Source organism: Salvelinus namaycush, chromosome 3 (assembly GCF_016432855.1).
Source record: "Salvelinus namaycush isolate Seneca chromosome 3, SaNama_1.0, whole genome shotgun sequence".
Lineage (NCBI taxonomy): Eukaryota > Metazoa > Chordata > Actinopteri > Salmoniformes > Salmonidae > Salvelinus > Salvelinus namaycush.
Genome location: NC_052309.1, coordinates 50761652 through 50905830, shown reverse-complemented (window position 1 = coordinate 50905830; position 144179 = coordinate 50761652). Strand labels below are relative to the sequence as shown.

Below are 144179 nucleotides of genomic sequence, written 5' to 3'. Positions count from 1 at the left end.
GGTTCCCAAAATAGCATCCGATAATCTAGTAGTGGGTAACCTGGCTGTTACCTAAAGCAAAGTGTGACTTCTTTGTGAGATGCTTCAGTAAATTTCATGCAATCTGTGCTAAATCTGTTTGTATTGGGGTAATGAGTTTAGCTATAAAGCTGTTTGGGTAATCCACAGTGGCTGGCTGTAGAATAACGATTAATCTTATCAAGCAAAGATGGTCACTTGGAAAGAACATCGTAAGCGTGTGTGTTACGTGAATTATGTATGTTCATAAACTGAACTTCAATTAAACTGCTCAGTCTGCAACCCAGGATTTGTAAGATACTGGTTGAAATGAAACAGACAGAGTCCCAGCTACAATAGCCAAAATGTTTATTCACGAGAACGTTCTCAAGTCCACAATACAAAGACATCCATTTTATAGCGGCGCACATACTTCCACACAAACAGTAGATATCATACGCACATACATACACACGAACAGTAGGTATCCTACGCACATACCGTATCACTACCAAGCCGACAAGGATTAGGGAGACCGTGAGAAGCACTCCCTGTCCTCCCTCAAGATTAGGGAGTACTCACTGCCCTCTCCCAAATCTCTCAGAGGCCCCTAGCAAGGTCGGCACCGAATTTTGCTCAGACAGTCTGTGTTTAAGATACTATAAAGATATATTGTACAGATATATAATTTTACTGACTAAACCTAAACAAAACCATCAGATAATAATTGTATGATTCTAATCAATTTCATACAGTTATAAGGTTTCAGAGTGGAATTATTTCATCATTATCTTTCAACATTTAAATTACTTTAACAGTGTGCATGAGCGCTGATATGTTGTTATGCCAAGAAACAAGTCTAAATCTAGCTAATTAATAGCAGATACGATTAATGCCCAGGGGTGTGTTTCATAGCCAGGCCCCAGCTGGCCCTCTCACACAGCGCTCAAGTATAAAGGCTTTTGTCTTGATTAAAGATTGTGTTGACCCTGTCCCTGGCATATGCCTGTCAGACAATGGTGTGGTCACGTTTTGAAATGTATCTATGCAAATACATTATGATTGGCTGTGTCATGACGTTGGCCTGGGGGTAGGTTTATGACAGTCATAAATAACCCCCCCCCCCCCCCCCCCCCGCTCCTCTCCCTACTCTACTGATGTGACATTAGAAAGCCCCTTTGGTTAACATAGAGATTCTGGGAACATCAGAAGTTGGGGGTAAATGAACTATATTCTGGTAATCCGACCAACTGAACATATGCGGTGGTACTTAAGGTATATTATGTCAGTTCGGTTGCCCTCTGACACATTCTCATCAATGATAGAATGACATAAACTCTACTGTGGAAAGTCTAAACATCAGAGGTATCGGATTCACATGGAATTGTTGTTTAATTCAAATGTTTGAATATGAAATTATTTGTGAAGAGATTAAATGTAATTTTAGCTTCCAAATGAGAGATTTGGGTTTTCATAAGTTTGGGCCTCTGCTCAACCAGTGGCCCGCCCCTGTGAAGAGACATGGGTTATAAACTTTTCAGACACACCCCTCTCCCTCCACTATATAAGCCATTGACGAAGATTTAACCTTCTGTTCCGAGGATATGAGGGTGACGATCCCATGTCAGAATGGTTCAGGTAATACCTACAGAGCGAAACCAACCTCAGCATGAGCTTTGGTTGCGCTGGTATGAACTTTGAAATCTTATTCACTACAGAAGTGATACCTCCGAGCCGTTGAGTTAGCAACAGCTGCTACAAATGCAGGTTAGGAAGGACAGTCAGAGTATCCCGTCTACTACACAACGACGTTACTACAACGTATCCAGTGACCACCAGAGACATTCTTCAAAGGACAGAGGACTCGGTTTGGCAACACGGTCTTCCATCTACCACCAACCTACTGAAGCGCAGCTCAGAGTAAATATTTATTCCATTTTCCTTTTCCAAATGGCCGGTAATTTAGAATGCATAAGATACTGTATTTACGATAGCACAGCTTCGCTTCTGTTCCAGTCTCCCGCTCTTTCACTCAAACCCAGCCCCTTTTCCTTTGTGTAACAAGCTGTCATATCTGTTCCACCCGCTAGGGACGTTTTCCTTTATGACGGCAATTTGTAATCAAGTTATGATTTAATTGTGTATGTGTGATTCTGTGTGATTTAGTTAGGTATTTAGTAAATAAATAGTTAAACCCAATTTTGTATTGCTGATTCAACTTGTTAGCCAGGGTTCGTGAAGATAACCAAGAATTTACAACTTTCAGATGAGACTGAAATAAGGTGACGATTAATATTGACTGCTATTGATGTAAAATATTATTAGGTCTTTAAGAGTTTATTCGGAAGATAACAGCTCTATAAATATTCTTTCGTGGTGCCCCTGCTCTTTGGTTAATTACATTTACATGATTAGTTCAATCAGGTAATATTAATTACGGAGAAAGTATTTTATAGAATAGCATGTCATAACACTTAATCCGGCATAGCCAAAGACATGACAGCTGTATGTTAAACAGATTTAAATTTCTATATTGTCAGCACACAAAAGCGCATTGTAATACTAAATGTTATACCAGGTGGTGTCAGACGAAGGCCTTAAAAATGGTCAGAGTCTCCAGCCACCCAAGTCATAGACTGTTCTCTCTGCTATCACACGGCAAGCGGTACCGGAGCGTCAAGCCTGGGACCAAAAGGCTCCTGAACAGCTTCTAGCCCAAATCATAAGACTGCTGAACAGTTAATCAGATGGCTATTTGCAATGACCCCCTTCTTTTTTTTTGCACGGACTCTCTTGCAATGTCTCTGCACACTCACTGGACTCTATCTACACACTCACACATACTACACTGACACTCCAACACACACACACTGTAACGGTTTTGATTTGAGGTTATTGTTTGTAGGGGTGCCAGGTAGGTTGTGCCTACCAGAGAAAATATAGATTTCTCCTTTTTGTTTGGGAGGGAATGAGTCCCGTCTGGTCCGTAAATTATACACTGATACACTATATTATTCAATTACTGCACCCACACTGCTCGCGCGCGTCAATGAGCGTCTGCGTTGCCAAGGGCTAAAAGTCAGTTCTATTTGTGACGCAGATCGCGCTGCAAGTCCTGCCTCTCCCATCTCCTCATTGGTTTATAGAAGCAGGTACCCATGTGCCATCTCCTCATTGGTTATACCCACGTGGGTGACTGAAAGACGTACGAGGTCAGTGGCGGTAATGCACCTAATTTATGAAAGTTGGCAATCGCAATATAAAGTCAAGAGAAGAAAAAGCCTAGAAGGAGGAGAGATGACTAGAAACGATGACTAGAAATAGGTCCTCTACGGAGTTTGAGGTAAAATAACAACTCAATGTTTATATCCAAGGACAAATTAGCTAGCAAGTGCAAGCTAGCTAGCTAAATTTCCATAAATGTTCAATGCTTTTCGACCTGTCCCCAAATTAATGTAATTGGTTCAGAGTTTGTTTTGATATTTTAACCTGCGTGTCGTGATCGCGTTTGGTGTGGGGGGACAAAATACATTTATGCACGATGCCGCACGATGGCGCACGCGCGCAGCCGGTTTGGGGTCCAAACAAAAACGTCACAAAATATTGTCATAATATATGGACGAACTCTTCCGAACTGTTTCAGATGGGAAGCATGCGGACGCCTTAACAGTTCAAGGGTAAATCCATTTGAATTGAATCACTTCTTGAATGATTTGATCGAAACCTTCCATACATATTTGGCCATTGTAGATGTGCTCAGAAAGTGACTTTTTGGACCAGAATGCCAAAACATTCAAGAGATAAAGGTGCTCAAAGTTGACCTATTTTACATACCCCCATACCATGAGACATTCATGTCTTCATCACTGGAAAAAAACAAAAGGTTGAGATGTATATAATTTAATAGCGTACAAACAGGGTTGTCAAACTGTTTTACAATTTCTTCCCCCCCAAAAATTCCATTAAAATACTAATTTGTTTAAACCTTAAGCGTGCGTGAATTATCAAAAGATTTGGAAATTCACATAAAAAATATATATATATTCACATATGTTATAGCTTAGACCCTATTTTACATGATCTGACACCCACGCTGCTCTTAAATGCAGGGTGGGTGTCATGATTTGGCTGATAAATGGACTAAAATGGAAATAAAATAGACATGTTGACTTTTAAATGGTACCACAGAGATGGTTAGAGATCCACACATCAGTGAATGTTACCTTGAATTGGAATAGCTGTTGTTTTAAATTATACTGTCAGTCTTCCATAGGAAACCTATTGTAATGTATTTATTTATGAACCTTTATTTAACTAGGCAAGTCAGATAAGAACAAATTCTTATTTACAATGACGGCCTACCCCGGCCAAACCCTAACCCGGACGACACTGGGCCAATTGTACACCGCCCTATGGGACTCCCAATCACGGCCGGTTGTGATACAGCCTGGAATCAAACCAGGGTCTGTAGTGACGCCTCTGGCACTGAGATGCAGTGTCTTAAACCGCTGCGCCACTCGGGAGCCCGAGAAACATAGATAATAGAATAGACATGACCATTTTAAGTTGACATTTGACGATGGGTGGACTGGCGGCCAACTTTGTGGCAGTAATTAGAAGTAAAAATGGCAATTCAATTTAAATGTCAATGGTGCACCAGCTAAGTTGCAGTAGTCTAAATCGCCTTGCCTGATGGATGTTCTATAAAGTCAAAAAGAGAAAGTAAGAAGAAAGAGGCTCAAGAGGTGATGTTAGGAACAGACTACGGAGGCGGAGAAGCCGTCACCTGCTCCTGGTGATCACCCTGTCAAATGTGCGGTCACTAAAAAATAAACAGGATGAGTTAACGGCAAGGGCTACATTTCAAGAGGAATTTAGGAGAAGTCATTTAATATGCTTTACAGAAACATGGCTCAAGCAGAACAATATTGATGTGAAAATGGATGGATACACTGTTATTAGAGCAGATCGAGACAAAACAACATCACATAAATGAATAGGCGGGGGGCTATGTGTCTTTGTAGATAATACTTGGGCCACGCAGTGTAATGTGACTGAATAAGTGTGCACCAAAGACAATGAGATTCTCGTTGTGTCATTCAGGCCGGTCTGTCTACCACGTGAGTTTGGACAGATTACCATTATTCTGGTCAATGTGCCTGGATCTAACAATAAGGAAGCTGCTGACAGGATTACAGACTGTTTCAATGCTACGCTTTCATGATCAGCTGACCAGACTGTATTTGTGCCTGGGGATTTTAAAATGCTCTCCGTCTCTGCACACCTCTCCACTCTGCAGCAGTATGTCACCTGTCCAACTCGCTCAACTTGCATCCTGGACCAGTGTTATGGCAACGTAGATGACGCATACAAGGCAGTGTGCAGAGCACCCATCGGGAAATCAGACCATAACGTTATCCATCTCCTACCGAGATACAGGCAGCAGGTGAAACGTGAAAAACCCGTAGAGAAATCCATTCAAGTATGGACAGAGGAGAGCAAGGAGGAGCTTAAGGACTGCTTTAGCGTCACAGACTGGGAGGTGTACTTTGACTCGTGCAGGGATCCCCACGAGTTGACAGACAGCATCACATCATACATCCAGTTCTGTGAGTATACTGTCATTAACAAACAAACTGTAAGAGTATTTCCCAACAACAAGCCCTGGGTGTCTAAGGACTTAAAAATGTGCCTCAATGAAAGGAAGTTTGCCTTCCTAAAAGGAGAAACTGATGCTGTAAAGGGGAAAGAAAATTAATTCAGGTCAAAAATGTGGAACGCTAAAGGACTTCAAGGATAAAGTGGATTGCTTAATGCAATGATGGGAAGAGAAAGGAAAAGAGAAAACAATAAAATTGCAGACTGTTCATCCTTTGTAAATGACCTTAACTGTTTTTATGGAAGATTTGACACTGTCAATTTTAAAGACGAATTTAAACAAATATGAGAGCATCCCCAAATCCTCTCCTGTCCAGATAACAGAGAAAGAGGTGGCCTCATGCTTGTCACATATTAAGCCACACAAAGCACCGGGCCCAGACGGACTACGTGGCAAAGTACTGAAGGTCTGCGCCGACCAGCTCAAGGGAGTCTTCACATGACTGTTTCAGCTCCTGCTGAGCACCCGTACAGTGACAAACTCCCGGAACGTGTCAACCATTGTACCAGTGCCTAAGAAGTCAGGGGCCAAATCACAAAATAACTTTCGACCTGTGGCACTCACGCCCCCTCTGGCCAAATGCATGGAAAGGGTTGTCAGTAAGCACCTTACCCTGTATATAGCAGATCAACTGGACTGAGGATGCTACCCTGACCTTGGTGAACATGGTGGCTAGTCACCTTCAACATGCAAAATCATATGCACACATTTTCTTTATTGATTTTAGTTCAGCTTCAAATACAATGCAAATACACCCACTGCTGAACCGACTACTGGACCTGAATGTCAATGGAGGCATCGCAGGTTGGATAGAGGACTTTTTAACTGACCGCCCACAGAGGGTCCTCATGAATGGGGCCCTCTCTGATGAACTGACCCTGAACACAGGGTTGTCCCAGGGGTGTGTCCTTTCACCGTTGTTGTTCTCTATCTACACTAATGAGATGAAGTCCCAAGGAAACAATGTGAGCCTTTTCAAGTACGCGGATGACATTGCTCTGGTGGGACTCTTTTTTTAAAGATGCTATGTCAGATAGGGACAGCTATTTTAAACAGATCAACAACCTTCCGGAATGGTGCCGCTCAAGTGCCCTCCACATCAATGCGGAAAAGACAAAGGCGCTGATCATCAATGGCAACAACTTGCCAGTGTCCCAACCACTCTATCTGAATGACCATCCAGTGGAGGTGGTTGAGTGTTCCAAATACCTAGGGACACAAATAACAAGCTGAGTTTTATAGAGAATGCAGACGTATATTTCTTAAAAAGCAAGCCAGCGCCTGTTTATAATCAGGAAATTGAAGGGGGTTTGGGGTCAGCCAGGATGTTCTGGAGAGGGTGTACAGCAGGTTGATGGAGAGCATCCTCACGTTCAATATGACAGTCTGGTATGGTAATCTGAGCGTGAGGAGCAAAAGCAAACTGACTAGAATAGTAAACACAGCCAGCAAAGTAATTGGTAGGCACATTTGAGCAGTCTGTTCAACAAGGCAACTGAAAATAAGGCAATGGCTGTCGTTGCTCATGGCCAAGAAGAATGTGTTCAAACATCAATTAGTTCCTTGTGCTGTTGTAATGCTAAATGTAACATAAATTGTATCTGTATATGTACTTACCTATCCAGTGCAGTTGGGACAGTGATCAGTTGTGAGTGAATGTATCAATGTCCTCTATGTTTTTAGTGTATGCAGTATGATGGACTGACTGGTCTAAATGTGTGTGATGTGAGAATGTGTGTGTATGTGATCCTTTTAATGTAAGGTGATGCCAAAGGAAAATGTCCATCCTGGATGGACAATAAAAGTGTTATTCTATTCTATGGGTCCATTCTACTAATTATATTTATATTATTGAAAAGACGCCCACCCTGTATTCAAGAGCATGTTGTGTCTCAACCAATGGCGGGAACAACACAAAAATCTCAGATCATGTAAAGTAGGGTCTAAGCTACAACATGGAGAAAAAAAAGTTATTTTCCAATTTTTTGATGATGTTAATCGTAAAAAAAATTCTGAATTTTATTCAATATATATTTTTCTGTCAATTATAAAATAGTTTGACAACCCTGTAAGCTTTTAAACAATATCAAACTCAACCGTTTATCTTTTGATGACACGGACGTCTCATGGTATGGTGGGGTATGCAAAATAGGTCAACTTTGATCACCTCTTATGTCCTGAATGTTTTGGCATTCAGGTCCAAAAAGTCATTTCTGACCACTTATTCCATGGGCGAACATGTATGGAAAGTTTTGTTTAAATCAAAAGAGAGGCTGTCAAAAAGTGATTGAATTCATATGGTTTTACCCTCAATTAATTAGTCAGGGAGTTATGTAGTAGGGTTCTTTATTGCAGCTGGAGTTGACTCTGCTTTAAATTATACGGCTTTAAACTATCCATAAGAATGCCATATGTGTCACGACTTCCACCGAAGTTGGCTCCCCTGCCTGTTCGGGCGGTGCTCGGCAGTCGTCGTCACCGGCCTACTAGCCGCCACCCATCCCTTTTTCGTTGTCTGTTGGTTGTGTCTTATTAGTTTCACCTGTGTCCCGTTGTATGTGTTTGATGAGCGTCCTTATTTATAGTATGTGTCCCCGCCCTTGTTTTGTGCGGGATTGTTTTGTGTTACGTGTGTTGTTAAGGTAGAGGTGTTTATGTTCTGGACCTGCACCCTGTGTTTTGGGTGGTCCAATTTATTTAACCGCGCCCTGTGTTTGGGCTTGTGGTTTTTTGTGTGCCATATTAAAGTGCACTTTTTCCCTGTGGAACTCTCTGCGCCTGAATCCTTCCTCACCCGCCTAGTCCCGCGTGACAATATGTTCTAAAATAAGCTACCTTACCAGTATTCATTCATGAGCGATAAATACTGTACGTGGCTGTGTCTTTGTTGTAGCCAAAATATACTTTTCCATAGAGGGCCAGATGGTCCACTGTATCATTAGACTTTGTCTGTGCTGATACCTCTATCCAAGGCCGGCGACAAAAATAGATACTTGCACACCACTCCCACAGTTCCTTGTTCCAGAGCTCTACTCTGACTTCAAAACAGAGAACAAACTTGCAAACTGTAGTTTGAGCAACCCAAGGACACGGTATGCGATGCCTTTAAAAACGGTTCTCAAAGACTGTTTGTACTGTATAGGAAGTTTAAAGGTGAAGGGTACTAGTAAGATAATGTGGATGGCTGAAACATTTATATTAAACATATATGATGAGTCATGAAAAAAATCAATTCGCATAAAATCCCATGCTACAGTATCAAAGGACATTTCAAAATATACTGGGAGAAAAAACGAATATCTGATATCTAGCAAAAAAGGAAAACATTTACAATTGTACTGCCTAAGGTGGATGAAAAGAGGATTGCATCATAAAACCACAGTGGGACTTTGCAGAAATAACCTCCAAATATGAACATATCTATGAAAGGAAATTACACTCGTCCTCCCATTTTATTCCGTAGCTGGAGGTATTTTCAAATTAAACATTGTTCGGCGGTGGCAGAAGTGGAGCTATTTTGAGCTCTTATGAACAGTCACAGGGAGTCAGAGAAAAGGCTCACATGTCTGTGTGTTTTATTTTTTTACAGCTCTCCCTATATGGGATAGAGGCACAAATAAATGTCTGGCAAACTGGGTTAATCATCTGTTAAAATGGGATTTATCTCTGTGGTGAAATCATCAGCGAGGACAAAAGCACTCCATTATTGTACCTCCATCTGTCTTGCCAGGTGTGACACAGAATGGGGTTCTACTAATACTCTCACTTGAAACATTTTGCAAAAGGACTTGAAAGTTGATCATTTTATTCTGATTTGATCATTTTAAATCACAGATTGGATAGATGTTGACCACAGATTGCACATGTTTTTGATGAGCATTTTGCTTGGACATTGTCTTTGGGTATTTTCTTCATTGGTGTGGCCCTGGAGGTATCATGATACAAGGCGAGACCCAGATGCAGACACAGGAGGCAGATGGTTGGAGTGTTACAATATTTATTAATCCAATAGGGGAGGGCAAGATAATGGTCGTGGACAGGCAAAAGGGTCAAAACCAGTTTAGAGTCCAAAAGGTTCCGAAGGGCAGGCAGAATCAAGGTCAGGCCAGGCAGGATGATCAGGCGGGCGGGAAAGAAGTCCAGAGTTAGGCAGGGGTCAAAACCGGGAAGAATAGCAAAAAGATAATAGCAAAAGGAGTACGGGAAAAACATACTGGTTGACTTGACTAACATACAAGACGAACTGGCACAGAGAGACAGGAAACACGGGGATAAATACACTGGGAAAAATAAGCGACACCTGGAGGGGGTGGAGAAAATCACAGAAACAGGTGAAACAGATCAGGGCGTGACAGGAGGGTTGTCCATGTCTGTGAACTGGTTTTCAGGGAGTGGTGCTCTCAGAGAGCAATTGGTGTCATGATGAATGCATCGTCTTGGGGCTGGGTTGCTGGCGCGTGCTGTGTTTTGAGGATGTACCGGCTGTGGACTGATGGGTAGGGTGCCAATTGAAGATGGTTTTTGAGTAAAATGCGCCTTTAGCTATTCACCGCTATGAAACATGTTTCTATGCTCTTTGCACTGCTTTAAACTTCCATGAATTGTTATCTTATATGTTGTGATGTGTTGAGGCTCATGTATGTGTAACTATATGTATGCTGCTCTCTTGGCCAGGGCTCACTTGAAAAAGAGATGTAAATCTCAATGTGACTTCACTGGTTAAATAAAGAATAAATACTATTTAAAATATACAAAACCCGAAATGGTAAATGAGTTGCATTAACGTGTATAAACTTTATATAGATATTGGATAAAAACGTGTTGTTGGTAATTTTATCTTTAGGTCATACTTGTAATCATCATTACGATTGTATTACTTTGTGATTGTCCTGCTGAAATGCCATATGGTAGACATGATTGCAAACTGCTGGCCATCATGTATAAACTAGGCATGAGGTCACACTGAAGTTGTGGAATAGATCAAATGGTACATCACTGTACATTCTATACATATGGTAATGGTATTTGGTATGGAATTTATAGAATCAGATTGCTGGAACTTTGGTAGAAAGAAAGAGAACACAGGTAGTTGACTGACTGGGTGTTGGTGAGAAACATGACATAACACATTAATAGAGAAGAACAGCTCAAGGACATGACTACATACAGTTGAAGTCGGAAGATTACATACACCTTTGCCAAATACATTTAAACTCAGTTTTTCACAAGTCCTGACATTTAATCCTAATAAAAATTCCCAGTCTTATGTCAGTTAGGATCACCACTTTATTTTATGAATGTGAAATGTCAGAATAATAGTAGAGAATGATTTATACCAGCTTTAATTTCTTTCATCACATTCCCAGTGGGTCAGAAGTTTACATACACTCAATTATTATTTGGTAACATTGCCTTTAAATTGTTTCACTTGAGTAAAATGTTTAGGGTAGCCTTCCACAAGGTTCCCACAATAAGTTGGGTGAATTTTGACCCATTCTTCCTGACAGAGCTGGTGTAACTGAGTCAGATTTGTAGGCCTCATTGCTGGCACATGCGTTTTCAGTTCTGCCCACACATTTTCTATAGGATTGAGGTCAGGGCTTTGTGATGGCCACTCCCATACCTTGACTTTGTTGTCCTTAAGCCATTTTACCACAACTTTGGAAGTATGCTTGGGGTCATTGTCCATTTGGAAGACCAATTTGCGACCAAGCTTCAACTTCCTGACTTATGTCTTGAGCTGTTGCTTCAATATATCCAGATAATTTTTCCTCCTCATGATGCCATCTATTTTGTGAAGTGCACCAGTCCCTCCTGCAGCAAAGCACCCCCACAACATGATGCTGCCACCCCTGTGCTTCACAGTTGGGATGGTGTTTTTCGGCTTGCAAGCCTCCCCCTTTTTCCTCCAAACATAACGATGGTCATTATGGCCGGACAGTTCTATTTTTGTTTCATCAGACCAGAGGCCATTTCTCCAAAAAATACGATCTTTGTCCCCATGTGCAGTTGCAAACCATAGTCTGGCTTTTTTTATGGCGGTTTTGGAGCAGTGGCTTTTTCCTTGCTGAGCGGCCTTTCAGGTTATGTCAATATAAGACTCATTTTACTGTGGATATAGATACTTTTGTATCTGTTTCCTCCAGCATCTTCACAAGGTCCTTTGCTGTTGTTCTGGGATTGATTGGCACTTTTCACACCAAAGTACATTCATCTCTAGGAGACAGGTCATGTCACCTTCCTGAGCGGTATGACGGCTGCGTGGTCCCATGGTGTTTATACTTGCGTACTATTGTCTGTACAGATGAACGTGGTACCTTCAGGCATTTGGAAATTTCTCCCAAGGATGAACCAGACTTGTGGAGGTCTACAATTTTTTTCTGAAGTTTTGGCTGATTTATATTCATTTTCCCATGATGTCAAGCAAAGAGGCACTGAGTTTGAAGGTAGGCCTTGAATTACATCCACAGGTACACCTCCAATTGACTCAAAATATTTAATTAGCCTATCAGAAGCTTCTAAAGCCATGACATCATTTTCTGGAATTTTCCTGTTTAAAGGCACAGTCAACTTAGTGTATGTAAACCTCTGACCCACTGGAATTGTGATACAGTGAATTATAAATGAAATAATCTGAATGTAAACCTAAGTGTATGTAAACCTCCGACTTCAACTGTACATTTAAAACATAAAAAATGTAATTAAAAGGTTCTGTACTTATTCAATGCTAAGAAAAAAAACACAGGCCTATTCTAGGCCAACTTGTATCATTTACGTTTTCATATATATTACATTTACATTCAGCAGCATCTAGGCTATCAGTTACATATACAGTATCAGTACATATCAATACCTACACACCAAATATGTAGGTCAAATAGCTGAGCGGCATTGTGATGTGAGGTGTTGCTTTATCTTCCACAAGATATAGTCCAGAAACAAATCTATGGTTGCTACCCAAGCCGGCTGGTCGGTCGTTCTATTGGTTCGTTTGCCAGAGATGCGACTGAGTCGTTCAGTCTTTTTGTTCTGTATCTATGGACGCGATCCAGTCATTCGTTCTAAATGTTCCATTGCCGTACTGGCTGGCAACGTCCTTATCCCGTAGCCAACTACGGGTCATTTACAGTCACGTCAAACAGTACAAGAAGAATAACGACAGTAGCTGCCTTTGTTTAAGCTGTTTTCTAGTTACATTTATTTGGATACATCCATACAATGAGCTAATGAGGCACGATTTCGTCTGGCAAAGAAAATGTGGACTCTCGTTAGGACATTGTTGTTCAGAGGAGCTAGCCAACAACACAAAGAAATGTCAATTGGAAAAAGGTCAAACGAAACTTCAAACTGAAGCTGGAAAGACTGCAAACTAGCTGCACTTTGTTTCATTTTACCTTTTTCCAATTTACATTTCTTTGTATATATCCATAAAAATGATGTCAGCTGCCTCTCTCTCTCATTCCGACTCCCGACCCTTACACGTTCATTACTATAGGACAGTTGGAGATCAAATTTGAATTGTGAAACAGTGTTGCAAATGTCAGAGAGACAGACAGCATGGTTTATATCAGATGGAACAGAGTCGGTGGTAATTTGAGGAATAGACAGTGGCTGGAATGCGCTTTTAACCAATCAGCATTCAGGATTAGACCCACCCGTTGTATAATACTGTACATTTCCTTGAATACATTCTGGATGTGGGGACTGTGAAAAGGCCCCTGGTGACATGTCTGGTAGGGTAAGTGCGTGTGTCAGTACTGTGTGTAAGTTGACTATGTAAACAATTTGGAGTTTTCAACACATTAATGTTTCTTATAAAAACATTAAGTGATGCAGTCAGTCTCTACTCTATTTTTAGCCAAGAGAGACTGTCATGCATAGTTTTGATATTCACCCTCTGATTAAAGTGAAGAGCAACAGGTGCCACTGTTCTGGGTCAGCTGCAGGTCCTTCTTACTAGGTCCTTCTTTGCAGCACCTGACCACCTGCAATAATCAAGATAAGATAAAACTAGAGACTGGGCAGTTCCACGGTGACGGATTTACACTTTGACTCCGATTTTTCGCTTTAAAATGTATGCCAAACAAAAACCACTGATTTCAAAGTCTAACAAATAATACAACACAAGGACTACGTTGAACAATTTACACAGAACATTTCAGAAAAACACATTTACTTGAAGGACGTCGCATGATGGTCCCAATGGAACGTTCTTTGGGGAACGTTTTTCTAGTTCCCGGTTTGTCCCCAAAGAGGTTTTTAGGATGTTTTTGGGACGTTGTGTCATGGTCCCTTGGAGGTATTGTGTAGTTCCCAGTTTGCCCAGGGGACATCCACAAGGAAGTTTTTAGGATGTTGTGTCATGGTCCCCTGAAGCTCCCCTGATTGTCCCAGTTGTCCCAAACCATTATAAGTAAAGTAACATAATGATATCAGGGTTTTAAGGTAAGTTGTACTCTGTTCAGCTAAAATACTGTAAAAATCTTTAATCAATGACAATATGATTACATTTGACATGATCAATTAGTACAGACTTTTAAATATGATCCCACCTGGGATTAGAACTCACAACCTCTGGATTTGGGGTATACTGTATGAATAAACATACACAATGTAATGTACATTGCCTTCGGAAAGTATTCAGACCCCTTGACTTTTTCCACATTTTGTTACATTACAGCCTTATTATGAAATAAAAAATGTTCCCAAGCAATCTACACACAATACCAAATAATGACAAAGGTATAACTGGTTTTTAGAATTTGTTTGCAAATGTATTACAACTTTGAACAGAAATTCCTTATTTAAATAAGTATTCAGACCCCTTGCATCTTGTTTCCATTGATCATCCTTGAGATGTTTCTACAACTTGATTGGAGTCCACCTGTGGTAAATTAAATTGATTGGACATGATTTGGAAAGGAGCACACCTGTCTATATAAGGTCCCACAGTTGACAGTGCATGTCAGAGCAAAAACCAAGACATGAGGTTGAAGGAATTGTCCGTAGAGCTCCGAGACAGGATTGTGTCAAGAAACAGATCTGGGGAAGGGTACCAAAATATTTCTGCAGCATTGAAGATCACCAAGAATACAGTGGACTCCATCATTCTTCAATGGAAGAAGTTTGGAACCACCAAGACTCTTCCTAGAGCTGGTTGCCCGGCAAAACTGAGCAATCGGGGAGAAGGGCCTTAGTCAGAGAGGTGACCAAGAACCCGATGTTCACTCTGACAGAGCTCTAGAGTTGCTCTATGGAGATGGGTGAACCTTCCAAAAGAACAACCATCTCTGCAGCACTCAACTAATCAGGCCTTTATGGTTGAGTGGCCAGACGAAAGCCACTCCTCAGTAAAAGCAACATGACAACCGGCTTGGAGTTTGCCAAAAGAGGAAGACGTCAGACCATGAGAAAAAATATTATCTGGTCTGATGAAACCACGATTGAACTCTTTGGCCTGAATACCAAGTTTCAGCGGCAGGGACTGGGAGACTAGTCAGGATCGAGAGAAAGATGAACGGAGCGAAGTACAGAGAGATCCTTGATGAAAACCTGCTCCAGAGTGCTCAGGACCTCAGACTGGAGGAAAAGGTTCACCTTCCAAAAGGACAACAACCCTAAGCACACAACCAAGACAATGCAGGAGTGACTTTGGGACAAGTCTCTGAATGCCCTTGAGTGGCCCAGTCAGAGACCGGACTTGAACCCGATTGAGCATCTCTGGAGAGACCTGAAAATAGCTTTGCAGCGATGCTCCCCATCGAACCTGACAGAGCTTGAGAGGCACCAGAGAGAAGAATGGGAGAAACTCCACAAATACATTATACTATCCAAACCATAATTAAATTGCTGGATAAAGCTTTAAAAGAGATTCTTGAATTCTTGGAGAGGTTCAATTGAGCCATTTATAGAGACTGTAGCAGTGTGGGAGTTTTGATAATGTGAAGCAACGAGATCCATCTTTTGGTCTTTGAAAACAAATCACATATGAGAATGTAAAAAGAGGAGGCCATCTTACCTTTATGGAATCCTTCTTTTATTTATTGTGATAAAAAAAATATGATTCCATAAAGGAAGATGGCCTCCTCTTTTTCTATTCTCATATGTGATTTGTTTTCAAAGACCTAAAGATGGATCTCGTTGCTTCACATTATCAGTTTCGGTTCCAAACTGTCTCTTAAATGTCCTTGTCTAGGTGGAAGCACTTACATCTGAATAAACACAGATAAATCCCACACCTTTTAAAGAGGTTAGAATCAATTCAAGGTATTTTATTATGGGGCAATGATATATGTGCAACATCTTGTCTGCGTTTACACAGGCACCTCAATTCAGATTCTTTTTTTATTTTTTATTAATTAGTGTTTTGACCAATTATATCAGATCTTTTCACATCAGAATTGGGCTGCCTCTGTTAACATAGCCCTTGTGACATGAAAACTAATACAGTGAATAAAAAAAAGCAATTATTTATTGAAAATAAAAAACGCTTGGACCATAAAATGATTTTTTTCTCAGTCTATAACAGATTCCTAGACATGCATCTTAAAACCATTCGGGTAGGTTCGTTTTTGTGCCAATCATGGAACTAGACTCTTGGTGATTTGGTTCGATAACGAGGTAGACCGTTGAAAAGTAAATGATGTATTTTCCTAATAAGAGAGTGCCCTTGGCCAGTGACCCTGGTCTACAGCTTGAAGAATGGATGTTCATTTAATCTTTCCTGCTCTAACCTCTCTCACCTGGCGGACACCTCTGCTCTGAGCTGTGGCGCTCTGTAAGTGCTTCCACGCTCCTCTCTGTAATCAGTGTTAGGCTGCAATGCTGGCTTTTTTGTCCTGCCCACGTGGAGACAAATTGCTGTCTATTCTTCCTCCTTCCCCAGAGTAGTGCATTTTAAGACTGTCTTTTTTTTTTCATCCTTCTATTCTCTACTCCTTTGGGCACGCCAGGTATATATGTCTAGTATGCTGTGGACCGTTAAGGATGTTCTATGAGGTTTGATGGCCCCAAGGGTTGTTTTTGTGCATGGGCTTTACTCTTTTCTCTGTTTCTTACATCCAGAACTCACTACTCAACTTTTAGATTATCTTCTTCATTTTTTATTCTGATACTCCAATGATTTGGAGTGCGTGTGCCAGCTACTATGAAACTGTCCTTTTGTTCTCCTCACATTTTTTTCTTCTTAAAAATCTAAAATGTATTCTAAATGCTCTCATTGCATGGCACATACATTTTGAACACTAAATAATGACAGAAATCCTTTGCATATCCACTTCCTCAGGTGTCATGTTAATGAGAATCCACCATTAACCAGATGGAATGTTATACCAACATTGGTCACACAGTATTTGGATAGTCCATCTGTAGATGCGGAGGTTACGGTTAGGGTAAGTTTTAGAATAAGAGTTAGGGTAAGGGTTGAGGTTGGAGTTAGGGCCAGGGCTAAGGTTAGGTTAAGGGTTAAAGTTAGGGTTAGTAGATAGATAGTTGAAATGTTACTGATAGTCTGTAGAGCATCTACAGATGGACTATATACAGTGGGGAGAACAAGTATTTGATACACTGCCGATTTTGCAGGTTTTCCTACTTACAAAGCATGTAGAGGTCTGTAATTTTTATCATAGGTACACTTCAACTGCGAGAGACGGAATCTATAACAAAAATCCAGAAAATCACATTGTATGATTTTTAAGTAATTAATTTGCATTTTATTGCATGACATAAGTATTTGATCACCTACCAACCAGTAAGAATTCCGGCTCTCACAGACCTGTTAGTTTTTCTTTAAGAAGCCCTCCTGTTCTCCACTCATTACCTGTATTAACTGCACCTGTTTGAACTCGTTACCTGTATAAAAGACACCTGTCCACACACTCAATCAAACAGACTCCAACCTCTCCACAATGGCCAAGACCAGAGAGCTGTGTAAGGACATCAGGGATAAAATTGTAGACCTGCACAAGGCTGGGATGGGCTACAGGACAATAGGCAAGCAGCGTGGTGAGAAGGCAACAACTGTTGGCGGAATTATTAGAAAATGGAAGAAGTTCAAGATGACGGTCAATCACCCTCGGTCTGGGGCTCTATGCAAGATCTCACCTCGTGGGGCATCAATGATCATGAGGAAGGTGAGGGATCAGCCCAGAACTACACGGCAGGACCTGGTCAATGACCTGAAGAGAGCTGGGACCACAGTCTCAAAGAAAACCATTAGTAATGTCGTGTCTTTGACTATGCCAGATTGATTGCTATGACATGCTATTCTATAAAATGATTTCTCCGTAATTAATATTACCTGATTGAACTAATCAGGTAAATATTAATTAACTAGAGAGGGACACCACGAAAGAATATTTATAGAGCTGTTATCTTTCGAATAAACTCTTAAAGATTTTGTAATATTTTACTAAATAGCCGTCACATTAATCGTCATTATATTCAGTCTCATCTGAAAGTTGTAAGTCCTTGATTATCTGCAAGAATCCTGGCTAACAAGTTGAATCAGCAATACAAAATTGGGTTTAATTATTTATTTACTAAATACCTAACCAATCACACAGAATCACACATATACAATTAGATCATAACTTGATCACAAATTACGTCATACAGAAAACGTCCCTAGCGGGCGGAATAGATATGACAGCTTGTTACACAAAGGGAATGGGCTGAGTCTTATTGAAAGAGCGGGAGATTCGGAACAGGGCAAAAGCTGTGCTCTCGTAAATCAGTATCTGATGCATTCTAAATTACCGCCCATTTGAGAAAGAAAATGCAATACATATTTACTCTGAGCTGCCCTTCAGTAGGTTGGTGGTAGATGGAAGAACGTATCGCCAACCCGAGTCCTCTGTCCTTTGGAGAATGTCTCTGGTTGTCACGGGATACTTTGTAGTAACGTTGTGTGTGGAAGACGGGATACTCGGACTGTCCTTCCTAACCTGCGTTTGTAGCAGCTGTTGCCAACTCAACGGCTAGGAGATATCACTTCTGTAGTGAACACGAGTTCAAAGTTCATACCATTCACAATCAAAGTCCATGCTGATGTTGGCTTCATCTATAGTGATTATCTGAACCATTCTGACCCTGGATCGTCATCCTAGAGTACCCGGAACAGGAAGTTACATTTTTGTCACTGGCTTTATATAGTGGAGGTAGAGGGGTGTGTCTGAAAAGTCTATTACCCAGGTCTCTTCACAGGGGCGGGCCCCTGGTTGAGCAGAAGCCAAATTTCTGAAAACACAGATCTCTCATTTGGAAGGTAAAATTACATTTCACCTCTTCACAAACAATGTCATATTCAAACATTTGAATTAAACAACAATTCCATGTGAATCCGATACCTCTGACGTTTAGACTTTTCACAGTAGCGTTTATGTCATTCTATCATTGATGAGAATGTGTCAGAGGGCAACCGAACTGACATAATATACCTTAAGTACCACCGCATATGTACAGTGGGTTGGATTACCAGAATATAGTTCATTTCCCCCAACTTCTGATGTTACCCAGAATCTCTATGTTAACCCATGGGTTTCCTTATGTCACATCAGTTATAGTGGGGAGAGAGAAAAAGGGGGAAAGAGGTATTTATGACTGTCGTAAACCTACCCCCAACCCAACGTCATGACAGTAACACACTACGCTGTCATGGATTAAAATCCTGCAGCGCACGCAAGGTCTCCTGCTCAAGCCAGCTCATGTCCAGGCCCGTCTGAAGTTTGCCAATGACCATCTGGATGATCCAGAGGAGGAATGGGAGAAGGTCATGTGGTCTGATGAGACAAAAATAGAGCTTTTTGGTCTAAACTCCACTCGCCGTGTTTGGAGGAGTACAACCCCAAGAACACCATCCCAACCGGGAAGCATGGAGGTGGAAACATCATTCTTTGGGGATGCTTTTCTGCAAAGGGGACAGGACGACTGCACCGTATTGAGGGGAGGATGGATGGGGCCATGTATCGCGAGATCTTGGCCAACAACCTCCTTCCCTCAGTAAGAGCATTGAAGATGGGTCGTGGCTGGGTCTTCCAGCATGACAACGACCTGAAACACACAGCCAGGGCAACTAAGGAGTGGCTCCGTAAGAAGCATCTCAAGGTCCTGGAGTGGCCTAGCCAGTTTCCAGACCTGAACCCAATAGAAAATCTTTGGAGGGAGCTGAAAGTCTGTATTGCCCAGCGACATCCCCGAAACCTGAAGGATCTGGAGAAGGTCTGTATGGAGGAGTGGGCCAAAATCCCTGCTGCAGTGTGTGCAAACCTGGTCAAGAACTACAGGAAACGTATGATCTCTGTAATTGCAAACAAAGGTTTCTGTACCAAATATTAAGTTCTGCTTTTCTGATGTATGAAATACTTGTCATGCAATAAAATGCAAATTAATTACTTAAAAATCATACAATGTGATTTTCTGGATTTTTGTTTTAGATTCCGTCTCTCACAGTTGAAGTGTACCTATGATAAAAATTATAGACCTCTACATGCTTTGTAAGTAGGAAAACCTGCAAAATCGGCAGTGTATCAAATACTTGTTCTCCCCACTGTACATAAAGTGTTGCCCAAACATATCACACCCTAACAACCCCACTTAGATGGACTGGTCAGAATGTACATTCAGCACAAACACATTAAGCAACAGGCACATTTCTCATGCGTTTACACAGCAGCCGTGCATGGTGTCAGTTCTATGTTCTTATCGCTTTCTTATGGAAAATTTGTTCACACCGTTTAAATTTAAGAGGGGATTTTGCACGAGGCTACTGAGGCATTTGACGTTCCATTCTCAGGGGGGTGGGGGGGGGGGGGGGGGGGGGTATTTAACACTGTAAATATTCAACCATGATTCACTAATATTGTCACTTGTTGTTCTTTATTGGACTTCTCCCAGGAATCCATTCAGCTTTTCTTCCTTGGACTAACAGGATGCTCAAGACATGAATCAATTGCTATTACATTGCCAAATGGCTCTGGAGAGACACACTATGTCTACATTTCCTCTGCTATTTGGGTGGTTTAGACAGAATTGTGGGAACCTGTGGAAGATATTGAGTTTGCTACTTACTGACCCAGGCTAATACATGGAGCTGCTAGGAAGTCATTATAGAGTAGAAGTCCATTATGATATCCTGTCCATGAAAGTGAAATGGCCAATGTCTGGGTTTGGAATAAAGTGAGAGCATGATACAATGTGGAATTATTTTCAATTGCCTTCAGTATATTTATTGAACGTCTCTCACGAGCTAGAAGTCATGTCTACCTGGGGATTGAGCTGTTTTGTTAACGCTACAAAAGGGAACATTGACTTGAGCCTCCAAATGCAGAGCTGCAAAGACAAAGTACAACTGAAAACAAATCAGCTTCCAACTACAACTGTACACACATACTTTATGCAAATGAAGTACACACATCATTTATGCAAATCAGTAGCTTTTTTGCTTTGATTTACTAAGCTTTTCTAAATATTGCTTTTTCATTGGCATTATATTGAGAACAAAGGATGGCTGGATGGAACATGTGAAAAAGCTGAATAACACTATATAACCCTGAGGCTCCAAAACCCATGCATTTCAAGAACGTTGCGAAAATCGCTGCTTTTGCAGATGCCACAACTGGTTTTGTATGTGATGCCTTGGTAAGTAGAAATTGGCTACCAAGACCTTCAGAGAACACACTACAATGTTCTGAATAATTTATTCGCCCAGAATGTAAAGCTTTATCAAGTTCCCCTCTGCTCGGTCTGTGTATAACAATAAAGAAAGGTCTCGCTCGCTTACCCCTTCTCTCCTCAGCCATGTGCAGATGGCATACATATGCTTCCCTACCCTCCTAGACAATAACCAGGAGACACATATTCAGCAGGCACTAACACAGGACTGTAGCCTACTCCTGGTTCCATTCAGACGTGGTGCTCTAAAACATGCCAATCATTCAGAATCTTGACTGTTAATTTAGTTTTTGGGATCCTTACACAATACCAAGCATGCTACAGTTACTGTACGTGTGGCTTTTTAAGAATGGAGTGACAGAAGCACAGTGTGCCTGAGGAAAGTACTTCCTAAATATTTGTCCTGGTCATCTTAGTGGATAGTAAAGGTTGTAGTATGTTGAGAATGGTTGGCAGTGACAGCCATTCAACAGTGTTGAGGGAAGGATTGCTTCTTCTGCGGCTGACAATAGAATGATCAAAACCGATCATCTGATTGCTGCACAAGAATGACTGCTTTCTTCCGTTCTGCTGAAAAATAGATAATGTTGCATCCTTATTTGGGAGATGGTGCTGACAGTCCCACGGTCTCCGGGCCCATCCCTTTGAGACACAAGCGACACACAAAGCACATTCCACTGCAATGAAGAATTGTTATGTTCAACACAACAGTTGAGAGGGACATGAAAAGACGTTTCACAGTCGCTCACCGGCTATTCACTTTTGAAATCAGTTAATTATCCGCAGATCGAGGGGGATCAACATCTCACAAAAATAGCAGATTCCTGTTCATATGCTGCCAGAAAACAAAGACTTGTTTTAATTGTGTTTTGGCGAGGTTGTGGTGTGATGTGGAGTGTTACAGGGAGAGCTCCTCTTCACAAGATGAAAATATTTAAAGCTCACCTACCATCCCACACACCTGAGAACTCTTGTATTTTATCAATCATATTCTCTTTACACACTGAAATGTAATGTTGAGTTTTTGTGATCGACTTGGGTTGAGATCAATACCATTTACTTTAACTGTATGGTAGGTACTGTCACGCCCTGACCTTAGATCCTTTTTATGTCTCTATTTTGGTTTGGTCAGGGCGTGAGTTGGGGTGGGCATTCTATGTTTTGTGTTTCTATGATTTTCTATTTCTATGTTTTGGCCGGGTATGGTTCTCAATCAGGGACAGCTGTCTATCGTTGTCTCTGATTGGGAACCATACTTAGGTAGCCTTTTCCCACCTGTCTTTGTGGGAAGTTGACTTTGTTTAGGGCACATAGCCGTTGAGCTTCACGGTTTGGTTTTGTAGTGTTTATTGTTTTTGTTCGGCGTCTTGTTTAATAAAGGAACATGTACGCTACCATGCTGCACCATGGTCCTCATCTTTCAACAGCCGTGACAGGTACCTGTATTTTGCCGCGGTTTGGTTTTTGTCAGAGCGGATGGTCGGGGGACCGGAAAATAATCATAATAATTTGTACACTGCAAATTGACCACTAGTAAGCCCAAAAAGAGATCGTATTTGAAAATAACATAATCATTTCATACCTTGATTACATGGAGACACAATCACATATGTCTCCCTTTCTATTCGTGGGAATACTTGGGAACATACTGTATTTACTAAATGAAAAGAAATCACAATCGCCTGTTGCCGACCCCTGCTGTATGGGGTGGCCCTAAGGAGCAAAATACTGTACATATTTTGACCAAACTGAAATTTGGAACATGGTGTTCCAATTTGGAACACAGTGTTCCCCCATTCCCTCATACGCCAAACTACTGCAATCCAATTTAAAAAACCCTCCTCCAACATTCAACACCAACACACTTCACTGAATACTAAACCCACTCAATAGTCTGTCACACCCTGATCTGTTACACCTGTCTTTGTGCTTGTCTCCACCCCCTCCATGCGTCACCCATCTGCCCCATTGTTTTCCTGTTACCACACTCCAAGTGCCCTCACTTCTTCCCTGTAAGCTGTCTCGTCATTGTTGGTAATCAAGCCCACTACTGCTGTGTTGTCTGCAAACTTGATGATTGAGTTGGAGGCGTGCATGGCCACGCAGTCATGGGTGAACAGGGATTACAGGAGGGGGCTGAGCACTCACCCTTGTTGGGCCCCAGTTTTGAGGGTCAGCGAAGTGGAGATGTTGTTTCCTGCCTTCACCACCTGGGGCGGCCCGTCAGAAAGTCCAGGACCCAATTGCGCAGGGCAGGGTTAAGACCCAGGGCCTCCAGCTTAATGATGAGCTTGGATGGTACTTTGGTGTTGAATGCTGAGCTGTAGTCAATGAACAGCATTCTTACATAGGTATTCTTCTTGTCCAGATGGGATAGGGCAGTGTGCAGTGTGATGGCGATTGCATCGTCTGTTGGGGCGGTATGCAAACTGAAGTGGGTCTAGGGTGGCAGGTAAGGTGGAGGTAATAAGATCATTGACTGGTCTTTCCAAGCACTTCATGATGACAGAAATGAGTGCTATGGGGCGGTAGTCATTTCGTTCAGTTATCTTTGCCTTCTTGGGTACAGGAACAATGGTGGCCATCTTGAAGCATGTGGGGACAGCAGACTGGGATAGGGAGCAATTGATTATGTCTGTAAACACACCAGCCAGCTGGTCTGCGCATGCTCTGAGGATGCGGCTAGGGATGCCTTCTGGGCCAGCATCATTGCGAAGGTTAACACGTTTAAATGTCTTACTCACGTCGGCCACGGAGGAGGAGGGGGGGGGGGGGGGGCACAGGCCTTGTTAGCGGGCAGCAACGGTGGCACTGTATTATCCTCAAAGTGGGCAAAGAAGGTGTTTAGTTTGTTTGGAAGCGAGATGTGGCTGGGTTTTTTTGTAGTCTGTGATTTCCTGTAGACCCTGCCACATACGTTGTCAGGTCTTACCAGTGTGCTTTCCAATCTTCCTGTTTCTCAAGTTCTGTTTCCTAGTTTTTCACGATTCTGACCATTCTGCCTGCCCTGACCCCGAGCCTGCCTGCCGTCCTGTACCTGCCTGACTCTGATTTGATCACAAACCTCTGCCTGTCCTCGACCTGTCCTTTGCCTGCCCTGTGTTAATAATAAATTATTTGAGAACTGTACTATAGGGGCGGCAGGTAGCCTAGTGGTTAGAGCGCTGGGCCAGTAACCGAAAGGTTGCTAGATCGAGCTGACAAGGTAAACATCTGTCATTGTGCCCCTGAACAAAGCAGTTAACCCACTGTTCCTAGGCCGTCATTGAAAATAAGAATTTGTTCTTAACTGACTTGCTTAGTTAAACAAACACACAAACTATCTGCATCCCATTTCTGCATCTGGATCATGTTGTGAAAAGTCTTAAATTTAGTTACTCTCACTCTGAATATTTGATAAAAATCTCCTCACAACTCAAGAAGAAATCCAACCAACAGGTCATTGTACAGAATGCATTTTTTTATTCGATGTAATTGTACATTTCCAAAATTCCTTTTCTTGTATCCAAAGACGTTTTAAATGACGTTTATTCATAAAATCATACACTTGTGGAGAAATATCAGCAAACACAATCCACGCTTTTGTGCTTATCTTTTTTTGCAAATCTTTTTGGGGTAATTATTTCAGTTTTGACATTTTCACAATAACAGATTAAATTATCTGCAATAATTCATATAGCAACATGCACACGTTCTGGACCTTTTTTAATCAAAACAACAATCTTTGTTTATACAGTTGAAGTCAGAAGTTTACATACACCTTAGCCAAATACATTTAAACTCAGTTTTCACAATTCCTGATATTTAATCCTAATAAAAAAAAATCCCTGTTTTAGGTCAGTTAGGATCACCACTTTATTTTATGAATCTGAAATGTCAGAAAGTAGCAGAGAATTATTTATTTCAGCTTTTATTTCTTTAATCGCATTCCCAGTGGATCAGAAGTTAAAATACACTCTATTAGTATTTGGTAGCATTGCCTTTAAATTGTTTAATTTGGGTCAAACGTTTTGGGTAGGCTTCCACAATAAGTTGCGTGAATTTTGGCCACTTCCTCCTGACAGAGCTTGTGTAACTGAGTCAGGTTTGTAGGCCTCCTTGCTCGCATACGCTTTTTCAGTTCCAGCCCACAAATTTTCTATAGGATTGAGGTCAGGGCTTTGTGATGGCCACTCCAATACCTTGACTTTGTTGTCCTTAAGCCATTTTGCCACAACTTTGGAAGTATGCTTGGGGTCATTGTCCATTTGGAAGACCCATTTGCAACCAAGCTTTAACTTCCTGTCTGATGTTTTGAGATGTTGCTTCAATATATCCAGATAATGTTCCTGCCTCATGATGCCATCTATTTTGTGAAGTGCACCAGTCCCTCCTGCAGCAAAGCACCCCCATAACATGATGCTGCCAGCCCCATGCTTCACTGTTGGGATGGTGTTCTTCGGCTTGCAAGCATCCCCCTTTTTCCTCCAATCATAACGATGGTCATTATGGCCAAGCAGTTCTATTTTTGTTTCATCAGACATTTCTCCAAAAAGTACGATCTTTGTCCCCATGTGCAGTTGCAAAGCATAGATTTTTATTACGGTTTTGGAGAAGTGGCTTCCTTGCTGAGCGGCCATTCAGGTTATGTCGATACAGGACTTGTTTTACTGTGGATATAGATACTTTTGTACCTGTTTCCTCCAGCATCTTCACAAGGTCCTTTGCTGTTGTCCTGGGATTGATTTGCACTTTTCGCACCATAGTACGTTCATCTCTAGGAGACAGTATGTGTCTCCTTCCTGAGCGGTATGACGGCTGCGTGGTCCCATGGTGTTTATACTTGTGTACTATTGTTTGTACAGATGAACGTGGTACCTTCAGGCGTTTCATCCCAAGGATGAACCAGACTTGTGGAGGTTTACAATTGTTTTTTTGAGGTCTTGGCTGATTTATTTTCATTTTCCAATGATGTCAAGCAAAGAGGCACTGAATTTGAAGGTAGGCCTTGAAATACACCCACAGGTACACCTCCAATTGACTCAAATGATGTCAATTAGCCTATCAGAAGCTTCTAAAGCCATGACTGATTTTCTGGAATTTTCCAAGCTGTTTAAAAGCACAGTCAACTTAGTGTAAGTAAACTTCTGACCCACTGGAATTGTGATACAGTGAATTATAAGTGAATGAATCTGTCTGTAAACAATTGTTGGAAAAAATGACTTGTGTCATGCACAAAGTAGATGTCCTAACCAACTTGCCAAAACTATAGTTTGTTAACAAGAAATTTGTGGAGTGGTTGAAAAATGAGTTTTAATGACTCCAACCTAAATGTATGTAAACTTCGGACTTCAACTGTATGTACTGGTCTATCATGGCTGCTTCCTTCTATTGTGGTTTTCTTCATGGATCACACATTCAAAAGGGCTTGTAATAAGAAAAAAATTACAGGACTTGCATTCACTTACAAGGGCTCTGTAACTGGGTATAACTATCTAGCAAACAAAGGAGTCAGACAGAATGCTCTAACTGAAATAGTAAATCACACACTTTAATCTCCTCTTTCTCAGAATACATATTTTTTTTAATGTAAAACAGATCCATACTCATTTGCATTCATATCAACATTGATTCATCAGACTGTAGCATAGAAGTTATACAGTTGTCAAGTTCTGAATATAATTTTTATTTTTGGGGGGGGGGCTGACAAGGGTCTGTATCTGATCATTAATGAATTATTCAACTATATTCAAATAAAATGATCTTTGATGTATGATCTATGATTTATCTATGTGGCTATATAGTGTCTGTGCGTTTAGTGAATATGTACAGCTTTATCTTTTACAAATATTTTCTTGTTATGTACAATATAATTCACACAACATTGTGCAAAAAAGCTCCAATCTACATTTGAAGGCCACCGTGTGTCTTTTATTCTACTATGCTCTTTTTCAGAACTTGTAAACTAGAGTATTTACTAAGACTGACTTTTTTTGTACTGGGTGTTAGTAAGGTGATAGGAAACAATATGAGATCAACTCAAAGGATAATGGTGTTTAAAAAAATGTTGAACAAAAACTGCACTCAGATCCACACTATCAGTTCAGTGACTCCAGTTGTAACCAATATGTACAGTATTCAGTATTATGAACACACAATGGAAATTATCCCATATTTACACATCTGAAAAATGGGCAGTATTTGCTATTGCATCTCCATCATACAACCATCTTTGTTCAGTGTTTAACATGCTGAGTAATCCTCTTTATGGGCTCAGCTGTTGTAGATGTAATACAAAACCACACTGCAGGCTTTCCTTTAACAGGGCTACTGATGTGAGCCAATCGTGTGTGTTCATGTTTCATACATGCTGGCTTTGTTCACTGCTTTACTGTGAGGTTTTTTGTTCACTGCATCATCGGTTATATTTAGCTATGCACAGGCCAATTTGAGACACCTCCCACTATGATTCTATAGGTATAATGAAAATAACAACATTAACATCAGTCTACTGTACTGCTTAGACTATCAATCAGTTCTCACAGGGATGAGAATGTATTTACACCTTGTTGATGGATGTCATTATTTACATATGCAATATGCAGGTTGACGTTTATTTTCATGAATCTGGCCCTGGAGGCAGAACTGAACGATTCCCGCAAGAAGGGCCTGCTGCAAAGTCAAAATTGGCTATATCATAAAAATTCATGAAAACAAACATGAGCTTTTTGGTCTTAATTTAAGGTTAGGATTAGGCAGTACAGTTAGTAGTGTGGTTTAATTTAGGGTTATGGTTAGGTTTAAAATCAGATTTCATGACTTTGTGGCTGTGTCAGCTAGTGACCACTCTGCAGAGCTGCCTCCAGGGCAAGATTCTTGACAATAAATGCACACCTGCATAAAATATAATACATTTTTGGGTTACTTAGAATTTAATATCTTTGTGTGACAAGTTATATGTAGCTATCCTTTTATACAGATGTAATTGACAAGATAAAATACTTTGGAATGAAAAATAAATATTATGAAATACAGTATGTAGGTAAAAAAAATCATATATGAATGACTGAATAAATAAATGGGGACAACCATTTTGTGAGTGTTTTAACTGCCAAGCCTCTGTTTGTATATCGCACTAAACAGTACCACTGAATAACTTAATAGTAGTCCAAATGCATGGCTTGTACATGGGCATTATTTAAGAAAACAATAATCTCTTGTATAGGAAATCAACAACTATATTTTAGATTTGTGCTGAGTTTTTCATTATAATTTATCGATCCCTACATAGTGATTCTGTAACATACAATGGGCAGTGCAGGGACAACTAAAACGATCTTAATAAATAGTCGTATACATGGGTATTATTTTCTTTACAATGGTGCTTTGAAAATGTGATTGTATCCAAGACCTATGTCATTGAATGTTCTATGAGCAGATATTGAACATTTTTCAGGATATCCAAAACATCCTAATATTTATATATTTCTTAATTCCATTCTTTTACTTTTAGATTTGTGTGTACTGTTGGGAATTGTGAGATCCTACTGCACTTTTGGAGCTAGGAAAACAAGCATTTCGCTACACCCACAATAACATCTGCTAAATATGTCTATGTGACCAATAACATTTGATTTGATAGATCCAATTCCTTTCACATCATAGTGCTTTATACAAACAGACAAAGTCAAGTATAAAGTGTGGACATTATAACTAGTGGACATTAATGTATGCTCAACTGTTGACATGCTGTTTAAATATATATATTTTATTCAGGTTTAAGAAACAAGAGCATCATCACCAGAGCTTTGACCTTTGAAGCCAGGGCTAGAGTGGAAGAATATCTAATAGAGTTGTCATTCACTAAGGGTGCTGAAGTGAGTGTACCACATCTGATATACAGAAAGTGCTCATTAGCTCAACATCCTCTTGTATAGCTTGCTGATGCACATCATGGGCCAATTGCAACCATCAAAAACTGCCAGATTATCGCCAGCTGATCTCTCGTTAAAACATCAATATGTGCTAAAATCACCCGCACAGCTGATCTCAATTGCAACCAACATTGGCCAGCGATTTACCGCTCCCTAGCGTTGATTTTTTAAATGTTGTATCTTGATTGCAGCCAAAATGTTCGCCTTTGGTTGGTATTATCATCGGAAAAATGTAGTTCTATTTTATGAGCAGACTAAGGCCGATGTATCTATTTGACAGTCATTTCATACAACTGAAATAAAGTATTTCCTTGTTAACCACGGCAAATCTACTGTGGAAATTTACCAGACATGCTGTATGAATGGAAAAATAATGTTGATGGTGTAGCCTGCTCTTATTATTTTGTTGTTTCCAAAATATATATCAGACAAAAAAATTGAAAATTATACCTGCTTGCTCTAATTGTGTAACTATAGTACCTCATCTATTTTCCTTTCTTTTTCGGCATGTTCTCTGTGAAGTAGGCAATGGGAGTTTTGTAACTTTTTTCACCTTGGCCTAGTGCTAACGTGCGTAACTGACTGACATCTGGAATCAATCTATTTTTTTTATTTTCCTTGCTATACTTATTGGATTTTTCCTGACTCTTATCATCGGATGGGCCCTAGCCATCAATCAGTAAGTCTCTGCTCTTTTGATCTGCGGTTTTAGTTGCGTTGTGTGCGTTGTGTTAGTTGTGTTCTAACTGGTCTCCGGTAGTTGAGCTCTAGCTTACTGACCATACCTGTGCTGGTTAGCTAGGCTGGCTAGGCTAATAGCTAACATTATTGGCTAAATAGCTAATGTTAGCTGGCTGGATATCTTGCTAGCTAAGATAACTGCATATACCTAACATTCTTTGATATGGTTAGATGGCATTATGTATTTCCAAAACTTTGGTTTACTTTAATGAAGCTGTAAGCTGGGTGTTGATAGCAACTGACTGACTCATTCAGTGCTAACGTAATGTTAGCAGGCTGGTAGGGCTAACGTTAGCTGGCTAGTTGGCTAGCAACCTAGTCAGTTGATTTGTATCGATAAATTCATAAACTATTTACTTTTAAGTTTGGTGAAAATGTTATTGAAACCAGTAGCCATGAGTGCAAACGATTTGGTTTCATTTTAAGTTTTACATTTTAAGTTATTTATGTTGGAGTTATAGGGATTAGGCTGTCTTGCCGGGTCCTCCATATTACATCACACCCGGAAAAACATTTTCCAACATGGTATTGGCATGCTTCAGAATTCTGATTGGTTTTCTATAATACCTCGAAAAATTGAAACGTGAGGTATAACTTTGTATTGGGGCTTTTGACGTGGATATTAATGCAAATCCATATGTTACATGTGGTTACATTAATGCTGCCTACCCTTTCAGTTCTGCTGGTTCGTTGCAAGTGAACCAGCAGAACTATTTTGTCAGTTAGCATTGGATATTAGCATTAGCATTGAACGTTTTAGCAGCTAGCTTTATGGAACTGAAGTGTACTGCATTAGCAATTAAATATACATTGCAGTCCATATGTACATCTCATGATCAGAAAATAAGATTTGCAAAGTGTGTTAGTTATGTAACAGGAGGACTTGGACTCACTGTCATCCTGTGTCATCAGTCATAATCTTAAATGTAATATTCCCAAAATAATTACATTATTCTGGAAATTATTAGCGCATGTCTGTGCTTACTGCTTTGTTACATAATGAACTTGATAACAACACTCCCCCGCCCCCCATGTACTTTGATCCTCACCAAGGCATGTAAGGATACAGAAAACAAACAATATTTAGATGTGGTATTCAGTGAAACCAAGAGCAGCGTGTATTCATCAATAACCTACAAGTCTCATCAATATCTGCAGGGATGTCACCAACCATGTCTATTTGTCTTGTCCATGTACCCCAGCACCTAATCATCAATATCTATTGACCACAATGGCAACAAATACGATAGAAAACATCAATCTGTCATGGAATGTTGAGCAATGCTATCCTGTCTGTTCTCCTGTGCACTCATGTCACACATTCATTGTTGAAATAAGCCCCTGATCTATCTCTGTGTGTGTGTTTGTATGTGTGTGTGAACACCTGCTGTAACTATAGTTAACCCTTTGGGAAAAGCACTTGCACAGGACTACGTCCCTCTTTTGTCATTGGTGTTTCTTTGTGTTTGACTTCAATCTCATTAAAACAAACCCATCCTTCATTTCCATCTGAAAGCTGTTTTGTTATACAGTATCTTTCGGTGTTTTTCAAATTCCCCAACTGAAAAAAAAGCCCATACTTCCTCTGGAGTTGCCTGCGTTCCTGAAAGTGTTGAAATCAAAGAAGCTATTCATCCCGTCCGCTCTGGCAGCAGGTATTTTTAGAAAGTGCATTATCGGGACAGCATGAATCATTTATCATTCTGATACACAGGTATCTTCGATTTCTGTGCCATCTGCATGCAAAAATCAGCAGTGTGTGTAGAACAATCTCTCACACACCAATTGTGCTCTTTAGTGCTTTCAAAATATTGTGGATAAAACTGTGCAGTCAGATACACCCTTTGAGCGTACAGGAAGCAGTTGGTGAAGAAAGAGATGTCTTTTGTCTTTTGTCCATTGCCATTATTCCATTGAGAACAGTCATCCAGAACCTAAAGCATAAGACATACAGTAGACACTGAGGCAGTGGCGATGAGCATCAATACATACATACATACATACATACATACATACATACATACATACATACATACATACATACATACATACATACATACATACATACATACATACATACATACATACATACATACATACATACATACATACAAACGTACATACAGTTGCGGCCAAATATATTGGGACCCGTGGACCTTTCTTAAATAATTCTAAAATAAGTTGTTGGATTTTCAACACTACAGAACCAATTTTATTTTTGTAAACTTAAGTTTACAATTTTAAATGAGAAAATAAAGACAAATGGCATGGACAAAATGATTGGCATCCTGGAGCTAGTACTTGGTTGCAAAGCCTTTGATCAAGAAAGCTGCAGACAAACACTTTTTGTAGCCGTCATTGAGCTTGCTGCAACTTTCTCCTGGCAATTTTGCCCACTTTTCAGAAGCAAACTGCTGTAGTTCTTACATTTTTGAGGGGTGGCCTCCACCAATTGCTGTTTTCAGATCTCACCATAGGTTTTCAATGTGACTTAGATTTGGACTCTTCGCTGGCTACTCCAGAACAGTCCAGCATCTCTTCTTGAACCATTCCTGGGTGATTTTTGATGTGTGTTTGGGGTCGTTGTCCTGCTGGAAGATCCACAACCTTCAATGGGGACCCAGTTTGGACTCCAAATCACCTGATCATCTGAAGATTTATTGATGCCTTACGCATAACAAGGACTCCAGTATTAGAGGCAGCAAAGGAACCCCACAGCATTATCAAACTTCCCCCATATTTGATTGTAGGGGAGGGTCTTTCATTGAATTCTTAATTTTGTCATCAGTAAATACAGCGCTCATCTGTTTTGCTAAAGAGCTCAAATTTTGTTTCATTGATCCACAGAACATTTCCCCCAGGATTTAGGCTTGTTTAGGTAGTTATTTTGAGAAGTTCAACAGGCTTTTTTTGTGTCTCCTTCAGCAGTGGGGTCTTCCTATGTTTACCAATGACTAAATGAAGCATTTAAGGAAAATAACACCCACCTTACAATCAAACATGGGGCAGGTTCGATAATGCTGTGGGTTACTTTGCTGCCTCTGGGGACCGTGAATGTGTGCAAGACATTATGAAATCAGCAGGTTATCAAGGTGTTTTGGAGCACAACGTTCAACCCAGTGTCAAAAAACGTTGCAAGTAGAAAGTCGCAGCAAGCCCATTTATGGCTACAAGAAGCATTTGTTGGCAGCTATCTTGGCCAAAGAGTGTGCAACGAAGTAGTAGCTCAAGGGTGCCAATAAATGTACATTTAAATTGTAAGTTAAGTAAGTTAAGTTCTGCAATGTTGAAAACCCAATAACAAGGTGTGGAGAAACCAAAAGTTTATTTGAGAAGAAATAGGGAATTATTAAGTAAATCAAGTAAATTGCAAGGGTGCCAATACATACATACAGTTAGCTAAACAGTCATGGTTTTATGCTTGTGTTTTTTTGCTGTCTCTGTGATGCCTAAGTGTTTTAACTGGATCCCTCTCAGACACGGTACTTCCTCAGTAGATCTGCCTGCCACATGTACTTCCTCTCCGGGAAGCGCTCGGGGATCTTGATCTTGCGGAAGTCCTGGATGCACTTCTCCAGCTCCTCCTCAATGGTCATCTTCTCCTTGGCCGGCCTCTTCTTGCAGGTGCTGGTATCTCGGGAGCTGGCAGTGAGTGTTCGGAGGAGATCACTCTTCCTGCGCTGCTCAGACTGCTGCAGCATCTGCACCGGGCCCTTCTTCTGCGGCCGGTCCAGGGTCTGGACATGGACGTGGGACTGCTGGCTGACCGGCCCACAGATAACGGTGCCGTGGGGTGAGCTGGCCTCTGACTGGCTCTCGGAGCTTGAGGTGGAGAGCTCGTTGAAGGAGGTGCCGCTCTCGCCCTCTCCCTTGTGGGTCTTGCAGCAGCAGTCGCAGGGCGGGGAAGACCACCGAGAGGTGCCACCTGGAACACAGAGGGAATAGACGGTCAGATGGGGTCTAACAACACAATAACACGGTCAGTTTGGCAATGAAAATATTCATTATTCCTCTTAAAACTAAATGGAGTCACCTAAAAGATGGCATTTCTCCATGTTTAAACAAATACACACCACAAAACAAGTAAAGTACTCTCTGACACAATAGAGTGAAGTTGCAGTACAATAGATGGGTTGGAAGGTCTATGAACTGTGTTGCTTGAATCCTCTGGTGTGTTTGAACCAGGCAGCGCATTCACCAGCCCCAGACTGGACAGTGCTTTGTAAACTTCCTTTGACATTTGGCTATTGTTAACATGCAACTTTGTGTGTGCTTAAACTGTAAAATGTTTCTTTCTCTCAAGGAAAATTATGTTATGTAACAAATTGCTATGCATAGGCTGGTTGCAGTAGAACAGCATTCTCAGCTGTAGCGTTTAGGGCCAAGGACAAGAATGCATTGAGAAATCACATCTCATAGAGCTGTAAACCTAGGCTTATTTATTTTTCATGGTTACTTGTTAAATAATTTAATAAAGAGGGATCTATTGCCTATGAATTTATTTCACATTTAGCAAGAAGGCATTGCCTCTTGAAACACGTTTGCTTTGCACACATTTTCTTTTCATGAAGTTCAATGCTACAGTTTCCTTTTATGTAAAGCACAACATTTTACATCAATAAATAGCATGTACTTACAAATATCCAATTTAGATAGTTTGTTTTAATCTATAACTCTACAGTGGGCTAAATGGATTTACTTATTAGCATTGCAAAAATCTATTTATCCTCCCTATGATGTCCCTCTGATGTCGTTTTCCAACACTCAGTGTCATCTATCAGTGTCGTCTATGCTGCACACAGTGCGGCACACAGTCAAGTACTACCGCTGTGAAATCAGCCTGCCATCAAAGATTGTGACATAAATGGAGCAAACTCAGTCACAGCCACTCCACCAGCTACCCAGGCAATCTATGGCTGCCTCCCAATTGTGCACTCTAAAGGGAATACGGTGTCATTTGGGACGCCGCCTCTAATTACCACTACCATCCCAATACAACTTTCCCTACTCAGTCAAGGACTGTGAATACTGGGCCGACAACTGACATGGGGGACGGGGTCCATCTTTTGTGTTTATGTACCAGGGAAGGAAACAGAATTCATTTGTGTCACTCAGCATGAAAAGGGATCTTTGATTGATGAGCTGGTGCCTCAATACATAATTGGTTCTGAAAATTGGGCCCTGACTCTACAGAACGGCTAAATCTGTCACTAGGCAATTTTTTGGGGTCCAAATAAAATTAACAGGATACTCCAAAGCAGTGCTGATGGTGCGTATTAGACTTGGTTGTGGGGACAGTAGTTTGGATCTGTACTGCTATTATTTCCCTCCTATCTGTCAGGTAAATACCCTGATGTTGACAGATACCTTCTACACCTTATATTTAAGACACATCGCATGGTTCTACACACTCCACATCTGTAATTATCACATGTATGTCTATGATGAGTGATTACAATGGTAATGAGTGACAACCTGAGAAATATTACCGTCTTTTGTGTGATAATGATCTATACTTCATCTACACTTAAAAGGTAAAGACAGAATTGTAACATTCCCAGATGTTTCCGCTCGTTACACCATTCACTTCCAGTCCCAGAAGTTTAGTAGAAAGCATATTAGTGACTCGGACTCTGACTGCTCTATTCAATTCAGAAACCACTGGAACTGATCCTTTAATTATTTGTTATAGCTTCCCCTGAGGGCTACAATAGGATGTAGTGTGGAGTTATTATTATATCTGACAACACAACCTGCAATCCATTATCCACAGCTAATTGTGGGGGAAATAATTTGAACTTGACATCCATTTCTGTACATAGCATATTTTCCCACTCTCCCTGTTAATCTGTCACTGTTTAATATCTCTACAGTCAACAGGGATGTCCTCGACACACTGATGTACTGTATAAACTTACCAACTTGATTTAGTAGGCAACACGTGATACTGTGCTGTAGTCAGATCCACAGTGGACACATCACTCATGAACCGGGACTTCAATCTGCACAAATACATAGCAGGAGAGGACCTATAGATTGGCTGTGCCTAGCCTATACTGTACGACCTGGGGGTGGGAGGAAGGCTTGTGGGCCAGAGTCTCTCTCTGTGTCAATACCCCCCCCCCCCTCCATAATTCTATGTTCAGACCCATGCTGGGTTCAGGGCTGTGGGACTGTGGGGATGGAGGCTGTGGTAGGAGCTGGTTTATGTGATCTCCTATGTTGTCACTGGCACTTGCTCTGAGGCTGTGTTTGTCCTTCCCCAGTCCACACGTTCCCTTCCTCTCCTCCCCGCTAGACTCCCTAAGCCCGGAGCCATTCATCTCAGAGGGGACCTCCACAGCCTCAGTTATCAGAACCCACAAAAGGAGCTGCCTCCCCTCTTCAGACAGCCACCCTCCTCTTCCCCCACCGTCACACAGCTCTCCTCCTTGCTTGGCACTAAGCGTCTCGATCAATCCAATCCACCACCACCTCGCCTACCCGTGCTGCTCTGCACGCCACACATCTGTCTCCTCTCTGTCTCCCCATCCACCCATCCATCTTCAGGCCGCTTTCCAACCGTATCAACACATCAGCGATTCGGTGGAGGTGTGTGAACGATTGCCCCCTGATTGATTTCTGTCATAAAGCTCTGTGACGTGTAGAGGGTATTCAGGGAAGCAAATAACCACTCTTTTTGTCATTTGTTAAGGTTTGGCACATCAAAGCAACTGACATGCATATTGTTAATAGGCTATGACAATGAATTTAATGCTGGAAACAGTGGGTGAGTCTGGATTTGCCAAGTACAGGCTGTACAAGCTACTAAGCCTCAAGGTGTGTACTTTAATCATTGAGAACAATGGGTATATATTGTAGAACACAAGACAAATACCTTTAAACGTTTCAACAGTACCAGTACGCAATACTCATCTGCAATTTGAGAGAGATGTTAGAATGAACATTTCTGCTGACAAATTAATATTCAAATGGTATATTTTCAAGAAAATATTGGGGGTGTGAGGGACAATTGCATAATTGGCATAACTGAAATGGAGGATGAGGCATCCTATATTATATTCCTTTCTGTCTGCAACCTAATAAAAATAAATAAAATAAAGTATTAATCACATGCTTCCTAAACAACAGGGGTAGACTACACCGCTCGCGTCGCGTGCGCGAGCGTTGCAAAATAAATTTAGACATACATGTTATTCAATTGTGCCGTGGCGGAGATCTTTGTGGGCTATACTCGGCCTTGTCTCAGGATGGTAAGTTGGTGGATGAAGATATCCCTCTAGTGGTGTGGGGGCTGTGCTTTGGCAAAGTGGGTGGGGTTATATCCTGCCTGTTTGGCCCTGTCTAGGGGTATCATCGGATGGGGCCACAGTGTCTCCTGACCCCTCCTGTCTCAGCCTCCAGTATTTATGCTGCAGTAGTTTATGTGTCGGGGGGCTAGGGTCAGTTTGTTATATCTGGAGTACTTCTCCTGTCTTATCCGGTGTCCTGTGTGAATTTAAGTATGCTCTCTCTAATTCTCTCTTTCTCTCTTTATTTCTTTCTCTCTCTCGGAGGACCTGAGCCCTAGTACCATGCCTCAGAACTACCTGGCATGATGACTCCTTGCTGTCCCCAGTCCACCTGGCCGTGCTGCTGCTCCAGTTTCAACTGTTCTGCCTGCGGCTATGGAACCCTTTTCTGTTCACCGGACGTGCTACCTGTCCCAGACCTGCTGTTTTCAACACTCTAGAGAGCAGGAGCGTTAGAGATACTCTAAATGATCGGCTATGAAAAGCCAACTGACATTTACTCCTGCGGTGCTGACTTGCTTTACCCTCGACAACTACTGTGATTATTATTATTTGACCATGCTGGTCATTTATGAACATTTGAACATCTTGGCCATGTTCTGTTATAATCTCCACCCGGCACAGCCAGAAGAGGACTGGCCACCCCTCATAGCCTGGTTCTTCTCTAGGTTTCTTCCTAGGTTTTGGCCTTTCTAGGGAATTTTTCCTAGCCACCGTGCTTCTACACCTGCATTGCTTGCTGTTTGGGGTTTTAGGCTGGGTTTCTGTACAGCACTTTGAGATATCAGCTGATGTAAGAAGGGCTATATAAATAAATTTGATTTGATTTGAATTATTGCACCCACACTGCATGCGTGCGCTAACGAGCGTCTCCGTTGCCAAGGGCTTAAAATAGTTCGTTTTCTGACGCAGATTGCGCTGCAAGTCCTGCCTCTCCCATCTCCTCATTGGTTTATAGAAGCAGGTACCGACGTGCCATCTCCTCATTGGTTACACCCACGTGGGTGACTGAAAGAAGAACGAGGTCAGTGGCGGTAATGCACCTAATTTATGAAAGTTGCCAATCGCAATTTAATTCCAAGATGGCGTAGCAGTCAGACGTCTTTGTCCTCGTATTGTCGTGTCCCGTGTATATATCTCTTCATATATTTTTCTTCGCATATCTTTTATATATTTTTCTAAACCTCAACTTCAAAATACTCGCCTGCAACCCGCCTCACCCAATGTGCTTGGACCTGATTTTTTCTAAAGTATTTTTCTTTACTTTTGACCCGGAACCCCAACAGAAGCTAGCCAGCTAACTAGCCACTAGGTAGTAGCTGCTAGCGGTCATCAGCTAACCTTTAGCTCAGAAAACTCTCGCCAGTTTGCACAATGCGATTCAAACCAGAGCATACCGGACTTATTTTCTCTCCATATCCCCGGATTCCTACCCCAAGCTCTGAACCTTTTCACCTGGATCATCGCAGCTAGCTAGCTGCAATCCGAGTGGCTACTCCTGGCTAACGTCTCTGTCCTGAAGCAAGCACCAATTAGCCTGGAGCTAGCCCATGCTAGGCCCATCTCCCGGCTAGCTGAAGAGGTCCATCAGCCACTCCTTGGGCTACAATACCTATTTTTCCAATTGGCCTGGACCACTTTTACTGCGGGTACGGAGCCCCGCCGATCCTTCACGACTAGACTACTGACGTAATCTGCCCGAGGGGTTTCTTCAACTGGCTCCTACGTCGCGACGTCCCCTACATGCCCATCCCCTAGCCTGCTAGCCGTGGCCCGCTAGCTGTCTAGAGCATATCGGACAGTTAGCTGAATAGGTCCATCGGCCAATTTCTTGGGCCACTATACCTATTTTGCCAATTGGCCTGGACCCCTTTACTACACGGAACCCTACTCATCCATCACTACTGGTCTGCAAACGTAACCGTACAAGGAGGCTCCGCACGAGGAGGCTACAATAGACTTCTTCCGTCGCGACGTCCCTCTAAGGCCTTTCTGCTAGCCCCGGCCCACTAGCTGTCTGAATCACTGTGTCTCCAGCCAGCCTAACTACTCACTAGACCTCTATGATCACTCGGCTGCACATGCCTTCCACTAATGTCAATATGCCTTTTCCATTGCTGTTCTGGTTAGTGATTATTGTCTTATTTCACTGTAGCGCCTTTAGCCCTGCTCAATATGCCTTAGCTAACACGTTAGTTCCACCTCCCACACATTCGGTGACATCACCTGGTTTAAATTATGTTTCTAGAAACAATATCTCTCTCATCATCCCTCAATGCCTAGGTTTACCTCCACTGTATTCACATCCTACCATACATTTGTCTGTAGATTATGCCTTGAATCTTTTCTATCGCTTCCAGAAACCTGCTCCTTTTACTCTCTGTTCCGAACGTACTAGACGACCAGTTATTACAGCCTTTAGCCGTACCCTTATCTTACTTCTCCTCTGTTCCTCTTGTGTTGTAGAGGTTACTTCAGCCCCTGCAGTGCCTAGATCCACTCCTATTCCCCAGGTTCTCTCATTTGTTGACTTCTGTAACCGTAAAAGCCTTGGTTTCATGCATGTTAACATCAGAAGCCTCCTCCCTAAGTTTGTTTTATTCACTGCTTTAGCACACTCTGCCAACCCGGATGTCCTAGCCGTGTCTGAAACCTGGCTAAGGAAGACCACCAAAAACACTGACATTTCCATCCCTAACTATAACATTTTCCGACAAGATAGAACTGCTAAGGGGGGCGGAGTTGCAATCTACTGCAGAGATAGCCTGCAGAGTTCTGTCTTACTATCCAGGTCTGTACCCAAACAACTCGAGCTTCTACTTTTAAAAATCCACCTTTCCAGAAACAAGTCTCTCACCGTTGCCGCTTGATATAGACCACCCTCTGCCCCCAGCTGTGCCCTGGACACCATATGTGACATGATTGCCCCCCATCTATCTTCAGAGCTCGTGCTGCTAGGTGACCTAAACTGGGACATGCTTAACACCCCGGCCATCCTACAATCTAAGCTTGATACCCTCAATCTCAAACAAATTATCAATGAACCTACCAGGTACAACCCCAAATCCGTAAACACCTAACCAATTTGCCCTCCAAATACACCTCTGCTGTCTTCAACCAAGATCTCAGCAATCACTGCCTCTGCCTGCATCCGTAATGGGTCTGCGGTCAAACGACCACCCCTCATCACTGACAAACGCTCCCTAAAACACTTCAGCGAGCAGGCCTTTCTAATCGACTTGGCCCGGGTATCCTGGAACGATATTGACCTCATCCTGTCAGTAGAGGATGCCTGGTTATTCTATAAAAGAGCCTTCCTCACCACCTTAAATAAGCATGCCCCATTCAAAAAATGTTGAACCAGGAACAGATTTAGCCCTTGGTTCACTCCAGACCTGACTGCCCTTGACCAACACAAAAACATCCTGTGGCGTACTGCATTAGCATAAAATAGCCCCGGTGATACGCAACTTTTCAGGGAAGTTAGGAACCAATATACACAGGCAGTTAGGAAAGCTAAGGCTAGCTTTTTCAAACAGAAATTTGCATCCTGTAGTGCAAACTCTAAAAGGTTCTGGGACACTGTAAAGTCCATGGAGAATAAGAGCACCTCCTCCCAGCTGCCCACTGCACTGAGGCTAGGTAACACTGTCACCACCGATAAATCCACAATAATTGAGAATCTCAATAATTATTTTTCTATGGCTGGCCATGCTTTCCACCTGGCTACCCCTACCCCGGTCAACAGCCCTGCACACCCCACCGCAACTCGCCCAAGCCTCCCCATTTCTCCTTCACCCAAATCCAGATAGCTGATGTTCTGAAAGAGCTGCAAAATCTGGACCCCTACAAATCAGACGGGCTAGACAATCTGGACTCTCTCTTTCTAATATTATCTGCCAAAATTGTTGCAACTCCTATTACTAGCCTGTTCAACCTCTCTTTCGTATCGTCTTGGATTCCCAAAGATTGGAAAGCTGCCGCGGTCATCCCCGAGACACTCTAGACCCAAGAGACAGACCTATATCTATCCTACCCTGCCTTTCTAAGGTCTTCGAAAGCCAAGTTAACAAACAGATTACCGACCATTTCGAATCCCACCGTACCTTTTCCGCTATGCAATCTGTTTTCCGAGCTGGTCATGGGTGCACCTCAGCCATGCTCAAGGTCTTAAACGATATCATACCCGCCATCGATAAGAGACAATACTGTGCAGCTATATTCATCAACCTGGCCAAAGCTTTCGACTCTGTCAATCACCACATTCTTATCGGCAGACTCAACAGCCTTGGTTTCTCAAATGACTGCCTCGCATGGTTCACCAACTACTTCTCTGATAGAGTTCAGTGTGTCAAATCGGAGGCCTGTTGTCCGGACCTCTGGCAGTCTCTATGGGGGTACCACAGGGTTAAATTCTCGGGCCGACTCTCTTCTCTGCATACATCAATGATGTCGCTCTTGCTGCTGGTGAGTCTCTGATCCACCTCTACGCAGACGACACCATCCTGTATACTTCTGGCCCTTCTTGGACACTGTGTTAACTAACCTCCAGACGAGCTTCAATGCCAGACTCCTTCCGTGGCCTCCAAATGCTCTTAAATGGAAGTAAAACTAAATGCATGCGCTTCAACCGATCGCTGCCCGCACCTGCCCGCCGGACTAGCATCACCACTCTGGACAGTTCTGACTTAGAATATGTGGACAACTACAAATACCTAGGTGTCTGGTTAAACTGTAAACTCTCCTTTCAGACTCACATTAAGCATCTAGAATCGGCTTCCTATTTCACAACAAAGCATCCTTCACTCATGCTGCCAAACATACCCTCGTAAAACTGACTATCCTACCAATCCTCGACTTCGGCGATGTCATTTACAATATAGCCTACAACACTCTACTCAACAAATTGGATGCAGTCTATCACAGTGTCATCCGTTTTGTCACCAAAGCCCCATATCCTACCCACCACTGACTGGCCCTCGCTTCATACTCGTCGCCAAACCCACTGGCTACAGGTCATCTACAAGTCTTTGCTAGGTAAATCCCCGCCTTATCTCAGCTCACTGGTCACCATAGCAGCACCCACCCGTAGCACGCGCTCCAGCAGGTATATTTCACTGGTCACCCCCAAAGCCAATTCCTCCTTTGGCCGTCTTTCCTTCCAGTTCTCTGCTGCCAATGACTGGAACGAATTGCAAAAATCACTGAAGCTGGAGATTCCTATCTCCCTCACTAACTTTAAGCACCAGCTGTCAGAGCAGCTCACAGATCACTGCACCTGTATATAGCCCATCTGTAAATAGCCCACCCAACTACCTCATCCCGATACTGTATTTATTTATTTTGCTCCTTTGCACTCCAGTATCTCTACTTTCACATTTATCTTCTGCACATCTATCACTCCAGTGTTTAATTGCTATATTGCTATTACTTCGCCACTATGGCCTATTTATTGCCTTACCTCCCTTATCCTACCTCATTTCCACACACTGTATATAGACTTTTTCTACTGTATTATTGACTGTATGTTTGTTTATTCCATGTGTAACTCTGTGTTGTTGTATGTGTCGAACTGCTTTGCTTTATCTTGTCCAGGTCGCAGTTGTAAATGAGAACTTGTTCTCAACTAGCCTACCTGGTTAAATAAAGGTGAAATAAAAAAATAAAATATAAAGTCAAGAGAAGAAAAAGCCTGGAAGGAGAAAAGATAACTAGTAACGATTTGGTTAACCGTTTTATGTGTGGATTAATTGGTGGAGTAGAGGACCTTGTGTGTATTTCAGGTAAAATATCAACTCAATGTTTATATCCCAGGACAAATTAGCTTGCAACAGCAAGCTAGCTAAATAGGACAAATTAGCTAGCTAGCTACATTGCCATAAATGTTTAATGCTTTTCGACCTGTCCCCAAATTAATATAATTGGTTCAGAGTTGTTTTGATATTTTAATTAACCTGCGTGTCGTGATCGCATTTGGTGTGGGGGGACTAAATGCATTTATGCAAGATGGCGCACGTTGGAGCACTCGCGCAGCCGTTTGGGTTCCGTGTAACAGTGAAACATTTACTTACAGGCCCTCCCAACAATGCAGAGTCAAGATGCTCTCAATGGTGCAGCTGTATAACTTTTTGAGGATCTGAGGGCTCATGACAAATCTTTTCAGCTTCCTGAGGGTGAAGAGGCATTGTCGTGCCCTCATCAATACTGTCTTGGTGTTTGTGGACCATGATAGATCCTTAGTGATTTGGACACTGATAAACTTGAAGGTCTCATCCCGCTCCACTACAGCACCATAGATGTGAATGGGGCATGCTCGGCCAATGATCAGATCCTTTGTCTTGCTGACGTTGAGGGAGAGGTTGCTGTTCTAGCACCACACTGCCTGCTCTCTGACCTCCTCCCTATATGCTGTCTCATCATGTTCTGTGGTCAAGCCTACCACCGCTGTGTCATCAGCAAACTTAATTAGTCGTGCCATGCAGTCGTGTTTGAGCAGGCAGTACAGGAGGGGACTAGGCACACACCCCTGAGGGGCCCTCGTGTTGAGGGTCAGTGTGGCAGATTTGTTGTTGACTACCCTTACCCCTTGGGGGCAGCCCGTCAGGAAGTCCAGGATACAGTTGCAGAGGGAGGTGTTCAGTCCCATGGTCCTTAGCTTAGTGATGAGTTTGGAGGGCACCATGGTGTTAAATGCTAAGCTGTAGTCAATGAATAACATTTTGACATAGGTACTCCACTTGTCCAGGTGGGAAAGGGCAGTGTGGAGTGCAATAGAGGTTGCATCATTTGTGGATCTGTTGGGGCAGTACGCGAATTGGAGTGGGTCCAGGGTGTTTGGGATGATGGTGTTGATCTGAGCCATGACCAGCCTTTCAAAGCATTTCATGGCTACAGATGTGAGTGCTACGGGGCTATTATCATTTATACAGGTTACTTTGGCGTTCTTGGGCACAGGGACTATGGTGGTTTGGTTGAAACATGTAGGTATTACAGACTGGGTCAGGGAGAGGTTGAAAATGTCAGTAAAGACACTTGCACAGCTGAAAACTGTTGTGCTGATTAAAGAAGAGTTCCTCTGTCCAGTGTCTGTGTTATTTTGCCCATCTTAATATTTTATTTTAATTGGCCAGTCTGAAACATGGCTTTTTCTTTGCAACTCTGCCTAGAAGGCCAGCATCCCGGAGTCGCCTCTTCACTGTTGACGTTGAGACTCGTGTTTTGTGGGTACTATATAATGAAGCTGCCAGTTGAGGACTTGTGAGGCATCTGTTTCTCAAACTAGACACTCTAATGTACTTGTCCTCTTGCTCTGTTGTGCACCGGGGCCTCCCACTCCTCTTTATATTCTGGTTAGAGACAGTTTGCGCTGTTCTGTGAAGGGAGTAGTACACAGCGTTGTACGAGATCTTCAGTTTCTTGGCCATTTCTCGCATGGAAGAGCCTTCATTTCTCAGAACAATAGACTGACGAGTTTCAGAAGAAAGGTCTTGGTTTCTGGCCATTTTGAGACTGTAATCGAACCCACAAATGCTGATGCTCCAGATACTCAACTAGTTTAAAGGAGGCCAGTTTTATTGCTTCTTTAATCAGAACATCAGCTTTCAGCTGTGCTAACATAATTGCAAAAGGGTTTTCTAATGATGAATTAGCCTTTTAAAATTATAAACTTGGATTAGCTAACACAATGTGCCATTGGAACACAGGAGTAATGGTTGCTGATAATGGGCCTCTGTACGCCTATATAGATATTCCATAAAATAATCTGCCGTTTCCAGCTACAATAGTCATTTACAACATTAACAATGTCTACCTTGTATTTCTGATCAATTTGAAGTTATTTTAATGGACACATTTTTTTGCTTTTCTTTCAAAAACAAGGAAATGTCTAAGTGACCCCAAACTTTTGAACGGTAGTGTATATTATCCATGTCCTTGTTCAGGATATTACAGCTCTCAGGTCCCATTGATAGGATAGTCTCGAACGGAGCTCGTTCAGTTTATTCTCCAGTGATTTTATGTTTGCCAATAGAACGGAGGGTAGAGGCATGTACTCACCGACGTAGGTGTTCACACGTTGGCCTCTCTTATGCCGCCTTTATCTTTTCCGTGTCTCTGGGATTAGGGCCTGGCCCGGGGTATGTATGTCCTGCACCTCCATAAAGGTTAGTGATCGCTGTTCTTTCAGGCATAGGAAACAATGGCGGAAACATTATGCACCAAAAAAAGTTAAGATCAGCGCAAAAACCTGCGCAAAAACCAAACAAAATCGCATAATTGGTCAGGAACCCGTAAAACAGCTGCTATCCAATGCAGCACCATTACTTCTTCACTGTGGAACAGTTTAAATGTACGTCTTCGACTGCAATCCTTTTACATCTCTCCCTGTTCCTCTGTCTTTTATAGCTGTTTGTGCGAGCGTCTGTGGGTGCACACTAGAGTGTGTGTGTGTGTGTTTGTGTCCCTGTACTTCCTTGTGAAAATGTTTTCTTTCTTTTCATTTAGCAGGGCGTTATACAGTATCTTGGCTCAAAGTGACACTACTTGGTGACAGGTCTCAGCAAGACACTTTTCACATCCCATTTGTGCAGCAGCAGTCCGCAGCAGTGTGTGTAGCAGCCCCATATGCAGGACCTCGGCCTGCTGTGCTCTCCTCGTCACTAAGCTCTTTATTAGGTACATCTAGTATTTCCAGGCCATTGAAAAAGGCATTTTAAAATGTAGTTTTCAGACTCTAACCTCGTTTCCAGTGACCAAGTCTAGATAAATGAACAGGACTAATTAGTGTCTGACATACTACTGAGCTACGAAGTCTTTTAAACACAGCTTTATGTGTTCTTGGGCGATCAGGTCAAACTCCTGGGAGCAGAATCAGATAGTCTCAGTATGTTTATCATTTCCTCCCATATGGAGCATCTTTAGGCACTTTAAGTACTGGCATGCTCAACTCTATAGTTTGTAATCAAGTCTTCGGGTGCAGGCTTCAAAAGGGATATACAGTGCATTCGGAAGGTATTCAGACCCCTTGACTTTTTCAACATTTTTCAACATCAGTTACAGCCTTATTCTAAAATTGATTAAATATGTTTTTACTCACTAATTTATGCACAATATCCCATAATGACAAAGCGAAAACGTGTTTTAAGATTTTTTTTGCAAATGTATTAAATAAGTATTCAGATCCTTTGCTATGAAACTCAAAATTGAGCTCAGGTGCATCCTATTTCCATTGATCATCCTTGAGATGTTTCTACAACTTGCTTGGAGTCCAGCTGTGATCAATTAAATTGATTGGACATGAGTTGGAAAGGCACGCACCTGTCTATATAAGGTCCCACAGTTGACAGCGCACGTCAGAGCAAAAACCAAGCCATGAGGTCGAAAGAGTTGTCCGTAGGGCTCCGAGACAGGATTGTGTCAAGGCACAGATCTGGGGCAGGATACCAAAACATTTCTACAGCATTGAAGGTCCCCAAGAACACAGGGGGCTCCATTATTCTTAAATGGAAGAAGTTTGGAACCAGCAAGACTCTTCCTAGAGCTGGCCGCCCGGCCAAACTGAGCAATCGGGGGGAGAAGGGCCTTGGTCAGGGAGGTGACCAAGAACTGGATGGTCACTCTGACAGAGCTCCAGAGTTCCTCTGTGGAGATGGGAGAACCTTCCAGAGGACAACCATCTCTGCAACACTACACCAATCAGGCCTTTATGGTAGAATGGACAGACGGAATCCACTCCTCAGTAAAAGGCACATGACAGCCCACTTGGAATTTGCCAAAAGGCACCTAAAGACTCTCAGACCATGAGAAACAAGATTCTCTGGTCTGATGAAATCAAGATTGAACTCTTTGGCCTGAATGCCAAGTGTCACATCTGGAGAAAACCTGGCTCCATCCCTACGGGGAAGCAAGGTGGTGGCAGCATCATGCAGTGTGGATGTTTTTCAGCGGCTGGGACTGGGAGACTAGTCAGGGTCTCGAGCTTAATGACGAGTTTGGAGGGTACTATGGTGTTAAATGCTGAGCTGTAGTCGATGAACAGCATTCTTACATAGGTATTCCTCTTGTCCAGATGGGTTAGGGCAGTGTGCAGTGCGATTGCGATTGCGCCGTCTGTGGACCTAATTGGGGCGGGAAGCAAATTGGAGTGGGTCTAGGGTGTCAGGTAGGGTGGAGGTGATATGGTCCTTGACTAGTCTCTCAAAGCATGGGGCGATAGTCATTTAGCTCAGTTACCTTCGCTTTCTTGGGAACAGGAACAATGGTGGCCCTCTTGAAGCATGTGGGAATGGCAGACTGGGATAAGGATTGATTGAATATGTCCGTAAACACACCAGCCAGCTGGTCTGCGCATGCTCTGAGGACGCGGCTGTAGTGGTCCTCATGAGAGCAAGTTTCATCATAGCGCTTGATGGTTTTTGCGACTGCACTTGAAGAAACTTTAAAAGTTCTTGAAATGTTCCTAATTGGCTGACCTTCATATGGCTTAAAGTAATGATGGACTGTCGTTTCTCTTTGCTTAGTTGAGCTGTTCTTGCCATAATATGGACTCTGTCTTTTACCAAATAGGGCTATCTTCTGTATACCACTCCTACCTTGTCACAACACAACTGATTGGCTCAAACACATTAAGAAGGAAAGAAATTCCACAAATTAACTTTTAACAAGGCACGGACACCTGTTAATTGAAATGTATTCCAGGTGACTATCTCATGAAGCTGGTTGAGAGAATGCCAAGAGTATTCAAAGCTGTCAAGGCAAAGGGTGGCTACTTTGAAGAATCTCAAATCAACACTTTTTTGGTTACTACATGATTGTGTAGTTATGTGTTATTTCATAGTTTTGATGTCTTCACTATTATTTGACAATGTAGAAAATAGTAAAAAATAAAGAAAAACCCTCGAATGAGAAGGTGTGTCCAAACTTTTGACTGGTACTGCACATATATATATAAAAAAAAGAAACGACTCTGAATCTCTGCCCAGACTGGCAAAAGTAGCCGAAAAGGGTGTTTAGCATCCCCAGTGGCTCTGGCTCCTGACCTATTTAGAGTGTTTATATGCTGTTTAATATGACATGTAGCCTATTTGAAAGGATGTTCACTTCACCACTTCACCTTTTTATGTCTATTCAAATAATTTTCATCCAAATTCATATGGTTTGGTTTCAATACTTACAAACCAATTGGTAGGTCCAGGTAGGCACAAAACTAGATGGGTGTTGGTCAAATTGTGATTTTAATGAATGGAGCGAACCTGGAGCTGCAGTTGTTATTCCTTAGAGATGAATGTTTAGCAGAGCAGTTGGAAAGGATAAGGAGCACTGGAGTGGTGTGCAAGCGATGAGCGGGATTTCCAACCGCTCAACTCCGCTCACGTACTCTGGTTGTCAACGTTTTACTAACGATACGATACCCGGCCAAGTATCACAAGAAAGGGGGGAGAATCAGTGACCTAGCGTCCTGTTCGCCGCGTTCCCCAGACACTTGTTCTCGTTTTCTAAACGTTCTGTGCATGTGCTACGCAAAAACCTGTCACTGAAATTCACACTTCTACTCAATACAACACATTGAATTTAATTTCACACTGTTCAGTGTATAATAGAACACTGCGTAGCATGGCCTATTTACTCATATTTGCAAAGGCCTGCCAGTGATTTGACTGGAGGAATGGGAGGAAGGAATATACATGCATAATGATCTGCATGTCAATGTGGCAGTAAGAGGAAAACACTGCATAAAACCTTCTGTAATCTTCAGTTAACCCAGACACACACTTCCCCTCCCTTCCTAAAATTTGCCTACACCTACTGTACTGTCAAGTTACCAGTTTGTTAGCTAGCTAGGTAGCATGACTGAACAACGTTGTTTGTTATCAAACCAAATCAAACCAAATCGAACCAGGATTTGTTTTAAAACGGCCCGCAACACGTTTTGTGAAATTTTATAAAATGCGCCTGAATCCTGATAGAAATAAAAAAGAAAATACTTAATGTATTTTCTTTTTTATTTCTATCAGGATTCAGGCGAGAGGATTTGGGAGGTTGGAAATCCCGCTCGTGGCACTTCACGTCCTTTCCAATGGCTTCACAGGAAAATTAACTGCTGCTCCAAATGAGCTCCATTCATTAAAATCACCATTTAACCAACACCCATCTATTTTTGTGACCTACCATTTGGTTTTGAAGGATTGAAACCAAACCATATGATTTGAATGAAAGTATTTTAATAAACAACATGAATAGGTGACTTAAGAAGCGCTCGTCATTTCAAATAGACTACATGTCGTATTAAAACGCATATACACACTAAATAGGTCAGCAGAAGGAACGAAAATTAATTATTTAGGCTATATTATTAGCCTATCATTTCAAGGCCTACAAAGTAATACATTGTGAAGCATTTGCGAATGCGACACACTAGGCTGGCGGGAACATTAAGTTCTCAGCAGTTAAACAAAATTCCATTGTATTAAATCATTATAGTCTATAAATTGGGCATGTAGGCTGTGACTTATTTAGATTTTTTTTAAATGAAACAAAAAATGCATTATTAGGCTATAGTGCCCTTGAATTCACTTTTAGAAACACGAGTTTGGCCAGTCTGTGGCTTCATCTCCGATATGTGTCATATTTCTTTTACCTTTTAGGCTAGAGAGAAGCCTTTTTCTTTGCTGTAAAGCTGCAAGCATGCCTGTCGTGCTCCTGCTACATTTTCCCTCTCTGACACTCAGCGGCTGCATGACAGTGGCCTTGCAAAGTCTACTCAGACTGGCCTCTGCTCTTGGTTATAACAGGCGATGAAATTATACAATGTATCAACATTGTTCGCTCTGCTCCAATGTAACACATGTACAAATCTAACAACAGAAGACTCATCAGGGTCTGCATCCCTGCTCACCATCATGGATAAATTATATAAAAAAACTGATGGAGGAATAGATGCGCAGACTGAGAGAAGCAGGTGAGTGAAGGCTGGTAGGGAATGCTGAGAGAAGCAGGTGAGTGAGGGCTAGTAGGGGATGTGGAGAGAAGCAGGTGAGTGAGCGCTGGTAGGGGAGGCGGAGAGAAGCAGGTGAGTGAGCGCTGGTAGGGGGGGCGGAGAGAAGCAGGTGAGTGAGCCTTGGTAGGGGATGCTGAGAGAAGCAGGTGAGTGAGGGGTGGTAAGGGATGCTGGGAGAAGCAGGTGAGTGAGCCTTGGTAGGGGATGCTGAGAGAAGCATGTGAGTGAGCGCTGGTAGGGGGGGCGGAGAGAAGCAGGTGAGTGAGCCTTGGTAGGGGATGCTGAGAGAAGCAGGTGAGTGAGCCTTGGTAGGGGATGCTGAGAGAAGCAGGTGAGTGAGCGCTGGTAGGGGGGGCGGAGAGAAGCAGGTGAGTGAGCCTTGGTAGGGGATGCTGAGAGAAGCAGGTGAGTGAGGGCTGGTAAGGGATGCTGGGAGAGGCAGGTGAGTGAGGGCTGGTAGGAGATGCATCTGGTTGATTACAGCTGCCACACGTGATATGAGCATGAAAGTGAAGTGGATATTATTGGACCTGTGCGTTCAAGAGACCAGTAGCTGTTCCTTAAATTCAACTGAATTTATAAACATTTTTATAAAAGGCGCCAGCAGATTCTTTAGATCAAGGGCTGAAAAATGTGGTAGTATCACGTGAAACAGTACTACGGTAATCTAAAATGTTGATATCATACCTATCATGACGTATTAATGAAATACCCACCCGGACTATTTACATTGACCCCCCCCATTTGTTTTCTACACTGCTGCTACTCGCTGTTTATTACCTATGCATAGGCACTTCACCCCTACCTAAATGTACAAATTACCTTGACTAACCTGTACCCCCGCACATTGTGTCGGTACCGATGCCCCCTGTATATATCCTCATTATTGTTATTTTATTGTCTTACTTTTTATTTTTTTAAAGTCTTCAGTTTATTAAGTAAATATTTTCTTAACTCTATTTCTTGAACTGCCTTGTTGGTTAAGGGCTTGTAGTAAGTAAGCATTTCACGTTAAGGTCTACACCTGTTGTATTCGGCGCATGTGACAAATTAAATGTTATTTGAATTTGATTTGGTACCGTGATATTACCGTGGTACCAGTATACCGTGCAACACTATTTTGCAATGCTATTTAAGAGTAAGTAGAACAGAAATGTCCCACTATAAGGCTCTGCAGACATCACACTACTTCAGTAGATCCAAGATGGCGTAGCAGTCGGACGTGTGTTTTTGTCTTGTCCCATCCTGTCCCGTGTATATATCGTTTTCGTATATATTTTAATCTCACTTTCCAACTATGGACTGAATATACTCTCCTGTAACCCACCTCACCCAATGTGGTACGGATCTGCTATTATACTTTAGATCCCCCTTCATAAACTAGCCAGCTAACTAGCTACTAGCTAGTAGTCAGTTAGCCACTGCTAGCCGTCCTCACCGTTAACTCGGACATCAGCCAGCCTCAACCCAGTCAATTACTGCCAGTCTGCACAGCACGATATCAACCCAGAGAATATCAAACTGCTTTTTCTCTACCACATCTCCGGATTCCTACCGCAAGCTCTGAACCTTTACACCAGATCATCGCAGCTAGCTAGCTGCTATCTGAGTGGCTACTCCTGGCTAATGTCTCTGTCCCGAAGCAAGCACCAGTTAGCCTGGAGCTAGCCTGGAGCTAGGCCCATCTCCCGGCTAGCCAAAGAAGTCCACCAGCCAATTCTTGGGCTACAATACCTCTTTTTTCAATTGGCCTGGACCCTTTACTGCCGACACGGAGCCCCGCCGATCCATCACGACTGGTCTGCCGACGTAACCGTCCGAGGTGGTTTCAACAGGCTCTTCCGTTGCGACGTCGCCGGATGCCCATCTGCTAGCCCTGGCCCGCTAGCTGCCTGAATCGCCGTGTCTCCAGCCCGCCTAGTGTAGCAGCGACTACGGAATTGGCTCCTTGACTCATCTAGTGCTACTCATTGGACCTTATGATGACTCGGCTACAGATGCCTCTCCCTGATGTTAATATGCCTTGTCTATTGCTTTTTTGGTTAGTGAGTATTGTCTTATTTCACTGTAGAGCCCCTAGCCCTGCCCAACATGCCTTAGATAGCCCTTTTCTTCCACCCCCCACAAATGCAGTGACCGCCTGCCCGCAACTGCCTGCCCGCAACCGCCTGCCCGCAACTGCCTGCCCGCAACCGCCTGCCCGCAACCGCCTGCCCGACAAGCACCACTACTCTGGACGGTTCTGACTTAGAATATGTGGACAACTACAAATACCTAGGTGTCTGGTTAGACTGTAAACTCTCCTTCCAGACTCACATTAAGTGTCACGAATCCCGCTTCCTGAGTCTGGGTTTGCCTGTGTGTCTGTCCTGGAGTGTGTTTCAGGTGTCCTGGAACGCACCCTGTCTGGTTGCCGGGCGAATTAGCTCATTGGGAGATTGATTTCACCCGCACCTGTTTCCCGTCAGTAATCTGCACACCTGTCCTGATCATCATCTCTACCCTTCAAAAGCTCTGACCTGACTTCCATTCCCTGCCGGATCGTTAGCCATGAACAGTATGTTGTGCCTGAGTACCAGACTCCAGTTGGATAGAATTTGTTTTGTTGTTTTCATTTACGTATTGCTTGCCTTGAACTTACCTCCGTTTGTTTTGTCTTCAGTTACTCACCTGGATCATTCACTCCATTCCCGCCTGGTTGACAGAGGATTCTGCTACTACATTGGATTCACCTATTTCCTCTCATCTACTCACCACCGCTGCCCGCTACGCCATCTGGATATATCTACCTTTTCACATTTCACTGTAAATAAATACTCACCTTCTTCCTACGCTCCTTGTCCTGGTCTGCTTCTGGGTTCGATCTTGAAAGATCGTGACATTAAGCATCTCCAATCCAAAATTAAATCTAGAATCGGCTTCCTATTTCGCAACAAAGCCTCCTTCACTCATGCTGCCGAACATACCCTCGTAAAACTGACTATCCTACCGATTCTTGACTTCGGCGATGTCATTTACAAAATAGCTTCCAACACTCTACTCAACAAACTGGATGCAGTCTATCACAGTGCCATCCATTTTGTCACCAAAACCCCATATACTACCCACCACTGCGACCTGTATGCTTTCGTTGGCTGGCCCTCACTACATATTCGTCGCCAAACCCACTGGCTCCAGGTCATCTACAAGTCTTTGCTAGTTAAAGCCCCACCTTATCTCAGCTCACTGGTCACCATAGCAACACCCACCCGTAGCATGCGCTCCAGCAGGTATATTTCACTGGTCATCCCCAAAGCCAACACTTCCTTGGGCCGCCTTTCCTTCCAGTTCTCTGCTGCCAATGACTGGAACGAATTGCAAAAATAACTGAAGCTGGATTCTTATATCTCCCTCTCTAACTATAAGCATCAGCTGTCAGAACAGCTTACCGATCACTGTACATGTACACAGCCAATCTGTAAATAGCACACCCAACTACCTCATCCCCATATTGCTATTTATCCTCTTGATCTTTTGCACCACAGTATCTCTACTTGCACATCATCATCTGCACATCTATCACTCCAGTGTTAATGCTAAATTGCAATTATTTCACCTCATGTCTTATTTATTGCCTTACCTCCCTACTCTTCTAAATTTGCAGAACACTGTACATAGATTTTTCTATTGTGCTATTGAATGTACATTTGTTTATGTGTAACTCTGTGTTGTTTTTGTCGCACTGCTTTGCTTTATCTTGGCCATGTCGCAGTTGTAAATGAGAACTTGTTCTCAACTGGCCTACCTGGTTAAATAAAGGTGAAATAATATATTTATATATTTTTTTAAAGTATGAGAATGTGTCATAATAATTCTGATCTTTTTCTTGTTCAGTTGTGGGTCTGAGCTAAATACAGCTCTCGGCCACTGAAGACAGTCTGCGTTAGTCTTTGAAGTGACACCTAAATCAATGGCAGTCCTGTGGGTCACACTTTATTTGGATAGTCCTAATTTTCCATCTGTAGATGCTCTACAGATGGTCGTACTATCTGTTGATAAGCAACTGCTTGCTAAGGTTACAATTAGGGTTAGGTTTAGAATAATGGTTAGTTAGGGTAAGGGTTGCAATAAGTTTAGGGTTAGGATAAGGGTTAAGGTTAGGGCTAGGGTTAGGGTTAGTAGATAGTCAGTTGAAATGTTACTAATAGTCTGTAGATAGTCTGTAGAACATCTACAGATGGACTATCCAAATAAAGTGTTACCGTCCTGTGAAATCAAAACATTTTATATTAAAAGACCAGGCAGGATTTGTGGGATAATTGTCACATCATGTTTTCACAGCGTACTACAAACTGAATCAATACTTCAATGACCACTACTAGTATGAATCCGGAAATACCTAAACTATAGTATCCAATGGGTGTTTTACATGTCAATTCCAAATCTTCTAGTTGTTTTATTGGCTGTTATATGATGATTGTTAGTCTCACATACTGTTTCTACGGCAGCTGTAGACCAAATACTGTTATGGTTTGCAGACAAACACGCTCCAACACACTGAACTCAGATTATTTATTAACCGATGATCTCTATGCAAACATCCCATATTCTGCTAACAGCATTACCATTATCATGCCCCATCTGAGTCCTTTCTGGACACTCTCTCTCTCTCTCCATTTCCCTTTCCCTCCACCTCACCCTCATTTGTGTCCCTCTCCCGCTGTCCACCAGAGATGCTTACAGAGAGCAAACATATTGGCATGGCCATGCTGACTTCATTATCTGTCTTGCTGCAGGAGCAAAGTGTTGATGCTGCATTCAAGGCAAAGTAGCCCAGGCGGCTGATAGATGTAGAAGCCAGATAAAGGATGTGACAGGTGGGGCTGCTGAGCTCCAGGACATAAATAATGAGCAAAATTAGCACTCCTTCCTCTCTCCCTCAGCAAACAAATGGCCGCCTAACGCATGGCCAACATTTCCCAAACAGAAACCAATGTCTTTTGTGACAGTTGATATAAAAGTAAGAAAGGCTCAGGTCCTTTTTTAAAGGGATAGCAGATTGATGGGAGTCCGATTAATATGCTGTATCAGACGTAAATCCCTTTATCCTGTCACCGCTGGCTCGGCGGCCCTGCCTGCCGCTCAGATCTATGCTTGGAGATGCTTATCTTAAAGGGTATGTGAAGGAGGGAACAGGGGAAATGTGTGTCCAGCAGCATCACTCACACCCCTTCAGGGAGGGGAGGCATCTCTATCTGGCTGCTGATGGATCTGTTCCCAACACTGGCTCTAAGCTCTGAGAGGCCTAGTGGATTCTTAGACCTGGCACTACACTCTTTAAACAAACTGTTTATTCCCATTGACAGGTGTGTGTGTGTGTGTGTGTGTGTGTGTGTGTGTGTGTGTGTGTGTGTGTGTGTGTGTGTGTGTGTGTGTGTGTGTGTGTGTGTGTGTGTGTGTGTGTGTGTGTGTGTGTGTGTGTGTGTGTGTGTGTGTGTGTGTGTGTGTGTGTGTGTGTGTGCATAAATATCTCTAAACAGGGTGAACTAGGGGAGCAAGTAGTCCCTATTTCACTCTACTTATGTGTCTCTCAATCAACCTTCTGTCTTCTGTAGATAGTCTGACCAGGCTCTGGGTTGTAAACAGCCTCATATTTGGCAGTTTTCAGTAGAGCAGTAACCTACATATTGCATTACTACAGTGCTGTAGGCTAGAAGTTTTTGTTGCACACTTCCTGGCACTTATAAAATGGGTTACATTTTTCTGTGACTGCATCTATGGATTCATCACCTTTGTTTATACCAATGCTGCTGTTTCTTCCCAGCAGTTGCTTATAAAATAAATTAAGTATGGATTTTGCATCTGGTCATGCCAGCTCGCTGAGACTAAAATGTCACACCCTGACAATACGCAGCCAAGTATGATTCCAGTGCATAAACAAGGTGACATACAGTGAGGTCCAAAAGTATTTAGACAGTGACACATTTTTTTATGATTTGGCTCTGTACTCCAGTACTTTTGACAATACAATGACTATGGAGTTAAAGTGCAAACTGGCAGCTTTAATTTGAAGGTATTTTCACTCATATCGGGTGAACCGTTTAGAAATGACAGAATTTTTTGTACATAGTCCCTCCATTGTAGGGAACCAAAAGTATTTGGACAAATTCACTTATATGTGTATTAAATTAGCCAAAAGTTTAGTATTTGGTCATATATTCCTAGCACGCAATGATTACATCAAGCTTGTTGATATTTATGCCTCTGTAACTTTCTCATTCATCATTATTCACAATATATTCATGATTATCCGTAATCATGGTAGCATCCACATTAATGTGGGAGTGTTTAGAAACATATTCAATTCTTATTGACAATAAAAGTGACTCCAAAATAACACAATACATTACTTGTCCTTCATTTCTATTGGGCACAAAATAATCTAAAACACAATCAAAATAAACTGCAAATGCCTCCAACAAATCTGTAGAGTCACAAGCTTGATGTAGTCATTGCGTGCTAGGAATATGCTACCAAATACTAAACTTTTGATTACTTTAATACACACAAGTGAATTTGTCCAAATACTTTTGGTTCCCTAAAATGAAGGGAGTACATACAAAAAATAGCATCAAAATAAAGCTGACAGTCTGCACTTTAACCTCATAGTCATTGTATAATTTCAAATCCAAAGTGCTGGAGTACGGAGCAAAAATAAAAATAAATGTGTCACTGTCCCAATACTTTTGCACCTCACTGCATATAAAGCCTGCCTGTGGATAAATATGATAACGTGTCTTAATATAATGCTGTGATGCCAGTCTATTCTCACCACGCAGGCCAAACGCAGGCCTTGAAATTCAAAGGCAGGTAGAAACACTCTGGGAATCAATGGAGACGTTCCCAGGGGTTTCATTATGACTGCTACTGTGAAGGCTGGGGAAAGGAAATGGCTTTGAGGATATGGGACACAAACGCCGGAGCAGGCTTCCAAATATGCCAGAACTATGCTAATTTGAGTTGCAATTAAGCCATGTGTTTGCCAGCTTATCAAATGTGACTTAGAGACGTTTGTGCATATGCTAGCTCACCACAACTTAAGGAGAGCGAGAGCTTCAATGAGCCCGGCGACATCAATGTGATTTCATTCAGAGGTGGTACGCTACAGTAGCTAATTGAATTCTCACTTTTTACACAGCCATGTGTTCTTGGCGAACTAAATGGCATTACGTTTGATTTGTGAGTCAGCTTGGCTTACAGCTCTGAGCCCTGCGTGTGGTGGGTCATTATGTACGACAGCTTTGGCTCGTTGTGACTTTCTGACTCCCCAGACTTTTCACACATCTGCTGCGTGTCAGGGCTCTAGGAGTGGGGCTGTGGCTCTCACACACTGCATTTAGCTCCATTCAGCACACTACATGAGGCCTCCTCCTACACATATTAGTCATATCAAAGCCAAGAAATACTACATATAAGGGAAGGAACATGTTTCTCACAACATCAGGGAAGCTTCTTGATCTGGAAGCTTTATGCCTAATAACAGATAAATATCTTGATAAAATAGACCCTTAATGAAAAACACTGTTACATTTTTGTAGGGATTCTGAGGGGTTCAAAGGTCAGCCCCCATGACAGACACAAACACCAACATAAATATGTAGTCATGGTTACGGCAAAGCATATACACTCCCCTCCATATGTATTTGGACAGAGAAGCTAACATTTCAAATTTGTCTCTGAACTCCAGCATTTTGGATATGAGATCAAATGTTTCATGAGGCGACAAACAATGCCATCTTTTATTTGAGGGTATTTTCATACATATCTGTTTTACCGTTTGGAAATGAAAGCATGCAGTCCCCCCATAAAATAAGGGTTAAATAAAAATACAATTTCAAGAAGTCATATAAATATTTGGACAAATTCGCTTATGGTGTATTAAAATAGTCAAAAGTTTAGTATTTGGTACCATATTCATAGCACACAATCAAGCTTTTGGCTCTACAAACTTGTTGGTCTGCATTTGCAGTTTTGGTTGTGTTTCAGATTATGTTTTGCTCAATAGTAACTAAATGGTGAATTATGTATTGTGTCATTTTGGAGTCTAATTTATTGTAAATGAGAATATAATATGTGTCTGAACACTTCTACATTAATGTGGATGCTACCATGATTACGGATAATTGTGAATGAATCATTAATAATAATAACCCCCAAAATCATGACTATAGATCATACCCCCCAACACACGTTAACCTCCCCTGTTATTGTTAATGGTGAGAGGTTGGCATGTTTTGTTGTAGCCTCTGAACGGCATCTCACTCATCATTATTCATGATTCATTCATGATTTTCTTAATCATGGTATTCAGTTGCTATTGGGCAAAACATCATCGAAAACACAACCAAAACAAACTGCAAATGCATCCAAAGAGTTTGTAGAGTCACAAGCTTGATGTACATATGTAGGATCTTAATTTGAGCCAGTAGGCTACAGCAGGACAAAAATCCTGCAGCAACAGGAAATGTGGATTATAAGGAATCAACATCATAATCCACTATGTAACTACACAATAATAACTGTAGTAACAACATAGTAGTTGCTTAGGCGCTCCTGGTTAATTACACGGTAATAAGGTTGTAGCGCTATCAGTTATTACCCAAGTGGAACAAGGAATGTGTAATTACATATCCACTTCACTCCACATGTAATTACTGATGTTCTTACACATTTTCTTGTTCCACTATGTAACTATTTTGTAATTACACATTTAAAGCTCACCTGTGAATTACCATGTTAATAACTTGAACCAAAATCGGTGCAACTACCATTGAATCCACATGTAATACCAGGGTTGAAATATGTGACCAAATACTAAACTTTGACAACTTTGAAACACTATAAGTGAATTTGTCCAAATTCTTATGCCTACTTCAAATGGGGGTGACTATATACATAAAGTGCTTTCATTTCTAAACAGTAAAACAGATATGTATGAAACCCTCGGATAAAAGATGACATTTTGTACTGTCGCCTCATATAAAAAAAATGTATCTCAAATTCAAAATGCTGGAGTATAGAGGCCAAGAAAACAATTTACCTTCACTGTCCAAATAAATATTTAGGGTAGTGTACCTATCTGCCCCCTACAGCTGGAGCAAACACAGTAGAGAGTTTAGTGGCTCCTGCAATGTGCTTAGATGCATCTGCCAGCTTTCCTCAGGCAGGCCTCAAAACCATAGAAACACTATACCATCCTGGCCCAGTAGGACTGGCAATGCCAAATTCCCTCTACCACGAAAGAAAACATGTAAATTGTGAGTTTATGGCAGCTCACATGTGCCAGGTGCAAAACAAGACAGTCATTAACCTAATTGCTGCTTTGTGTTTCTGCGAAGGCTCGTGTTGAAATTGCACGCACAGCTGGCAGAAAGCTTGATAAAAACCTTCGGTAAAAAATGTTTTGTTGACTACCTCCATAGTGAATATATTGGTGCATGATTGACTAGCCCTCCGGTTCAGTTTATGATTTTCAAGGCAGACGCACCTCTGTCATAAATGCACGGTATGACTGGCAGCCAGAGACGAATGGCTAAGAGCAGATGCCTCTTCCCTTTAGTGGTGTTTAAACACAATGGGTCTTTACAGGGACCGGAGTGGAGCCCCGCTCTTTATTCAGCCAGATGTTGACTTCTATTCAGCATTCTGGGCCTTGGTCAGCCATCACTCTGCTCTCTCTCTCACTCTGCTCTCACCCTCGCTCACTCTCGCTCTCTCTTTCTCTCTCTCTCTCTCTCGCTCGCGCTCTCTCTCTCTCTGTCTCTCAGAAAAGACAGACGGTGCCCATTTAGCAAAATGAAAAAGGCAACAATTAATAATTTAACAACCACAGACATTTTATTTCTATTTCAAGGCCTCCCTAACGTACAGTGCAGAGGCATCCTTTTCCAAATATGACTGGGTTCAGGAATGAATACAGTAAGTCTTCATCATTGTGGTTCACTAATGAGAATTTGAGAAGTTCATGAAAAAATTGCTGACAATCCACTCTGAGAATGCCTATAATTCATCTGAGAAAAATCGAAAATAATTTTTGATAGATGCACAATTGCATATGATCGCCATAATGTGAATGGTATTACTCAGTTGAAATAGTAGTTGACTCAGAACGCACATCTTCTTGGATCATTGTGTCTTGTAAATGCTTAGATGGTGTATACACTGAATGTACAAAACATTAGGAACACCTTCATAATATCGAGATGCACCCCCTTTTGCCCTCAGAACAGCCTCAATTCGTCATGCCATGAACTCTACACGGTGTTGAAAGCATTCCACGGGGCTGCTGGCCCATGTTGACTCCAATGCTTGCAACAGTTGTGTCAAGTTGGCTGGATGTCCTTTGGGTGGTGGACCATTCGTGATACACAGGGGAAACTGTTGAGCATGAAAAACCCATTATTGGTGCAGTTCTTGACACACTCAAACCGGTGCGGCTGGCACCTACTACCATACCCCATTCAAAGGTACTTAAATATTTTGTCTTGTCCATTCAAGTCTCAAGGCTTAAAAATCATTATTTAATCGGGCTCCTACCCGTCATCTACACTGAATGAAGTGGATTTAACAAGTGACAGCAACAAGGGATCATAGCTTTCACCTGGATTCAACTGGTCAGTCAATGTCACGGAAAGTGCTGGTGTTCCTAATGTTTTGTTCATTCAGTGTATTAGAAACAGCCCACACATAATGAATATACTGTCATTAAAACATCACTTGACAGAAGGTCATTATAGATCTGTTTTAATGTCCTGAGTAAATTGTTTGACCATGAGTAAATGTCATCGGCCCAGTACACATTGCCAAGATCATCACTCTACACTAGTCATTTTTGGGACAACAAGCTACGAAGCCAATATAGCTCTGATGAAGATGATGGATGTTGTCTAGTTCTTCACTGTAAACCTCAACATAGATCTGTGAGGCTGACGTTATGTTGTGGTTTTGCCTTCTGACATTTACAACCTTTTTCCATTAAAAGCCCAAAAGTGCAGGATCCACGAAATGTCAAAAATGACATGAAAATAAATTGAGGGACAAGAGGTTTCCCTGTGAAATGAAAATATCGTTTTTTTCCCAACCTTATTTAGAAAACAAGATATTGAGCCAGACACTATCAGGAAATGAAAGTGACACTGCTAAGCCTTTCATAACACTTCTGTCACATACGTTGACAAACAGGCCGCATGGAGAGAAAAAAATACATATTCATGGATTGACATTAGTGCCTATTCACCTGTAAGAATATAATACCTCAAATGTGTAAGTCTGCACAAACCATTTCAATAACAGTAAAATGTTGAATGAATCCAAGCACACGCGTACAAACAGCATTAACTAAACAGTAATAATAGACTAAAAGTACAGAATGAAAAACGAGAGCATCCTATTCACGAAAGAACATCTCCAAGTTAGCGAGCAGACACCCTGAATTTGGTGGTCTTTATCTTCAGCTCAACTAAACTGTGAATAGTCCTAAAAATAGTGTATCCTAATCCACCAATTAGTGTCTAGTCAGTGGGGTGGCCTCCAAGGCCCTCATAGGTAGTATATTGCTCGATTTTCCACCAAACTTCTCACAGCAGAATTCATTAGCATGTGAAGCACAGAGCCAATTATTTGGCATTAGAGTGTCTGACTAAAGGGCTTACCTACAGTACACGACCTTGTTATTCACACTTGGATCAACCCAAACATAATTATAAACTTAACACTTTTAAATGATTCTCTTCATGTTCTTCATGATGCCAATGTTAGAATAACAAAAATGAAATTGAGAGCTGACCTGAAAGAAGAGGGGTTGTGAATCAACAGGGTTTAAGTCAGTCTAGGAGCAGTTGGCGGGCATCGGTTGCTTGCCGGTCCTTCCAGACAGATAGATGGAATAGCTTACGGCAGGACAGTCAAGCAGGCACTATGATGACATTGATGGACAGGTAGATATTGCCTCCTAATCTCTCTCTCTCTCTCTCTCTCTCTCTCTCTCTCTCACAGACACACACACACACACACACACACACACACACACACACACACACACACACACACACACACACACACACACACACACACACACACACACACACACACACACCACACACACACACACCACACACACACACAAACACACAAGCATGTGTCTGTGCAGCGCGCACATACACACCCACACACACACACAGATTCACATCATCTTTCTCCTGTATCAAACACCTCAGCTCAGTCTGAAGGAGACACTGAAAGGCCAGTACACACATAAAGATCAAATTAGTGTACTTTAAAACTAGTCTCTAGTAGTACAATGGAAAAGAAGAATAGTCATTTTAAATGTCCTACCCTTTTTACACATTCACCTATTCATTTTTTGGTAGTCAAAGATGTTTCTCCTTTCACTGCTGTTGTTGTGGATTTTGCTGTGTTGTTGTGGTGACCTGATTCAGAGTGTGACCTGGTTCTGTAAATGAGAATCTTCTTCCCTAACCAGACAGCATGGAATAGAAATTAGCTTGAAAAGAGGAAAGTAACGCTGCTGCAGTCCTCAAGGCTCCATGCAGTCGGCTGTCTGGGAAGAGGGACGTGGGCTGAAACAAAGAAGGAAAATAGACTATCACAGGGACTCTCTGAAGTCCTTTGTGCATCTGAAGGAGAGATGAAATGGATGTGAGCACTCTTGTCTCCTGGAGGGCATGATGAAAGCATATTCTTCCCTGGCTGTTCATTTAGTTCGGGTTTTGTTTGGGGTCAGATTGTGTGGGTAGCTTGGGAAGATGTTAATAAAATGCTTCAGTGCATTCTTTCCATTTGTCTTTGTTTCTCAACGCAGCTATGCTGCAGTGCAACTCCTGCCTTCATCCTCAAGCGTACCAAACAAATAATGTCAGAGTCACAGGTCAGTTATACCATTGGGTACTGAATTTACTTGAATTCACTTATCAAGATGGCTGGTTAGACCAAGGTTGTTTAGCAGTATTAGTAGTACCCTGTTGAACATAGACTGCATGTACAGCATTATTATTATTATTATTATTATTATTATTATTAACTTTATGCATGTTGTACTTGCCTGCCCTAACTGCAGCCCTGCTAAAAGCACTGTACTATTTTTGTGCATGACATGATGTAACATTTCCTCAAAGACATTCCTTACAATTCCTTGCACAATATAAGACACAACTAATTAGTATGGCGCTAATCATTTAAAGTCGTATTTTCAGCTAATTTACCACCTGATTTATTTAAAGGCCCAATGCCGTCAAAAACGTGATTTTCATGTGTTTTATATATATATATTTCCACACTATGAGGTTGGAATATTATTGTGAAAATGCCCTTTCAGCGTAAGAACGGTTTGAAAAGAACGCCATAAATTTCTGCATGTTTTGGTTTTGAGTTTTGAGTTTTGGCCTTCCATGGTGATATCACCATGAGGTAATTTAGTTAATAGACCAATAAGAAAGAGAGTTCCAAACGTAACAGATAATTTTCAGTTTTCCCCTCCCAACTTAGACCACTCCCAGACAGTCTTAAAAAAAAGAAGCTAAAAAGCTATTTTTGTTTCTGTATGACATTTTTTATATTGAAAACTATCACACTAAGGTACCTAATTGTTACACAGAAATTATATTGGACCTTTAACAAAAGGCACATGTCAATAGGTGGTCCAGGTAAGTAGGGGGACTTTCCTCTTCTGTTCTCTATTGTTCCTCAAGCAAGTGGGGAGGCTGATGACATCACAAATCACCATCAGACCAACTCCTTGAATCCCCTACTCCTTGTGTCATTGTGTCTAAAAAAACACACTATTTTACTGCATTAATACTTGGGATATCGCTTTTCAACAGCAAAAGTTTTTAAAAAATCACTGGAGTACATCTTTTAAGATTAATGAACAGGAATTAAATGACTGCTTAAAGTTGACTGATGTACTTGGCTTATCAAAGATGCAATTTGCCAGTTCTCTTCAATGTAAGAATCAGAATGGCATGATCATTTTATTCTCCCTGGACAAATTGATCGTGTCTACAATCATTGTAATCAGGCTCTCACACGCCTTTCTGCTGGGGCTCTTTCAATCTGAATTGATGGCTTGGATTGTCTGGCAGATTCGACTGCCAGCTAGGCAGCTAGGCATCCTGAATAAGCATGCCCCATTCAAGAAATTTAGAACCAGGAACAGATATAGCCCTTGGTTCTCTCCTGACCTGACTGCCCTTAACCAACAGAAAAACATCCTATGGCGTTCTGCATTAGCATCGAACAGCCCCCGTGATATGCAACTTTTCAGGGAAGCCAGAAACCAATATACACAGGCAGTTAGAACAGCCAAGGCTAGCTTTTTCAAGCAGAAATTTGCTTCCTGCAACACAAATTCAAAAAAGTTCTGGGACACCGTAAAGTCCATGGAGAATAAGAACACCTCCTCCCAGCTTCCAACCGCCCTGAAGATAGGAAACACTGTCACCACCGACAAATCCACTATAATTGAGAATTTCAATAAGCATTTTTCTACGGCTGGCCATGCTTTCCACCTGGCTACCCCTACCCGGGACAACAGCACTGCCCTCCCCTCTGCTACTCGCCCAAGCCTTCCCCATTTCTCTTTCTCCCAAATACAGTCAGCTGATGTTCTTAATGAGCTGCAAAATCTGGACCCTTACAAATCAGCCGGGCTAGATAATCTGGACCCTTTCTTTCTAAAACTATCTGCTGAAATTGTTGCCACCCCTATTACTAGCCTCTTCAACCTCTCTTTCGTGTCGTCTGAGATCCCCAAAGATTGGAAAGCAGCTGCGGTTATCCCCCTCTTCAAAGGGGGGGACACTCTTGACCCTAACTGCTACAGACCTATATCTATCCTACCCTGCCTTTCTAAGGTCTTCGAAAGCCAAGTCAACAAACAGATTACTGACCATTTCGAATCACACCACACCTTCTCCGCTATGCAATCTGGTTTCAGAGCTGGTCATGGGTGCACCTCAGCCACGCTCAAGGTCATAAACGATATCGTAACCGCCATCGATAGGAAACAATACTGTGCAGCCGTATTCATTGACCTGGCCAAGGCTTTTGACTCTGTCAATCACCACATCCTCATTGGCAGACTCGACAGCCTTGGTTTCTCTAATGATTGCCTCGCCTGGTTCACCAACTACTTCTCTGATAGAGTTCAGTGTGTCAAATCGGAGGGTCTGTTGTCCGGGCCTCTGGCAGTCTCTATGGGGGTGCCACAGGGTTCAATTCTTGGACCGACTCTCTTCTCTGTTTACATCAATGATGTCGCTCTTGCTGCTGGTGATTCTCTGATCCACCTCTACGCAGACGACACTATTCTGTATACTTCTGGCCCTTCTTTTGACACTGTGTTAACAACCCTCCAGGCGAGCTTCAATGCCATACAACTCTCCTTCCGTGGCCTCCAACTGCTCTTAAATACAAGTAAAACCAAATGCATGCTCTTCAACCGATCGCTGCCTGCTCCTGCCCGCCTGTCCAACATCACTACTTTGGACGGCTCTGACTTAGAATATGTGGACAACTACAAATACCTAGGTGTCTGGTTAGACTGTAAACTCTCCTTCCAGACCCACATCAAACATCTCCAATCCAAAGTCAAATCTAGAATTGGCTTCCTATTCCGCAACAAAGCATCCTTTACTCATGCTGCCAAACATACCCTTGTAAAACTGACCATCCTACCAATCCTCGACTTCGGTGATGTCATTTACAAAATAGCCTCCAAAACCCTACTCAATAAATTGGATGCAGTCTATCACAGTGCCATCCGTTTTGTCACCAAAGCCCCATATACTACCCACCACTGCGACCTGTACACTCTCGTTGGCTGGCCCTCGCTTCATACTCGTCGCCAAACCCATTGGTTCCAGGTCATCTACAAGACCCTGCTAGGTAAAGTCCCCCCTTATCTCAGCTCGCTGGTCACCATAGCAGCACCTACCCGTAGCACGCGCTCCAGCAGGTATATCTCTCTAGTCACCCCCAAAACCAATTCTTCCTTTGGACGCCTCTCCTTCCAGTTCTCTGCTGCCAATGACTGGAACGAACTACAAAAATCTCTGAAACTGGAAACACCTATCTCCCTCACTAGCTTTAAGCACCAGCTGTCAGAGCAGCTCATAGATTACTGCACCTGTACATAACCCATCTACAATTTAGCCCAAACAACTACCTCTTTACCTACTGTATTTATTTATTAATTTATTTTGCTCCTTTGCACCCCATTATTTCTGTCTCTACTTTGCACTTTCTTCCAATGCAAACCAACCATTCCAGTGTTTTTTTTTTTTTTTATTTTTTTTATTTTTTTTTTTATTTTTTATTTTTTTATTTTTTTTATTTTTATTTTTTTTTATTTATTTTTTATTTTTTTTTTATTTTATTTATTTTTTTTTTTTTTTATTTTTTTTATTTTTTTTATTTTTTTTTTTTTTTTTTTTTTTTTTTTTTTTATTTTTTTAAGTTTTTATTTTACTTGCTGTGTTGTACTCACTTCGCCTCCATGGCCTTTTTATATTTTTATTTATTTATACATATATCTGTTTGCCTTCACCTCCCTTATCTCACCTCACTTGCTCACATTGTATATAGACTTATTTTTTTATTTTTTTCACTGTATTATTGACTATATGTTTGTTTTTACTCCATGTGTAACTATGTGTTGTTGTATGTGTCGAACTGCTTTGCTTTATCTTGGCCAGGTCGCAATTGTAAATGAGAACGTGTTCTCAATTTGCCTACCTGGTTAAATAAAGGTTAAATAAAAAAAAATAAAAATAGGCATGGAGAGCCAAGGAGGCTGTGTCTCTTTAATGTGCAATGGGGTGACAGGATGAGAGCTTGGCTTTGACATCAAAGAGTAGATGAGCACATCCTTATCCAAGCTGTGTGCTTCAGAGGAATTTCCCCAGCCTCCAAATTGTGATATTCATTGTGTTATTATTCCCTGTCTCCCATCCACTGTAAAAACGATGAAAGGTTAACACCTTCCCATGCAAAACGGGGGCACCGAGCAGCATGCCTCTCGGCTTTTCATTTATTTGACCAAGCCCAACACTCCAGCCACAGAAGAGACGTGAGTCAACCACCACCGCTCTGAAGTGAGTCGTGTTCTTCCTCTGTGGCTCTGTCTGTGTGAAGTGTGTTCTCATATTTATGGTGGCAGGCACTGGAGCAGCCCCATTCATTCACCATGGAGACCATCAGTCCTCTGTCCTGCTGAAGTTAATGAGGCATAGGACCCCCGTATTGTACTGCACCCTCCCTATCTCCCTAGCACTGCCTCCCCCTCCGCCCCTTGTACCGCACCGCACCCCTCCCTCTCTTCCCAACCATCTCCCCCTCCAGCCCCTCTGTCTCACCCCATTGCAGCCGCTCCTCCTCCTTCTCCTTCTCCCTCTCCTCACGTATTCACGACTCTGCCGAGGAAGATCACCCATTCAGAAGAAACTATGAATCATATCATACAGGGTTGTGATGGCTGTTGAAATATGGCCTCGCTTTCATTTTCCGCCGTACTGACAATTAAGTCCAGTATTGATTTCGTTTTAACCTCTGACAAACCTGAATGACGATGCGAAAGTTGCTAACCCAACATTCTAGTTAAACATAGAACAGTTTACTCACAACCACATTGTTATATTGGCGTGTGTAAATGGACAAATTTTTACTTGCTATAAGCAGATTATTGGAGTAGGTTCAGTAAAAACTATTACAAGTTAATACCACGGTCGTGAACTTGTATCACCTGAGACACTGAGCTGAGGTTGTATGGTGGAGACATCATAGGAGACGGTTTCTGACCTGAGCGTGCTCCTATCTGAAGGGTGTCACAGACCTGGGGATTTCTCCCACAACATCTCTACTGTAACATCAGCTCGTCCACCACCGCCCACACCAACAGCAGGGAAATGGATAGGTAGCTGATAAATTACAGCCACTCTTCGCCTGTCTGCCCAACGGGTTACAGATGGAGAAACAGAAGGGGGAGAGAGAGCGCCAGAGAAAGACAATGGCAGAGTTTCAGAGCAGAAAATAAAAACACAGAAAGATTGGAGAGAGCAGCAAGTCGGTGGTGCCAAACGAGGGCACGTCTATATGTATAATTACCCCCATTACCATCATTACTCTTGTATTCAAATGAACCAGCTTTCACTCTACCAGCTAGAAATGGCCCAAAATAGCTTTGAATTTTAAATTATACATTGTGATGGAAATAGATGAAACACTACCACACCCCCATTCTTCTCGTCTTCTCAACACAGATTTTTTCCCTCCAGAGCACATTCTCTCGTTGGTCGTTCCCCTCTATCTTTCTGAGCACCGTGTCAGCTGAAGGGACGGGGGCCATCTTGACAGGCCCATATTAACTCCAATAAGAGTGGGCCATTCCCGTTTTTGTTTATGTGCTTTGCCTCCGCCTCCGCAATTACCGCAGAGTGCCTTTCAAAACACTTTCATTAGGAATGCAAATAGCGTCGGCAGAGACGAGCCCTGCAGCTAGTTGATAGTTTTTTCTATTCACATCGGTCTGAGAGCCACCGATAGTGAGTACTATAGACAGGAAGGCCTTAACACGCCACTGTGAAATATGGTTCATTTACACTCAGGAGTTGCCTGAAAGGCAATGGATGGATATGATTATGTCCCAGGTTGGGAAGGAGGCAATGGGGAGTATACAATTTTTTGTATTTTTTTTTTTTAAACTTTGATCTCATGGAGAAATGGAAATGCTAACATTGTTTATCTACCTTTACATTCCTTGGAGCCATGAATGTGCAATAAAAAACAACATCAATCATGCAATTATGTTCCTCACAAAGGGTAATTGCGGATAATCACCAGGGTCACATTGAGTTAATGTTCATATTCTAATGAACAAAGGGCTCCACATCAGGCATCTGTGATGAGTGTACGGAATTGAAATGATCAGCCAATAGAAAGACGAGTACTGTAATGATTCATTACTTACCGATTGAATGTAAACCTATGTAATACTCCTTATTTGCATTCCAATAAAGTGGATAAAAACACAACAAACGGTGCCACCGACCCTTTTAGTTGCACAGGGCTTATAGAAAGTCAGAGCCATTCATCAGTGACTCATTCGGGCTGCGATCAATGTGCTCGACATTTTATGAAAGGTAATGAACAATCCCTCTCTAAAATGGTTTGGTGTGAAATAACTACCACTAGTAATGGTGCCATTTTCCGAGGTGGAGGAGAGGGAGGGAGAGCACTCGGGATGAAGTTATCGACTGCCTAAGCCTTAGAAAACCTGACACTGTGATCCCTTCCCCCAGAGTCATCCTCTTGCTTACCTTTCAACAAGTGCTCTGCTAGCTACTACAGCCATGGAATACCATGGCCTAGGACCCATCTTGGTGCATTTCCATGCAGGATTTAACCCAGTTTTTTACCCAAAAGGCTCAGACTTTTCTGTTTCCGTCTACGCGAGCTGGCACATGTGTCTTACTGGGCCATGGACCTGCTCTCACTTGGGGCCAAGATGGCCACTGGTACTTTTCAGCTGGCATTTACATAACAATGGCTAACTGTGGACTTTAATACCTTCTCATAAAGCAACTGTTTTAATTATGGTTATCTCTTCTGCTCTTCACAAGTCCTCAGTGTCAGCCCTGGTTATGGAAATACAATTTCTCTAGTATAACATAAGGGTGTATATACTAGTGTAACACCGGTGTTACAGTCAAAAAGCAGCAGGCAGTCAAAAAGTGAGGGCATCCTCTTAAACGGGTAATGATCCTGCCAGGTCCTGATGGAAAGCCCTGTGGGAGGTATCACTGGGCTGGGCTAGGGTCGCTGGGGGTGTGTGGTGGTGGATATCACACACCTGCTAGTATGAGGGCAGTAAATGATGCAGTCTTTCCTGCTCTGTTGAATTAGGAAAGTGTACCCTCAGTTGGGTTCCTTGTCATGGAGATTCAGGGGAGATAGGGTTAATGGGGCGGCAGGTAGCCTAGTGGTTAGAGCTTTGGACTAGTAACTGAAAGGTTGCAAGATCAAATCCCCAAGCTGAAAAGGTAAAAATCTGTCGTTCTGCCCCTGAACAAAGCAGTTAACTCACTGTTCCTAGGCCGTCGTTGAAAATAAGAATTTGTTCTTAACTGTCTTGCCTAGTTAAATAAAGGTAAAATAAAAACAATGGGGAGAGGATTACTTTCAAAGCACTTGACCTGCTTAAATTATTTCTGTCTGCTGGTCCATTCAAATGGCTACCGGACTAGAGAAAACACAGACCTACAAATTTGCATCTATTTAATTAAAAGTAGTGTTTTCTGATAATCAAATTGCATTTCAGCAACTAACAGTTTTCCAATAGTGAAAACAGGACAAAATTCTGATTTGGACAGCGTACAGAAGAAACACAATACCTTCAGCTCTAACCCCATGTCACGCATACTGCTCCCCCTGTGTCCCCTACTGATTCTCCCCCCTGAAACAGAAAGATGCTGAATCCTTCAAGATGCATTAGCATGTAAACCATTTCTCCTCTACCTGCTGTCAAAATGGGCACATCGTGCTCCCTGGAGAAATACCAGGAGATAGCATCAATGCCAAGTCTTCCCTCATTAGAAACAGCCTGGACAAGGTTCCACTGACCAAGCCAGATGCACGGGGACCCACTGAAACAGCGGAACTTGCATGAGTATGTGTCTGACATTTTGACTCGTGTATTTTGTATGCAGAGGGACCGGAGGGAGACAGAGACAGCCTGCAGTTCCCCTTTTTTCTCTTTTGTTTGTGCTATTCAGAGTGACTGTTCAGATAAAACTAGGAGGCTGGAGCTGATGCTGGGGCTTGTCATGCAGAGGCACGCAGCCTTGGAGCCCATGGGTGAGACTCAACCTCAATGTGCCAAAGAGCCACTGCATGGTGTGCCAGCCAGTCAGTCAATCCTGTGATGGCTGAGGGTCTAAGCTGTTGAGGTTTACCATTTCCAGCAGCATATCCTGTCCTACTACTGTGACAGCTGCAAGCAGCTCCTATTCCTTCCTCCTCTGCCCCCATATGACCCCGGAGGTCTCACGAGTCTATCAAGATGCCTGTCCTTTTACAACTGCCAGAGACTATCAGCAACAAATGAAAACCCTGCTTATTATTTCTATCAGAGCTGGAACACTCCTTTGTTTGTATCAGCATAGTATCTGGTCTGAAGTGCAGGAGGGCAGGGAGGGCATTGGAGCCTGACAGTGAGGGCTGAGAGCTGGCTCAGAGCTGGCTGAGTGGGTTCATGGGTCAGAGGACAACAAATCCATCATTTTGCTGAGCTGCAGGGGGAATAGGCTGTACGGACACACCTGGTTCCCAAATTGATGATGTATGTCGTGCAGCTGAGAGTCGAGTGTGGAAACGATTCGTTCAGGCAGTCATCCTGATTAACCCTTTCCCAGACCCAGCTAGTTTATCCTGGCTAGATTCAACAACAGCAGCATGGCTAGTTGAAACTTGTAAAATAAAGTGATGTTTATTTTGATGGGCGAGGGGAAAAATAACTTGTAGTATTGGTCACCATCTGGATTTGGCCACTATCTCTCAACTACCTCGTACCCTTGCACATGGACTCTGTATTGGTACTCCTTATATATAGCCTTGTTATTGTTATTTTATTGTGTTACTATATCCTTTTTTATTTAGTAAATATTTGTCTTACTTTTGAACTCTGCATTGTCGGAAATGGGCTTGTAAGTAGGCATTTCACAGTAAAGTCTACACTTGTTATATTCGGCGCATGTGGATTCTGAACAATCCGTAGTCCCAATTTTGGCAGACAAGTTTCAAATTCTCAGGGAAGTTTCTAGCCACAAGCATAAACTAGCTAGTTGGGAAGGGTTCATCAGGACGACTGACTGAACCGAATCCGTTCATCTCCACTCGACTCTCGCTGCGCAACAAACGTAATCAATTTGGGCACCAGGCATGTCCATATATCTTCTACCAGGGCTGGCATTCTGAACATTAGAGCACACTGGCTATGACATATTATGACTGTATCTTTTAAGGGTCTGTGAGGTTTATAGCACTACATCAAAACCAAGGCTCCTTGATGAGAATTAGCATATGGATCTAACCAAGTAGTGATTAAATGCAATAATCCATCCAGAAAACCATCCAGAAAGTAAACATATATCAAAACAATCAGCAAGATACTGAGTATATTTCAATGTTAAGCAGACTTCATCATTTGATCTTGAGTATGACCTACCTTACAATAAAATACTTCCAACTTCCAGTCATCCAATATTACAAACAGCTTGCCATATAATTCAAAACAACCGAATGCTGACTCATTTAAGTGTTCACACTTTTAGAACGTACTGATTGTTCTTGTGACACTGCTAACCAGGCATAGAGGCCTGCTTCAAGTATATGCCAACCCAATATGGATCCCGGATCACGGTGCAATATATAGCCTGTCCCCAGTGACTGGCCTAATGTAGGTCCAGCAGCTTTTAGCTAATATAACAGCTAAGTGCTAGAGACCCAGACGGCTGATACTCTCTCTCTCTCTCTCTCTCTCTCTCTCTCTCTCTCTCTCTCTCTCTCTCTCTCTCTCTCTCTCTCTCTCTCTCTCTCTCTCTCTCTCTCTCTCTCTCTCTCTCTCTCTCTCTCTCTCTCTCTCTCTCTCTCTCTCTCTCTCTCTCTCTCTCTCTCTCTCTCTCTCTCTCTCTCTCTCTCTCTCTCTCTCAAAACCTCTGAAGGCAGAGAGAGAGAACAGAGCAGCAGCTGTCTGAGAGACATACTGCAGAGAAGATATAATCACATTCATATTGAATGTGTAGGAATTAGAAGCTAGCCAAAACACCCCAAATCCAACACAACACAAAGCAGACTGGCACTGAAACTTCCACTCAAACTCTTTGGATCTAATTTAAGATCCTGACAATGTTGGTTATGAGCTCAAGCAACCAGTGCATTAAATGCTGATGAGATTATTCCATTATTTATCATAATGTTAAGAGGTTAACTGATATTCCAATTCAGTTACTTAAGTGATAATGCCCTCGAAGCCAGTGGTTGGAGGATATATTTGCATGGGTGTTGTTTGGCCCTAGATATCCTCCAAACTCCGGCTTCGAGGGCATGATCAATTTTATACAACGGGTTATCAACATATTCAAATAATGTATAACGACGTGCGCTGAGAGTCGGGAAGCAAGTTCAGGGAGTGAGTGTTTTAATAAATAAACGGAACATAATACAAAACAAGAAACTCGAACAGCACACAGACATGAAAAAGAAATAGAAACAATGACGCCTGGGGAAGGAACCAAAGGGAGTGACATAAACTCAGCAAAAAAAGAAACGTCCCTTTTTCAGGACCCTGTCTTTCAAAGATAATTCGTAAAAATCCAAATAACTTCACAGATCTTCATTGTAAAGGGTTTAAAAACTGTTTCCCATGCTTGTTCAATGAACCATAAACAATTAATGAACATACACCTGTGGAATGGTGGTTAAGACACTAACAGCTCACAGACAATGGGCAATTAAGGTCACAGTTATGAAAACTTAGGACGCTAAAGAGGCCTTTCTACTGACTCTGAAAAACACCAAAAGAAAGATACCTAGGGTTCCTGCTCATCTGCGTGAACATGCCACATCTGCATGTGGATTGCAGATGTGGCCAGGGCAATAAATTGCAACGTCTGTACTGTGAGACACCTAAGACAGCACTACAGGGAGACAGGACGGACAGCTGATTGTCCTCGTAGTGGCAGACCACGTGTAACAACACCTGCACAGGATCGGTACATCCGAACATCACACCTGCGGGACAGGAACAGGATGGCAACAACAAGTGCTGGAGTTACACCAGGAACGCACAATCCCTCCATCAGTGCTCAGACTGTCCGCAATAGGCTGAGAGAGGCTGGACTGAGGGCTTGTAGGCCTGTTGTAAGGCAGGTCCTCACCAGACATCACCGGCAACAATGTCATCTGTGGGCACAAACCCACCATCGCTGGACCAGACAGGACTGGCAAAAGGTGCTCTTCACTGACGAGTCGCGGTTTTGTCTCACCAGGGGTGATGGTCGGATTTGCGTTTATCGTTATAGGAATGAGCGTTACACCGAGGCCTGTACTCTGGAGCGGGATCGATTTGGAGGAGGAGGGACTGTCATGGTCTGGGGCGGTGTATCACAGCACCATCGGACTGAGCTTGTTGTCATTGCAGGCAATCTCAAGGCTGTGCGTTACAGGGAAGACATCCTCCTCCCTCATGTGGTACCCTTCCTGCAGGCTCATCCTGACATGACCCTCCAGCATGACAATGCCACCTGCCATACTGCTCGTTCTGTGCATGATTTCTTGCGAGACAGGAATGTCAGTGTTCTGCCATGGCCAGCGAAGAGCCCGGATCTCAATCCCATTGAGCCATTCCCCCCAGAAATATCCGGGAACTTGCAGGTGCCTTGGTGGAAGAGTGGGGTAACATCTCACAGCAAGAACTGACAAATCTGGTGCAGTCCATGAGGAGGAGATGCACTTCAGTACTTAATGCAGCTGGTGGCCACACCAGATACTGACTGTTACTTTTGATTTTGATCCCCCTTTTGTTCAGGGGCACATTAATCAAGTTCTGTTCGTCACATGTCTGTGGAACTTGTTCAGTTTATGTCTCAGTTGTTGAATCTTGTTATGTTCATACAAATATTTACACATGTTAAGTTTACTGAAAATAAACGCAAATGACAGTAAGAGGATGTTATTTTTTGCTGAGTTTATATAAGGAAGATAATCAGGGAAGTGATGGAGTGATGGTGCGCGTAACGATGGTGACAGGTGTGCGCCATAATGAGCAGCCTGGTGACCTAGAGGTCGGAGAGGGAGCACACGTGACAATGATTTACATATTTTCATTAAAACGTTATTTTGATGAATTTATTTATTCATACTATTTCATATATAGATATATAGTCCCAACAAATATATAGTGTTACTGCCCAAGCCAGCTGGTCGTTCGTTCTATCGGTTCGGTTGCCAGAGACGCGACCCAGTCGTTAAGTATTTTTGCTCAGTCATTTGTTCTAAATGTTCTGTTGCCATGATGGCTAGCAAGGTTCTTATCCCTTGTTTGCTAGCTAGCCAACTTTGGCTAACACAGTCACGTCAAACATAATGTATAATGTATTATAAAGCTTGTATGAGAAGAGCGACAGCATAGTTGTAAATGCATTGTGGAATTAGATGGTAGGATGGGAATAGCCTATAGGAATAGCCTCATGAATATAATGATAAACTAACTACAAACCACAGAGTCATTGGTGGTTAGTATATATAGTCAGCTACATACTGTCAATAAAGGAAGAGTTGTGGTACATGAATAAACATTCAGACCCCTTGACTTTTTCCACATTTTGTTACGTTACAGCTTCTAAAATGTATTAAATATTTTTTTCCCTCATCAATCTACACAATACCCTATGACAAAACTCAAGGCTGAATTTCTGCCAAAGGTGCTTCAACAAAGTACTGAGTACAAGCGTCTGAATACTTATGTTAATGTGAAATTTCAGTTTTTTTTTATATACACTACTGTTCAAAAGTTTGGGGTCACTTAGAAATGTCCTTGTTTTTGAAAGAAAAGCAAATTTGTCCATTACAATAACATCAAATTGATCAGAAATATAGCGTAGACATTGTTAATGTTGTACTGTAGTTTTCTCTGTATTATGGAGGCTTAAGCCCTATTCGGACAGGATACGTTTTAATGGGAGAGCTCAGGTAATGTAATTATGAATACAAGCGCAAATCACCACATGCATAACTCTAGTCGAATTTGCCATCAGTAATTTTTACTTGGCAGGAAGGTTATTATCTCAGCCCTAAAAACCTACAGTTTTTCGGCAAACTCCCAGGTGATAATACTTATCCCTTGCGAATCGTCATTCCGTTTAACAGGTGCTGAACCCAGTTTGGGTAAGAACAATGATCTGTTTTGTCACATATCAACTTTTCTAGTCCCATACGTCTCTTTTAAAAGAAAGTGGACGATATCGTCCCAATGAATTGATAAATTGCCAAATACGTCAGTTAACTACATTTCTGCATAGGTTACAGTTCATTGTTAAATTTTAATATTCATTATTATTTTGACTTTATCTGAACTGAAGGCCATTTGTCCAATATTAGGCTATCCCTAGACATTTGAAATATCTTCATGCCTAGAAGAGCCTCCAGGCTTCCGTCATAACGGTAAATGTTGAATGAGGGAAAAAATGAATTACAGAGGCAGTTTGATTAAACTAATCCTGTCCAAATCGTCCACTGGAAAAACGGACATGCTGGGTTATAATTACATAACTGACGTTCTATAGTAATACTAGTCCCATGAGAATAGAGCTTTAGTTGACTGTTTATACAAAGTCTAAATTGGAGAAAAGCAGAGGTTTTAGTAAGGAGGGGATGGTGTGAGTGGCCATGTACGAATATCCATACTTGCGTCCTAAATAGTAGGTCGTTTGAGTATGCGAAAAAATATGTTTTATAGTATGTGACATTTAGAAAATTAAGTATACTTTAAATTCCCAGATGACATACTAATTTTGACAACAGCTGATAATCAGCTCTCAATTAGATATGGGGACACGCTACCCAAATGAACCAATAGCAGGAAACAACACATTCGCGCATTACGCATTCTTAGTATATGAATATAATACATTTTATAGAATGTGAATTAAAAAAATGTGCATATGTTTTAAATGCCAGGATGTTATACTCATTTTAGCTTTTCATCTAGTAGAATGCACTCTTTTGGGGAATTTCACAGCCACAATGCATTGGAAGAGGGGGGGTGGGCTGCGAGTTTTGATAGTTAGACCCCTTCAAGTAAACAAAAAAGACTACTTGGAAGATGGCGAATAGCGAAGCTTCTGCAGTGGTGTTCACACGTTCACGTTGCTCGTTCACGCCACTCTGCTCATTGGTAAGCTTCTGCTCCTGCTTCCTGTCTCTCCTTAACTTGATGACTGGTGTTTTGGCTCACTGCCATGCAATTCACTGCTTGCTTCTACAGCACAAACTTGCAAGTTGGTCATCTCCCGGTCTTATAGTGTATGTGCAGCCATGATCCATTCAGTGAGCAAGTCCTCCCCTTTCTCTCTGTTTGCTGTACTGGTGTGTGACTCAGGTGTGTGTTGCTTGTGTGTTTTCCATATCACGGGCTGTACTTGTTTCAGGAGGCAGGGTGCGGGCTGTATTTGCGAACCTACTGTAGCTTATAGCAAACCGTTTGTAAATTCCTGTCAAGAAGAGAGACACGGAATCCCAGTTAGCGTAGCTACCCTGTAGTTTCAAATGGAGGTCGCTAATGAAGGGGGTTCAATGCTCCAGGAGCTGTAGCTGTTTTTGCTCTATTCCAGGACAATGTGGACCGTCCGGACTTTCAATGTAGCAACTTTTTGCTCGCAGAGGACTACAGAGACGAAGTGGCTACTCTTAGCAAACAAGTAGCGAACTTACTTAAGCTACTGGGGAATCCATGTCCGCCTTCTACTCCAGTAGCTGCACACCACTCTGACCTGATGGGAGTGTCGCCATCGTGTCGTCTCTCCATAACCGACAGGCCGGTGCTCTGCAGGGAGCCCTCCCCAAAGGAGTAGTAAGATGATTCTGGATGACTTAGTGGATGTTCCTATTCTTGACCCTGCAACCAGCCATGGAGGCACGTCACTTGCCGTGGAAGTCGGAAGCAGTGACTTTTTGCAATTGGGGCATCCTTGGCGGTGGTAAGCCCGGACTAGATACAGACATCAAACAGCTTTGCCGCCCTGGATCCAGAGGTTCTGGCGACATCATCCCTGGGGGCTTCTGCTTCGAGATTGGACCCTGAGGTACACTACATCACCAAAAGAATGTGGGGACCTGCTCGTCCAACATCTCATTCCAAAATCATGCAGAGTAATATGAAGTTCGTCCCCCTTTGCTGCTATAACTGCCTCCACTCTTCTGGGAAGGCTTTCTACTAGATTAGATTTTTTCCCCCACTAGAATTGTCATGCTGAAACAGGAAAGGGCCTTCCCCAAACTGTTGCCACAAAGTTGGAAGCACAGAATCGTGAATGTAATTGCATGCTGTAGCATGGAACTAAGGGGCCTAGCCCAAACCATGAAAACAGCCCCAGACCATTATTCCTCCTCCACCAAACTTTATTTGGCACTATGCATTCGAGCAAGTAGCGTCTCTTGGCATCCGCCAAACCCAAATTTTTCCGTCGGACTGGCAGATGGTGAAGAGTGATTCATCACTCCAGAAAACGCATTTCCACTGTTCCAGAATCCAATAGCGGCGAGGTTTACACCATTCCAGCTGACGCTTGACATTGTGCATGGTGATCTTAGATTTGTGTGCGGCTGCTCGGCCATGGAAACCCATTTCATGAAGCTCCGGACAAACAGTTCCTGTGCTGATGTTGCTTCCAGGGGCAGTTTGAAACTCGGTAATGAGTCTTTTTAACCGAGGACAGATATTTACGTGCTACGTGCTTCAGCAGTCGGCAGTCCCGTTCTGTGAGCTTGTGTGCCCTATCACGTTGCAGCTGAGCTGTTGTTGCTCCTAGATGTTTCCACATCTCAATAACAGCATTTACAGTTGATCGGGGTGGCATCCTATGACGGTACCATGTTAAAAGTCACTGAGCTCTTCAGTAAGGTTATTCTACTGCCAATGTTTGTCTATGGAGATTGCATGGCTGTGTTCTCAATGTTATACACCTGTAAACAATAGGTATGGCTAAAATACCCGAATCCACTATTTGAATGAGTGTCCACATGGTGAATGAGGCTTCATTGGTTATGGGAGGCTAGAACCGGGTGCCAAGAGTTGCGGGCTTGCGAGAGTTCGCCTTTTGCAGGTCCTCGACGGGTCTCCCAAATCATGCAAGGCATGGGAATGGGAGGATTTCTTCTTCCATCTCGCCGGCTGTTGTCTTAGGCAGCTCTATGGTAAGAAACCTCTCGTTTTCTGGAGCAAAAACCCTGTGCTACCCCGGGGGTCGAGTACAGGATATTACTAGGCTGCTCCCCACCGATTTACGTCAGCATACAGAGATTGATGCTGTTGTAGTCCATGTGGGATTCAATGACATTAGGAATGGTAGCTCGGAACATCTGAAACAGCTGAACGGTCTCTGCTGGATACCAAAAAAACGTCCTAGCATTTCTGGCCCTGTGGTAGTGCACGGTTTTGTCACACCTGCTCCCGCTCTCCCTCTCTGGCGCTCGAGGGTGCCAGACTGCTTATCATTACGGACACCTGTCCACTTCGTTACGCGCACCTGCGCCTCATTGGACCCACCTGAACTCTATCATTATTTGATTGCCTCCCCTTTATCTGTCTGTTTCCTTTGTTTGTTCCCTGTGTCTGCATTGAAGTCGTTACCTTGTCCCCTGTCCAGACGCTGTTCCTGTCCTGTTTCATGTCTGTAGTTTAATAAATGTTCTCCCTGTACCTGCTTCCTGTCTCCAGCATTGATCCTCACAGTATTAGCAGACTACTAGCAAATCACAACTGGCTATGTGAATACTGCAGCTCCTTGAGTGTAACTTTTGTAGACAACGTTGACACCTTTTGGAAGCAGAGAACGCTCTATAAGGAGGTTGGTATCCAACCTAATCATTTGGATGCCTGGATCCTGTCCAAATACTACAAGGCAGTGCTGAGGCAATGACTGATCAAAACAAGCTTGTCAAAGGTATTTACTCTTATTAAACCGCAGCAATATCATTCCGCCACAGTTTCCCATGTTGATAGGGTATTGTAAATTGTAATTCTGTGCCTGTTAATGTAATTTCCATTGATAGCTCTGTTAGCTCCCGTAAGGAACCCACTGTTATCTCCACCTATGCTATTAATAGTTTATATCAAGCTATAATTTTGTTACATGTGCTCATACCCCTACAAAAAATTATTTGTTGTTGCAAACTTCCTGCACGTTTTGGGCAAATTTTTTGTAAACTAAATAGTGTGCCACAAAATGTTGTCAAAAGCAAACGTTTGCCACTAGTGGTGAATCTGCGGCAACCCCCTTTGGCAACAATAATATTTATTGCCACTAGTGGCAAACAGTTTGCTAGAGATATTTTCTGGCAGACAATTCTTTCAGGATTCAATTTGAATCTGTCGCAAACCTCTAACTGTTGGAAAATGGAAACCAAGATATCTAGCTATCTACCTACCAAAGTTGTCTATTTTATTCCTTCAACTTCCTAATAAACTTTAGCATTTTATTAGCTAAAGGATGCCTAGGTAGCAATGTCATGTTTTATGGGAGATGGATACCCTCCCCTACCTGTGGTGTTGGAAGAGGCTGTACTGGGAGGAGGATACATCAACACCCTGGAAACATGTTTGACTTTTTTTGAGTGATAACCTTGAAAATGATACACTCCTTTAAGGTAAGTAAATGCATTATTCTCATAAATGTAGCCCATATATTCATTCTTTATAACAATTAGATCTTTCATTACTTTAAACTAGTAGCTAGCTCATCTTGATCATGTTGTTCCTCATCTCTTTCTAGAAGCAATCAGTTACAAGGCAAAAATACAGATTGAGGCCTTCAATCAAACTGAGGACAGAGAAATGTGTGCACCAGACAGGTCAAGGCTTCTTGCAAGCATGGCTTTCAGATATAAGTTACACTCTATAAAATGTTGGGTTGTTTGGATGACTCAAATGCTGGGTTGCAGGCATTGGGTCAATATTTGGGTTGTTTTCTGTAAATACAGCAAGGTTGGGTTGTTGGTGTTGGGTTATTAAGGTTGGGCTATGGATATTTGACCCAGCCAGTGGGTTAATTCTCCCGCCACCAGCTTGTGAAGTCCACCAGAATACAGTACTTGCAAGTATTCTAGTTCTAGCTAGTGCAACTAAGTGACTGACAGTGGAAAACAGCTAATGTTATTTAGACAGACTAAGGGTGTTTTGGCTGACTGAAAACCAAGTAAGTAACAAACGTTTCGAATGATGAATTTTATGGTCTGTCACAGTGACTAATTCAGGTGAAATAGGTTGTCTTATCACAATAAGGTAGCTAGCTAATGTTAGCCTTGCGACAATGCTCCTGACGCGAGCTTACTGAAATAATGTTACGGAATATAACTAATTGTTTTGTCTACGTTTGTCTAGCTAGTTAACTATGACTTTACTAAAGTTAGCTAGCTAGCTACCTTAGCTAGCTGAGTCTGACACCTCTTCTGGACTGTCTCGGACATTGTTTCACTCGTTAGCTACATTAGTTAAGTTAGCTGGCTAGCTAAGTTACCATAGCTAGATTTGACTTATTCTCCATTTGGGTTAGTTTAACCAAGCTATTTGGCAACCTTATTTCATGCTTGTATGGTGATTGAGGATAGATGCAAACGTTAGAGTTTACCTTAAATTTGATGTAGCCAAGTTAGTTTAGCTAGTTAGTTAGCTACAGTTGAAGTCAGAAGTTTACATACATTTTAGCCAAGTACATATAATCTCAGTTTTCACAATTCCTGACATTTATTCCAAGTAAACATTCCCTGTTTTAGGTCTGTTAGGATCACCACTTCATTTTAAGAATGTGAAATGTCAGAATAATAGAAGAGAGAATCATTTATTTCAGCTTTTATTTCTTTCATCACATTCCCAGTGGGTCAGATGTTTACATACACTCAATTAGTATTTGGTAGCATTGCCTTTAAACTGTTTAACTTGGGTCAAATGGGTCGGGTAGCCTTCTACAAGCTTCCCACAATAAGTTGGGTGAATTTTGGCCCATTCCTCCAGACCGAGCTGGTGTAACTGAGTTACGTTTGTAGGCCTCCTTCCTCACACACGCTTTTTCAGTTCTGCCCACAACATTTCTATAGGATTGAGGTCAGGGCTTTGTGATGGCCACTCCAATACATTGACTTTGTTGTCCTTAAGCCATTTTGCCACAACTTTGAAAGTATGCTTGGGGTCATTGTTCATTTGGAAGATCCATTTGCGACCAAGCTTTAACTTCCTGACTGATGTCTTGAGATGTTGCTTCAATATATCCACACAATTTTCCTGCCTCATGATGCAATCTATTTTGTGAAGTGCACCAGTCCCTCCTGCATCAAAGCACCCCCACAACATGATGCTGCCACCCCCGTGCTTCACGGTTGGGATGGTGTTCTTTAGCTTGCAAGCCTCCCCCTTTTTCCTCCAAACATAATAATGGTCATTATGGCCAAACAGTTATTTTTCTTTCATCAGACCAGAGGATATTTCTCCAAAAAGTACGATCTTTGTCCCCATGTGCAGTTGCAAACCGTAGTCTGGCTTTTTTATGGCGGCTTTGGAGCAGTGGCTTCTTCCTTGCTGAGCGGCCTTTCAGGTTATGTCGATATAGGACTCGTTTTACTGTGGATATAGGTACTTTTGTACCTGTTTCCTCCAGTATCTTCACAAGGTCCTTTGCTGTTGTTCTGGGATTGATTTGCACTTTTCACACCAAAGTACGTTCATCTCTAGGAGACAGACCGCGTCTCCTTCCTGAGCGGTATGACGGCTGTGTGGTCCCATGGTGTTTATACTTGCATACGTTTGTTTGTACAGATAAACGTGGTACCTTCAGGCGTTTGGAAATTGCTCCCAAGGATGAACCAGACTTGTGGAGGTTTACAATTCTTTTTCTGAGGTATTGGCTGATTTCTTTTGATTTTCCCATGATGTCAAGCAAAGAGGCACTGAGTTTGAAGGTAGGCCTTGAATTACATCCACAGGTACACCTCCAATTGACTCAATTGATGTCAATAGCCTATCAGAAGCTTCTAAAGCCATGGCATAATGTTCTGGAATCTTCCAAGCTGTTTAAAGGCACAATCAACTTAGTGTATGTAAACTTCTGACCCACTGGAATTGTGATACACTGAATTATAAGTGAAATAATCTGTCTGTAAACACATTGTTAGAAAAATTACTTGTGTCATGCACAAAGTAGATCTGCTAACCGACTTGCCAAAACTATAGTTTGTTAACAAGACATTTGTGGAGTGGTTGAAAAACTAGTTTTAATGACTCCAACCTAAGTGTATGTAAACTTCTGATTTCAACTGTATGCTTCTAACATATCTTTATTTCTGTACATAAATGCAGAGGTCAAGGCCAATAAATGGACAGCTTTGTAAAGATATGCTGAATGAGTGGAACCTGGCCTCTTTGATACCAAAGTTTAAGGGTAAGTAAAACTGAGAAATGTCTTTGTGTGTCACGGCTTTCCTCTTCCTCTTCATCCGAAGAGGAGGAGCAGGGATTAAACCAAAATGCAGCGTCTTGAGTTGACATAATTTATTTAAAGAAAAGACGAAAACACGAACTTCACTATAAACTAACAAAACAACAAACGGAGTAGACAGACCTGTACGACGAACTTACATTAAACACGAAGAACGCATGAACAGGAAAACTGACTACATCAAAGAACGAACGTACAAACAAACCTAGACAGTCCCGTATGGTGCAACACACACTGACACAGGAAACAACCACCCACAAACAAACAGTGTGAAAACACCTACCTTAATATGACTCTCAATCAGAGGAAATGAAAAACACCTGCCTCTAATTGAGAGCCATATCAGGTACCCATTAACCAACATAGAAACAGAAAACATAGACTGCCCACCCAAACTCACGTCCTGACCAACTAACACATACAAAAACTAACAGAAAACAGGTCAGGAACGTGACATAACCCCCCCCTTAAGGTGCGAACTCCGGGCGCACCAGCACAAAGTTTAGGGGAGGGTCTGGGTGGGCATCTGACCACGGTGGTGGCTCAGGCTCTGGGCGAGGTCCCCATCCCACCATAGACAATCCCAGCTTACGTCTCCCCCTTAGAATGACCACCCTCATTATACACCCACTTAGGTTAAGGGGCAACACCAAGATAAAGGACAGCTCCGGGACGAGGTAGCTCAGGACAGAGAGGTAGCTCAGGACAGAGGGATAGCTCAGGATAGAGAGGTAGCTCAGGATAGAGAGGTAGCTCAGGATAGAGGGGCAACTCCGGACTGAAGGACAGCTCCGGACAGAGAGACAGCTCTGGACTGAGGGGCAGTTCTGGATAAATAGCCGCTCTGGGCTGAGGGGCAGCTCATGACTGGCTGACGGCTCTGGACGCTCATGGCTGGCTGACGGCTCTGGACGCTCATGGCTGGCTGACGGCTCTGGACGCTCATGGCTGGCTGACGGCTCTGGACGCTCATGGCTGGCTGACGGCTCTGGACGCTCATGGCTGGCTGACGGCTCTGGACGCTCATGGCTGGCTGACGGCTCTGGCAGATCCTGTCTGGTTGGCGGCTCTGGCAGATCCTGTCTGGTTGGCGGCTCTGGCAGATCCTGACTGACGAATGGCTCTAGCGGCTCCTGACTGACTAACGGCTCTGACGGCTCGGGACAGACGGGCGGCTCTAATGGCTCGGGACAGACGGATGGCTCAGACGGCGCTGGGGAGACGGATGGCTCAGACGGCGCTGGGGAGACGGATGGCTCAGACGGCGCTGGGGAGACGGATGGCTCAGACGGCGCTGAGGAGACGGATGGCTCAGACGGCGCTGGGGAGACGGATGGCTCAGACGGCGCTGGGGAGACGGATGGCTCAGATGGCGCTGAGGAGACGGATGGCTCAGATGGCGCTGCGGAGACGGATGGCTCAGACTGATCCTGTCTGGCGGAAGGCTTTGGCTGCTCCTGTCTGGTGGAAGGCTCTAGCGGCTCCTGTCTGGCGGAAGGCTCTAGCGGCTCCTGTCTGGCGGAAGGCTCTGTAGGCTCATGGCAGACGGGCGGCTTTGCAGGCTCATGGCAGACGGGCGGCTTTGAAGGCTCAATACAGACGGGCAGTTCATGCGGCGCTTGGCAGACGGACAGTTCAGGCGCCGTTGGGCAGACGGCAGACTCTGGCCGGCTGAGACGCACTGTAGGCCTGGTGCGTGGTGCCGGAACTGGAGGCACCGGACTGGAGACACGCACCATAGGAAGAGTGCGTGGAGGAGGAACAGGGCTCTGAAAACGCACTGGAAGCCTGGTGCGTAGTGTAGGCACTGGTGGTACTGGGCTGGGGCGGGGAGGTAGCGCCGGTAATACCGGACCGTGCAAGCGTACTGGCTCCCTTGAGCATTGAGCCTGCCCAACCTTACCTGGTTGAATGCTCCCCGTCGCCCGACCAGTGCGGGGAGGTGGAATAACCCGCACCGGGCTATGTAGGCGAACCGGGGACACCATGCGTAAGGCTGGTGCCATGTAAGCCGGCCCGAGGAGACGCACTGGAGACCAGACGCGTTGAGCCGGCATCATGGCACCTGGCTCAATGCCCAATCTAGCCCTACCAGTGCGGGCAGGTGGAATAACCCGCACCGGGCTATGAACGCGTACAGGAGACACCGTGCGCTCTACTGCGTAACACGGAGTCTGCCCGTACTCCCGCTCTCCACGGTTAGCCTGGGAAGTGGGCGCAGGTCTCCTACCTGCCCTTGGCCCACTACCTCTTAGCCCCCCCCCCCAAGAAATTTTTGGGGTTTCTTCACGGGCTTCCTTGCTAGCCGCGTACCTTCATAAATCCGGTTTTGAGCTTCATTCTCCGGTTTCCAGCCACGTCTCCTAGCTGCCTCCTCATACCACCGCTGTTGGGCTCTCGCTGCCTCCATCTCCTCACGAGCGCGGCGAATGTGCGCCCAGTGTCCTTTTCCCTCTAATACTTCCTCCCAAGTCCATGAGTCCTGATCTCTTGGCCGCTGCTCGAACTTGCATTGCTTGGTTCTGGAGAGGTGGGTGGTTCTGTCACGGCTTTCCTCTTCCTCTTCATCCGAAGAGGAGGAGCAGGGATTAAACCAAAATGCAGCGTCTTGAGTTGACATAATTTATTTAAAGAAAAGACGAAAACACGAACTTCACTATAAACTAACAAAACAACAAACGGAGTAGACAGACCTGTACGACGAACTTACATTAAACACGAAGAACGCATGAACAGGAAAACTGACTACATCAAAGAACGAACGTACAAACAAACCTAGACAGTCCCGTATGGTGCAACACACACTGACACAGGAAACAACCACCCACAAACAAACAGTGTGAAAACACCTACCTTAATATGACTCTCAATCAGAGGAAATGAAAAACACCTGCCTCTAATTGAGAGCCATATCAGGTACCCATTAACCAACATAGAAACAGAAAACATAGACTGCCCACCCAAACTCACGTCCTGACCAACTAACACATACAAAAACTAACAGAAAACAGGTCAGGAACGTGACATTGTGAGAGTGGGGACACCTTTGGGGGGGGGGGGGGGGGGGGGGAGAGAACACAGATTTTCATTGACCCTGCGTAAAACAGCATCTACGTCTTCCACATGGTCATCGATAACCAATAGTACACCCTTAATGGAAACTTGAAAGACTCAACTTCAACAGAGACTCTTAGGACCATGCAGCCACTTTGCGACTAGATACAGTACATTACAGCTACCATAGATGGTCTGGCCTTGACAGTACTTGCTTTATTGGTCATTTGCACAGATATTCTGTCACAGTGACCAAATACACACACAACACACACATCACAGGCTGGGAGCAGCTCATGTGCACTTAGGGGTAAAGTGCCTTTCTCAAGGTCACAACAGCAATAGGTAGTATACAGAGATATTGTAGCTGGTAACCTTCTGGCTGATGGATCACTCCCTGCGTGTTTCCCCGCAAGCAGCTCGGGGGGTTGAATATCGTCCTTTCTAATCTCTAAACTACTGCCGCCCCTATTCATTTAGCTTTTTCCTCACTCCCTTGCCTTTGTTCAACCAATTGACCTGGCTTATCAACCCTTCCCTCAACGTATTAAATTCAGAAAATGTGGATGAAACTATATCTTAAAATCTTCCCCCTAGCGGTTAAGCCTAGTGGTTAAGAGCGTTGGGCCAGTAACTGATTGGTCGCTGGTTCTAATCCCGAGCCAGCAAAGTGGAAAAAACTGCCGTTCTGCCCTTGAGCAAGGCAGTTAACCCCCAACAACAAAGCTAGAAGCACAAGCATTGCGCTACACCCGCAATAACATCTGCTAATCAAGTGTGACCAATACAATTTGATTAGATTTTAACTGCTCCCCGGGTGCCAAAAACGTGGATGTCGAGAAAGGCAGCCCCACGCACCTCTCTGATTCAGAGGGTTTGGGTTAAATGTGAAAATCACATTCCGGTGTAATGCATTCAGTTGTGCAACTGATTAGGTACTCCCTTTTACTCTCACTTTTGCAGCGGAAGAGCTGCACCAAGAAACACTCTTCCCTTTGGACGACTCGACTGTAACCTGAAGTTGAAGAAGAACATAAAAAAGCCTTACATGCAGTGAGTATTCTGTAAATACCACCTTTTTTTATACACGAGGAGAGGTCCTCGAGACACACACGAATACATAGGACTGTGGAGACACCAAGCGACACCCCAAGCTTGAGCAGTAGCCGGGTCTTGCCAGGTACATGTTCAAAGACTTACCCCCAAGCCAAATTGTCAAAGACTCCAGCCACCCCAGTCATATACTGTTCTCTCTACTACCGCATGGCAAGCGTTACCGGAGTGCCAAGTCTAGGACAAAAAGGCTTCTCAACAGTTTTTACCCCCAAGCCATAAGACTCCTGAACAGGTAATCAAATGGCTACCCGGACTATTTGCATTGTGTGCCCCCCCAACCCCTATTTTTACGCTGTTGCTACTCTCTGTCTATCTTATATGCATAGTCACTTTAACTATACATTCATGTACATACTACCTCAATTGGGCCGACCAACCAGTGCTCCCGTACATTGGCTAACCGGGCTATCTGCATTGTGTCCCACCCACCACCTGCCAACCCCTCTTTTACGCTACTGCTACTCTCTGTTCATCATATATGCATAGTCACTTTAACCATATCTACATGTACATACTACCCCAATCAGCCTGACTAACCGGTGTCTGTATGTAGCCTCGCTACTTTTATAGCCTCGCTACTGTATATAGCCTGTCTTTTTTACTGGTGTTTTATTTCTTTACCTACCTATTGTTCACCTAATACCTTTTTTGCACTATTGGTTAGCCTGTAAGTAAGCATTTCACTGTAAGATCTACACCTGTTGTGTTCGGCGCACGTGACAAATAAACTTTGATTTGATTTGCACTTTCACCACCCTGTGAAGTTCATCATAATTTATTTCATCTGTAACCTAAAACTGCATGCTTTTCCCGAGTTGTAGTGGGAGGACCACACAACATATCATCCATCATGTGACTCCAAGTTTACTTCGATATGATGGTTATTACTGTATATGAATATTTGCGCATAAAGGAGTTTCCACCACCATTTCTCGCTTAATTAATTTTCACAACACTAAAAGATCCAACAATATTGAACGAACAAATTGTCTATAGGCATTTATGAAATTGCACCAGCATTTCATGTTTCCATCAGCCCAGTCGTGATTTTTTTTCATGTCAGGTAATTCATCCGCATAAAATGGTTGGCTGGAAACGTGGTTAGTGTTGTGTAAATTATCCTATGAACACCAGACACTGCTTGGGGCACTGGATGTGTGCTTCAAGTCCTATTATGTGTTTGATATCAACTTTCCCACTGTGCCCCAGCATTGGAATTGCTACAGACCATGGTGTATCAGCTGCCAGGAACAGAATCCCCTGCAGTTAGACTGTTGTGAGCATGTCTTTTTTCCGCTGAACAATAGTGGATAAGTATCTGCTCCTGTATTTAGTGTGAAAAGCGACAGGAGGAATCACAGCCCTCCGGCTAATGTGTTCGTGTGAATTAATAGATTAATGGATGGATGAGCCATGAATGTCTCATTCCAATGCTAATATGCTCTTAAGGCACTATTTATAGCTCTATTCAATTGATTCGTTTAAAAAAAAGAAGGAATTATGCATTTGTGACTGCTTTTTGCCTACAGTACGGTAATGTGGCTCGTTTGCCTTTAGTTCAACTACTGAAGTACGTTCTGGTACGCTTTCCTTCTATCACAACAAATTATATTAAAGATAATGGTTACATTTTGGGGGTTGTGAAAAGTACTTTATGAATGAAATACGTTTTTAAGTACTGGAAACGTGCCACATACCATGTCTTTAGTAGAGTGAACTTCAAATATAATATTTTACACTTGTTCTGTGTAACAATGTCTTAACTGGACCCAAATGTAGACCATTGTATGGCAAAACAGCATGGTGTGCGTGTGTGCTGTCACCTAAGATAGCCGAAGTGTGTCAGTGAATGTGAATAATACAACTTAAAACAGTGTCACATGCACACATTCTTTGTTTGGTACATCAATTTCAACTGAGGCTTTAGCCTGATGTTAGGACTGTTTGATTCATGACATAATACAAATCAATTCTGATAATGAATCCTATCTTATAAAATCTTATCTTGTGAAATAATACATATTAAACAATAGGGCTTTGTTTCAATGTGCTATTAAAATGTTATATATCCTTGTGCATTCTCTGACGTGATGTACATTATGTTCTGAAATGCAGGCACTAGAAATAAATTATTTGAAATTCAACATTGTATCTTGATTGTGTATGTGGGAGGGGGTGGGAAGGTAGAGAAGTCAAAAATATGCAAGCAAAATTGATGTCACAACCCAACACACTGGGTTGTTTTAACCCAGCAATATAGTCAAATGTATTTGCAAGAAGAGGAGACTGAGTTACAGAGGCTGCAGATCAGGGTGCCATGTGAGAATTTGTTGGCGAGTGGGCAACCCGCCTCTACCATCCGTCCTATTGGCCAACGTGCAATGGAGAATAAACTGGATAAGCTCGGGTCAAGACTATCCTACCAAAGGGACATTAAAAGCTGTAATATCTTATGTTTCCTGAGTCGTGGCTGAACGACAACATGGATAATATACAGTTGTCTTGGTTTTCCGTGCATTGGCAAGACAGAACAGTTACCTCCGGCAAGACAAGGGGTGGTGGTCTGTGCCTATTTCTCAATAACAGCTGGTGCACAATGTCTAATACTAAGGAAGTCTCCAGGTTTTGCTCGCCTGAGGTAGATTACCTACCAAGAGTTTTCATCTATATTTTTCATGGCTGTCTATTTACCACCACATACCGATGCTGTATAAATACATAAGCAAACAAGAACATGTTCATCCAGTAGTTGCGCTCCTAGTGGCAGGGGACTTTTGTGCACGAAAACTTAAATCCATTGTACCTCATGTCTACCAGTATGTCACATGTGCAACCAGAGGGGAAAAAAACTCTAGACCACCTTTACTCCACACACAGAGACGCGTACAAAGCTCTCCCTCGCGATTCAAATAAGCAAAGTTGATCATAATTCTATCGTCCTGATTCCTGCTTACAAGCAAAATACTAAGGCAGGAAGTACCAGTGACTCACTCAGTACAGAAGTGTTCAGATGATGTGAATGCTAAAATACAGGACTGTTTTGCTAGCACAGTGGAATATGTTCGGGGATTCATCCAATGGCATTGAGGAGTTTACCACATCATTCACCAGCTTCATCAAAAAGTACATTGATAAAATTGTCCCCACAGTGACCGTACGTACAGTACCAGTCAAAAGTCTGGACACGCCTACTCATTCGAGGGTTTTTCTTTATTTTTACTATTTTCTACATTGTAGAATAATAGTGAAGACATCAAAACTATGAAATAACACGTATGGAATCATACCAAAAAAGTGTTAAACAAATCAACGTATATTTATATTTGAGATTCTTCAAAGTAGCCACCCTTTGCCTTGATGACAGATTTGCACACTCTTGGCATTCTCTCAACCAGCTTCATGAGGTAGTCACCTGGAATGCGTTTCAATTAACAGGTGTGCCTTGTTAAAAGTTAATTTGTGGAATTTATTTCCTTAATGTGTTTAAGCCAATCAGTTGTGTTGTGACAAGGTAGGGGTGGTATACAGAAGATAGTCCTATTTGGTAAAAGACCAAGTGTCACGTTCTGACCTTAGTTCCTTTTTTATGTCTTTATTTTAGTTTGGTCAGGGTGTGAGTTGGGGTGGGCATTCTATGTTGTTTTTCTATTTTTTTTTTCTTTATTTATATTTCTATGTGTTTGGCCTAGTATGGTTCTCAATCAGAGGCAGGTGTCAGTCGTTGTCTCTGATTGGGAGCCATATTTAGGTAGCCTGTTTTCTATTGTGTTTTGTGGGTGATTGTTACCTGTGTTAGTGTTTGCACCATACGGGACTGTTTCGGTTTTCATTTATTCTCTTGTTCTTTTGTATTTTGTATTCATTCTCGATTAAATTATATTATGGATACGTACCATGCTGCATTTTGGTCCTCCTCTCCTTCCACCAACGAAAGCCGTTACACCAAGTCCATATTATGACAAGAACAGCTCAAATAAGCAAAGATAAACGACAGTCCATCATTACTTTACCAACAAACGGGTGTGATCATTCTACAGTGGTCCCTGCAGCGTACGCTCAAACTGGTGTGATTAGAAAGTCCAGTTTCGATTGACGCCACAATCAACATTTTGAGCTGGCCACACTGTTTTTTCACACAGTCCTTACAAAGTTAATGTCCAGAATGTGACCAGTTTATTTTTGGATGCAATGTTCAGACATTCACAGAAGTAGCGACAGCATAACAAAATCATCCAAACTGGAAAATGTGGGCTACATTTGTCCTAGCCCTAACTGCGGAAAGATTGACATAACCCAAGCGGTCATATTTGTATAACTCTCGGCTGACAGAAACTACAATATGAATTAGCTAATAGAAATGACTATTTATCATTAATCACATCAAGGGTGAGCTCAGTTTTCCCGAAAGATGAGTGAACCATTCCTTCACCTCATTATAACATCTTTGGTCTGACAGACGTTTACGTGACACCCAGAATGCATTGTATGTCAACAAACATGGCACCACACATAGCTGGCAAATAGCTTAGCATTAGCTCATTATAATCAGTTCAACATTCAAAAAAGTATTTTACACACATCATAGGTGTCAATTACAATCTATGCAATTATCGGAAGGCATTATTTGTCAGCTGTACTTGAAAACATGTGAATAAAACTGTAAATACATTATGCTCCATACATACATACATACATACATACATACATACATACATACATACATACATACATACATACATACATACATACATACTGTATACATACTGTATGAAAATTTGACCATAAAGGCCTGATTTGACTCTTCCTAGAGCTGGCCACCTGGCCAAACTGAGCAATCGGGGGAGAAGGGCCTTGGTCAGGGAGATTCCTCTGTGGAGATGGGAGAACCTTCCAGAAGGACGACCATCTCTACATCACTCCACCAATCAGGCCTTTATGGTAGTGTGGCCAGACGGAAGACATTCCTCAGTAAAAGGCACATGACAGCCCACTTGGAGTTTGTCAAAAGGCACCTAAAGGACCCTCAGACCATGAGAAACAAGATTATCTGGTCTGATGAAACCAAGATTGAACTCTTTGGCCTGAATGCCAAGCATCACGTCTGGAGGAAACCTGACACCATCCCTACAGTGAAGAATTGGTGGTGGCAGCACCATGCTGTGTGGATTTTTTTGCAGGGACTGGGAGACTAGTCAGGATCAAGGCAAAGATGAACAGAGCAAATTATACAGAGATCCTTGATGAAAACCTGCTCCAGAGCGCTCAGGACCTCAGATGAAGGTTCACCTTCCAATAGGACAATGACCCTAAGCACACAGGCAAAACAGCGCAGGAGTGGCTTCGGAACAAGTCTATGAATGTCCTTGAGTGACCCAACCAGAGCCCGGACTTGAACCCGATCGAACATCTCTGGAGATACCTGAAAATAGCTGTGCAGCAACGCTCCTCATCCAACCTGACAGGGCTTGAAAGGATATGCGGAGATGAATGGGAGAAACTCCCCAAATACAGGTGTGCCAAGCTTGTAGCGTCATACCCAAGAAGAATCAATGCTGTAATCACTGCCAAAGGTGTTTCAACAAAGTACTGAGTAAAGGGCCTGTATACTTATGTAAATATGATATTTCAGTATTTTTTTATATTTTTTTAAATGTATAAAAACCTGTTTTTGTTTGTCATTATCGGGTATTGTGTGTAGATTGAGGGATTAAACAAAAAATATATTTTAGAATAAGGCTGTGACATAACAAAATGTGGAAAAAGTCAAGGGATCTGTATGTTGGGGCCATGATGAAAGTGAAGTGGGACTGGGCCTCCAGGGACATGGGCCTCCAGTCCTGACATTCGGGAAATGGCACGGCTGCGTCTGTGCAGTTTTCAGGAGGCACTTACACAGAGCTGCAGGACTGGGCTCAGACTATGAACCTGAATATGTTTGGCAGCACCAACTTCTATGACATTCAGAATATCTACCTGTTTCCAGTCATAAATGCAGAGAATGGGGAACGAAGGATTGCTATTTTGGCAAGATTGTTCCTGGATCAGGAGGAAATGGTGTTGGGCACACCTTTCTGGGGATGCACACAGTGACAGTCCGGGCTACAGGTCTCTTATCTTTTTATTGCTATTTAACGATCTTATTTGTGTTAGTATGTGTTTTTTGTCATGTGTTTTCACGGGTCTTGTCTTTTTGTAATTTTTATGGTGATGCTAAGTGATGAAAAATTTGCCAATTTGTGATTAATAAAGTACTACACTCTCTCTATAGCGCCAAATACACCACCTATTCCCTGATTACCGATGACACTAGATATGAATGCTCAAACATTTTGCTATGGATGGCTTTAGCAGCTAGTAGCCTACACTCTTAGAAAAATGGTTACAAAAGTTTTCAGCTGTCCCCATATGAGAACCCTTTTTGGTTCCAGGTAGAACAATTTTGGGTTCCATGTAGAACCCTCTGTGGAAAGGGTTCTGCATAGAATCTAAAAAGGGTTCTTCAAAAGGTTATCCTATGGGGACAGCCGAATAACCCTTTTAGGTTCTAGATAGCACCTTTTTTCTAAGAGTGTAGTTGTCTAGCATGCTAGTCTACAAGCAAAGGGAAGTCCACAAGCGAAGGGAAAAGGTGAGCGGAGTAGAGCGTGTAGATGCGTGAAGGAAAATACAGTGAGCAAAGTGATCATGCTGTTCGTATGTGGCTGCTATGAAAGTGACCTGTGTTTGCGTGTGATCATAAGTGTATTCATTCCGCAGATTCTGTTGAAAACGTTTCTTAAATGGAACGAAACGGGTATAAACATACCTGAATTTGTACAATTGAAACTGTTGTTTGCAACTGTTGGAATAATGATTACACCCTAGATCAGCTAGAAGCAGGCAAGAGTATGCAATGCGGTATTGAATATGTCTGTCACCTTGATTACAAAGCTTTTCCTCTCAACCTCTACACCTACGTTGTAAACTTTTATTTATAGGCTAGGCTGTAGCACCCTCATGATGGGTATAGGGAACTTTTGAGTATCATGTAGTAACCCTAAACCTATCAATGTTACATTGAGCTGGGTGAATGGATATGCTGAAATAGAAATAAGGCCATGCACGTAAAAAAAGTATCATCCACCCTCATCTTAAATAGCACCGTCCGACACTGATCTCACAGAGACACATTACCTACCCAGGTAAACAGAACGTAAGTGAACATTTTGTCTGATCTGGGAACTTTAATTTTTAGGTTGCAGGGAGGTGCTGAGAACATTTTACTATTGTTCCCTGTCCCTGAAAGTTTTCCTGGGAGGTTTTATTAACGTTCTGAGAACGGGAATTAAAGGTTATTTGAAGGTAATGAAATAACGTTCTGAGAACATAACATTCAATAAGACTTTTATTAACACTGCTAGCTACCTTAACTGTTTGATCTGCAAGCACAGATAGGACACATGGACATTCACGTGCTTAGGCATTAATCATGGAAACACATGTATTTTTTATTGTGGCATGGCGTCAGTGACATTCAAACCTATGATCTTCTGTTTTCTATCCATGGAATTAGTCTACTGCACCTCAAGGATGGAGCTAACATGCCGTGTTTTCTTAACTCATACAAAGCTGTTCATTTTAGTCTATTCAAACAGACACAATTTCAAAGGAAACAGGCACTCATTAAGATCAGGTGTGGCCAATTAGTGGTGCGGCCAACACATCTGATCACGCTTTACAAGATAGAGGATAGAGAGAGTTTTGTTGATGTTGAGAATGGAATGTATATATTTTGGAATAATGTTCTTAGCATGTTCTCTGAACATTAAACAAGTGTTCTTGTGCTTTTTATTAATAGTTTTCTTCACGTTTTGAGAACGGAATGTACTGTATGGTTTTAAATAACATTCTTAGAACGTTCTTTGAACATTGCTAAAGTTTTCTTGTGGTTTTTAAGGAAAGTTTTCTTAACATTCTCCGAACAATTTGAGAACATTACTTTAAATAGAACCGTGAGGAAACCTGTAGAAAACATTATGCTGAAGTACTGAAATTCCCACAAAAGAACGTTGTTTCTTTCTCTGAAAAAATTGGAGAGCATGACTTTAAATAGAACCATGAGGAAACCTGCAGGACATGTTAGGCTGAAGTACTGAAATTCTCTGAACTATTTGAGAACATTCCCAATGTCAAACCAGTTGGAGAACATTCCTAGAACATTACCAAAATTAAAAGTATCCATATTTGAACTTTTAGGAAACTCTCTGTTAAATCATGTGTCAAACACATTCCACAGAGGGCCGAGTGTCTTCAGGTTTTCGCTCCTCCCACTTGATTGATGACTTAAAGTAGTTAAGTTGATTGATGACTTAAAGTAGTCCATTAGTAAGGAACTCCTCTCACCTTGTTGTCTAGGTCTTAATTGAAAAACAAAACCCAGCAGACACAAGGCCCTCCATGGAATGAGTTTGAAACCCCTGCGTTAAAGTAATGAATGACCAAGAAAATAATGTTTTTTTGTTAAGCTCTTTAAATGTGCTGAGAATGTTCTGAAGCCAACCATCCACAGAAAGTTTTGGAAATGTTGTATGCAAAATAACCATAGGACATCCACGCTCTCACCAAGCTTTAAGAAACATGGTTTTCAGAATGTTATGTGCTAGCTCATTGGTTCGGGGAACAAAGCCTTATTGTCAAACCAAAACCGGTAAAACAGAACTTTTAAAAACTGTTCTGAGAACAGAAGTGAAAATGTTGCCCGTTTTGGGAACATAAAGTTTTAGGTTGCAAAAACCAAAAACATACGTTCGCACAACTTCCAAGAAACCAAATGTGATAGCTGGGATGGCTCTATTGAACAAGGACAGCCGTATCTACTCGCTGCTAGCACGACTACAATAAATGCTACAAAACATGACTCCATTCATTTTAAGATCAGACAGCAGGCTCAATCAACCAATGATGTCATTGGAACTCTCCCGGGAACAAACATTTTTAAATACCGCTATGTCTGAAACATTGCTCAGCAATCATAATTATGTATGGAGACTGAAAAACATCCCAAATAGTTTCTAGCTGTGAATTGTCCCTTTAACACTAACACATGCAATCATATCCTATCTCTCTTCCAGTAGTTCCAGTATTCTACTGGCTGTGGTGCAGTCAAAGTTATTTTCAACATGATTTGCTGTCAGTGCAATTGCTGCAATGAGGCGAACTTAAGCATCATGAGGGACTGAGAGCTAAAGAGAGAGTCTGACAGAGAGAAAAATAAAGCCAAAGAACGGCACATCAGACTACAAAAGGTGATTTTTCTCAGAGAGGATTAACTTGTGTTTGCCTTGAGTCATTGGTGACGACTTGCGCCGTTTGCTCTCAGAGCCACCATTCCTCAAAGCGCATGCAGTCAAAGAACCCGGAGAGATCATCTTTCTCCCTCCACTGCTGCTGCTGATGTGGGAGATTTGCTGCAGAGCTAATTCAGTTACCATGTGCAAGTGCTGCATTATGAAGTGTGCACAGGGGCAGTGCATTTCCTCTGTCCGTGCCTGAGTGCATGTGAACACAGAATAAGGTCCTGCTGATGTGTTTTTAATTCTCTCTCTCTCTCTCTATCTCTCTCTGAAACCTGAGTGGGCTTTGATGTCTGGAAGACATGCTGGAATCCGTTTGAAGAGTGAATGCAAACTTCCCTAATGGTGTGTGGGTGGAGGAAAGGAAGAGATACTGAAACGATCTCACGAGTTGCCAATAAAAGCATTCAGATCTCGATGTTCGCTGGCTGTTCAATATCAATGGTTGTTAACCCTAAAACTGCGATTCCAAAAGTACCCAATTGACTTCTTATTGTAATGGGCTTCACACAGCTTGTACAGTGAATCAATGAAGCTACTGTATCTTTCCCTCAAATGAGTGCTCCTGCCCCCTCCCTCCTTAGCTCCAGCTCCTTGTGTATGGAAGGCAGAGTTCATAGAGGAATGGTCTTTACAATGGACATCCCTGCCACTCAAACCTAGTCCTCAGGGCCTACCAGCTCTTCTGGAACTGTTTACACTAGAAGCATTGGATAGGACATCTTCATTGAGCAGAAACTGATTTTCAATCCCACCCAGGCCTATAAAGGCCATAGGCCACATCCCCAGATTTCTTCACGTGTCCACTTATACACATTTTCATCACAGCCCAGAACAACAACTTAGATTCTCAGTGAGACAGAGAGTATATCATTGTCCTTAGCAAGCACTATTCCACTAGTCTGGCTGATACCAAACTCGAAGTCCTCCTGACTAACATTCAATAAGAATGTCCGGAAAGGCTATTTTGATGTTGTCTGCACGATGCGTTGATAATGAAGGGGGGTGTGCTTTTACTGGTTGGTTCTCCTCCATGTCTTTCTCACTCAAACACCCACAGGTACAGCCACACACAGCCCCTGAGCACCGCTCCTTTCCAATACAACTGTTAGATTTTCAAATCCTAACAACAAGAGGTTTAAACCGCCCAGAGAAAAATACATTTAAGAGAACCAATCAATGTGTCCTCTCAATTTCTGAGCAAATATTGCATCTGCCCAGACCAGTGAGTCACAGCTCTTCCTGGCTGTGTACCATGTGGGTCACGTCAGCCAGGCTACTACTCCACTGCTCATTGTTAGGAGCGTTGTTTAGTCCAGGCGATTGTGGACTCAGGCATTCTCATGCAGTGGAGGGAATTGTATGCTCATTAGCCAAGACAATGATTTTGCAAACATTTGTCTTCAAATGTACACTTGCATAAAAGAGAACAGTAAGCAGATACGTTTCCGAACAGAATGCTAATACAAATATTCATTGCACTAATGACAGATATCTCCACAAGTCTAGAGCTTACTGTATTCTAACATATTAGCCTTACAGAAATAGTATGCTAGATTAGCACTGGGAAGAGGCCACAAAAGGCACTTCAAAAGGCCACAACATGTGCAATTCCACAGTAACAGACTACGATTTTTTCACTTTAAAAGTATGCCAAGCAAAAAGCAACAAACCATACAACTCGATGCACAATGACTACTTTGAACAATTTCCGTTTTTATTTTTTACAAAAACACATTTACTTGAAGAACATTGCAGAAGCAAAGTTTGGTAACAGAATGACAGTAAAATCTCCCACAGTGTTTTATGTGACCACGTTTTTTTTTTAAACTCTTAAATATCTACTCCAAATTAAGATTAAAACATGTCTTCAGAAAGAAATGGGGTGTCAGCTAGGATATGACACTTTGAGTTTGAGAAAACCTATTTTGAATATTGAACTACAGTATGTGAAGTGGATTAACACCAGGTAACAGAATGATGGTAACAAACTGACATTGTGGGTCCCTGATCTATACTATACAGAAATGCATAATTATGAAAGTAATTCTGTTCATGGTGATATATCCTGAATAGGTACACAAAAGTAGAAACATGTAATATCCTCCTTTGCATTTCACGGTATTATTCTACACACTGAGTATTATTCAAATGAGCTCCGCCCCCCAAACAAGATCAAATTTGGTTGGAAATTGATAAAAAATAAAACAAAAAAGATCACAGATGACAACTGGTTTGATGCAGATTGTAAAATTATAAGGAAAAAAATTAGAACACTATCCAACCAAAAGCACAGAGACCCAAATAATGGTGAATTACGCCTTCATTACTGTGAGACTTTAAAACTCTATAAACATACACTCAGAACCAAAAAAGCACAGTACAACAGAAAGCAGCTGACGCTAATTGAGGAGTCCATAAACACAAACAATTTCTGGCAAAATTGGAAAAAAATTAAAAAATCTAAACAAGAGGAATTAGCGATACAAAATGGTGACATATGGACAACCCATTTTAAAACACTCTACAACACCGTTCAAATTGACACAAACGCAGAACAACGCCAAATTCATGAGAAGTTGAATGGATTAGAAAAAGCTATAAAGGACAATCAAAATCCACTGGACTCCCCAATTACTGACCAGGAGCTCTATAAGAAACTTCAGGCTCTCAAATTTAAAAAGGCATGCGGACCTGATGGCATCCTAAATGAGATGCTCAAACTCACTAGTGCAAAATTTAAATTGGCTATATTAAAACTGTTTAATTTGATCCTGAGTGTAGGTTATTTCCCTGACATCTGGAATCACGGACTCATAACCCCAATCTTTAAAAACGGAGAATTTGACCCTAACAATTACAGAGGCATTTGTGTGAACAGTAACCTGGGGAAGGTTTTCTGTAGTATTATAAATGTAAGAGTTCTAAACTTCCTTAATAAGCACAATGTCTTGAGTAAAAGCTAAATTGGATTTATACCAAAACATCGCACAACTGATCATATTTACACCCTACACACCCTGATAGATAAACATGTCCACCAAAATAATACCAAAATATAAGCTCGCTTTATCGACTTCCAAAAAACATTTGATTCTATTTGGCATACAGGACTGTTCTACAAAGTTATTGAAAGTGGTGTAGGGGGTAAAACATATGACATAATTAAATCAATGTATACTGGCAATACGTGCAGCATTAAAATTGGCAAGAAAATAACAGAATTCTTTAACCAGGGGCGGGGCCTTCATCAGGGTTGTAATCTGAGCCCTGCACTCTTCAATATTTACATCAACGAATTGGCCACTATTCTAGAAAAATCCTCAGCCCCTGGTGTTAGTCTCCATAATTCAGAGGTTAAATGCCTACTCTTCGCAGATGACCTATGCCTGCTGTCACCCACAGCACATGGCCTACAGCAGAGCCTGGGCATTCTACGCCATTAAAAAGCAAATTCAAATTGAAATACCTATTAAAATTTGGCTAAAACTAATTGAATATGTCATTGAACCAATTGCACTTTATGGCAGTGAGGTGTGGGGTCCACTTGCAAAACAAGATTTCATCAAATGGGACAAACATCCCATTGAAACCCTGCATGCAGAGTTCTGTAAGATTCTCCTACGTGTCCAGAGGAAAACTACAAACAATGCATGCAGGGCAGAATTGGGCAAATATCCACTAATAATAAAAACTCAAAAAAGAGCAATTAAGTTTTGGAAACATCTAAAATACAGTGACCCCCTCTCATATCACTACCAAGCCCTGCAATGCCAAGAGCTGAGCAAAGAAAAGAGTCCCCTCATCCAGCTGGTCCTGGGGCTGAGTTCACAAACCTGTTCTACTAACACACTGAAGCCTCAGGACCAGAACATCCAATCAATCAGGATAAACCAAATTACAACACAGTCAAAACAAAACTATATTGCTTATTGGGAAACACAAGCACAAACACAAAGCAAAATGCAGTGCTATCTGGTCCTAAATCGACAGTACACCGTGGCTAAATATTTGACCATGGTTACTGATCAAAACCTTAGAAAAACCTTGACAAAGTACAGGCTCAGTGAGCACAGCCTTGCCATTGAGAAGGGTAGACACAGGAAAACCTGGCTCCCTGTAGAGGAAAGGCTGTGCAACCACTGCACAATAGCAGAACCTGAGACGGAGCTGCATTTCCTGACAAAATGTCAAAAATATAAAACAATTAGAGAGTGTCATTTCCCCAAATTTGAAACTCTTATTCGATGTTTCAAAGACCTCTCTGATGAGAGTAGGCTACCAGTCCTGTTGGGGGAGGACGCAGAGAGCTGTGGGTTGGCAGCGCACTACATTGCTGCCTGCCATAAGTTGAGGGACAGTGTCTGACAGACCAATCAACCTGCACATGTACTCTACTGTATGTTTATTGTTATTGTTCAATGTATGGTTATTTTGACACTTGGTTATTGTTGTTACTGTTGTCCCGTTGACAATTTTGATTCTCATTTTTATATTGTAAATAAGCTTTGGCAGTATGTACATTGTTACGTCATGCCAATAACGCACATTGAATTGAATTGAATTGAGAGAGAGAGAGAGAGAGAGAGAGAGAGAGAATGTCCAGACTGTTTTCACACTCTTGCTTTGACCACCACATGAGAGAAAGAGAAAGAAAACAGTTATGAGCTGAACATGACAGTATGCCAGTGGAAGGGAAGACAGTAGAAAGTGACCCAACTGTGGTTTGTGACTACTATGAATTTCCATTGTAGTCAATTCAGTTGCATTCATTCTGTTACCAATTTTCTGGTCATTCTGTTACCAATTTGGTTACAGAATTACACTTTTTAATCACTAATTGGTAGGTCTACCAGTAGGTCTAGGTCTGTTTCTTCCGACAATATTTCTTAAACTTACAGAAGGCAAATCATTTCTTCAAAACTAAATATACATGTTGATATTAGTTGTTAGAGGTCTTTACTTCAATGTTCTTGTGTTTTTATGTATTTCTAATACCTTTTAAGACGTTTTATGCTCTATGCTTTCTAAGACCCCTTTTCCATCTGTTTGTCCAGAAATCAAAGCCTTTGCTTATTCCTAATTTTTAGGATGAAAATGGTTGAAAGATGTACATATACCTTAATTTAAAAAAAAATATGGTCTCTTAGCTTTCATTTGACACCAAATGTGATGTGCTCCTCTGAACTTCACATGTTAGTGCTCATGGTAGCTTTTTACATGGAAATGCCCCTAACCATTTTTAAGGGAATAAACACACATGATTATATTCAACCAACGTTAATCATAACTGTTATTGTACCTCCCACGGATGACATTTGTAGAATGGATGTTAATGGAAACTTTGGGGGAATAACAGAGACCCATATTCTGTGTGGCACAAAAGACACCTCAAGTGTAAACCTCAAGGGTACTCAGTGACATTTTGCTTAAAAGAAAGATGGAAATTTTTATTTTTTTATTTTTTCATGTTTACAGGTTTCTAATTCATTTATACTGTTTGAGTGGAAAATTGCTTCCACTAAGATTAGACTATTGTCTGGATTGACAAGTTTTTTAAGCAATTATATGTTTTGTTCTATTGCCTCCAACGTGATTGAGCATCAGTCACATAGTCATTACATTAAATATGTGTAGTCTTTCACGATAATAATATTTGTTCTTTCTATAGGAAAAGTGTTCTGTTTTCATTTGACAGAAACTTGATGAATTAACTTGTTAAATTCACACAACGAAAACCCAATTAAACACTATATACTGTAAATGTGTACGCTACATGACCAAAAATATGTGGACACCGGCTCGTCAAACATTCTCCTGGCATTTGACAAACTGACTTGTTGGAAAGGTGGCATCATATGACGGTGCCACGTTGAAAGTCATTGAGCTCTTCAGTAAGGCCATTCTACTGTCAATGTTTGTCTATGGAGATTGCATGGCGGTGTGCTCGATTTCACCTATCAGCAATGGGTGTGGCTGAAATAGCCGAAACCACTCATTTAAAGGGGTGTCCACATACTTTTGTATATATAGTGTATTTCAGGCCTACAACTGATGAGACTGTATTAAAAAAAGGATTTCATTATCTTTAAGTTTATCTATTTCGCAGCCAGGATCTGTGAGAAAATGCGCTTTGATGGTGACAGCAGTACAGTGAGATATCTTCTTTGGCTTCTAGGGGCGATTTAATACTTACTCTTTATCATTGCATAACATCAAAGAGAGAGTTACATAGGTATGCATGCCTGTCCTTGCTGCATGTGTTTTTTTGTCATATAATGGGCTATTTTTATTTATTGATGGTGCATGGAAAACGCCTTACTCCAAATCAACACGGCGGTTATGGCTTTAGGTCACAGTGAGGTATATAAGCCTGATTGACAGGCCCTACAAAAGACAACTAAATGTCAATCATGGCATAGTCGCCGTGCGATGGAAGAATAGGAACAGTCCAAAGGGAAACATGCTCTACCAAAACATACCAGCCCTAACTACCAGAGCAGCTCTCTCTCAAGGGTCGGTCTCTGTCGATAAGTTTCAAACGAGCGGTGCGTCATTTTCCGAAAATTAATTAAATTGCCAAACTGAATTAAAAGCCCTGGACATATTTAATGCAAGTGCTTTTAATTGTGGTTTGTTAAATTACCGTTGCCTAGCCGCAGTTTCATGTTCTGTGCCAGCGTGTTTGTCACGCCTCGTCACTGGGAGAGGAGAACGATTCCTTATGATAGCTCCTCGACAGGCTAGGGATACGTCCCAAATAGCACCCTATTCCCTACATAGTGCACTACTTTTGGCCAGAGCCCTATGGGCCCTGGTCAAAAGAAGTGCACTATATAGAAAACGATGACATTTGGGATGTGTAGGAGAACAGGGGCATCACAGCCAGTCTTCACACTGTAGTAGACTTCAAAGTGGGTCATAATAGCAAGCTGAGCACGACACAATTATAATTAAAAACACATCTCCTCAATATGCTACCCAAAAATCTTTCCCACTGCATCCCAACAAAATGTAATTTTACCTCAACCACAATAATTCTACAAAAGAGCAGACATTTTGTGTAGCCATCAGCAGAGATATCACAATTTACAATGTCATACTATGTTTTAAACCAAACCTACACTATATATACAAATGTGGACACCCCTTCAAATTAGTGGATTCGGCTGTTTCAGCCACACCCGTTGCTGACAGGTGTATAAAATCGAGCACACAGCCATGCAATCTCCATAGACAAACATTGGCAGTAGAATGGCCTTACTGAAGACCTTAGGGACTTTCAACGTGGCACCGTCATAGGACGCCCCCTTTCCAACAAGTCAGTTCGTCAAATGTTTTGCCCTGCTAGAGCTGCCCCGGTCAACTGTAGTACTGTTATTGTGAAGTGGAAACGTCTAGGAGCAACGGCTCAGCCGCAAAGTGGTAGGCCATACAAGCTCACAGAACGGGACAGCCGAATGCTGAAGCGTGTAAAAATTGTCTGTCCTCGGTTGCAACAGTCACTATCAAGTTCCAAATTGCCTCTGGAAGCAACGTCAGAACAAGAACTGTTTGTTTGTAGCTTCATGAAAGCTACACACAAGCAGTGGAAACGCATTCTCTGGAGTGATGAATCACGCTTCACCATCTGGCAGTCCGACAGACAAATCTGGGTTTGGCGGACGCCAGGAGAATGCTACCTGCCGGAATGCATAGTGCCAACTGTAACGTTTGGTAGAGGAGGAATAACGGTCTTGGGCTGTTTTTTATGGTTTGGGCTAGGCCCCTTAGTTCCAGTGAAGGGAAATCTTAACGCTACAACATACAATGACATTCTAGACGATTCTGTGCTTCCAACTTTGTGGCAACAGTTTGGGGAAGGACGTTTCCTGTTTCAGCATGACAATGCCCCTGTGCACAAAACGAGGTCCATACAGAAACCTTTTTTCCGAGATCGGTGTGGAAGAACTTGACTGGCTTGCACAGAGCCCTTCAATCCCATCGAACATCTTTGAGATGAATTGCAACGCCGACTGTGAGCCAGGCCAACCGCCCAATGTGTGTGCCCGACCTCACTAACGCTCGTGGCTGAACGGAAGCAAGTCCCCGCAGCAATGTTCCAACATCTAACGGGAAGCCTTCCCAGAAGAGTGGAGACTGTTACAGCAGCAAAGGGGGGGACCAACTCCATATTAATGCCCATGGTTTTGGAATGAGATGTTCGATAAGCAGGTGTCCACGTACTTTTGGTGTATCTGTAATTCAAAGTCTTGCTGATGGAGACTTACGCTCCTGTGGGCAGATTCAGCGTGTAGACCGAAGAATCTGCCAGGACTGGATGGGATGTGTGAGATAACGACCATCGTTAGTTCTGGTTTTGGGGTTTTCGTCACTGTTTATTTGGACCTATTATTTGGACATATGGCATTGGGCGAAAGAGGTACTTTAACTGCTTTGCCTCTCGTGCTTCACGTGTGACCCTACACGGATCGGGGGGGTGGGGGAGGCTGAGAATTCCTTTTGCGATGGTGGACACTGTTTTTGCCGGAACTCTCAATTTCTATCACGTATGAATGCAGAAGTTGATCACTCAGCTGACCAGATTACCCAAGATTTTACTTCTGGGTTAACAGAGATTAACGGAGACTGGATGTCATTCTCCATCACACCTCAAGGTCATATTTCTCAAGGGCTCCTGAGTGAAGTATTTCCTTGAGACCAAGGCTATTCTTATAACCACATCACTGAAGTAAAAACACACTTAGGTGTTCTCTCTCGCTCTCTCTCTCTCTCGTTCTATAGCACTGTTAAGATGTGGCCACATCCCTTTTTGTAAATGTAATTTCCCTAGCAGGCTGGCACCCATCCTGCCAGTCAGTCCGTTATGACTAGAAGGTTTCACATGGTGTTTGAAGGACTATAAACTTAAAAACAGATCGATACATGATTTGTCCTTAGAGCAGAAGAGAAAATAAACATAAGACAAAGGAGAGGCTAAGGGAGGATCGTGAAGGAATGTATCTGCCCCCTGTGGTATTCACTGTTTACTGAATTTCTTTCAAATTGGTTTTCTTGTATCAGGTCCCCCAGAGGGATGGGAGGCTCAGGCAATTTGCCAAGCAGTCTTCCAACCTGTCAGAGGGCCCACTATCGGATGATCAATTGGACTCTAAAGATACCACAAAAGCGAGTGAACTGAAAGGAAATATGAGTTGATAACGCTAGATGAGATTTCTTACTTTTTCCAAACCATGTGACCATTATGATCGACCTAATGCTTGTGTACAAGGGAAGATTCATAGTGAATAAGTTCATGTTTAGAAATATTCAGATCTTATAGTATGCAGCGTGACACATGTCCTTCTCATAGGGTTGATTAGGCTGTTGATTGTGGCCTGTGGAATGTTGTCCCACTCCTTTTCAATGGCTGTGCGAAGTGGCTGGACATGGGTGGGAACTGGAACAAGCTGTTGTACACGTCGATCCAGAGCATTTCAAACATGCTCAACGGGGAACATGTCTGGTCAGTATGCAGGCCATGGAAAAACTGGGACATTTTCAGCTTCCAGGAAATGTGTACAGATCCTTGCGACATGGGCTGTGCATTATCATGCTGAAACATGAGGTGATGAGGGTGGATGAATGGCACAACAATGGGCCTCAGGATCACGTCACGGTATTTCTGTGCATTCAAATTGCCATTGATAAAATGCAATTGTGTTCATTGTATGTAGCTTATGCCTGCCCATACAATAACCACCATGGGGCACTTTGTTCACAATGTTGACATTAGCAAACCGCTCGCCCACACAACGCCATACACGGTGTCTGCCATCTGCCCGGTACAGTTGAAACCGGGATTAATCTGTGAAGAGCACACTTCTCCAGCGTGCCAGTAACCATCGAAGGTGAGCCTTTGCCCACTGAAGTCGGTTACGACACTGAACTGCAGTCAGTTCAAGACCCTGGTGAGAACAATGAGCACGCAGATGAGCTTCCTTGAGACGGTTTCTGACAGTTTGTGCAGACATTCTTCAGTTGTGCTAACCCACAGTTTCATCAGCTGTCCGGGTGGCTGGTCTCAGACGATAAACACAGGTGAAGAAGCCGGATGTGGAGGTCCTGGGCTGCCGTGATAACACGTGGTCTGGGGTTGTGAGGCCGGTTGCACATTCTGCAAAATTCTCTAAAACGACATTGGAGGTGGCTTATGGTAGAGAAATTAACATTCAAACTCTGGTGGACATTCCTGCAGTCAGCATGCCAAATGCACATCTGTTGCATTGTGTTGTGTGACAAAACTGCACCTTTTAGAGTGGCCTTTTATTGTCCCCAGCACAAGGTACACCTGCGTAATTATCATGCTGTTTAATCAGCTTCTTGATATGTAAACAAATTTGTGCACATACTTTACGAGAAATAAGCTTTTTGTGCGTCTGGAAAATTTCTGGGATCTTTTATTTCAGCTCATAAAACACTTTACATGTTGCGTTTATATTTTTGATCAGAAACTATATATAGTATACATATACAGTACCGGGTGAAAACTTTGGACATGCCTACCTATTCAAGGGTTTTTCTTTATTTTTACTATTTTCTACATTGTAGAATAATAGTGAAGACATCAAAACTATGAAATAACACATATGGAGTCATGTAGTAACCAAAAAAGTCAAAATATAATCAAAATATATTTTATATTTGAGATTCTTTAAAGTAGCCACCCTTTGCCTTGATGACAGATTTGCACACTCTTGGCATTCTCTCAACCAGCTTCATGAGGTAGTCACCTGGAATGCATTTCAATTAACAGGTGTGCCTTGTTAATTTGTGGAATTTCTTTCCTTCTTAATGCGTTTGAGCCAATCAGTTGTGGTGTGACAAGGTAGGGGGGTATACAGAAGATAGCCCTATTTGGTAAAAGACCAAGTCCATATTATGGCAAGAACAGCTCAAATAAGCAAAGTATAAAGATATATGGAAAATGTCAAGAACTTTGAAAGTTTCTTCAAGTGCAGTCGCAAAAACCATCAAGCGCAATGATGAAACTGGCTCTCATGAGGACCGCTACAGGAAAGGAAGACCCAGAGTTACCTCTGCTGCCTAGAATAAGTTAATTAGAGTTACCAGCCTCAGAAATTACAGCTCAAATAAATGGTTCACAGAGTTCAAGTAACAGACACATCTCAACATCAACGGTTCAGAGGAGACTGCGTGAATCAGGCCTTCATGGTCGAATTGCTGCAAAGAAACCCCGACTAAAGGATACCAATAATAAGAAGAGACTTGCTTGGGCCAAGAAACACGAGCAATGGACATTAGACCGGTGGAAATCTGTCCTTTGATCTGATGAGTCCAAATTTGATATTTTTGGTTCCAATCGCCGTGTCTTTGTGAGACACAGACTAGGTGAACAGATGATCTCTGCATGTGTGGTTCCCACCGTGAAGCATGGAGGAGGAGATGTGATGGTCTGGAGGTTCTTTCCTGGTGGCACTGTCAGTGATTTATTTAGAATTCAAGGCACACTTAACCAACATGGCTACCACAGCATTCTGCAGAGATACGCCATCCCATCTGGTTTGTGCTTAGTCGGACTTAGTGGGACTATCATTTGTTTTTCAACAGGACAATGACCCAAAACACACCTCCAGGCTGTGTAAGGGCTATTTTACCAAGAAGGAGAGTGATGGAGTGCTGCATCAGATGACCTGGCCTCCACAGTCACCTGACCTCAACCCAATTGAGATCGTTTGGGATGAGTTGGACCACAGAGTGCTGGAAAAGCATCCAACAAGTCTTCAGCATATGTGGGAACTCCTTCAAGACTGTTGAAAAAGCATTCCAGGTGAAGCTGGTTGAGAGAATGTCAATAGTGTGCAAAGCTGCCATCAAGGCAAAGGGTGGCTACTTTGAAGAATCTAAAATACACAATATATATGTATATAAATACTGTTTCTGGTTACTACATGATTCAATATGTGTTGTTTCATAGTTTTGATGTATTTGCTATTATTCTACAATGTAGAAATGGATTAAAACAAAGAAAAACCCTTGAATAAGTAGGTGTGTCCAAACTTTTGACTGGTACTGTACATAATATTATAAAGCCATGACAATATTATGTCTCGCTCCTTTCTAGCCACTGCATCCACACAGAAAGCCATGTCAAGATTATATTTCACTCTTTTCTCATTCTGCGGACGTGTCTGTTTTTCTTTCTGATCTGGTTGTTGACCTTTAGCGTCAGGGCTAGGGAGGGCAGCATGTCTTCTGAGTTAACACACCAGGGAATCCCTCTGCCTGCCTGGCTCTGTCATGACCCAAATCATCAGCACACAAGGAGTTGGGTCAGAGGACACTGTGATCCTTTTCCCCTTCCCATTGCAGTAGTGACTTCATGCAATCCAACATCATATTATAAGGAACCAAGATACAGTAAAGAAATTAATTAGCGCGAGCAAGATTCGAAAACATTGGTCTTTGGTGTTCATTAACTTAAACAATATGCAAATGTACGGTTCACGACATAAATTGATTTGGTAAGCTTGCATTACAGAGCAGCATTAGCAATATGGCAGAGTCATAAGAGTATCTGTGTGAAGTAGAAGAGCACCAGTAACTGCTAAATGGAAAATAATGAGGTAATGAAGCATTGCACTGAGAGGAGAGTAAAAGAACAGCACCCTGGCTCTGTATGCTTCAGGTGAAGTCAAAAAAAAATCTATGGAAATGCAGCATACTCCAACACTGGAGAGGACACTCGGCCGAGCTATCTATCTGCACAGTATTTTCATCCTCTGAATGCTGCAAACGCTCCAAAAATCGAGTGGACATTAAACTCCCTTGATTGCAGAGTGCATCTCTTTTGTAGGTCCTAGTCTAGTTAGACAGTGAATGATGCTGCCTGGAAATGAGACAAACCTATTCTGGAACTACTAATGCAGCAGGCTGTGTGGCTGTTAGCATTATGTCTGCCTCTGCAAGCACGAGGAAATTGTTCACCCTCTGTAGGAGTTCAAGGGAAACCAGACATGAGAGGAGGATATGGGGAGGAGCTGAGCACAAAATGCAATTCAATATTGTGTTTTAGACAGGAGGGAAAGCTGAAAACGTAATAATAAAGTTGGCCTTAAGTTGGCCTTGGTGCAGAATAAATCAGGACAATGCTACAGATTAGGACAGATCATTACACTATATGGGTTTAGCACGTACACTACATGACTAAAAGTATGTGGGCACCGGCTAGTCAAACATCTCTTTCCAAAACCATGGATATTCAAATTGGGTTGGTCCCCCCTTTGTTGCTATAGCAGCCTCCACTCTTCTGGGAAGGCTTTCCAGTAGATGTTGGAAATTTGCGGGTTCTCAGCCACAAGAGCGTTAGTGAGGTCAGGCACTGATGTTGGGCGATTAGGCCTGGCGCGCAGTCGGCATTCCAATTCATCCCAAAGGTGTTCGATGGGGTTAAGGTCAGGGCTCTGTGCAGGCCAGTCAAGTTCTTCCACGCCGATCTCGACAAACCATTTCTGTATGGACCTCGCTTTGTGCACAGGGGCATTGTCATGTTGAAACAGGAAAGGGCCTTCCTCAAACTGTTGCCACAAAGTTGGAAGCACAGGATTGTCTAGAATGTCATTGTATGCTGTAGAGTTTTATTTCCCTTCAAGGAAACTAAGGGACCTAGCCCGAACCATGAAAACCAGCCCCAGACCCTTATTCCTCCTCCACCAAACGTTTGAGTTGGCACTATGCATTCGGGCAGGTAGTGTTCTCCTGACATTCGCCAAACCCAAATTAGTCCGTCGGACTGCCAGATGGTGAAGCGTGATTCATCACTCCAGAGAAGTTTCCACTGCTCCAGAGTCCAATGGCAGAGAGATTTGCACCACTCCAACCAACGCTTGGCATTGAGTATGGTGACCTTAGGCTTAGGTCAGGCCATGGAAACCCATTTCACGAAGCTCCCGGCGAACAGTTCTTGTGATGATGTTGCTACAGAGTTTGAAACTCTGTAGTGAGTGTTGCAACCCAGGACAGTCAATTTTGACGCTGTACGCACTTCAGCACTTAGTGCTTGTGTTGCCTACCACTTCGCGGTTGTGCCATTGTTGCTCCTAGATGTTTCCACTTCACAATAACAGCACTTACAGTTGACCAGGGTCGCTCTAGCAGGGCAGACATTTGACAAACTGACTTGTTGAAAAGGTTGCATGTTGAAAGTCACTGAGGTCAACAGTGAGACCATTCTACTTCCAATGTTTGTCTATGGAGATATATACCTGTCAGCAATGGGTGTGGCTGAAACCTTTGAAGGGGTGTCCACATACTTTTGTATATTTATGTATCCGTTCTTATCTCACTGTTTTACCGTTTTAAAAGCTTAAACAGTGTTGACCATTTCTGTATTGCAGGCTATTTGCTGAGGGTCCAGGGGCCTCATTTATAACCTTTGCGTAAATTTCACACTAAATATCTGCTTGCGCTATTTCTGAAAAATCAGGCGCGAGATTTATAAACTTGCCGCATGCCATACATAGCATGTTTCCCATTATAAATCAGACCTGTCGAAAACTATGCAGGCTTGAAAACGCCTCCATTCCCCTTTTATGGTGACAATAATAGCCTTTATTTGTTGTATAATTTGGAAATATTGGCATTAGGCCACAGCATTCAAAAGACAAATTGTTGTTCAATATTTATTTTATCAATAGATTATTGGGTTTAAATGTCCCGCCTTGGTAAAGGCTCTGAGATTAAATAGACAATGATGTCGTGCTCTTATCACACAGCAATAGTGTAGCCTACTCATACTGACAAATATTGTACATAAGCTACTTTCAGTTTCTGAATGAGAAAACAATGGCAAATTGTTGTGGACCTGTCAGCAGAACATTTGAATTCAACAATGGTTTATATCGACTTTTCCCCCAACCTAAATATGATGGACTGCCCACAAATTCTGAAACATTGTAGGGCAGGCTACAAAAAAAAGTCAATTACAGTACTCACAGTTACATTTCTAGTGTGTTTTTGTTCAACTTGACTTTTTATAAAAAACATATTATAGTACTACTGATATTGATTACTGCATTGTTGGGAAAGAGAAAGCAAGAAAGGCATTTCACTGTAGGCTACTTGTGCACATGACAATAAAAACTTGATACATAGGCCTACTCCAATGTAAATTTGAATGTATACCGTCATTATAAACCGCTTGGCCTATGATATTGCAAAACTCAAACTACATATAGCCTATCTATTTATTAGGTCCAATTAAATGAGAGATGTGCATGGTAACTCACTCACTCACTCACTCACTCTCTTTCTTTCTTTTCCCACACACACGCACGCACGCACGCGCACACACACACACACACACACACACACACACACACACATTCCCCTCCAAAGGCACACAAACCATACAACACCTTGGAGGTCCACCAACAGAGTTGAACATGCTGATCTCACAATTAGTGGCATACCTCTGAGGCATGTTGGGCATCTTCACATTTACCCAGTGAGACAATTTACCATGGCCCTGCTGACTTCTCATAGTATTGAAATAACAGGTTCTAAAGCCAGTACGTCATTGCCTCCTTAGTCCCGATGCAAACACATGAAATATTCCATATGTTTGTTAAGTGTAACACAAGGGATGAGAAATCCAGAGTACATAGGATATGTATCTAAAGGCTCAATATCTAGCTCTTTGAAGCTAAAAAGGGGACTTTCAAGGCTGGCACATATGTATTATTATTATTTAGTTTACCTTTATTTTAAAAGAGAAGACATATTGAGGCCTAGGTCTCTTTTTCAAATGTGCACTGCACGATACAACACAAATATACACATTATACACAAAATATACATATGTACACATTAAAACACAAAACTACAGTCATGGGAAGCACAAGGAAAACATCACAAATCACCTAGATAAACTGTTACATTCGTCCACAAATAAGTCCACAATCAATTCTCTAAACTGGCTTTACGGCAGCAGAACATTAAGGTGGAATGTATTTAGAATTTTGTTCCAGCAACACGGTGCTTTAAAACTAAAAGCAGATTTACCTACAGTGTAGCTCGGTGGAGACCCTAGGAACCTCAAGAGTTAGCCAATCCTGTGAACAGGTTAGGCAACTCAGCTGTCTATATGTCAACAGCAATGTTAGATAAGATGGGAGTTTATGAAGTAGGGCCTTGTAAACAAAAAGGGAATAATGTAGAGATATATGGGTCTTTAGGGAAGTCCAGCCAACCTTTTGATCCAGGATGCAGCGATGAGTATCAAAACTGTCACCTGTCACCAGTAGCTTACTATGACAAACACGCACAGTGAGACTACGAACCACAATATCTGTCATCCATGGGATTATAAAAAGTAAAGAAGTAAAGAAGAAATAATATATTTCAGCATGTGCTATACAGCCATAATACCACATGCCTCTGGTCACAGATACACATGGAGCTCAGGTTTCAGGATTAAGGGCTGTATTCTGACTAGAATCTTGATCCATTTTAAGAACTACAACTTCTAAAATCCATGTCAACATTCCCACAGGTCATCAAGCTGTAGTATAGAGTGAATTATTTGCATTTGTTATATACGTAAGACATGGATGTGAAGCTATGCCACAAAGGAAGAACAACCGGGGAATCTTCATTGAGATTCTATTGAAATAAAATAAACAATTAAACAATATTATCCTGCCCCAGCCATTGAACAATAAGACACCGGATCTACAGTATATGCAGCATTTCAGAAAATGTATATTGGTCCCACAAGTGTTACATTTTTCTATCTCAAGAATCTCTCTCACAGTTGCTTAGTAGGCAGAAATTATTCAACATACCAGAGCAAAGAAAATTGCATATCTAAGTAAACGTGTTTAAGTGAGCGTGGAGCATAATCTCTTTCTGAATGAGGCTCATTTTTCGTTGGTGGGTGCATTGCACTTTTTTTTCTCTAGATTTATGACGAGTAACGAGAGTAACGAGAGTAACTCCTCACTATGCAGAAATCGCTCCCCCATTTCCTGGTTGCTAAAATTCTAATAGTTCGCCTAATTTCAGTTTATGTGACAAAACAAGCAAATATAGTGTAGAGAATCATTGTACCATCTAAACCGCTGTGAAATATATTTTCCATAAACAAAAATATTGTCTTTTCAGCTGTTTGAAGCTGGTGTACAAAACTGAAAGATGCAAAAATGAAATGAGAATGACAGATCTATCACTCATATTTCCATGTGAATTTTGTCAGGTCACCCAAAAAGTTACATATTGCAGCTTTAAATGTGATGGGTTTGGGGGTCAGTCGGTATTATAAGGAAAAGTCTCATCATCATGGATATATCCACATTCAAAAGTTTCCTTCTTATGGGTAGCCTCTGGCTAGAGGTTGGTGACATGTACTACCGTGGTTTAAGATTACATTTCTTGCTAAATAAGATTTATCGACTTCATCATTTTCTTTACGGATTAGCACCTACTCCAACCTCAACAGACATTCAATAATGCAATAAGCCAAACATAATCTCCCCAAACTTGTATATATGCAAATTTCCTAGAAATTGTAATTGAGATGATTTAGACTTTTTTTAAACAAATGCTTAAGTTATTTTCCATACCCTGCCCAAGCCTAGTGCCCAGTGTTATGCTATGCATTGCAGCATCAGTGTGCTTGTGAAGAGTCACTCCAGCAGCTCTTTGTGCTATTATCTGCGTCACCACAGAGCACTTACTCCGTCACAATAGCAGAAGCATCTGCCATTTCAATCCAGAAAATGGATTGATAAAGAGATGGAAGAAGGTTTTTTTGGACTATGTAATTTCTCCCTCAACAGGTCTTTCTTAGTCAAATGCACAGCAGCTCCAGAGTTCCTAGGACTCCCTTGGGGCCTGGGATTGCAGTTTGGAGAGTTTGGAGAGCAGGTCAAGGAACAGCCAGATAATCCAGTCCATCTTTCCCGGATATCCTTCCTCTCTCCTCTACCCTCCCTCCCTGGTTCTGTCTGAATAATGCAGACTTTGGGATCAGTGGCAGCTCCCCTGACAGACTGGACTGGGAAGCAGCTGCACCTATGAAGCGCAGCCTTCGAGCTGTCACACCCCATCTCCAGCTAAGCAAATCGGTTTAAACAGGCAAACAGCATTGAGCTCCTTCCCAAAATGTCACACCAAAGTTTTACTGCGAAACACTCATATGCTTGATGTATTACTTTTTGCAGTTGTTCAAGCTGAAACCGGTGCATGTCTGTTTGTATGGTGCCACTCTGGAAAGGTGCAAAGGCCTTGAATGTGTCGGGTCACACATGGTGCCATGCACCCTTCTTCCCACCTACCGCAACACATTACAGGAGAATTATTCATTTGTGTTTTCTAAGCTAATAGTGTTCTTTGTCACACATGACTTACCATCACCATATGAAAGGGCATTCGCAATGACCAAATTTTCTATAATGTAATAATTTGATGTATTTATTTATTTACAAGGAAGGACCCAGGCAAACGGTTTAGAAATTATTATTTTGCACCCAAAAATGATTGCATGATTTACTATGTCTTCGGCATGCAGGTCCCAGCAGTGAGTCCTCCGACTGTCACTGAAAATGATTGATTATCAATCACTCTAACCATGCGACAAATTGGTAAATAAATGTGACTGCCGTGGATAGCAGGCGACGCAGACACCGAGACGGAGCAGTGAGGCCTATAAAAGGCAACTGGTGCGCTCTGCCAGGGGCGACGGGGGAGCAGGAGCGTGCCAGGGAGGCAGAGACGGTGAGCAGACAAACAAGAGGCTGTCACTGACTTCATTGATTCCACTGCGTGCCTTCAACCTTTACAAACTTCCCGTGTGGACTCACAGCTAAATATTGTTTGACGGGATCCGCAAAGCAATGTTATTTCACTGTAAACAAGGAGAGGTCTTTGGAGCATACTCTCATCGACAAATATACATGGTATCGCTAGAATGTGCGTTTGTGTAGTACAGAGACCAGACAGTGTCAAGTGCATGCTACTCATCTGAACTGCATGAGTCATGACACAGGTTTAGCTGTTGTGGAATTGTATCTACTCCTTTTCTGAAGGAATAATCTCTAAATTGTTGCACCTGTTAATCAGGGAACTTAATATGCTCCCAACATACAGTGCTTATTGGTAATCTAATAGCATCTCCTTGCAAATTCTTCAGGGAAATGACACAGAAGAATCTACAGTATACTGTATATACTTGAGAAAATCTTGTCTCAATATGTTTTATGAGCTCAGAGTGGAATGCTGTCGCAGTATGAGCTTGCTTTGCGTTCTACCTTTTGGCAGGGCCTATGCAGCTAAGGAACACCTCATATACTGTCACCTCTGAGTATATGTGGTATTTTGTTGCACCATAAAATATTTTGAGAGCCATTATAAAACCCATCATCTTACATCTTACCATGCCTCAAAATGAAGGCTTGGAGAGAAATGAAGAGAGGCTGCAGCACACTCAGTATGGAAGATGAATAGCACTTCCCAGGTAGGAGTTTCTGGGAACAAGTGGGTTTAGACCCATGGGGGAATACAACAAAGCAGTAAAAGTGCAATTAAAAGGAGTGAACTCAAACTAGATTAGTTCTTGAGTGGGCAGACAGACACGTCCTCAACACATACCAGCATTCAAACTACACATTCTGTTGCTCAATTTGTAGTAGGCTATTTTCAGTTGTGTTTTTCATGGAGTGGATTGGAACATACCATTTCCACAGAAGATACACAGTTTGGCAAGCATTGGTCACTGGCACTCACACTCTCATACACAGACAGGGACTGAGTGACTATCTCTGTGCATGCATGATATTGTGTGTGAGTGTGTGTGCGCGTGCGTGCGTGCGTGTGACCACTCTCAGTGCTACTTCAAAAGCAGGATGCTTGGGGAAAACTTGTAAAGCAAGTGTGCCTTCTAGTGGTGACTTGGGAGGCCTATTTCACATGGGATGTGTGTAGTTACGCTGGTACCTGGTAGAAACGAAAGTAAAAACGAAAGCAACTTACGATAGAAGATGTATTCAGTGTAACTTGACCAGATCTTGTCCTCTGTGTGTCGATTCACGGAGGACGCTGTGACTGAAGAGTTACAGGCAACCATCTGGAAACCACACTCTGACAGGATGTCAAATGATCTCTCAAGGTGTTTGAACTTCAGGTAAAACCTGGAAGTATATCGATCCGGTGTCCTGTCTGGGTCTCGACTCTCATTCAAGGTCTCCCCAAAAACTTCCTTGGCTAACGCGACTCTCCCACAAATCAAAATCCGCGGGACCCTTCTGAATTTGGCGTCAGTTTGACTCTCTCTGCCCACTGTGCAAGAGCCCCTGTAACCAACTGTAATGAACCCACTTTTTCTGTCCGCCGGGACCAGTGATGACGGCGGACACATCTTGTGGTCGCTGCCATGAGAACCATCTTCAAAATCACTGTGGAAGTATTCGTCTGGACTGTGTTTTAAATCTTCGGGGGTCAATAGTTTGACCATGTCTGACAACTGGAAGTACTCCGCCTCTTTCCTAAGCCTCCCCTTCTCTGGAAAATGGTCGGGCAGTACAACTTGTTTGTCTCTGAGGAAGTCCAGCACATATCGAAATAAAAATCCATCTCTGTCGATAAAATAGCGTCCCTTAGGGTCCCGCGCCAAGTCGTTAGTGGCATCTTTCTTGGGTGAGAATATTTTTCCCAGCAAGGAATTCGGGGTGCTTACTAACGTTGCATGACGTGTGTAATACACCTGTCCCCCGACATTTAATTCTACAACATCTGGGAAACTATTCTGAACAGATCCTTGGTCTTTGGATGTAGGGTTAGTCCTACAGTTTCCACTCAATGCCATTGTTTCCGTCATGATTGACTAAAAACTCCACCGAATTTTAGATGGAAACGGTAGATTGATGTCCAAACGTTGCTATTTTACTTGGACTAAAACAAGGTATATTTGTGTTTAAAATGTACAATTAAACACACTGAACATAAATTATGAGAATTAGATCTTAGAAAGTCAGTCATTCACCTACCAGTCGCTGCAGTCTTAGAAAAATAGCATAGTGGTGGATGTCCACGAAACCCACCTCAAAAGATAACGGAAAAAACGGTGTTTTGAGACTACAAAAATATATACAGACGCATCAAAGGTGTGTACCACAACAGCGTGCATCAGTTGCTCTGCCTCCATTGCCCATGGGAGAAGAACATTGCCGAGGGAAATGACTGAGGTTCATGAGAACCCTCGCGGCCAAATCACATAGAAACGCTGTCAAACGGAACATGAGCTGCCTTGCTTCTGTTTGCTAGAGCAACATGAATAGCTTATAGATAGCCCAATACTCTACATAAATGCACAAATATATCTACAACATATTCAATAGAAAAACTCATCACAACAACTTCTAAAGTCCAAAGGGAAAGATATCGTTATCACCGGCGTTTTATCTCTAACTTCCTTTGAACACGAGGACTTGGTCTTGCTGATTAAAAAGGCTGTCTGAAGAGTAACTTCACAGAGGTTGCATCCACTCCGCCCTGATGAGTCCTGTAAGTGTGTCCCCCAGTGCTCAGATTGTGCTGTTAGCGGTCGTAGGAACAAATTGTGTCATGGTTGTGGGCGCGCTGAAGGCTGCATAGCTGGAGCTGTCGGAGGAGCTGAAACGATTCTCCCGGTCCACTCCAAGCAAGGTGGTGCAGCGTAAAAAAACAACGTCTCAGCTGATGTTGCCTCAATGGTGCAGGGATAAACCATAATAGGTAATAAATAATTACATCATCTTAAAGGAATATACTGAAATATATATATATATCATATCTTGAAAGCTACCTTTCACCTTTTTTATGTCGACCTATAGGTTAAACTTGTGCAAACTGAAAATTATCCAACAAGATTACGTTTCAACAGCCAACACCCAATCCGAGTGCAATCATTTATCCATTATCTTAGTCCATAATAGGTTTTTGTGAGTATTTAAAACGGAAGCGATTTCAGGCTCGAAAAGAAATGGACCATGGTGTTGTCAACCATAGTAGGCCATTATGATATAAATAAATACTTAACAGTAGCCCATCAATTTGCTTTGCACTTGACTGGTCTGGTGTGGCAAATAGCTACTGCCTCCACTGTTAACATTCTGATTATGCAACAGCGCCTCTTGCAGTTATGTTCGACGCTCTAAAATAAAAATCCTTTCAGGACCACGGACAGCTCCACCAGCTCACAGGCACCTTGCATGCAGCTCTAGCTTGCGGCACGTGCACATTTTAGCATTCTGTTTGTTGAAACTCAACGTGTTGTAGACTGTCTTAATGTCTCTAAATTTGTTGATACGAGAGTGGAAATAGTTATCTTAGAGATAAGTGTTTGAGGGGAATAAGGCAATTATTGATACAAAAATAATTAGGCCTACTTTTTCACGGACAGGGCTAAATGCGATTGGTTTTATAAGCCAAGACTGCACAAAGTACCCAGCCACGTCATGTTGGGTATAACTCCACAATATGTTCAAGATAACTGCATCTAGGCATCCATTTCATAACAAAAGGTAATACTGCTGCTCCTTTATTAGATATAAGTTCACTCTTTGGATTTGGACTTGGTTGGCCATCCCAGCAGTCATTGTTAATGGGTGTTCATATTGCCCAATATCCCACAAGAACCTTTTACTGCAGTGGGCTAAATCAGGGTCACACAGAGGGTTTCTTAGTAGTCTTAAAACAAATCTACTTTGAAACAAAAGCATACACCTCACACACATGGTTATGGGCTTTAAAAGGAAGAAACCTGTACCATGTCAGATAAGGAAGTGAAATGTATAAAATGTTGTGCTTGCATCCCAATATTACACTTTATATACATCACAGAAGACTGAAATATAACAAAACCGTTTGACATAGAAACACCACATTTTCAGTTTTTATTTGATTTTTTATAATATTGATTATTTATGAAATTATGAAAAAGATTAATAACATCCACCCATGAGGCCACTAGGTCATTTGACTGCAGGAAAGGCCTACTAAAACTGAGAGGAGAGATACTCTCCTCTCATTCTGAGCACTTTCATTTCAGAAGAACCTACCACCAATTTTAATATTTGATGGATTCTTCCCCTTTGTAACTTTCATCAAGTGGTTAAAAACCGCTCCAGTGGTTTACGCTGGATGATACTCGGCTACCTCAAAAGGCCTATACAGTAAATGGAAGAGATGATACAATTGCCCTCTTTAAATATAAAAAAGTCCACCCTAAATGTCTGTTTTTCTACTTAATGTTGTCCTGTGGTATTTCTGAAGACCTGCTGCTCCTCAGAGAGTGGGCCTTCCTGAGACCTCTGTGCACTCAGTCAGAAGTAGGCCATGGCTGTAATCATAAATACAACGTCATGTGCTGCTATTTAAAGGGGTATGACCATTTGTAAGGTGTTATACTGTTGGTGTAGTAGGGCTATGGAAGTTTCAAATGAGATACATTGGAAATCAACATTATGCTCTTTTATTTCCATTTCTTGTCTCTCCATGCAGAACTGAAAGGTTTTGTTCAATAAGAACTTAGGTAAGTTTACTTAGCAGAATAATCTATCATCATCAGACACCGAGGAGCTGGTCTAGATCTACTTTACCATTGGCTTCCTCTCAAACCACAACCCCTCTATGGAGGGGGCTTAATGGAAGTATATCAGTGAGGCCCCCTACTCACTCACATCTCTCCAGACAGAGCCTATGATGTACGATGACTTGCTCATTCACTTCAGCATGATTTCGGGGAGTGTACTTGCGTGCTTTATGCCCAGATGAATCCCGCTCTGCATTTCATTGCACTGCTTCAGCCACTTGAAGCAGGGGATTGGGGCACCTCAGAACCATGTGGGTGAGCTCTTATAAAAAAAGCATCAAAGAAATCATGTGAAAAAAACATGTTTTTCGGACATGTGTGAACAAATCACGTTCTTTGTTTTTTTGGTCAGACACGTGGTTCAGACAAGTGAAGTTTCACATGTACATTTTTCACATGTGGTTTCCCCTCCTGAACTTTTTTTCCCCATATGTGACATTTTTTCACACATTTATTTCCTGCATTTGGGCGTTTTGAATGTGGTCACCCTAATTCCACCGGTGGAAACATTGCTACCATAACATTATTTCAACCCCAAATGTGAATCTGCAATTCCACATATGAAAGTGAGATTTCCACAGTTAAGAGTTTTCTTACATGTGAAACTGCTAATTTTATGGGGTTTTATAAAGGGAGATTCAAGAGGAACCGGCTCCTGGGAGGAAAAACTGACTATAGAGCTGAGAAGCAGATAGATGGCAGCATGTCCCTTTTTTCAGCACTTATCAGTGAACCTGATAAGAGTTATTGGGGGGATTGTGTCTGTGCAATAAGCCAGCTGGTTGTCAGGTTGGTATTACCCTCAGGAAAAAAAGGTGAAAATCACACATGAACAAATCCCAATGTGAAGAAGAAATTTTTTCTTTTTTCTTTTCACGAGTCAGATACGTGGTTTTCGGACATTTACTGTATGTGTGAGGTTTTACATGGATTTCTCACATGACTCAGACACATGTGCTTTCCCAACATTTCACATGTGATATTCGAAGTTTCACATTTGTGCTTTGGTAAGAATGGTGTTGCGTTCCTCCAACAGAGTTCCAGACACTTGTAGAATTTACGCCAACGTGCATTGAAGCTGTTCTGGCTCGTGGTGGCCCAACGCCCTATTTAAGACACTTCATGTTGGTGTTTGCTTTATTTTGGCAGTTACCTGTATATTTATTATACATTTCTCTCAATCTCAGAATATTTACTGTTCAATTCAAAATACATTTAAAAATGTAATCTAGAGAATCCCAGGATTTGCTGTGGTTAATAACAATTAATCACAAATTAAGAATTTGATCAAATTGAGCTGTTATTTAAGATTTTTACATAAAAAGCTCACAGGAATATTGAAGTCTTAATTTTGTCCAAAATAATGGTAAGCAAAATCAAGTAAATTGATAAAGCACACTTTCTTTAACCTCAATGTCAACTTGTTTTGATATTGCATAGTTTTCTTAGCTATATATATTATGTATTTTGGATGTTTTCAGTGTATTTGGAACGCTTTCAGACAATGTGATTAATCACGAAAGAATTGTTTTAATATAAAATGACCAAACGTTAACTTGAGTTAACTGATTAACTCTGACAGTGTCACGCCCTGGCCTTAGTATTCTTTGTTTTCTTTATGTTTTTTAGTTAGGTCAGGGTGTGACATGGGGAATGTATGTGTTTTGTAGTGTCTAGGGGTGTTGTATGTGTATGGGGCAGAGTAGAGTGTAGTTGTCTAGTTATGTCTATGGCTGCCTAGATTGGTTCTCAATCAGAGACAGCTGTCATTCATTGTCTCTGATTGGGAGCCATATTTAAGGCAGCCATAGGCAGTAGGCTTTTGTGGGTAGTTGTCTATGTTGTACGTTTGTAGCTTGTGATTGCACTTACGTTTTTAGCTTCACGTTGGTTTGTTTCGTTTTGTAATAGTGTTCGTTGCGTGTTTTTCCCTCTTCTAAATAAAGAGATGTATTTTGCACACGCTGCGCCTTGGTCCACTCTCTCTCACGAAGACGATCGTGACAGAACTACCCACCTACCATGGATCAAGCAGCGTGAGAGGAACCAAAAACAGCGGCAAAGAAACCAGGACTCGTGGACATGGGAGGATGTTTTGGACGGCAAGGGTTGCTACACATGGGAGGAGATCCGAGCTGGAAGAGATCGCCTCCCATGGGAACAGCTGGAGGCGATTAGGAGAGCAGAGGCAACCGGAGAGAGGAACCAGAGTTATGAGGGTACGCGACTAGCAAGGAAGCCTGTGAGTAAACCCCAAAAATTTCTTGGGGGGGGGGGGCTTAAAGGGAGAGTGGCGAAGTCAGGTAGGAGACCTGCGCCTACTCCCTGTACTTACCGTGGAGAGCGAGAGTACGGGCAGACACCGTGTTACGCAGTAGAGCGCATGGTGTCTCCTGTACACGTGCATAGCCCGGTTCGGTACATTCCAGCTCCACGTATCGGCCGGGCTAGATTGAGCGTTGAGCCGGATGTCATGAAGCCGGCCCAACGCATCTGGCCACCAGTGCGTCTCCTCGGGCCGGCTTACATTGCACCAGCCTTACGCATGGTGTCCCCGGTTCGCCTACATAGCCCGGTGCGGGTTATTCCACCTCCCCGCACTGGTCGGGCGACGGGGAGCATACAACCAGGTAAGGTTGGGCAGGCTCAGTGCTCAAGGGAGCCAGTACGCCTGCACGGTCCGGTATTTCCGGCGCCATCTCCCCGCTCCAGCCCAGTACCACCAGTGCCTACACCACGCACCAGGCTTCCAGTGTGTCTCCAGAGCCCTGTTCCTCCTCCACGCACTCTCCCTGTGGTGCGTGTATCCAGCCCAGTGCCTCCAGTTCCGGCACCACGCATCAAGCCTCCTGTGCGTCTCCAGAGCCTTGTACGCACTGTTCCTTCTCCCCGTACTCGCCCTGATGTGCGTGCCCTCAGCCCGGTACCACCAGGCCTATAGTACACCTTGAGAGTCCAGTGTGCCCTGTTGCTGCTCCCCGCACTAGCCTGAAGGTGCGTGTCTTTAGCCCGGTACCTCCAGTTCCGGTACCACGCACCAGGCCTACAGTGCGTCTCAGCCGGCCAGAGTCTGCCGTCTGCCCAGCGGCGCCTGAACTGCCCGTCTGCCCAACGCCGTCTGAACTGTCCGTCTGCCAAGCGCCGCATGAACTGCCCGTCTGTACTGAGCCTTCAGAGCCGTCCGCCAGACAGGAGCCGCTAGAGCCTTCCGCCAGACAGGAGCCGCTAGAGCCTTCCGCCAGACAGGATCAGCCAGAGCCTTCCGCCAGACAGGATCAGCCAGAGCCTTCCGCCAGACAGGATCAGCCAGAGCCTTCCGCCAGACAGGATCAGCCAGAGCCTTCCGCCAGACAGGATCAGCCAGAGCCTTCCGCCAGACAGGATCAGCCAGAGCCTTCCGCCAGACAGGATCAGCCAGAGCCGTCAGCGAGCCATGACCAGCCAGAGCCGTCAGCGAGCCATGACCAGCCAGAGCCGTCAGCGAGCCATGACCAGCCAGAGCCGTCAGCGAGCCATGACCAGCCAGAGCCGTCAGCGAGCCATGACCAGCCAGAGCCGTCAGCGAGCCATGACCAGCCAGAGCCGTCATCCAGCCATGACCAGCCAGAGCCGTCATCCAGCCATGAGCCGTCATCCAGCCAGGATCCGCCAGAGCCAGCCAGCCAGGATCCGCCAGCCAGCCAGGATCCGCCAGCCAGCCAGGATCCGCCAGAGCCAGCCAGCCAGGATCCGCCAGCCAGTCCGGTGCTGCCCCTCAGTCCGGAGCTGCCCCTCATTCCGGTGTTGCCCTTCATTCCGGTGCTGCCCCTTAGTCCGGTGCTGCCCCTTAGTCCGGTGGGGTTAATTTGGAGGGTGGCCATTTGGAGGAGGCTACCAAAGCGGGTATTGACAATGGTGGAGTGGGGGCCACGTCCCGCACCCGAGCCGCCGCCATGATGGGGCCCACCCCGGACCCTCCCCTTTCTATTTCAGGTTGTGCGGTCGGAGTCCGCACCTTTGGGGGGGGGGGGGGGGGGGGTACTGTCACGCCCTGGCCTTAGTATTCTTTGTTTTCTTTATGTTTTTTAGTTAGGTCAGGGTGTGACATGGGGAATGTATGTGTTTTGTAGTGTCTATGGGTGTTGTATGTGTATGGGGCAGAGTAGAGTGTAGTTGTCTAGTTATGTCTATGGCTGCCTAGATTGGTTCTCAATCAGAGACAGCTGTCATTCATTGTCTCTGATTGGGAGCCATATTTAAGGCAGCCATAGGCAGTAGGCTTTTGTGGGTAGTTGTCTATGTTGTACGTTTGTAGCTTGTGATTGCACTTACGTTTTTAGCTTCACGATCGTTTGTTGGTTTGTTTCGTTTTGTAATAGTGTTCGTTGCGTGTTTTTCCCTCTTCTAAATAAAGATGTATTTTGCACACGCTGCGCCTTGGTCCACTCTCTCTCACGAAGACGATCGTGACAGACAGCCCTATTTCAAAATCATCTCTTAGTAGAAAAATATCTGTTTACATTCATTACAAAAGAAAACACATTCACACATTTTCAAATATATTAAGATCCCTTTTGGGCCTGTGTACTAAATGTAACAAAAACCAATGGACAGCTAACAATAACAGAAGCAAAAAATAGCTAGGACAAAATGGAAGGTTTGCTCTCCCCTATCACAAAGCTAGCTAGCAGTTAACAATTAGCAGGCAACCATTAGATACAAACGTCATAAAAAGTAACCTTAAATACATAGCATTAGAGTGGTTCACATGTGCATGTGTAAATACACTCATTTAAACCCTAAAAGTCTAAGCGGTTGTGTGTGTGGGAGGGGGGTCTCCTGGTCTGACAAACAGTGCTCTAGCTCTGCCAAATTTACCACAGATGCAGAAGGTTGACATAAGTGGATGCGGTTGATTGAGACAGACACAGCCCATACAAAAAAAAGATACCTCTAGCGTAAACAGACAGATGTTGATGGGGATTTTGTATTTATGTTAATTAGATTGACGTGTCAATTAACTCTTATGGATTTTAAGAGCCAAAACATTTCAAACAAATTTAAAAAATCATCCGAAACGTTCACATTGACTTACATACAAATGTAAGCTACTTAGCTAGGCTACACATGTAAGTGGGAAAATCTCACTAGTTTTTCACTTAGTCAAAACAATTAAATTATACATCAAAATGCCCAGAAAACTCATAGTTTAGTTAATCATGTTATCTCTAGATTTTGAAAATGTAACCCATGTGTACAAACTGGAAAACAGGATAAAAAATAAGGAGACACGGAGAGCTAGCTTCTCTGTTCTTTTCACTTAGCTTCTCCCAACGGTCATGGACCAATATACAAAGAGAGGTGCAAGCCTGCAGCATTAACACTTCGAATGCCTCTCTCTAGTGGTAGAACTAAGCATACATGTACACTGAGTGTACAAAACATTAGGGAACACCTGCTCTTTCCTTGACATAGACTGACCAGGTGAATCCGGGTGAAAGCTACGATCCCTTGTTGATGTCACCTGTTAAATCCCCTCCAATCAGAGGTGAAGGGGAGGAGACAGGGTAAAGAAGTATATTTAAGCCTTGAGAGAATTGAGACACGGATTGTGTATGTGTGCCATTCAGAGGGTGAATGGGCAAGACAAAATATTTAAGTGTCTTTGAAAGGGGTATGGTAGTAGGTGCCAGGCGCACCAGTTTGAGTGTGTCAAGAACTGCAACGCTGCTGGATTTTTCACGTTAGGAGAAAAACACAAATTCACCCCCACATGTGAACTTGCAATTCCACATGTGAAAGTAAGATTTTCACAAGTGGAGTTTTCCTACATGTGAAACTGCACATGTGATTTTCACTTGATTGTTTTTCAGATGTAAACTCGAAATTCACGTGAAGTGAAAACATGTTCTTTTCCTCTCGTGAAAAGGTGGCGTGAACTCTAAATGTAATACGTGAAAGTAGGTTCAGGAGGACAGACAGAGTGCTGTTTGAAAGCGATTATTTGTGTATTTCCTCGAAATCCAGATTCAGCTGGCCTTGTCCAGATCCAATGGAGGACATTACAGTATGTGTCCTAAGTATCTCAGTAGCAGTCTTAGACCATAATGATAAAGCATAAATACTCTGACGGACTGGGTGCATAATACTGTATCTAATCATCGTTAATTTTTAAAAATTTTTATTTAACTAGGCAAGTCAGTTTAACTTCTTAAGACTAGGGGGCGATATTTTCATTTTTGGCTAAAAAACGTACCCATTTGAAACTGCCTATTTCTCAGCCCCCGAAACTAGAATATGCATATAATTGTCAGATTAGGATAGAAAACACTCTGAAGTTTCCAAAACTGTAAATCTTTTGTCTGTGAGTTAAACAGAACTGATCCCAACCGTGAAGCATGGAGGTGGAAACATCATTCTTTGGGGATGCTTTTCTGCAAAGGGGACAGGACGACTGCACCGTTTTGAGGGGAGGATGGATGGGGCCATGTATCGTGAGATCTTGGCCAACAACCTCCTTCCCTCAATAAGAGCATTGAAGATGGGTCGTCGCTGGGTCTTCCAGCATGACAACGACCCGAAACACACAGCCAGAGCAACTAAGGAGTGGCTCCGTAAGAAGCATCTCAAGGTCCTGGAGTGGCCTAGCCAGTCTCCAGACCTGAACCCAATAGAACATCTTTGGAGGGAGCTGAAAGTCTGTATTGCCCAGTGACAGCCCCGAAACCTGAAGGATCTGGAGAAGGTCTGTATGGAGGAGTGGGCCAAAATCCCTGCTGCAGTGTGTGCAAACCTGGTCAAGAACTACAGGAAACGTATGATCTCTGTAATTGCAAACAAAGGTTTCTGTACCAAATATTAAGTTCTGCTTTTCTGATGTATCAAATACTTATGTCATGCAATAAAATGAAAATTAATTACTTAAAAATCATACAATGTGATTTTCTGGATTTTTGTTTTAGATTCCGTCTCTCACAGTTGAATTGTACCTATGATACAAATTACAGACCTCTACATGCTTTGTAGGTAGGAAAACCTGCAAAATCGGCAGTGTATAAATACTTGTTCTCCCCACTGTATGTATACAGTTGAAATCGGAAGTTTACTTACACTTAGGTTGGAGTCATTAAAACTCGTTTTTCAACCACTCCACACATTTGTTGTTAACAAACTATAGTTTTTTCAAGTCGGTTAGGACATCTAGTTTGTGCATGACACAAGTCATTTTTCCAACAATTGTTTACAGACAGATTATTTCACTTTTAACTCACTGTATCACAATTCCAGTGGGACAGACGTTTACATACACTAAGTTGACTGTGCCTTTCAACAGCTTGGAAAATTCCAGAAAATGATGTCATGGCTTTAGAAGCGTCTGATATGCTATTGACGTCAATTGAGTAAATTGGAGGTGTACCTGTGGATGTATTTCAAGGCCTACCTTCAAACTCAGTGTCTCTTTGCTTGACATCATGGGAAAATCAAAAGAAATGAGCCAAGACCTCAGAAAACAATTTGTAGACCTCCACAAGTCTGGTTCATCCTTGGGAGCAATTTCCAAACCCCTGAAGGTACCGCGTTCATTTGTACAAACAACAGCACGCAAGTATAAACACCATGGGACCACGCAGCTGTCATAGCGCTCAGGAAGGAGACCCTTTCTTCTCCTAGAGATGAACGTACTTTGGTGCGAAAAGTGCAAATCAATCCCAGAACAACAGCAAAGGACCTTGTGAAGATTCTGGAGGAAACAGGTACAAAAGTATCTATATCAACAGTAAAACAAGTCCTATATTGACATAACCTGAAAGGCCGCTCAACAAGGAAGAAGCCAATGCTCCAAAACCGCCATAAAAACCCAGACTATGGTTTGCAACTGCACATGGGGACAACGATCGTACGTCTTGGAGAAATGTCCTCTGGTCTGATGAAACAAAAATAGAACTGTTTGGCCATAATGACCATCGTTGTGTTTGGAGGAAAAAGGGGAAAGCTTGCAAGCCGAAGAACACCATCCCAACCTTGAAGCACGGGGGTGGCAGCATCATGTTGTTGGAGTGCTTTGCTGCAGGAGGGAATGGTGCACTTCACAAAATAGATAGCATCATGAGGCAGGAAAACTATGTGGATATATTGAAGCAACATCTCAAGACATCAGTCAAGAAGTTGAAGCTTGGTCACAAATGGGTCTTCCAAATGGACAATGACCCCAAGCATACTTCTAAAGTTGTGGTAAAATGGCTTAAAGACAACAAAGTCAAGGTATTGGAGTGGCCATCATAAAGCCCTGACCTCAATCCTATAGAAAATGTGCGGGCAGAACTGAAAAAGCGTGTGCGAGCAAGGAGGCCTAAAAACCTGACTCAGTTACACCAGCTCTGTCAGGAGGAATGGGCCAAAATTCACCCAATTTATTGTGGGAAGCTTGTGGAAGGATACCCGAAACATTTGACCCAAGTTAAACAATTTAAAGGCAATGCTACCAAATACTAATTGAGTGTATGTAAACTTCTGATCCGCTGGGAAAGCGATGAAAGAAATAAAAAGCTGGTATAAATAATTCTCTCTACTATTATTCTGACATTTCACATTCTTAAAAGTGATGATCCTAACTGACCTAAGACTATAATATTTACTAGGATTAAATGTCAGGAATTGTGAAAAACTGAGTTTAAATGTATTTGGCTGAGGAGTATGTAAACTTCCAACTTCAGCTGTGTATATATACGGTACCAGTCAAAAGTGGTAGGGTTTTTCTTTATTTATACTATTTTCTACATTGTAGAATAATAGTCAAGACCTCAAAACTATGAAATAACACATATGGAATCATGTAGTAACCAAAAAAGTGTTAAATAAATCAAAATATATTTGATATATTTTAGATTCTTCAAAGTAGCCACCCTGTGCCTTGATGACTGCTTGGCACACTCTTGGCATTCTCGCAACCAGCTTCATGAGGTAGTCACCTGAAATGCATTTCAATTAACAGGTGTGCCTTGTTAAAAGTTAATTTGTGGAATGTCTTTCCTTCTTAATGCGTTTGAGCCAATCAGTTGTGTTGTGACAAAGTAGGGGTGGTATACAGACGATAGCCCTATTTGGTAAAAGCCCAAGTCCATATTATGACAAGAACAGCTCAAATAAGCAAAGAAAAATAAGTCCATCATTACTTTAAGACATGAAGGTCAGTCAATCCAGGAATATTTCAAGAACTTTGATGAAGTTTCTTCAAGTGCAGTCGCAAAAACCATCAAGCGCTATGATGAAACTGGCTCTCATGAGGACCGCTACAGGAAAGGAAGACCCAGAGTTACCTCTGCTGCAGAGGATAATTGCATTAGAGTTACCAGCCTCAGAAGTTGATGCCCAAATAAATGCTTCATAGAGTTCAAGTAACAGAAACATCTCAACATCAACTGTTCAGAGGAGACTGCATGAATCAGGTCTTCTTGGTCAAATTACTGCAAAGAAACCACTACTAAAGGACACCAATAATAAGAAGAGACTTGCTTGAACCAATAAACATAAACAATGGGCATTAGACTGGTGGAAATCTGTCTTTTGGTCTGATGAGTCCAAATTTGAGATTTTTGGTTCCATCCGCTGCGTTTTTGTGAGACGCAGAGTAGGTGAACAGATTATCTCCACATGTGTGGTTCCCACTGTGAAGCATGGAAGAGGAGGTGTAATGGTGCTTTGCTGGTGACACTGTCAGTGCTTTATTTAGAATTCAAGGCACACTTAACCAACATGGCTACCACAGCATTCTGCAGCAACACACCATCCCATCTGGTTTGGGCTTAGTGGGACTATCATTTGTTTTTCAACAGGACAATGACCCAACACACCTCCAGGCTGTGTAAGAGCTACTTTACCAAGAAGGAGAGGGATGGAGTGCTGCATCAGATGACCTGGCCTCCACAATCACCCGACCTGGTTTGGGATGAGTTGGACTCTAGAGTGAAGGAAAAGCAGCCAAAAAGTGCTCAACAGAAGTGGGATCTCCTTCAAGACTTTTGGAAAAGCATTCCAGGTGAAGCTGGTTGAGATAATACCAAGAGAGTGCAAAGCTGTCATCAAGGCAAAGGGTGGCTACTTTGAACAATATAAAATATATTTTGACTTGTTTTACACATTTTTGGTTACTACATGATTCCATATGTGTTATTTCATAGTTGTGATGTCTTCCTTATTAGTCTCAATGTTGAAACTAGTAAAAATAAATAACAACCCTTGAATGAGTAGGTGTTCTAAACCTTTTGAGCTGTAGTGTATGTACTTTTTTTCGTTGTTAGACATAAAAGACTGTAAAAACACAAGGAATAAAAGAAATTAGTTCCCAATGTCACACTCGTGATTAAAGACGGACCAAGGCGCAGCGTCTTTATTAAACGTGAAACTTCAAGAAAACAAGAAACAAACAACGAAACGTGAACGTCGTAGTGCACAAAAACACTCACACAAACAATATCCCACAACCCAGGTGGGAACAATGGAGAACTTAAGTATGATCCCCAATTAGAGACAACGATAAACAGCTGCCTCTAATTGGGAACCATACCAAGCACACCGACATAGAAATAGGAAAACTAAAACACCCCCCTAGTCACGCCCTGACCTACAACACCATAGAGAACCAAGGGCTCTCTATGGTCAGGGTGTGACACCCAAGTATTCCCACTCATAACAGAGAGACAAATGATTGTATACAAATGTAAGCAAAGTTTGAAATTATTATGTTTTAGTCAAACATGTCTGTTTGGGCTTCTTGCAGTCTACAAATTATTTGTAATTGACAACACGCTCAAGAAAAGAATCGGCCTGCAGCTGAATATAGTTGATGACCCCTGCCCTAAACTACAAAAAGAAAGAAAGTCCCACACTAATTATGCTCCCAAACATTTAATGGGTATAGCAACCAACATTTTGGCACGCAGTGCCTTCTTCAGGGTCTGTAATCCCAATATGTTTCAAGCTAATCAGCATTGTCCCTGGTCCCAAGAACTCCAAGGTGACCTGCCTAAATGACTATCGCCCTGGAGCACTCACATCTGTAATTATGAAGTGCTTTGAAAGGCTGGTCATGACACACATCAACACCATCAACCCAGACACCCTGGACCCATTCCAATTCTATGTAGAAATACATATGTAAGAATGCTGTTCATTGACTTTAGATCAGCATTCAACACCAAAGTACCCTCCAAGCTCATCATTAAGCTCGAGGCCCTGGGTCTGAACCTCACCATGTGCAACTGGGTCCTGGACTTCCTTACGGGCCGCCCCCAGGTGGTGAAGGTAGGAAACAACACCTCCACTTCACTGATCCTCAACACTGGGTTCCCACAAGGATGCGTGCTTAGCCCCCTTCTGTATTCCTTGTTCACCCATGACTGCGTGGCCATGTGTAACGGATGTGAAATGGCTAGCTAGTTAGCTGTGGTGCGCGCTAATAGCGTTTCAATCGGTTACGTCACTTGCTTTGAGACCTTGAAGTAGTGGTTCCCCTTGCTCTGCAAGGGCCGCAGCTTTTGTGGAGCGATGGGTAACGATGCTTCGTGGGTGACTGTTGTTGATGTGTGCAGAGGGTCCCTGGTTCACGCCCGGGGCGTGGGGACGGTCTAAAGTTAAAACTGTTACATTGATGCTGTTGACCCGGATCACTGGTTGCTGCGGAAAAGGAGGAGGTCGAAAGGGGGGTGAGTGTAACGGATGTGAAATGGCTAGCTAGTTAGCAGTGGTGCGCGCTAGCAGCCTTTCAGTCGGTTACGTCACTTGCTCTGAAACCTAGAAGTAGTGGTTCCCCTTGCTCTGCAAGGGCCGCGGCTTTTGTGGAGCGATGGGTAACGACGCTTCGTGGGTGACTGTTGTTGATGTGTATAGAGGGTCCCTGGTTCGCGTCGGGGCGAGGGGACGTACTAAAGTTATACTGTTACACATGCACGCTTCCCACTCAATCATCAAGTTTGCAGACGACACAACAGTAGTAGGCCTGATTACCAACAATGACGAGATAGCCTACAGGGAGGAGGTGAGGGCCCTTGGAGTGTGATGCCAGGAAAATAACCTCTCACCCAACGTCAACAAAACAAAGGAGCTGATCATCGACTTCAGGAAACAGCAGAGGGAGCACCCCCCTAACCACATCGACGAGACTGCAGTGGAGGAGGTGGAAAGCTTCAATTTCCTCGGCGTACACATCACTGACACACTGAAATGGTCGACCCACACAGACAGTGTGGTGAAGAAGGCGCAATAGCACCTCTTCAACCTCAGGAGGCTGAATAAATTTGGCGTGGCACCTAAAACCCTCACAAACTTTTACAGATGCACAATTGAGAGCATCCTGTCAGGCTGTATCACTGCCTGGTACAGCAACTGCACTGCCCACAACTGCAGTGCTCTCCAGAGAGTGGTGCGGTCTGCCCAACGCATCATCAGGGGCAAACTACCTGCCCTCCTGGACACCTACATCACCCGATGTCACAGGAAGGCCAAAAAGATTATCAAGGACAACAACCACCCGAGCCACTGCCTGTTCACCCCGCTATCATCCAGAAGGCGAGGTCAATACATGTGCATGAACGCTGGGACAGAGAGACTGAAAAACAGCTTCTATCTCAAGGCCATCAGACTGTTAAATTGCAATCACTAGCACATTAGAGGCCGCTGCCCTGTACATAGACTTGAAATCATTGGCCACTTTAATAATTGGAACACTAGTCACTTTAATAATGTTTAAATATTTTGCATTACTCTTCTCATATGTATATACTGTCCTATTCTACTGTATCTTAGTCAATGCCGCTCTGACATTGCTCGTCCAAATATTTATATATTCTTAATTCCATTCCTTTACTTTAGATTGTGCGTATTGTTAGATATTACTTGTTAGATATTGCTGCACTGTTGAAGCTAGAAACACAAGGATTTCGCTACACCTGCAATAACATCTGCTAAACACGTGTATGTGACAAATACAATTTGATTTTATTTGAATTTGCATACCACCCCAGCAGATCCACAGATAACGCAATCTCAATAACTATGTTTGAATGCTGTTCATAGACTACAGCTCAGCGTTCAACACCATAGTCCCCTCCAAGCTCATCACCAAGGTGGGGACCCTGGGACTGAACACCTCCCTCTGCAACTGGATCCTGGGCTCCAAGGTGGTGAAGGTAGGCAACAACACCTCCACCACGCTGATCCTTGACACAGGGGCCCCTCAGGGTGTGTGCTTAGTCCCTTCCTGTACTCCCTGTTCACCCACGACTGCGTAGCCACGCATGACTCCAACACCATCAGCAAGTTTGCTGAAGACATGACGGTGGTAGGCCTGAGACAACCTACAGGGACAAGGTCAGAGCAGTGTGGTGCCAGGACAACAGCCTCTTCCTCAATGTCAGTAAGACCAAGGAGCTGTTCGTGGGCTACAGGAGAAAGAGGTGAGAGCACGCCCCCATCTACAGGGCTGTAGTGAAGCCGGTTGAGAGCTTCAAGTTCCTTGGCATCCACATCACTAAGGATTTAACGCAGTACACACACACCCGCGCAGTCATGAAGAGGGCACGACAGCGCCTCTTATGAACTTTTATTTTATTAGGGAGTCCAATTGAGACTAGGGTCTAATTTTTAAAAGGTGCCCTGAGGACATCAAATAAAATATAAAACTACAAGATACAAGATAGAATAAAAAGATACAATAACAAGTACAATACATTAGAACATCACAAACATCACAGGCATCATGAACAAATCATTAAAGTCATTCAATCAAAACAATTGCACACCTCAGTGAACTAATTTATCATCATGGTTTAAAACTGCCTTAGTGACACCAGGGAATCCGAATGTAATGAATTCCAAAAATGGGGAGCGTTAAAACTAAAAACACTTACCTAGTTTGGTGGAGACCCGAGGATTCTCAAGAGGTAACGAACCCTGCGAACGGGTTTTAATAACAAGTAAGTCAGGAAGCTTGTATAGTACAGCTCTGTGAACAAAAAGGGAGTAATGAAGTGATCTACGGGACGTTAATGAGGACCAGCCTATCTTTTGATACAGGATGCAGTGATATGGATTAAATCTATCACCTGTGATAAAGTGAAGAGCGCAATTGTGAATGGCATCCAAAGGATTAAGAGTAGTGGCTGCTGCATTCTGATAAATGGTGTCACTGTAGTCAAGAAAATAAGCATGCCCCATTATTATTTTTTTAATCAGGAACAGATATAGCCCTTGGTTCACTCCAGACCTGACTGCTGTTGACCAGCACTAAAACATGCTGTGGCGTACTGCCTTAGCATCGAATAGCCCCCACAATATGAAACTTTTCAGGGAAGTTAGGAACCAATATACACAGGCAGTTAGGAAAGCAAAGGCTAGCTTTTTCAAACAGATATTTGCATCCTGTAGCACAAACTCAAAAACGTTCTGGGACACTGTAAAGTCCAAGGAGAATAAGAGCACCTCCTCCCAGCTGCCAACTGCACTGAGACACTCTAAACCCAAACTGATACAGACCTATATCTATCCTACCCTGCCTTTCTAAGGTCTTCGAAAGCCAAGTTAACAAACAGATTACCGACCACTTCGAATCCCACCGTACCTTCTCCGCTATGCAATCTGGTTTCTGAGCTGGTCATGGGTGCACCTCAGCCACGCTCAAGGTCCTAAACAATATCATAACCGCCATCGATAAGAGACAATAGTGTGCAGCCGTATTCATCGACCTGGCCAAGGCTTTCGACTCTGTCAATCACCACATTCTTATCGACAGACTCAACAGCCTTGGTTTCTCAAATGACTGCCTCGCCTGGTTCACCAACTACTTCTCTGATATAGTTCAGTGTGTCAAATCGGAGGGCCTGTTGTCCGGACCTCTGGCAGTCTCTATGGGGGTGCCACAGGATTCAATTCTCGGGCCGACTCTTCTCTGTATACATCAATGATGTCGCTCTTGCTGCTGATGATTCTCTGATCCACCTCTACGCAGACGACACCATTCTGTTTACTTCTGGCCCTTCTTTGGACACTGTGTTAACTAACCTCCAGACAAGCTTCAATGCCATACAACTCTCCTTCCGTGGCCTCCAACTGCTCTTAAATGCAAGTAAAACTAAATGCATGCTCTTCAACCGATCGCTGCCCACACCTGCCCGCCCGTCCAGCAACAATACTCTGGACGGTTCTGACTTAGAATATGTGGACAACTACAAATACCTAGGTGTCTGGTTAGACTGTAAACTCTCCTTCCAGACTCACATTAAGCATCTCCAATCCAAAATTAAGTCTAGAATTGGCTTCCTATTCCGCAACAAAGCTGTCAAACATACCCTCATAAAACTGACCATCCTACCAATCCTCGATTTCGGCGATGTCATTTACAAAATAGCCTCCAACACTCTACTCAACAAACTGGATGCAGTCTATCACAGTGCCATCCGTGTTGTCACCAAAGCCCCATATACTACCTACCACTGCGACATGTACGCTCTCGTTGGCTGGCCCTCGCTTCATACTCGTCGCCAAACCCACTGGCTCCAGGTCATCTACAAGTCTTTGCTAGGTAATGTCCCGCCTTATCTCAGCTCACTGGTCACCATAGCAGCACCCACCCGTAGAACGCGCACCAGCAGGTATATATCACTGGTCACCCCCAAAGCCAATTCCTCCTTTGGCTGCCTTTCCTTACAGTTCTCTGCTGCCAATGACTGGAACAAACTGCAAAAACCACTGAAGCTGGACACTCATATCTCCCTCACTAACTTTAAGCACCAGCTGTCAGAGCAGCTCACAGATCACTGCACCTGTACATAGCCCATCTGTAAATAGCCCATCCAACTACCTCATCCCCATACTGTTATTTATTTTGCTCCTTTGCACACCAGTATCTCTACTTGCACACTCATATTCTGCACATCTATCACTCCAGTGTTTAATTGCAATATTGTAATTATTTCGCCACTATGGCCTATTTATTGCCTTACCTCCCTTATCCTACCTCATTTGCACACACTGTATATAGACTTTTTCTATTGTATTATTGACTGCATGTTAGTTTATTCCATGTGTAACTCTGTGTTGTTGTTTGTGTCGCACTGCTTTGCTTTATCTTGGCCAGGTCGCAGTTGTAAATGAGAACTTGTTCTCAACTAGCCTACCTGGTTAAATAAAGGTGAAAAAAACGAACTGGCAGGAAAGTTGACTGTACAATCTGCCTCCTGCTGTTCAGGGAGACGCATGACCTACAGTGCATTCGTGAAGTATTTTGACCCCTTGATTTTTTTTCACATTTTGTTACATTACAGCCTTATTCTAAAATAGATTTTTTTTTAATTCCCCTCATCAATCTACACACAATACCCCATAATGACAAAGCAAAAACAGGGTTAGAAATGTTTGCTATTCTGTTTAATTTCTTTTTTGAAATATTACATTTTACATAAGCATTCAAACCCTTTACTCGGGACTTTGTTGAAGCACCTTTGGCAGTGATTACAAGCTTGAGTCTTCTTGAGTATGACGCTACAAGCTTGGCAAATTGGTATTTGGGGAGTTTCTCCTGTTCTTCTCTGCAGATCCTCGCCATCTCTGTCAGGTTGGATGAGGAGCGTTGCTGCACAGTAATTTCAGGTCTCTCCAGAGATGTTCGAACGGGTTCAAGTCCGGGCTCTGGTTGGATCACTCAAGGACATTCAGAGACTTGTCCCGAAGCCAATTCTGCGTTGTCTTGGCTGTGTGCTTAGGGTCGGTGTCCTGTTGGAAGGTGAACCTTCACCCCAGACTGAGGTCCTGAGCACTCTGGAGCATGTTTTCATCAATGATCTCTGTGTACTCTAGAATTCTGTTAAAGTGACCATCAGGTTCTTGGTCACCTCCCTGATCAAGGCCCTTCTCCCCCGATTGCTCAAACTTCATCCATTTAAGAATGATGGAGGACACTGTGTTCATGGACGTCTTCAACGCTGCAGAAATGTTTGGTGCCCTTCCCCAGATCTGTGCCTCAACACACTCCTGTCTCGGAGCTCTATGGACAATTCCTTCAACCTCATTGTTTGGTTTTTGCTCTGACATGCGCTGTCAACTGTGGGACCTTATATAGACAGGTGTGTATCTTTCCAAATCATGTCCAATCAATTGCATTTACCACAGGTGGACTCCAATCGTTGTAGAAACATCTCAAGGATGATCAATGGATACAGGATGCACCTGAGCTCAATTTCGAGTCTCATAGAAAAGGGTCTGAATACTTATGTAAATTATTTTTTTTAATTTTTTTTATTATTATTTGCTAAAGTTTCTATAAACCTGTTTTCTCTTTGTCATTATTGTGTTTTGATTGATGAAGATATATTTTTTAATCAATTTTAGAATTAGGCTGTAACATAACAAAATTTGGAAAATGTCAAGGGGTCTGAATACATTACGAATGCACTGTATTTCTATAAAAGACGCATACTTTAAGCCTCAGCTTTTTAACTAGCTCTTCAGTATGTTTTCTAAACATCAAATGATTATCAATCCAAAAGCCCAGCTATTTATAGGCAGGAACCTGCTCGATGAAACAATCCAATGCTTAAATGTGTTATCCATCTGAAATATTTCTAAGAAAGCATACATGTAGTTTTCCCCGCATTAAGTACCAATAAGGACTTTATGCAGGCAACAAAATCAGATTGCAGCTCCAATATAGCCTGGTCAGCTGAAGGGGCAATGTTACAGGTTTTTGCAGCTAAACCAATGTTATTTATATAAATAGTAAAGAGGACAGGTCCCAAAAACTTTTGTAATATCGAGGTAACTTGACTTGACACCATCAGAAAGAACACACTGTGCCCTATCTGACAGATATAGTAGTTCCCAAGCCACTTGCAAGATGCCTGGTCGAGGCCCATTTCAGAATAGGGGATGGTCAACAGTATTAAAGGCCTTGAATAGGTCTCTGAATATGGCAGCACAGGGATTTCTAAGCAATTTAATACATCATTTAAGACATCATTTAAGAAATGGTGGAATGTCCAGGTCTCAAACCAGACTGGTAGACATTAAGAATATAATTTGAAGGTAAAAAAGTTCCTAGCTGAACGTTTGCCAGTGATTCTAATATTTTTACAAACCAGAGACTTTCTGTCGACTGACTCTCCAGCAGACGGACCGGCGATTTAAACAGAGAGACAACAAAGGCATACAATTGTAAATATATACATTGCAATTCTTTTCGAATGAGCGTCCGTTCATGTGCAAAGTATTAGCATTTCCATGATCATAGTTATCAGCTGTGTGTACGATAGTGAAGTCCTTTGTCTTTTCTCCTGCTCTTTCTTACATGCCCCTCCATTTTCATTTTGTGTAACAAGCCGTCATATCGGTTTAGTCCACTAGGGACTTTTCATTGCATTATGTAGTAACATTTCCTGTGTGTGTGACTATGTAATTCTGTGTGATTATTTAGTTAGTTAGTAAATAAATAATTGAGCCAATTTATATATCGCTGATTCATCATTTATGCTAAGGTTCGTGCAGATATCCAAGGATTTTGCGACATTCTGAATGAGACTGATAGAAGGTAAACAATTAATTAATGACTGATTGATGACTGAAATGTAAGAGCTATATCTTTAGAGTTCATTCGGAAAACGGTAACTCGTTAAATAAACTTTTTCCGTGTTGCCCCAAGATTGCACCTTAAATAATTGTTACATGAGTCATAATTAATCATCGTAATAATTAAACATAGTTAATCGATTTGATAAAACAATCATCATAACATTAATGATAGTCCAAAGTCACGACAGATCTATAAACATTATATTCATTTAGAGACACAAAAGTCTGGCACAGACTTTTTTAACCAAGTCTCAGTAATGATCAAAATGTCCGTGTTAGTTTGAGAAGCCAGAATTACAATAAGATCCATTTTCGAAATCAAACTTCTGACATTTACATGAATAAGTCCAAGGCCACAGCTGCGGAATTTCAGATCAGACACTCTAACAGAAACATGCTATGTTCAGCAGGTAACACTCTATATGAAATAACCATGAGCTTGGCTTGAAAATGAATACTGTATATACAAAATTGATTAGAACTATAACTCGAATGAGGACGTGGATTAATTCAATGAGGTTTACCTGTTTCGGGCAAGGACTGATATCCCATCACTTTTTTAGTACCTTTTCAATGTTAGCACTCAGTATCCAAGCTCCTCTCCCGATTGCGTGCAGGCCGTCCCTTTTTAGAAACTACGATCATTCAAAAACAGATTGAAAGTTGTCAATTAAATTTTCCGAGTAGAGTACTGATTTCATCCAAGAGTCCAGTGCAAATAGCCGGGAGAAGCAATCAATTCCACAACGGTGTGTTGGGATAGGGCCAGACAAAACAATCTGCTTGCCCGTAGCCAAAAGTCTGTCTCTCAGGTATTCGAAGTCCCCCTTAGGACGCTGAAAAGATTTGGCATGGGCCCTTTGATCCTCAAAAGGTTCTACAGCTGCACCATTGAAAGAATCTTGACTCTTTGCATCACCACTTGGCATGGAAAATGCAACGGCCTCAAACACAAAGCGCTACAGAGGGTGGTGCGGACAGCCCAGTACATCACTGGGGCCGAGCTCCCAGCCATCCAGGACCTCTATATCAGGCGGTGTCAGAGGAAGGCCTGAAAAATGGCAGAAGACTCCAGCCACCCTACCCATAGACTCTTCACTCTGCTACCGTCTGGCAAAAGGTACCAGAGCATCGGCTTTCAGACCAACAGGCTCTGAGACTGCTTCTACCCCCAAGCCATAAGATTGCTAAAAGGTTAATTAAATGGTTACCCAGACAATTTGATTGACCTTATCTTGCACTGACTCTTTGCACACTCACAAGACTATATTGTATATACACACTACATACACACTCACTCACATACACTACACAGACCCTCTCACACAAAACCCACACACATTCACCTACGCTACATACACACACACATACACACACTTTTACACTCATCATATGCTGCTTCTGTGTTCTTAATTTGAATTGTATTATTATCATTCCTGATGCTTAGTCACTTTACGATGCCCTTCTTCTTCTTATTTTATTATTTATTATTTTATTTATTATTTTATTTCACCTTTATTTAACCAGGTAGGCTAGTTGAGAACAAGTTCTCATTTACAACTGCAACCTGGCCAAGATAAAGCAAAGCAGTGCGACACAAACAACAACACAGAGTTACACATGGAATAAACAAACATGCAGTCAATAATACAATAGAAAAGGTCTATATACAGTATGTGCAAATGAGGTAGGATAAGGGAGGTAAGGCAATAAATAGGCCATAGTGGCGAAATAATTACAATATAGCAATTAAACACTGGAGTGATAGATGTGCAGAATATGAGTGTGCAAGTAGAGATACTGGTGTGCAAAGGAGCAAAATAAATAAAATAAATAACAGTATGGGGATGCGGTATTTGGGTGGGCTATTTACAGATGGGCTATGTACAGGTGCAGTGATCTGTGAGCTGCTCTGACAGCTGGTGCTTAAAGTTAGTGAGGGAGATATGAGTCTCCAGCTTCAGTGATTTTTGCCGTTTGTTCCAGTCATTGGCAGCAGAGAACTGTAAGGAAAGGCAGCCAAAGGAGGAATTGGCTTTGGGGGTGACCAGTGATATATACCTGCTGGTGCGCGTTCTACGGGTGGGTGCTGCTATGGTGACCAGTGAGCTGAGATAAGGCGGGACATTACCTAGCAAAGACTTGTAGATGACCTGGAGCCAGTGGGTTTGGCGACGAGTATGAAGCGAGGGCCAGCCAACGAGAGGGTACAGGTCGCAGTGGTGGGTAGTATATGGGGCTTTGGTGACAAAACGGATGGCACTGTGATAGACTGCATCCAGATGGTTGAGTGGAGTGTTGGAGGCTATTTTGTAAATGACATCGCCGAAATCGAGGATCAGTAGGATGGTCAGTTTTACGAGGGTATGTTTGGCAGCATGAGTGAAGGATGCTTTGTTGCGAAATAGGAAGCCGATTCTAGATTTAATTTTGGATTGGAGATGCTTAATGTGAGTCTGGAAGGAGAGTTTACAGTCTAACCAGACACCTAGGTATTTGTAGTTGTCCACATATTCTAAGTCAGAACCGTCCAGAGTAGTGATGCTGGACGGGCGGGCAGGTGTGGGCAGCGATCGGTTGAAGAGCATGCATTTAGTTTAACTTGTATTTAAGAGCAGTTGGAGGCCACGGATGGAGAGTTGTATGGCATTGAAGCTCGTCTGGAGGTTAGTTAACACAGTGTCCAAAGAAGGGCCAGAAGTAAACAGAATGGTGTTGTCTGCGTAGAGGTGGATCAGAGAATCACCAGCAGCAAGAGCGACATCATTGATGTATACAGAGAAGAGAGTCGGCCCGAGAATTTAACCCTGTGGAACCCCCATAGAGACTGCCAGAGGTCCGGACAACAGGCCCTCCGATTTGACACAATGAACTCTATCAGAGAAGTAGTTGGTGAACCAGGCGAGGCAGTCATTTGAGAAACCAAGGCTGTTGAGTCTGCCGATAAGAATGTGGTGATTGACAGAGTCGAAGGCCTTGGCCAGGTCAATGAATACGGCTGCACAGTATTGTCTCTTATCGATGGCGGTTATGATATCGTTTAGGACCTTGAGCGTGGCTGTGGTGCACCCATGACCAGCTCTGAAACCAGATTGCAGAGTGGAGAAGGTACGGTGGGATTTGAAATGGTCGGTAATCTGTTTGTTACCTTGGCTTTCAAAGACCTTAGAAAGGCAGGGTAGGATAGATAAAGGTTTGTAGAAGTTTGGGTCTAGAGTGTCTCAGTGCAGTGGGCAGTTGGAAGGAGGTGCTCTTATTCTCCATGGACTATACAGTGTCCCAGAACTTTTTTGAGTTTGTGCTACAGGATGCAAATTTCTGTTTGAAAAAGCTAGCCTTAGCTTTCCTAACTGCCTGTGTATATTGGTTCCTAACCTCCCTGAAAAGTTGCATATCACGGGGACTATTCGATGCTAATGCAGTACGCCACAGGATGTTTTTCTGCTGGTCGAGGGCAGTCAGGTCTGGAGTGAACCAAGGCCTATATCTGTTCCTGATTCTCATTTTTTTGAATGGGACATACTTATTTAAGATGGCGAGGAAGGCACTTTTAAAGAATAACCAGGCATCCTCTACTGACGGGATGAGGTCAATATCCTCCCAGGATACCCAGGCCAGGTCGATTAGAAAGGCTTGCTCGCTGAAGTGTTTTAGCGAGCGTTTGACAGTGATGAGGGGTGGTCATTTGACCGCAGACCCATTACGGATGCAGGCAATGAGGCAGTGATCGCTTAGATCTTGGTTGAAGACAGCAGAGGTGTATTTGGAGGGCAAGTTGGTTAGGATGATATTTATGCGGGTGCCCGTGTTTACGGATTTGGGGTTGTACCTGGTCGGTTCATTGGTAATTTGTGTGAGATTGAGGGCATCAAGCTTAGATTGTAGGATGGCTGGGGTGTTAAGCATGTCCCAGTTTAGGTCACCTAGCAGCACGAGCGCTGAAGATAGATGGGGGGGGCAATCAATTCACATATGGTGTCCAGGGCACAGCTGGGGGCAGAGGGTGGTCTATAGCAAGCGGCAACGGGGAGAGATTTGTTCTGGAAAGGTGGATTTTTAAAAGTACAAGCTCGAATTGTTTGGGTACCGACCTGGATAGTAAGACAGAACTCTGCAGGCTATCTCTGCAGTAGACTGCAACTCCGCCCCCTTTGGCAGTTCTATCTTGTCGGAAAATGTTGTAGTTAGGGATGGAAATGTCAGTGTTTTTGGTGGTCTTCCTTAGCCAGGATTCAAACACGGCTAGGACATCCGGGTTGGCAGAGTGTGCTAAAGCAGTGAATAAAACAAACTTAGGGAGGAGGTTTCTAATGTTAACATGCATGAAACCAAGGCTTTTACAGTTACAAAAGTCAACAAATGAGAGCACCTGGGGAATAGGAGTGGAGCTAGGCACTGCAGGGCCTGGATTAACCTCTACATCACCAGAGGAACAGAGGAGGAGTAGGATAAGGGTACGGCTAAAAGCTATAAGAACTGGTCATCTAGTACATTCGGAACAGAGAGTAAAAGGAGCAGGTTTCTGGGCGTGATAGAATAGATTCAAGGCATAATGTACAGACAAAGGTATGGATGTGAATACAGTGGAGGTGAACCTAGGCACTGAGTGATGATGAGAGAGATATTGTCTCTAGAAACATAATTTAAACCAGGTGATGTCACCGCATGTGTGGGAGGTGGAACTAAAGGGTTAGCTAAGGCATATTGAGCAGGGCTCAATACCCCTGTTTTCTCTCCCACAGTACCTCTTCTCTGTCTCTACCATACCCCCTGTCTCCTCCCTCCTCTGGTTTTCTCTCTTTCTCTCTGAAATAAGACAATAGTCACTAACCAGAACAGCAATGGACAAGTCATATTGACATTAGGGAGAGGCATATG

The 144179-nt window shown here is 42.5% G+C and overlaps 1 protein-coding gene across 1 annotated transcript; it reads right to left on the bottom strand.

Annotated features, from left to right (window-relative positions):
* Positions 1–33452: 33452 nt before the first annotated feature.
* Positions 33453–117941, bottom strand: LOC120044400 (BTB/POZ domain-containing protein KCTD16-like). The gene is made up of 2 exons (XM_038989033.1): positions 117110–117941; positions 33453–33904 (listed from the first exon to the last, which is right to left on the bottom strand). The coding sequence occupies exons 1-2, from the start codon at positions 117939–117941 to the stop codon at positions 33453–33455; spliced, it is 1284 nt and encodes a 427-aa protein (XP_038844961.1).
* Positions 117942–144179: the final 26238 nt, after the last annotated feature.

Coding starts and splice junctions, on each gene's coding strand:
- LOC120044400 (XM_038989033.1), bottom strand. CDS start 117,941: ATGGCATTGAGTGGAAACTGTAGGACTAACCCTACATCCAAAGACCAA. Junction 33,905..117,109: donor CACTGAATACATCTTCTATC/GTAAGTTGCTTT, acceptor TCTGTGTTCCAG/GTGGCACCTCTCGGTGGTCT.